This window comes from Python bivittatus, unplaced genomic scaffold, assembly GCF_059951505.1.
Source record: "Python bivittatus isolate LINGU-HERP-01145 unplaced genomic scaffold, Pbiv_v1 ctg000820_np1212, whole genome shotgun sequence".
NCBI lineage: Eukaryota > Metazoa > Chordata > Lepidosauria > Squamata > Pythonidae > Python > Python bivittatus.
In genome coordinates, this window is record NW_028277107.1 from 1,867,919 (window position 1) to 2,010,476 (window position 142,558).

The following is a 142,558-nucleotide window of genomic DNA, read 5'->3' on the forward strand; positions in this document are numbered from 1 at the left end:
GTAAGTAGGTGCCGGAGGTGGTGGTGGTCTTCGACCTCCATACCTTTGGATATAAGCATTAGTATTGTCAACCAAGAGAAACACTTCAATTATCAATAGGCTTATGATCAGATTTTTCAGACACACACTCTTTGATCTGTCCCTGTGCATCCAAAGCATTAAGACATCCGCCTTCCAAAAAATAGTAATCAGACCCATCTTTATCCCTTCCCCAAAAGGTGCGGGGAAACCAACAACAAGTGAAAAGTATTCCAAAACAAACAATCAATACAATGAAAACAATGTCAGTTTCACAACTTGGGTTGTGACCAAGCCAGCACATCTAGGGGTTTGTGTGGCTGGTAAAGTCTATGGTTTCAAATCTTCTGTTCCTGAATTAGGCCTCTACCGGTGGACCTAATTAGTCCTTGAAAAGATCTGCTGGTGAAGCTAGAGAGCGCTGCAATTTTAGTTTAAGTCCATCAACTGAGGAAACTTGCCAGATATCTGGGGGTTCCTTCACCTGCTTGATCCTGGATCCATGCACCCAAGCTTTGATGCCTTCAACTTTTACAGCAGTGGGCGTGCTCAGGAGTACTTGCTTCGGCTCGGACCACTTTGGATCAGTGCAAGATGGGAACAGCTCCTTCACTCTGACCCACTGGCCTGGCTGGGCGATGGGTGGTACATCAGGAGCAACTGGCAAGGCGTCTCGAACCTGTAGTGAAATAAAAGATAGGACGTGCGCCAGCTTCTGCAAATATTGAGAAATGTTCTTTTCACCTGTCCATGCAGTTAGCACTTCATGAGATACAAACGGTCTCCCATAAAGCATTTCAAAAGGTGACAACATCAGTGGCCCTCTGGGCATGGCCCTAATACGTGTTAAAGCAAGGGGCAGCATCTTTGGCCAGGGGAGCTGGGTTTCTTGACAGAGCTTTGCAAGCTGAGTCTTTAAAGAGCGGTTCATACGTTCCACTTTGGCTGAAGCCTGGGGCCGATAACTGGAATGTAGATGCCAAGGAATGTCCAAGAATTTGCTAACTTGTTGAGTGACATCAGAGGTAAAGTGTCTCCCATTATCTGACTCTAACCCTTTAGGGACCGAGAATCTTGGGATGATGTGTTCCACCAGGGCCTTGACCACTTCTCCTGCCCGTTGAGATGAGGCAGGAAAGGCTTCAGGCCATCCAGAGAACAAATCTACAAAGACCAAAAGATGATTTTTGGGTCCCTTTTTGGGAAGCTCAGTAAAATCCACTTGCCAGGCTTCTCCTGGGTATTGAGCAGTACGAAGGTGGCCTGAAGGAGTAGATTTACCACTCCTTGGATTATTTCTGTGGCAGATAGCACATTGAGCCACAGCTGTTTGGCAGAGGTGCCTCAGCTTCTTGTTACTGTATCTTTGAGAAAGCCACTTGAAAAGAGGTTTGGGGCCACAATGGGCCATAGCATGACTTCTTTTGACAACCATCCATAGGATTTGAAGAGGTAACTGAACACGATTGTTAACAATCCACCATCCATCCTTCCACTTTCCTTGTGGATCAAGATGATCTCTTTGATCATAAAGAGGGGGTAGTGGGTGATCAGGCTCTATAGGAATGAGGGGTAAAAGCTGGTGAGTTTCTGCAGGCATGACATCACCCTTACGAGCAGCTTGTTTGGCCCAATAATCAGCAGCACGATTGCCTTGGGAGATTTCACCTCGATCAGTCTGGTGACCTCTGCAATGAACTATGGCTAATTGAGTAGGCAAACGCACAGCCATAGCTAGTTCTTCAAGCAGTGGTTTCATCTTCAGAGCTTTTCCATCTGCCCCCACATAGCCCCGGGCTTTCCAGAGAGCTGCATGTGTGTGTGCAGCTAAAAAGGCGTATCTGCTGTCAGTGAAAATATTGGCTGTCTGCCCTTTGGCAAGATAACAGGCTTCTATAAGGGCTAACAGCTCAGCTGCCTGTGCTGACCAGTGAGAGGGCAGCTTACGTAACAAAATAGGTCCATCAGTGGTGACCACAGCCAAACCTGTCTGGCGGACCCCATTTTCAATAAAGGAAGAACCATCAGTCCAAAACTGACATTCTGCCAAGTTAAAAGGTTCAACTTGGAGGTCAGGGCGAATTCCAACAATAATCTCTAAAACCTGATGGCAGTCATGGGGGCCTTCCGATGAGCTAACCTCCTCTGATGGTCGAGGCAGGAGGGTGGCTGGGTTGAGCTGCTCACAGCGAAACAGTTTAACTGAATCATTTTCCAAAATTAAGCTGGCATATTTAGTCAATCGGGCTGAAGTGGCCCATGCAGGAAGTTTTTGTTCCAGTAATGTCTGTACAGAGTGGGGTGTATATACATCAACTGTTGCTCCTAAAGAAATCTTTTCTGTCTCTTGAATTAAAAGCGCTGTAGCTGCAATTGAGCGAAGGCAAGCAGGCCAACCTTTTACCACAGCATCCAGAGTTTTGGATAGATAAGCAACAGGAACCTTTTCCGGGCCTAATTTCTGGGTAAGGACTCCTAGTGCACATCCTTGCTTCTCAGTGACAAATAAATCAAAGCCTTTAGACTGATCAGGAAGAGCAAGGGCTGTAGCTCTAGCAAGAGAGTCCTTTAATTCCTGCCAAGCAGATTGATGTTCTCCAGTCCATTCCCAAGCCATATTTTTCTGTGTGAGTTGGTACAGAGGCTTGGCAAGGAGGGAATACCCAGGGATCCAAAGTCTTGCATATCCAGTTATGCCTAGAAATGTTTGGAGTTGTTTGATGTTTGTTGGCACACTTAGGGCTTCTATAGCACTCAGGCGACTCTGATGAAGCAGCCGAAGGCCCTTCTTGAGTACAAATGATGCGTTGAACAAGATCCACATATTGCTGTGGAGACTCACGATAAGGAGGCAATCCTTCTCTCCAGTTAAATAAATCACTGGTAGTGAAAGGAGTGTGAATAAAAGCCAATTGGTTGCCCATTGGTACTTGTCTAAGAGGGGCAAGGAGATTAGGGTCCTGCCCCCGTAGTGGAGCAACAAAAATATCAGGAGAGTCCGTGTTGTAAACAAGTCCTGTCCTGGTATGTGAAGGGCTACTCACAGCCGTTGGTGACTGTGAAGCTGCCACTAAAAATTCTTGAGAAGCTGGCTGAAAAGCAGCTGCAGAGGTTAAAGGCAGTGGGGGGGGCAGTCCCAGCTGCGGGGGTTGCTGCAGCAGCAGAGCCCGTGGGGGCTGGCAATGGAGATGCCTGAGGAGCTGATGCAGGAAGCGGAGGAGGGGCCATTGGAGTACAATAAGGGGGGGGAAATTCCTCCTCCTCCTCCTCCGTTTTGTGCTTTAGCTTTGTTTCTGTGTCCTGCTCAGCTCTCGGCTGCAGGGAAAAAAGTTTTACAGGGTTGGTTTTCAGCCCACATAGAACTTGAAGGTCTGGGCGAAGGAAGAGGTTAAAGAAAAATTTAGCATATATCTCTTCCTCAATTCTGCCACTTGAAGCCAAAAAGCAGGCAAAAATATTTATGAATTCTCCATCAACAGTACCTTCTGGTGGCCAAAATCCTACATTTGGGCCAATATAATAATGTGGCCAAACGAGTTCACAAAAAGGTTTTAGTTTATTCTTTTTAAAACTCAATTTCATTGCAACTCTGGGTTTTAAAATGTCCCAGTGCTTGATAACACACTGCAGCGGCGTAGGGCTTTTTGCCGGCATAAAGCTTTCTGCCGCGGTTTCCTTCCTTGCTGTTTCACTCAGGCGGCTGTTGCTGTTCCCCATAGTGCCACCTAGTGGATTTTCTTCTTTTTCTTTTCTTTTTCCTTTTTCCTCTTTTTTTTTCCTTTTTTCTTTTTAAGCCTTCTATTGCTGTGAGTTATGGTGCGTGCTGCCTAGAGGATTTCTCGGGTCTTTCCGTCAACTCGGGATTCTTTGAGAGGCACAGGAAAATTTCTCGGGCTGCCTGCTCCCTGTTCGTCTTTCCCTCGACGCAGGGCCTCAGCTCGGGATTTCTAGGAATTTCTCGGGCTGATTTTTCCTTCATTCAGCTCGGGGTCTGGCCAGAGTACCCTCCCTAATGTGAAATCCTTTTCCATGTAATAGTGCACCCTCCTACCTTGGAATCCTCCTCTAGGACAATATATTCCAACACACACACAAATCAACCACGCGGATCGTCGTGGCCTCTATCGCCTCACATGGGTAATCAGAGGAAACGCACTAAGATCCTCACACACTCACTTCATGGGCAGATCTCTAACAGAAGTTTCCCATGTCTCATTCACGCACTCACAAGGCACCACTCCCCACCTAATAAAAGCATACTCACCCTTCCCAATCCGTCTTTATACAACGGAAGGGAGAAGCCTCAATTTTGGAGCATTCAGGCCCAGCAGGAGCGGAGTCTGCCGACGGCGATCAGCACAAGGTCACTGGAAAACTTCCCAGGCGCGCGCTTGACATTGATGGATGGTCTCCGTCGATTTTCCCCGTCCGCTGTTGTGAAGGCAATGAGGGGGGCTTAAAGCAGCCTCCCCAAGGAATCCCTGCCTTCGGGACTCCTGGCTGGCTCGCCAAAAATGTATGGCACCTTTTATTTCCCAAGTCTCAATAAAGCCAAATAAAAAGACTTGAGACGAGGCTTCTTTAAGATAACAGATGTATTTTGATCAAGACACAGCTGGGTGACCCCAATCAACACATTCACAAGAAATGTTGATGAAATCACACCTTACAACACAAACATCAGAGACTTTATAGACATGTAAATCTGTAATCAGATAGTACATCCCCTCACACCCATACAAGGGATTTTTGGGACGGTCTGAGCAAGTGAAAGGTGGTTCTTAGGAAGGTAAACTTAAATGTAACTTATTCTTCTGGTTACCAAGAGAATGGCATACAAGATTTTTCTTATCTCTCTCTCTGGAATGCAGGGTCCCACGACTGTTGCAAAAGCTTGGTAAAACAAACAACTTGTATTCATCTAATTGTTTCTTCGAAGACAATCTGGCATTCAGCAAAGAGATAAGGGGGGGGAAGAAGAAACCAGTGCTCTTTACAAAGCAAAAGCAAGTTAACCCTTTAGAAATAAAATAGAGTGCACTGTTACAGGTATGGTTAAACATTGTGTGAAGCATATATAAAATTGTGTATATATAAAATATAAAATTGTGTATCAAAATAATGCCCTTCACTATCAAGAAATTTTACCTCAAAAGAAAGTGCCGAGGTGGAGAAATTAAGGGTGGGAGAATCTTGTCTGATATGTGAGTTGATAAAGTGGGAAGAGGGAAGGCAAATGAAGGAAGGCGAACAGTGAAAAGTGACTATGAAGCTCAAATACCATGAGGCAAAAGAAAAAAGACCTGTTTTACTTAGGGGGTCGATTAGGAAATAAACCTCAGGAAACATCAGTAGGAAGCTTAAGACCTTTGGAGAATTTAAGGCAGCCGGAATATCTTTAGATCATGGGCAAACAGAGAAGAAGGAAATATAAATTTTGCTCTAACCAAAAGAGCTGAAGACTGCACTGGTTTGAAGAGGTTTGAAGGTGACAATGCGAGGAAAAAAAGATTTAGCTGAGGGGAGAGAAACAAAGAATTTAAACGGGGGGGGGGGGGAGCAGCAGTTAAAAAGCAACGGAAATAGGCGGCCATTCACTGCTCACTCGTGCAGAAAGCCTGTTCTTTTCAGCCCATTTCTTTCCCTATCAAGGTTCCTTCAGTTGCGACCTTTCTAATTTTGTCAGTCTTCTGCAATGAAAAAATGGACGATGATGGACACAAGACCGAAATCGGTGCCCTTTCTGCAGTTTGACCCAGAACCACTGATCTGAACAAACAGCTTCAAAGCAGCCTGAGACTCGGAAACCCTGAAGTGTGGCCCTCCCCAAATCCTTGCAATTTTTTTCATGTGTTGGTCACTTTTATTACAACCAAGGAGAAAGAGAATGTACTGCATGTCTGATAAGTAAGCACACAATTGATGTTTAATTAATTTTATTTAAGTCAGATTTAGACTTTTTCCTAGCCCTTGTCACGCCACAGGAAGGCAAAAATTGCCCTAATGCTTTAAAAAAAAGTCTTTTGCACACGCATTTCAGAGGCTTCTAGTTATTCTGGCTCCTTTGTGAGAGAGGAGTTCTTCATCCTGAAGCTCTTTCCATACATCCTACATTGATATGTATGTGACGATTCTCTCACATAATGAGAGGCCTTGGATGGAACAAAGTCCCATGCTTCTGCATTTGTACTGGTTGACTCAGGTCTCAGTTCTACACCATAGAAGTAAGTCTGATTATTCTTTGGTATCTTCACATCACAGAGGTGGTTCCCTTTCTCATTTCTGTCTGTTTGGCCAGGAGGAACTGAACTCCTTTCCTGAAGTGGTTTTTCTTAATTTCATGTAATTTTATTTTGGTCCCCACTGATTTCCAAAGGTCTCCCTTCTGACTTGATCCTCTGTAATGTCACTTTGTAATGTTATTTTGATTGTCATTCTCCTGAGTATCCTTAACTTGGGATGAAGGAAGGAAGGAAGGAAGAGCACATATTCAATTAGATATCACTTTTAATTTAATATCACAATTAGTCAATGAGACAATTCAATATCACATTCCATCTTTCTCTGTATAGTTTGATCCAACTTGAGTTCCCTTTGGATTATAATACTGCTCCAGACCGCAGAATCTCTCTGCTGCACCATTTCCAACATTTTGGGAGTGCAGAGAAGTGCAGGGTCCTCTGATAAACTGTGAGTATATTGATAAATGAGATGGGGAGGCAGAAACAATTGTAAGAAGACCAGGCAAAAGGAGGAAAGCTTAAATTATGGGAAGTGAGTGTGGATCCGTTGAATGTCTATCTGTATGTCTGCTATAGCGAAAGAAACAGAAATAAAGCATTGTCTTGAAGACATGAAACAGGGAGGTGCAGCACATTCTATGGCCTGAGGAAGCAGCACCTGTTAAATGTCTGCCTGTTCACATCCCTCCCAGAACCAGGATCAACCGGAAACTGGTGTGAGAAGGAAATCAAATCTTCCCCCCATGTCAGCAGGAAGTCCAAGCTTCCCATTTGTCTCACCCTACCACTGTTTATCTGAACAGCAATCAAGGCATATGACTAAATTATAGTAAGAACGGGCTCACCTAAAGAGATTAAGAGGTAACAGGAGTCCTCCACCCCAGCCTAAAATTAAAGAACTAAAGACCTGGCAAGAAGGGCTAACATTCCTTGAAGCCTTAATCAAATCATAGACAGATTTTTTCCCAAAGGGATCTACCTGCCAATTTGACCATACCAGGTAAGGGAACCACAGGAAACGCCCGCGCAGAAGGCGCCTGGCCTCAGAAGCTCCCTTCGAAAGATCCAACTAATTTCACTGGAGAGCCTCTCCCTGAGACTCCCAGCTAATCACCTTTTCCAAGAATTCCTCAAAGACGGGCATTACTTCACACCTCTCAAGGAACAACAGCATCTTCCCTATAAAGGAGCTCCTGGGGAAACCCTGAGAGCAAATCAACTCTCCTCTCTCCTTCGAGCAACCGCCTGCATGTTTGTTCCCGGCTGGCAGATGAACCTTATCAGGTTCCTTTCTATCACTGGGGAAACATAAACTTAATAAAATGTTATTAAAATGTTATGATTTTTGTATGTGTCCGCTGTGTATGTGCTTTTTGCATGGAGGATGCCCTGGACTGGCCCTCACCCATATGGAAGCTGCACAGCTCGGGTCTATTTGGACTTCTTCGGCCGGAGGAGCGTGAGTGACAGCAGCACTCGGTGTTTGCAGCACCGGCCGCGCCTGCCACCCCAGTTGCGTTCGCCGCGTTCACAAACTTGGTGGCTCCTTGGAGTTCGGGGGCGGCGTTTGTCGGGACTGGCTCAGCTGCAGCTGCTGCAGGTGCTACCGGAGTTGCTACGTTTGCAGCGTTGGCCGCATTTGCGACCTGGGCGGCTTTTTTGAACTTGGGAGCAGCGTTCTTGGACTGGCTTGGCTGGCCTGGCTGGAGGAGTCTGCTGCTGCTGGGGGACTTCTTCGCGCTGCTTTGGAGAACTGCCCAAGCTGTTTCTGTGGACAGTGGACTGAGGAGCCGCCCCAACTGTCTCCTGGAGTGCTGGGGCGCTGTAGCCTTTCACCATCTGGCTATCATTGGCCCGTCATCTGGACGCTGGGCTCTGGCGGTGTGGGCGGGGGCTAGGCGGTGTGGGGGGGTGGCAGTGGAGGGTCAGAGAGCTGTAGACCCCCCCCCTCCCCTGCGGAGGCCCTTCTACTTTTCTCTGGTAGCCGGAGAAGAAGAAGGAAACAGCTCTGCTCCCATTTAATGCTGGAGTGCCTGGGAGTTGGACTGTGGGCTTCCCACTGGAAGTTGAACGCTATTCCCCTTTTGCCTTTCTCTGGGAGAGAGCCAGAGGTGGGCCTGGTGGGAGGGTGAATGGCTGGAGCCTCTGCCAGCTGGTGGGAGCAGCGGGGTAGGAAGGAGGTCCTGGATGCTGAGTGGGGTGTGTGTGAGTGCGAGTGGGTTTGAACGTGTTGACCCTCTCTCTGGGTGAGAGTTGGAGGAGGACATTGATGACGGCTGAATGGGGAGGGTCCCCACTGCCTACTGGTGGGAGCAGCAAGGGAGGGATCCCTGTGTATGTTTGTGTGTGAGGTGCGGCAATGAAGTGGGGGAGGCGGTTGCTGGCTCTGATGGCTCTGAGAGCTGGTGCCCAGCTCCCCTCCCAGGCATGGCTGGTAAGGAGAGCAGATGCTTCCTGGTTTTGGGAATTGAGGGGCTTTGATATTTGGGGTGGGCCTGCTGTTGGGGGGATGGGGGCTGGCCAAAATATTATGGTGGTGATGGGCACAGGGAGATATGGTGGGAGACGGGGAGCAGGCCATTTCCAGGGACCGTGGGACCCTTGTTTGCTGCCGGTTTTGTGTTCCAGGTCCTCAGTGTCACCTTGGATGGAGCGGACCATCTGGGTCCCTTTCAGTCGGGATTCAGGCCTGGGCATGGGACAGAAGCAGCATTGGTCGTGCGTTTGGAAGATCTCTGGTGAGGGAGGGGTGGGGGTTGTGCATCCATCCTTGCCCTACTTGACCTCTCGGCGGCTTTCGATACCATCAACCATGGTATCCTTCTGGATCGGCTCAGGGGATTGGGGGTGGGCCCCATGGTGTTGTGCTGGTTCACCTCCTCCCTCCAGGGCTAATTCCAGTAAGTGATGGTTGGAGAGGAGAAATCCCACCCTCGGCCCATTATGTGGGGTGCCACAGACTTCAGTGCTCTCCCCCCTCATATTTGACATCTACATGAGGCCCCTGGCTGAGCTCATCCATTGCCATGGGGTGAGGAATCATCAGTATGCTGATGAGACCCAATTACAGATCTCTGGCCCTGGTGAATTAAGCGATGCCCCGAATGACTTATCCCGGTGCCTGGAGGCTGTGAGGGTCTGGATGGGGAACAACAGGCTTCACCTGAACCCTGGCAAGACTGAGTGGCTGTGGGTTCTGGGGCCTTCTGGTGCTGGAGTTATGCCATCTTGGTACTGAATGGGGTTGCACTGCCCCAGACAGACCCTGTGCACAATCTGGGGGTCCTCCTGGACTCATGACTCCTGCTAGAAGAGCAGGTGGCAGTCATGGCCAGGAGGGCCTTTGCACAGCTTCACGTTGTGTGCCAGTTGCGCCCATTCCTAGATCAGAGGGACCTCATCACTGTCACTCATGCCCTGGTCACCTTCTGTTTGGATTTCTGTAATGCGCTCTACATGGGGCTGCCCTTGAAGAGTATCCAGAAGCTTCAGCTGGTGCAAAGTGCAGCGGCATGGGCAGTTATGTGCCCCCCCCCCAGGGCTGTACACGTTACACCACTGCTTCGTGAGCTGCATTGGTTGCCAGTTTGCTTCTGGGTGCAATTCAAGCTGCTGGTTTTGACCTTGAAAGCCCTTCACGGCATGGGGGTGGGTTACCTGAAGCACCGCCTCTCCCCGATTACACCTGCACACCCCGTCAGATCTGGCACAGAAGGCATGTTGTCGATCCTGTCTGCTAGAGAATTACACGTGTCAGTTCCCAGGAGGGCCTCCTCTGCCGTGGCGCCCGCCTTGTGGAATCTTCTCCCCCCAGAAGTGAGATTAGCTTGATACCTCTTAATGTTCTCCAAGTCCCTCAAGACCTGGCTATGTGATCAGGCCTGGGGCTGCCAGGGGGCCGGGGAGATTTTATGATGGCTCCCTCATTAATTTTAGCCCCTCCATTTTGTTTGTTTTTAGAGTTTTTTTAATGTGTCATTCTTTTTATGTCTGTATTTTTTAAATTGTTGTATGCCCAGAGTCACCTTGTGTGAGATGGGCGGCTACATAAATATGAAATATAAATAAGATAAATAAATAAATTCTCTTATGGATGTGCAATAGCATTGGGCATCTAAAATAACAGTACCCTCAAAAAATCCAGTTCATACTGTATTTTCCCGACTATAAGATGCCCCCATGTACAAGATGCCCCCCATTTTTCCAACCCAAAATTAAGAAATCAATATTTTGAAGATAAAGCAGAGCACATTTTTATTTAGTAATTAGGTAACATTTACCTGATACATTCAGTGGGAGGAGGTCCAAACTGTCTCTCTGCAGCTCTGTTTCCATGCTGTTTTGCAAAACTGATTACATTCAGTTTAAATTTTGCACAGTAAGACATTCTCTTATTTATATTTTTATTTTCTGACATCTTTATGGGCTCTCCACCTCCAATGGGATGCGTTCCAATTGGTTTGTTCAGCATCAGCTGACATCAATTACATAAGGCTCCTGATTGGAGGAAGCCCATTCGCATAGACAAAGTATAGGCAGTTTTGCCACCGCGCGGTTCTCTTTTCGGCTGACTTCCTTGAATAAGACGCCCTTCAATTTTGAGCATAAGGATTTTAGAAAAAAGTATCGTCTTATGGTCGGAAAAATATGGTAATTAAAAGAGCTGTGCCCATTCCTTTAATTTTCATTGGTAAATTAATTTCTCTTGGGCTGCCAGTTGTGAGGGTCAGAGTCAAAGAAATCTTCCTTTCCCAGTTCAGTTTACGCAAACAGAAAATGTATAGATTTAAACAACTAAATCTAGAATTTACACAGATTCTCACCAAAAGAGATCTGTGTATGGGGAATTAGGTCATTGCACCTCTTGAAGCTCTTTCCACGCTCCACATATTTATATAGCTTCTCCCCTGTGTGGATCCTTTTATGGGAAGTAAGATGACTGCCAGTAGTAAAGCTCTTTCCACACTCCATGCATTTATATGGTTTCTCCCCTGTGTGGATCCTTTTATGGGAAGTAAGATTACTGTTTTGAGTAAGGCTCTTTCCATACTCAATACATTTATATGTCTTCTCCCCTGTGTAGATCCTTTTATGGGAAATAAGATTACTCCTAGTATGAAAGCTCTTTACACACTACATGCAGTTATATGGCTTCTCCCCTGTGTGGATCCTTTATCCCACCTGATGCTAATACTAACGTAGCTTTGGGACTCTTGCACAACATTGTTGGAAACCAGCAGAATAAGCATCCTGACGCTGTGCATATTATAGCGGGGGACTTTAATCATGCGGATTTAAAAACAGTGCTCCCCAAATTTCATCAGCATGTTAAATGTGCCACCAGAAGAGCAAATACACTGGATAAAGTATATACCAACATTAAACATGCCTACAGGGTTATACAACTACCACACTTGGAGCACTCAGACCATATGTCACTGCTTTTAGCACCAGCATACACCCCTCTCAGGAGACAGGCTCTGCCTACAATAAAGACCGTGAAATCCTGGCCCGAAGATGCTTCTCAACAACTTCAGGACTGTTTTGAGAAGACAGATTGGGATATTTTTTACCATCCTGTGCTACATTAAATATTGCACAGACGCTGTCACTGTGAACAAATGCCTCTGGATCTATCCCAACCAGAAGCCCTGGATGACTAAGGGAGTCCAGCATCTCCTGCGTGACAGGAACAATGCCTTCAGGTCCGGTGATGGGGCAAAACACAGTGCTGCTAGAGCCAGTCTGAAGAGAGGCATTCGGCAGGCCAAGACAGATTATAAGAGGAAGATTGAGGATCATTTTCATAGCAACAACACGAGGTAGGTGTGGCAGGGGATTCAACAAATTACCAACTATAGACCGAATAATGTCATTTCTGCCGACGGGGATGCTTCATTGGGAGAGAAGCTGAATCACTTTTTTGCCCACTTTGAAATGGAGCCTCCAGAGGCAGCTAGAACACAGCCATTAATCCACTATAGCCCCTACCTCACCATGGAGGAGCATGAGGTGAGGAGTATTCTGAGGGCTGTGGACCCTAGAAAGGCTGCCGGACCTGATGGCATCTCTGGCCGGGTGCTTAAAGACTGTGCTGATGAGTTGGCTGGGGTTTTCACCAAGATCTTTAATCGGTCTCTATCCCAGTCCACTATTCCATCCTGTCTGAAGGCTTCCATCATTGTTCCGCTGCCAGAGAAGTTCCCTATTAACAACCTCAGCGACTACAGACCAGTGGCACTCACGCCTATCATCATGAAGTACTCTGAAAAATTGGTCTGCAGGCATGTCATTTCCTGCCTTCCGTGTACGTTTGATAAACATCAGTTTGCATACAGAACTAATAGATCCACAGAGGATGCTATAGCCATCACTCTCCACACTGCTCTGACTCATCTGGAACAGCGGGGGACCTATGCAAGGATGCTTTTTGTAGACTTTAGTTCTGCATTCAATACAATCCTTCCACAGAGACTGGTGTCTAAACTTATGGATCTTGAGCTTTCATATCCATTCTGCTCTTGGATTTTGGACTTCCTGCTGGCCACTCCCAGAGGGTTAGATTAGGCAACTATATCTCCTCAGCTCTTACTCTCAACATTGGCTCACCACAGGGCTGCGTGTTGAGTCCCTTACTTTACACTCTTTATACATATGACTGTACTCCCACTTACTCCAGCAATATTATCATTAAATTTGCAGATGATACAATAGTGGTGGGGCTTATCTCCGAAGGAGATGAGTCTGCCTACCGGGATGAGGTGGACCGGCTGCTTTCCTGGTGCGGAGACAATAATTTGGCCTTAATATCAATAAGACCAAGGAGCTTATAGTGGACTATAGAAGGAATAGATTAAATGTCCAGCCCCTGGTTATCAGTGGAGACCGAGTGGAGCGGGTGGCCAGTTTCAGGTTTCTGGGTGTCACCATAAAGGAGGACCTGACCTGGGGCGCTCATATTGCAGCCTTGGTTAAGAGGGCCCAGCAGAGATTATACTACCTGAGACTTCTCAGGAAGCAACAACTGAATGAAAAACTGCTGGTGACCTTCTACCGCTGTACTAGAGAGAGCATTTTGACCTACTGCACCTGTGTATGGTTTGCTAACTGCACAGTGGCAGATAGGAAAGCGCTCCAGAGCGTTACCGCCACTGCCCAGAGGATCATTGGTTGCCCTCTCCCCTCTTTGGAAGAACTTTATAGTTCCTGCTGCCTTAAGAAGGCTCAAAATATTCTTAAGGACCCATCCCACCCGGGACATTCTTTTCTTGAACTATGACCATCTGGCAGACCGTACAGGATAATGAAAACAAGGACGAATAGGCTGAAGAATAGCTTCTATCCTAGAGCTGCAACTATACTGAATTCTGTCGTTTAGTGCAGTATTGGTGTGGCATCAGGGGTTGTGCAGCGGTGAATGGAATGAAGGATGTGGTTTTTATGCTTGTTATATTTGTAAGTGCACTGGGGATGAGATGGCATTTAATCTCATTGTACGAGAAGTAAAATGACAATAAACATTACTTTGACTTTGACTTTTGCAAATTTATTTTCTTCCAGCAGTGACAGTTAGGAAAAAGAGATCAGTTTTCTGAGGAAGACCTCAGCAACCTCAGAGGAGCAGTAGCTTAGAGAAGGGGGAGGGAGGTCCATTTCTGCCCTATTTCTGAATTGCTGGGCTGCCCCAGAAGTGCTTTGCATTTCCACTTTGATCAGCAATCTCCTCCTCTGCTTTGCACCAAGAATCCAGCATTGGCCCTCAAGGGGGTCTTCCTGTGTTTTCCCTTTAAACTAAAGGGGTGATGAGGAAACGTTTACTGGGTTTCATCTTTGTACCTCAATATGGATATTACGGACAAAAGGGAAACGATGTTTAGGACAATATTTGGTAGAGCCTCCATGGACTGGTATGGTCTATCTGAAAACAAGAAAAATGTTTTTTAACAACCTTTGGCTCTGGAGGCCATCCAGATACTCTACCAATTCTTGTGTCAATGTCTGGAGGTTGAGTCACGGCAACTGGACTTCTTTAGCTTTTGTTGAGAGAAAAAGAAAAGAAGTCCAGTTGCCCTGACTCAACCTCCAGACAATTCCACCTGGATGCCTGAGAATCCTATGTCAATGTAGATTCCTTCTCTCCAGCTTCTCAGGATCTCATTCTAGGAAATAATTAGGAATGAGAAGGTATTAAAGTCTTTAGCAGTTGAAGTATATAATGATGTTTTCATTGAAGTAGAAATGTGATGAGCCGTCCATGTTTTGTCTCAGGGCTGCTGGCATTCACCCACACCCGTTCACAAAAGGAGGGCCTGCAATCTGGGGGTGCATTTCTAGAGTTATGCTGACCTCCCATGATTTGTCTTTCCTCTGGCAGTAAGAATCAGCCTAGCAGCTTCATCTTCCACTGCATGATCAGGTAATTAACCCTAACAAGGCTCAAGGATCCCTACGAAGGTGATCAATTGGACCTGGACTCGGCCGCTCTCTGCCCTGTGAGGCAAAGCCAATCTTTGGAGATCTCTTCGGATATTGGCACTGGGCTTTCACACAGAAGGCCTCCCAAAGCAGCCAATCCACCTCCTCTCTGGCCACAAATGGTTGAAGGGGAAGAGACCACTATTGGATCAAGCCATCCTGAAGCTCCATCAAGGCTTTGTTGACCCCCACCTAGTCTTGCCCAATATCAAAAGCTCCCCCAGGAGAGACGCTTCGCACAGTCCATGTGAGGAAGTCAGACCCTGATGCTTCCTGCTGGTGGTTGCAGTGAGGAAGGTGCAGGAACACACGGAGAGTGCCCAGCGACATCAGTGGCAATAAAACACAACAGACCTGGCACTACTGGGCATAGATGTAAGTGGGGGGGTGCAATAGACCCTGGGCACCAAGGAATGCTTCTCCAGCTAGGCCCAGAGAGACCTGAGGGGAGCCACACAGCAGGAGAGAGAGCGGCGCAACTGATCCTGCACAACATCCCCTCCCCTCCTGTGACAAAGGGAACCCCCTCCCCAGAGGAAAGGAAAGGGGGAAAGACAATTTGGGGCCACAGGAGCAAAAGTATGGGTGAAGGGAGGCACTGGGCGTTTGAAAGCAGGCAAAGTATTCTGCCCTGCCAGAAAAAAATGCTTCGCATCTCCAAATAGAAGAAGATTCCCCTACAAGAGTGGTGAAGGATTGTCTTTTTGTTCAGTGGACGTCAATAGGAACTCACAAGGAGGATTGCGGTCACCTCAGGAGGAGTCTTCCAAGCTCCTGACTTGGGGCGTGAATCTGCTTAAAGCAAAGGTGCCTGTGCTGGCTGCCTGCCAGCCTCTTACCCTGCCCGCTGCATTCACTGACATTTCAACTGCCAGACTGCCATTGCTGAACAGCAGTGTAAATATTCAGTCTCCACGTCTGTGCCTCATGACTGGCAAGGGACATTCCCTGTCGACACAAAGCTACTGAATGACTCTAAGATTGGTGACGATTTTGACTTTGTGAGAGAGCGGATGCGAACTCAGCACTCTCTAATAATCAACCAAAACTCTAAATAGGCTTTTATTCTTCATAGGCCATGTGTCTACCCTACATACGATGGGCAGGTAAAGCCCCTCAAGTGAAACTCAGGGCATCCTGCGGAGGGCTCGGCGTGCTGATCATGAGAGAGAGCTTGCAGGGGTGGACTGACCAATAAAAGAGAATATGTGTGGCTCAGGGTCGAACTGTGGAGTCCTTGGGGCTCTCTGAGCTTGGTCGTCTTCTTGCAAACGTTTCGTTACCTGGCTGGGTTACATCTTCAGTGCTAGCAAGAAATGTTTCCAAGAAAACCACCAACCTCAGAGAACCCCAAAGACTCCCCCAGGGTGGACTGCCCTGCATTCAACTTTCCTTTCCTTCCTGAAGGCATGTGCTGTTTTAATTTGGTTGATCATTCCAAACTGATACAGGGAAAAAAACGGGATTTCAAAACTTTGGTTCACAACATTGGCTACAGTCAGGGCTTCTCTGATTTCTCATGGCTTACCTCCTGGTTACCAAACTTTGCCTGGCTGAAGACAACATTCCTGGGAATTATGGGCTTGGTGGTAATAGGAATATTTGTTTCCTGTTTTGCTCAGGGTTTACCCTCCTCCTTGGAGTGTTGTAGGGAATGCTCTTCTGTTCCGAAAGCAAGATCAACACCCTTTCCCCAAGGCAGGGACCCCTAATCTTGATGCAGAATGGCCAAAAATATGAATCTGAGTCACAGGATGATGTATAGCTACAAGATTCCCTAACTGATTGTGCATAATATATTCCGTTTTGCACAACAAGAAAAAGGAGGGATTGTGAGAAGGAAATCAAATTCCCCCCCCCCCCATGTCAGCAGAAAGTCAACACTTCCCATTTGTCCCATCCTACCATTGTTTATCTGAACAGCAATCAAGGCATATGATCAAATTATAGTAAGAACGGGCTCACCTAAAAAGATTAAAAACGTAGCAGGAAGAATCAGGAGTCTTCCACCCCAGCCCAGAATTAAAGAACAAAGACCTGATAGGAAGGGCCAACTTTCCTTGAAGCCTTAATCAGATCATAAGAAGATTTCTTCTCTGAAGGGATCTAGATGCCAATTAGACCATGCCAGGTAAGGGAACCACAGGAAACCCCAGCGCAGGAGGGCACCTGACCTGAGAAGGCTCCCTTCTAAAGATCCTACCAATTTCACCTCTCTTGGAATCCGGGAATCACCTTTTCCAAGAATTCCTCGAGGGTGGGCATTCCTTCTCACCTTTCCAAGAACAATATGTGATGGAATGGTTTGATGAAGGGTGCGCTCAGGGAGATAAGCATTTCCTTAGCCCCCAGCAGGAGCGTGGGAAGGTTAAGAAGATGAGACTGGCACCAACCTAAGGAATTCACGGTGTTTTCGCTTCCTGGCTTGGGAAATTTAGATTCAATCTGGAGAGATTCTGTCCTGGAGGTGGAAGCTAATAAGTGCAACAGAACTGTATCTGTACTGTCTCGTGGAGTTCTTTGGGCTGAACCTGAGAGATCTGCCCTATAAACGGAACTCCTGGAGAAACCGAGCATGGCTGCCCCACAGCTGATCCTCTTGTGTATCTGGCTCTCAGTAAATCAACTCTTCTCTCTTTGCCTGCGTGCTTATTCCTGGATAGGAGACAAACCATGCCTTCTGGCACGGGGATGTAAACTTAATAAACAATAAATTTCTCTTATTGGTGTGCAATAGCATTGGTCACCTAAAATAACAGTACGTTCAAAAATCCAGTTCATAATTAAAATGGCCCTTTTATTTTCAGTGGTAAATTAATTTCTCTTGGGCTGCCGGTTGTGAGGGTCAGACTCAAAGAAATCTTCTTTTCCCAGGCCAGTGTATACAAATAGAAAATGTATAGATTTAAACAACTAAATCTAGAATTTACATGGATTCTCACCCAAACAGATCTGTGTATGGGAAACTAGGTCATTCCTCCTCCTGAAGCTCTTTCCACGCTCCACACATTTATATGATTCCTCCCCCATGTGGATCCCTTTATGGGAATTCAGATGACCCTTCTGAGTAAAACACTTTCCATACTCTGTGCATTTATATGGTTCCTCCCCTGTGTGGTTCCTTTTATGGGAAGTAAGATCCCTGCTAGTAGTAAAGCTCTTTCCACACTTCATGCATGTTTATGGCTTCTCCCCTGTGTGGATCCTCTATTTGGACAATAAGTTGACTGCTTGTGCTGAAGCTCTTTCCACACTCCAAGCATTTACATGGCTTCTCCCATGTGTGGCTCCCGTTATGAGAATTAAGACCCCATCTAGTACGAAAGCTCTTTCCACACTCAATGCACTTATATGGCTTCTCCCCTGTGTGCATACTTTTACGATGGGAAGTAAGATTACTGTTTTGAGTAAAAGTCTTTCCACACTCCATGCATTTATATGGTTTCTCCCCTGTGTGAATCCTATTATGGGAATTCAGATTACCCTTCTGAGTAAAGCTCTTTCCACACTCCATGCATTTATATGATTTTTCCCGTGTGGGTCCTTTTATGGGAAGTAAGATCCCTACTAGTAGTAAAGCTCTTTCCACACTTCATGCATTTTTATGGCTTCTCCCCTGTGTGGATCCTCTTATGGACAATAAGTTGACTGCTTGTGCTGAAGCTCTTTCCACACTCCAAGCATTTACATGGCTTCTCCCATGTGTGGCTCCCGTTATGAGAATTAAGACCCCATCTAGTACGAAAGCTCTTTCCACACTCAATGCACTTATATGGCTTCTCCCCTGTGTGCATACTTTTACGATGGGAAGTAAGATTACTGTTTTGAGTAAAAGTCTTTCCACACTCCATGCATTTATATGGTTTCTCCCCTGTGTGAATCCTATTATGGGAATTCAGATTACCCTTCTGAGTAAAGCTCTTTCCACACTCCATGCATTTATATGATTTTACCCCTGTGTGGGTCCTTTTATGGGAAGTAAGTTCACTTCCAGTAATAAAGCTCTTTCCACACTCCAGGCACTTACATGGCTTGTCCCCTGTGTGGATCCATTTATGGGAAGTAAGTTCAATCCTAGTAGTAAAGCTCTTTCCACACTCCAGGCACTTATATGGCTTCTCCCCTGTGTGGATCTTTTTATGTCTCATAAGGTATCTATTTTCACAGAAGCTCTTTCCACACTCCAGGCACTTATATGGCTTCTCCCCTGTGTGGGTCCTCTTATGGACAATAAGTTGACTGCTTGTGCTGAAGCTCTTTCCACACTCCAAGCATTTACATGGCTTCTCCCATGTGTGGCTCCCGTTATGAGAATTAAGACCCCATCTAGTACTAAAGCTCTTTCCACACTCAGTGCACTTATATGGCTTCTCACCTGTGTGGATACTTTTATGATGAGAAGTAAGAGTACTGTTTTGACGAAAACTCTTTCCACACTCCATGCATTTATATGGTTTCTCCCCTGTGTGGATCCTATTATGGGAATTCAGATTACCCTTCTGAGTAAAGCTCCTTCCACACTCCATGCATTTATATGGTTTTTCCCCTGTGTGGGTCCTTTTATGGGCAATAAGGTTACTGGTTATTCTAAAGCTCTTTCCACACTCCAAGCATTCATGTGGTTTCTCCCCTGTATGGATCCTTTTATGGGAAGTAAGTTCAATCCTACTAATAAAGGACTTTCCACACTCCATGCACTTATATGGCTTCTCCCCTGTGTGGATCCTTTTATGGGAAGTAAGTTCACTCCTACTATGAAAGCTCTTTCCACACTCCAGGCACCAACATGGCTTGTCCCCTGTGTGGATCCATTTATGGGCAATAAGGTAACTGCTTCTTCTAAAGCTCTTTCCACACTCCAGGCACTTATGTGGTTTCTCTCCTGTGTGGATCCTTTTATGGGAATTCAGATGAACCTTCTGAGTAAAGGTCTTTCCACACTCCATGCACTTATATGGCTTGTCCCCTGTGTGGATCCTATTATGGGAATTCAGATGAGCCTTCTGAGTAAAGCTCTTTCCACACTCCATGCATTTATATGGTTTTTCCCCTGTGTGGATTCTTTTATGGGCAGTAAGTTCACTTGTAGTAATAAAGCTCTTTCCACACTCCAGGCACTTATGTGGTTTCTCTCCTGTGTGGATCCTTTTATGGGAATTCAGATGAACCTTCTGAGTAAAGGTCTTTCCACACTCCATGCACTTATATGGCTTGTCCCCTGTGTGGATCCATTTATGGTCAATAAGGTTACTCCTCATTCTGAAGCTCTTTCCACACTCCAGGCATTTATATTGTTTCTCTCCTGTGTGGATCCTTTTATGATGGGAAGTAAGATGACTGTTTTCACTAAAAGCATTTCTAGACTCCACCCATTTATATGGCTTCTCCCCTGTGTGGATCCTGTCATGGGAAGTAACTTGACAACTTGTTCTGAAAATCTTTCCAGATTCCAAACATTTATATGGTTTTTCCCCTGTGTGGATCCTTTTATGAGACATAAGGGACCCATTTTCACAGGAAACAGTGAAAGTCCAATTGTGATTTTTTACATTGTCTCTGCAGATATAATCTTCTCGTTTGCTTTGGGTTGAAGAGTGTTCATTTACACCTAATTGGTCTTTTAATAGTCTTACACTTTTTCCAATATACTTTTCCTTTATTTTTCCTTCTTGGGCAAGAAAGCCTTGCATCTCAGCATCCATGGAAGATAAGCTTTCCTGATTCCAAGTCTTTGACTGGCTTCTCTCATGACTTTCTAGTTGCATCTCCAGTTCCTTGTCCCTTCCGCCTCCATGCCTGATCACTTCGAATTTTTCACTGGGATCTTTATTCTCATAGCCATGATCACCTTCAAAGGAAAAGAGAAATGAAAATGATAGCAACGGTGGGGGAAAAGATCAGACTGTAGGAGGTCATATGATTTTCCTTCTGAATTTTTCCCAAATCCCAATATATTGCACATTTGTATAGCTAGAATCACATGGTATAGATAATTGATATAATCATGAGCCATAAAAGCTTTGAAAACATCTACAGCATCCGGTTTGTTTATAATCATCCTTATATAGTCAAACCTTAGCCAGAGTAAGCGTTGAATTCAGGAAGAATCTGGGGAAACATCCAGGGAGGCATTAGGAGAAAACCTAACATTTATCGGAGGCGGTCAGTAACAGGAAAGACCAGTGAGAACTAAATCATTTTTGAAATTTGTCCTTTTTTCCTACCCAAACTGCCTTCCATTTGCTATTTATTTTTCTCTGGCCAAAATCAAATGGTTGCAGAGAAAACAATTCTAGAGCTCTTCTATTAACCCTAAACAGCATGTTTGCAATGGAAAAACAGCACCATTTTGCCCTTAACCCCAAGGCTCAGGATAGAAATCAAAAGGAAGACAAGCCATTAACCCAACAGCCTGAATAAATGAGAATCCTTCAGAGGACAGACAGGGAAGCATCTGGACCCAAAAGGATGAAATCAGTGTGATGGAATTGAGCATCTCCTCAAGCCAAGGAGTGAGTTTCTCACTGATACCTTTAAAAAGAAATGGAAAAATTCACCAGATGAGAAATGTCAGGGGATGCATCTAAGCAGAGAGCCACTGATGTCCTTCCTTCCTTTGAGCAGGAGAAGGCCAGATCTTTTCCTTCCCCCCCTCCAAAGAGATGAGCTGATGGCATCTAACTAGAAAATGTCTTTCCAAACTCTCTCATGGGAGAGAGGCAAACCCTTACCCAGAGAGGCCACGTTCCTATAATTTTCCAGCATGACTTCCCAATGCAGCGCTTTTTGGTGAGGATCCAGCTGAGACCGCTCCTCCTCGGAGAAATACACAGCCACCTCCTCGAAGGACACAAGACCCTCCTGAACAAGGAAAAAAAGAACAGAACAGAACAGAAGAGGCCAGGAGGACTTGCAAGATTTGTCCTATTCTTCACAAATTCCCAAAGCAAAGATACGCACTAAGTTAAATGGCAATGCTTGGTGGGATTCCAAGATTTAGGTGAGAAAATGGAAAGAGCCAAAAGCTTTTGATTGAAGAAGTATTTCTGGCAGGCTTGATCCACTTGATTGCTTCTGCAGGACTCTCAGTGCCATTCAATGATAGCAACCCCAATTTCCTTCTGGATCGATCCATCAAGCCATGCAGCCATCTTCAAAAGACTCTCAGTGTCTTGAGAGAACCAACTGGGAGATGGGCTTCAGAAACTCCACCTATCAGTGTCTCCAATCTTTCCTGTGTTTGCAGAAGAAAACCGGGCGGGGGGGGAGGGGAGATTCTTTCTAGCATTTCAGCAAGTGTCTTAGGCTGCCCCAGAAGGACCAACTGTGCCCAGCTCAACAACTTCATGAAAGTGCTGGGGGAGCACAGCCCAGGGATTTGGGTGGGGGGCCATGAATATCCAGAGGCACACAAGCCAGGTTCTTCTCCTCCTCAGACTGCAAGGACGTTGCTAGTAGTCTGAGCCGCTGGCTGAATGGGAGACAACAAAGTGGAGGCAATTTTCTGGGAAGGACATTTCTCAACCTTTGCCAAGCTGGATTCCTTGGCCTCGAAATCCAGGCACAAATCAGAGGAATAGAAATTACTTTGCAAGGCAAAAGTTCCTTGACTATATGCTCTTTCAGAACAATTTTTACTTAGAAACTTTGCTATCTGGCCACTTTCATTGTATGTAAATAGCCTGGCTTATGGCTTTAAATGATGTGCTTATACTTCTTATCACTGGTTGGAAAAAAGGCTTTTTAAAAATGGCAATGTGCCAATCTGAGTATTTAGGTATTTTTGAGCAGCCTTGCACAATTCCAAGTCAAGCAATTAAAAAAAGAATGGCTCTCTGTTTAGCTGTTGCTATCACTGTAATCATATTATTCCTATCGCTTTAGCAACTTTTTAAAAAAAATAGTTATTGTAAACAAATAGTAGGAAGAGTAAGTAGCAGAAGGTGAGTTAAGTACCAGTCTTAAAAAAACATTTGCTAATAAGAATCTCAGGGAGAAATTACAAACCAATTTGTATCACAACGAAAGTTTTCAGGGGAGGCTAAGCTGACTGAGGGCAACTTGAATCTTCCATTCCTCATTCCATGTTGCTCAAGGACAAGAAAACACCCAAGCCCAAAAAAGGTGGAAAAATGGAAGGAGAGAGTCCTACATACACCAGCTTGACTGCCTGAAGGAAAGGGAGAATACAAATTCAGTAGATAAATTTCCTCCTCTTACTTCAGCTGGAAGGTCAGCCACTGTTTCAGTTGCACCAGAAATAGCAGACAACTTCGTTCGAGTCTTCCCTGTGAGGAAGACAGAATTTTAAAGTGCAGAATTATTAAAATAGGAGGAGGCATTCTAGAGAAGAGAAGACATAGAGAAGATGAGACTGCTGGGATCTCTCTGGGGAATGGGAGGGCCTTCGATTACCTCCTGAGGTGTCCTCACTTGGATCTTCCTGAGAGATCCTCCTGAAAAACGGGTCCTGAGGGGGACTGGAGGGATTCCTCCTTCCGTCAGGATCACTGTTGTCCACAGCGAAGGACTTGAAATAAGAGGCAGGAGAAAAGAAGAAGAATTAACAAACATCACACAACATGAAGTGGATTCTAAACACAACTTTAAACCCCCCAGTGTCCAGAAGCGAGGCTGGAAAGTGAGAAAGGAACAGGTGTCCCAAATCTATCTTCTAGATAATGCAACAATATCACACAAGAATTAGTGAAACATCCCCATGTATTACAAATGCCAGAAAACTGTCATCGGGAGGGGTTAAGAATTCAAGCAGATTGTTTATTCCCTTCAGACCCCTTCTGGGGTCCCAAAATGAAGATCTCCCACCTGCAACTTGACCTGATCCTTCTGCTCCTCCGCCTGGCTCAGGAGGAAGCCTTCTGCCAGGGCCACCGCCTGGGAGCTGGTCTCTGCTCCACACTCCCGCACCCAGCTCTGCATCTGCAAGGGCAGAAGGGCCAGGAGGTGCTCCAGAACAACCAGGTCCAGCATCTGTGCTTTTGTGCACTTTTCTGGTCTCAACCATTGATGACAAAAGTAGTGGAGATGCCTGCAAAGTTCTCGGGGACCCTCAGCCTCCTGGTATTGGACACTCCTGAAGTTCTGGGGCTGAACTTCTGAATGGATGGTTTCTTCCTCCAGGATCTTTGGCCCAGTTCTTGCCCAGATCTCCCCACAGCTCCCAGGCTGAACAGCAGAAGGCCCTTCTCCAGTTCCCTCACTTGCTAAGGGTTGTGTCTCCATTCTTTCTCTGTGCTGTAACGCAACTCCAAAGGGGTCCGAGGAATCTTGTGGCTCTCCAAATGCCTTTTCATTGATTGGGCTGTTCCTGTAGCTAAGGAATGACCACAGCAGGCCATTCAGCCCTCTTTCCCCAAGAGAGAATTTTGTTTGTATGCGAGGACCTACAAAAGGCTTCCGGTTTCTGTGTGTGAGATGGAAAAGAAATTCCAAGAATTAGAAAGTGATGGATTTGACCATTGAACAACACTCATCCTCATGGAAGACACCATTTTTCTGAGCTGGTATAGGACTGGGGTGGCATTGAGCAGATAGGAACTGAGGGCCGGGCAGCTGATTGGCATACCTGAATCTTCCCTCTTGAGGGTTGCATCCTACTAAGCTGCAAGAGGATGATACCAGTGAAAGGTTTGGCTGCTGTGGGTACTTGGCAGGGAGGGTGGTCTGCGGAGGGGAAGATAAGATTTTGAGATGTTCAAAACCCACAATTGTGAGACCACTGGCTGACCTAGTTGTCACATAAAAGTTAATTAGCGTAGTAAAACACACACCCCTAAGGTGGAGGTTTCAGAAAACATAGAACATGCTAAGCTCATTATGGGATGGTAGTGTGTAACATGGAACCAAGTACGCTTGCCTGACAATGTGACAAAATGCAAGCGATTCAATTTTTCCTATAGCTACTTCCTCATCCGTGAAATGCAGAACATTTGACAGAAATCTTCGCTCGAGGCTCCTCTCCTTGGAGAGACGGGACCTCTTTGCCGAAGCGCTTCAACAGAGTGACCAGGAGACCTCCCCTGACTGGCTGCTGTTGCCTGCCGGTAAACGAATCTGCCAGCCTTTGTGGCCAACAATCCTTTGTTTATGTGCTTGTGTGTGTATAGTGTGTGTGTGTGTGTGGTGCAAAATAGGGAATTGGCTTCCATCAAGTACTTGGAATGCCCAATATATGCATTTTGGAGCTTTTCCTTTTCTTTTTCTCAGAAGGAAGGGCTGGCATTTTAAAACCCTTAATCTATGTTCCCCTACAAGCAGGATTCACACAACATGCCAAACCCCAAACAGGTTAACAAAACACCAAAGTTAAATTCAGGTAAAATGCAATTCTAGTGAAATGACACTGGCTTGGGATGCTCTAGTTCCCTTTCTTCAGGGTTTGCTTTTAAGAGCCAAGTCACACCAGGACACCCAGGCAGGTTCGGACAACATGCCCGAACCCCAAACAGATCCCCCAAGCACAGGGGCCGCGTTCACACAAAGCACAGGGCTTGCAGGAAGGAAGTTTAAGAGGCTGTCCTGGTTCACTCACCTCCAAGACATGTTGAACTGCAGAGGATCCAGCACTATTTCAGCCTCATCAGCGCGTGGTGAGAGTGGAGGCACAATCTCGGGCACCTCCTTCCTCGCAAGGCTTTTCTTCTTTCCTGCTGGAGATTTGCAATGCAAACTCTCCCCCTCTCCAAGGTTTTTCCCAGGAAATGGGGCGTGAAGGGCTCCTCCAGATCCCACCCTCTTTCCTGGGGATCCTGGATTTGTTCCTGGGGGCAGCACGGCTGATGTAGAGCTCTGCTTCCCCCCTGCCTGTTATGTGCATCGAAAGGGGTTGTTGAGGAACATGGGATTCAGGCTCACCCACCCCCAGGACCCAGAAGATTGAACCCTCTGCCTCCCTTTGCACGGGAAGAAGGCCCTGCTCACCCAGGGCTTCCTGTGGATCCCTTCCCTGCAAGACTTTCATGCAGCCTTTTACCTCCTGTGAAGCTCAAAGGGTTAAAGACAGAGCGTGCACCTTCCTAGAGAGGCAAGAGGTAGTGATGTCACTCCTTTTCTCACCCTCCACTGGAAAGCCACTTGTGGCCGTCGCCCTCCAGTGGCCCAACTCTGAGGCGCATGGTGCTCTCCTCTCTTTGCAGAGGGGGCCCCTGGTGGATGTGATGTGCAACGCAGTACCTCATGAAAAGAGGAGAGAAAGGGTGCTATTTCCATGGGGTTAGGAGGAAGGGGGCTGTGGTGTCCCCCCTGATTAGGAGGCCTTCTCCATCCAGCTGCTTTCGACAACTTTAGAACATCTCCACGCTTCCATTTTTAAGAAAGGTTCTGGAGAAAGTTGCGTCCTGCATAGAGGGAGTGTTGGGTCCAGCCAATCGACCCTAATTACCAGGTTCGGGACTTGGTGCGAGGTGAACAAAACACCAAGACGAAAATCAGACTTTTTATCCACTTTATTCCAGAGCTCTAAATAAGTTGGAGACTCCCAGCGAAAGGAGGGAGTCCCGATTACAGATTTTACATAGCTTATATACGTTTTTAATCTTGTTAGAAAGCTTGTATCATCTCTAATCATCATGAACGTGGCATGGCTTACACTGATGTTTTAATCTTGCACATCTAAGCCGCCATGATTGAATGCAGTGGGTGACACATGACTCCCATAAAGGGTGACTGTTGGATATTGGCAAGATCTGCCGCTTTCATAGAGTTAACTGTAGAGTTAACAAGAGATTGCTTTTTGGCTGTGAACAAAATCGAATCAGGTGGCGAACTCTGTATAAGAGAAGAATTATTCTTCTTACTTGTTCTGCGTTTCTGCTTTTCCCTTTTAGGCTCATTGCTTAATTCCCTGCTGTCTTCATATACTTGTATTATATTATTTGTTTGTTTGTTGTTACTTTTATGTATAGTTGAAGATGTGTGTGATGCCTAATTTTTCTCTTTTGTATCTTTTGAAATAGATGTAAAGGTTGATATTTATATTTCTTGTCATCTCTTAATCTTATTACACAACAGTAACAACAGTCACAATAGCAATTATGCCGTTGCCGGATGTCACTGATTCTCCTGGAGTGCAGTCTTGGTCACGGGAACACAAAGCATCTGGAATGCCCGGGTTCTGGCAGAGAAAGGAAGGACGGAGTCTTCTTCCCAGAAACCGAACTCAAGGCTGGAAGCCAACCGGCTTTCTTCCAGGAGAATCCTTAGACTGACCGAGATGCAAGGGAGAAGGCGGTCGAAGCATGACGCTCCATGTTGCCTTCTTCCCATGAAGAACCATTAAAGGAATGGGGCTTGTTTAGCCCAGTGTTTCTCAAGCTTGGCCACTGTAAGATGGGTGAACTTCAACTCCCAGAATTCCCCAGCCTGCATGCTTTAAAATAGGTGGAATTCTGGAACTTGAAGTTGTTACACACGCTGCTCCCAGGTTCGGCTTATGGTCACTCACTCACACACTCACAGCCTGTTGAGGCACGCGGATCTTGTCAGCCCCCCTTGCTTTCTACCTGGGTTTTCCAGATAGGTGCGGCTGGAGCAGACAGACACACAGCCCTGGTCAACAGCGGGGAAATAATTGGGGATACACACAAACCACTTCCAACCGAACACTGGGGCACGAGAGGTTCTTTGTAATACACGGAGACCCAGTGAATTTAAAGTAACAGCAAAACTTTACTGGTTGCAAGGTACATTTGCTCTTCCTCATACACACACACACACACTTACCCACGTCCTTCCCAACTAGGCTGCCAGGCACTAGCTAGAGGGACGGAAGCCGCCAAGTCTGGATGACTCAGATGACCAAGAAGACTCAGATGACTCAGACGACTCCGAGTGGGCGGGCTTTGGGACCCCTTTTATCCCCAAAAGTACAAGTTGATGGGATTGGGGCGAGGGCCTCCATGTGCTCAGGCCCAACCTCCTCTTTCTGGTTCAGGTCATGTGCTCAGGCTCAACTTCCTCTTTCTGGTTCAGGTCCTTTGTTTTTCCTTAACGACTTGCTTCCTTCTTATCTACCTCCCCGAGGGATCCCATACATAAGTTTCCTGGCTTTTGTCCTCCCTGCTTACGTGCCTACTTCATCTTTAGGTTATGGCAGCTTCAGCCTAGTCTCACATATTCCCACATCTTAGAGTCACTAAGGTTGAGAAACTCTGCACCAGAGTATCAGAATCTTCTTTACTGTATGCTCTGCGCTGCTTGCACACTCACTCCTTGTATGTGCACACACTCCTTACACACATGCCGCCCTTGTCAATTTTAATCCATCCTACCTCAGTGCAGCTATCTTGCTCCTGTTTGGGGGTGATGATCAAATTGATCATTACGAAAACAACACTTTCGCCCTAAGATGGGGGAAAGAATTAGAAAAAGACTGTTTTAGAATTTTGCTAGACAAAGCAGAAGGAAGGAAGGAGGGAAGGAGGGAAGGAGGGAAGGAAAGGAGATTATAGCTCTATTTAAACCATGGGCATAGTTTATCCCTCCACCCCTTTCTTTGAAATCACAATATTCCCAAATCTGATGTCCAGTGTGGGAGGGTGGGGGGATTTGAATAGGTATATAGCAGTTGGTTTTAATACATCCTGCCTAGTCATTGCTGATTCTGTAAAAGCTAAGCAGGGTTGATTTAGTGGGATGGGAGACCACCAGGGGATCCCAGGTTTGTAGGCTAGACTCAGAAGCTGACATTCCAAAAGAAGGTTACCGTAAACCAATTCTCTATCGCGACCAAGAAGTCCCCAGGAGTGGTTCTGAGGGCATCTCTGACATTTCATGAGAAGTCTGGAAATTGTTCTCTTTTACCTGAACTATCAGAGAACCTCTGCCAGTCCAAAGGACACCACCCTTCCCCAAACCTGGGCGTGTTAAATGGATTGGGCCACTACCCCCCCATCTCCAGCATTGAGTTACTGGCTGGGGATGATGGGCCCTGAAGCCCAAGCCTTCTAGGGCCTACCTGTTTGGGGAGGTTTGGAGGAGAAAACGCAGAGGAGGTGAACTGGGTTCTTGAAGCAAAAGGTTCGGAGCACCGGAAGTCCGAACCCGGTACCTGTGGGGGTATGATGTAGTCCACCACGTCCCAGATCCTCTTGCCCATCTCCGAGGTGTTGGTGAAGGCGACTCCATCCTGGCTGGGGAATTCTGGGAGTTGAAGTCCACGCATCTTCAACTTGCCAAGGTTGAGACACAAGGAGCTACAGAATAGTTCAGATAAGAAAACATAGTGCTAACACAGAAATAGAACGCAGATAGAAATGTATAGATTAAATAATAGACCTGGTTGTAAACTCATAGTATTAGCAAGATAGGAGAATAAGATAGGAGTTCAATTCTGCATGATAAAACAGTTTTGTGTAGGAAAAACAAGCGCAGTCTTTAGGTCCGTGTTCTGTTCCATATTAAAAAAAAGAAAAGCTAAGAAGGGTAAAATCTGAAATCTGACAGGCTGCCAGAGTTTCTCTGTGCCCTCTTGTAGCCAATAACATCAAGTCAGGGTTGTCCTGAGTTTCTTTCTCACTTCCTCTTCTTTCCCCGGCTAAGTTGTCAACTGTCCTGGCGTTCCTTCTTCAAAGCTGTCTCCATGTAGTTCTCCTTTACACAGTGGAGAATATTTGCACTGGGCAGTTATCTCCATGGTTCCTTCCAATCCAGCCTGTCTCAACCTTGAGAACTTTAAGACGTGTGGACTTCCACTCCCAGAATTCCCCAGCCAGCTGGGGCGGAATTCTGTGAGTTGAAGTCGACACGTCTTCAAGCTGCCAACGTTGAGAAACACTGTTCCAAACTTTACATCCTTTCTTTAAATTAAATTACACTACAAGGAAGCTGATTTCAGTAGGACTTCCGGAAGAATGTAAGATGTGTTCAACAAGGAAGTGACTTTATGTGTATTTATCTATGTATCGAACAAATACCAGCTAAAATTCTAGACAATATACAACATCCCAAATTATTAAACCATGATCAAGATACAATAATAGAGTATAATATGAATGCATACAGGTTTATAAATCCATTCTGGTTCATGTTTTCTAAATTACTTGTTCAATATTTCTACATAACTTTTTAGTACATACATATGTGGGAACCCTTTTCAACAGATGGCAAGACACTCACTCCTCTCCTTTTCCTTCCCTCTGATATCAGCCGGCTAGAAATAAGAAGCATTGCTATAAAAAAAAAAAGATTTAAGAGCACCGTGATTAAGGAATCATCCTTCTTTTCCTTTTTTAAATGAGCGAACCATGGACTTTGAAGGAAATTCTTATCTGGTTTAAATTCTGATTCTTCAAAGAATCCCAAACTGGCATCTTTATTAGGAACAATGACGGGGTGCCTCCCAAGTGAGCAAACCTTCCGGCTCAACTGCACTCTTCGTCAGGTTGGAGACAGAAAAATGGAAGATGTGCTGCTGTGCCTTGTGGCAGGGATGAAATGGAGAAGAGGACATGAGCATTTGGCATCATGACCGCCTCTCATTAATCCTTGATCTTAAGTGCTTGCATTATCTGGGACCCCAGCTTTTCTGTTTTGATCCTTCCCATCCCATTTATGTTTGCAGTTCATTGATCCGATGTTTTAATAATGCCGTTCTCTGTTCCAAGAACACGGGACCTAAAAGCCGGTAGCATCTCTCCACTCGTTTCCAGGACTCACTTTCCAGTTACACACAGGAGGAAGCTTACAAGTGAAAACAGCACACCCCAGAAATACGGAAGGCAACAACGAAAGCAAATGAATTAAAAAGCGATTTAAACCTTACTATCATTACGATTATCCCATAGAAGGCTAAGCAGTTTCCCTTTATTGTCAACCTCAAAGCGGTTTAAACCATTAAAATATAAGTATAGGAACAAATAAGCTAAAACTATATCAAAATATTTGTTGTTGTTGTTTAGTCGTTAAGTCGTGTCCGACTCTTCGTGACCCCATGAACCATATTGCGCCAGGCCTTCCTGTCCTTCACTGCCTCCCTGAGTTTGCTCAGTTTCATGCTCATTGCTTCAGTGATGCTATCTAACCATCTCATCCTCTGCCGTCCTCTTCTCCTTTTGCCTTCAATCTTTCCCAGCATCAGGGTCTTCTCCAAAGAGATCTCTCTTCGCATTAGGTGACCAAAATATCTGAGCTTGAGCTTCATTATCGATCCTTCCAATGAGCAGTCAGGGTTGATTTCCTTTAAGATTGACTGGTTTGACCTCCTAGCAGTCCAGGGGACTCTCAAGAGTCTTCTCCAGCACCACAGTTCAAAGGCATCAATTCTTCGGCGCTCGGCCTTTTTTATGGTCCAGCTCTCACAGCCATACATTACTACTGGAAAAACCATAGCTTTGACTATGCGGATCTTTGTCGGCAAGGTGACGTCTCTGCTTTTTAATATGCTATCTAGGCTTGCCATAGCTTTCCTCCCAAGGAGCAAGCGTCTTTTAATTTCATGGCTGCAGTCTCCATCTGCGGTGATCTGGGAGCCCAAATAAATGAAGTCTGTTACTGCTTCCATTTCTACTCCTTCTATTTGCCAGGAATTGATGGGTCCAGATGCCATGATCTTAGTTTTTTTAATGTTGAGTTTCAAGCCAGCTTTTGCACTCTCCTCTTTCACCCTCATCAAGAGGCTCTTTAGTTCTTCTTCACTTTCTGCTATTAGGGTGATATTGTCCGCATATCTGAGGTTGTTGATGATTCTCCCTGCAATCTTAATTCCGGCTTGTGATTCTTCCAGCCTGGCATTTCTCATGATGTACTCTGCATATAGGTTAAATAAGCAGGGTGACAGTATACAGCCTTGTCGTACACTTTTCCCTATTTTGAACCAATCGGTTGTTCCATGACTGGTTCTAACTGTTGCTTCTTGGCCCGCATACAGATTTCTCAGGAGACAGGTAAGGTGGTCTGGTACTCCCATCTCTTTAAGAATTTGCCACAGTTTGTTGTGATCCACACAATCAAAGGCTTTTGCATAGTCAATGAAGCAGAAGTAGATATTTTTTTGGAACTCTCGTGCTTTCTCCATGATCCAGCGAATGTTGGCGATTTGATCTCTAGTTCCTCTGCCTCTTCGAAACCCAGCTTTTATATCCGGTAGTTCTCAGTTCACATACTGCTGAAGCCTAGCTTGTAGGATTTTGAGCATAATCTTGCACATAGTTTGAGTTAGAGTTAACCCTAACCCTAACCCCACCCTCTATCCCAGTGTTTCTCAACCTTGAGCATTTTAAGATGGGTGGACTTCATGGCTGGCTGGGGAATTCTGGGAGTTGGACTCCACCCATCTTAAAATGCCCAAGGTTGAGAAACCCTGATCTATCCAGCCTCCTGTGCTGTTGCTTTTCTCGTCTCATTTCTTACTTTCTCATTCTCACACAGAGTCTGCCTCACCAAGAAAAAGGGTAGATAAAGCACCCATTTTGCACACAGAAGACACCCCGTGACAATCCCGGCATTTTCACGTAGGGTCGGAGGGTTTGGGGGCTGATGCAGGCGATGATCACCGATTATGCAGACAAGGGTCATTATGCAGACAAGGATATATTTTTCCAATCCAACCAGAGCTTTGTGAGTGGCCACTGTCTATAGATCAGGACAGACCATGATCCCTGTCTGCCTGATGATGTTCAGGGAAGGCTCTGTGAGTTGAACGAACTGGACCGTGGGCTATGCAAACGTGGGGCACGATTGAAAAGTTAGTCTTTCAAAAGCAAAACTCTGTCCTGTTTATAACAGAGGTCTCCCTCTCTGCTCCGTGGTAATGCCACTTGCTGCCTGATGGCTGCTGCCTCGCCATAGCAACCCAGGGCTGTCTGTCTGTCTGTCCCGGTTGCCGTGGTTTCTTCCGTGGCACAATGACACTGAGCCAAGGTGCTGGCAAGAAAAGCTGGGTGGGAGCCAGACCAGGCCTGGAGGTTGGAGTGGAGGGATCAGAGCTCTCCAGTTGCCATTCCCTCCCCCCCTTCCTGTCCCTCCATGTCTGGCCTTCCTTAACATCGGTCCCCATCCCCATCCTTCCCCAACCCCCTCCTTCCCTCCCCCACTTCCCCTCCCCTCCTTTCCTCCCCCTGCTTCCTTGTCTGTCTGTCTGTCCGTCCGTCCTTCCTTCCTTCCTATCCTCCCTCCTTCCTTCAGGTCTGTTCTTCCTTCTTTCTTGTACTTCCTTCCACTCTTCCTCCTCCTCTCCTTCCTGTCTCTGTCCCTCTTTCCCTCCTTCCCTTCTTTCCTGACCTTCCTTCCTCTCTCCCCTCCCTCCCTCCCTTTCCTTTCTTTCCTTTTTTCTTCCTCCCTCCCTCCTGTCTTTCCTCTCCTCTCCTTTCTAACCCTAATCCTGCCTGTCCTGACCTATCACTAACCATAAACCTAAGACGAACACGAACACTTACCCTTTCCTGGCCTTTCCTTTCCCTCCCCCTCCCCCTCTTCCTTCTCCCCTCCCCTGATCCCCTCCCCTCCCCAACCCCTTCCCTTCCCCCTTCCTCTCCCCCTCCCTCCCTCTCCCAAGGCAAGGAGAGCCTATATGCTCACAGCCTTTGGGAGAAATTGGGTGCCCCCAAACACCCTGGGGAGCCACCAGCATCCTTGCTGGCCGTCTCCTCCTTTTGTAAGTATCCTTTGCAAATGAAAGGGCGACCCCTCCCCAAGAAAACGACCTGGGCAGGGGAAAGAGACGGGGTGACAGGGAGTCGGCCCCTGAAAGCTGGGCCCGGTCAAAGAAGGGCATCTGGGTACCAGGGTCTAGGAACCAGGGCTTATTGCGTTTATTATAAACTGCTTTGATCTAAAAAAGGAAGAGGAAAAGGGGCAGCGAATAATAGATGCAGAGATAGTATGTGGATATATTTGTGTGGGTGTATAGACACACTATATCTGCAATAGACACACACTATAGTTTGCTTGCTCTCTCTACACCAGTGTTTCTCAACCTCTAACTTTAAGATGGCGAAAATTTCCCCATCTCAATGCTGGCTGGGGAATTCTGGGAGTTGAAGTCCACCCGTCTTAAAGTTGCCAAGGCTGAGAAACACTGGCCTAAGCCATAAATGTGATTGGTCTGGTTTTGGCTTAGTAGGTTACATGAGCTGTAAACTCCAGCCAATAATCTCCAGACAAACATAGCTTAGGAAAATGCACAAACCCAGGTGTGGTTGGCCAAGTTGTCTACTCGGCTCCATTTTGTGCCTTGCAATCGTAGGTCCCTTGTGCATACCCCAAAGACCTTTCACGGTGACCTCACAGTGTGAATAATACACATTTGTGTCCTTCCTGCGATGTCACGGCCCACATGAGGTCACTAGTGAGGTGGCTGTATTATTAACATCCCTTAGCCTGTTATTTCCTCCTTCTCCTTTAGTTCTCTTTTTATAGTTTTTCATGTTTTTAATAATTATTACATCTTGGCTTTATGTAATGACCGTGCTCCACTGAGAGTCACTTTTTGTGAGATGGGCGGCCGTAGAAATTTGATTAATAAATAGAGAAATAAATCCCTCCCCCCCACGCCTTTAGAGCTCATGGAAATCTTCAACAGGAAAGGGTTTCGTTGGCTATCTTGATTTTCCCCCCCTTCAAAAAAGAAAAAAACTCTGAGTCTGGGTATTTTTGCCCCAGAAGGCATCCTTCCTGCCTCTAAGTTCAGGGTTCTCCTCCATTTTCATGTGCACTGCAAAGCCCCTCTGACTTGAGACCAAGACACGTGCTTCTCTCCGTAGCTGGCCGAGTCGCTCAACGGTGGCTCGTTGCATTGGCTACCATGGCCGTGTTCACACATTCCTCTAAGCTGCCCATCGACCAGACCCCATGTGGTTTAATAGCACGCATGATCCCAACCCAGATGATCCCCTTCCTGCCTCCTTGTTCTCTATCTTGCTTTTGGAGTGTGTTGCCATTTTTTGTTATTCCAGTGTTCCAGCTGCACCGTTTGCCCTCAATGAGCCCGAATCAGACCCTAATAAATTAAGGTGATCTTAGGATCTGCAGGGCAACACTCAAAGCTTTTGCCAATTGTTGATTTCTCCCAACGGAGATGTATTGCACTGGGAATGTGAAATGGTATGTAGGAACGGCCCTGGGAGAAAGGAGGAAGAGCTGCAGATGCAGCGACCGGCACGTAAAAGATGCCTCAGCCCGCAGAAGGAGGGCGGGCGTGAGTCACGTTTCGGAAGGGACCCTCCCTAGTTTTCTGGAGAATAACAGGAGAGGAGGGGAGAAATACTTTCAGTGGTGCAAGATTCTGCGAATGGAGCCTTGCAATCAAGGTAATGAGACTCCCCTCTTGGAATTGTGGTGTAAACGCCAGGGAGTTTTGGAGGTTTCTGTTAGGTCTGCAGCACTACAATAGGAGCCCGCGGATCGGAGTTTGTTCTGATGGAGCCTCTGCGTTGCAGGCGCCCGGTCGAGCGGCTGGAGAACACGTGGAAGAATGTTGTGGGCAACTGTTTGTCTGAATGCTTCTCTGCGGGGAAGCCCTGGGGTTTCTGGGTAGCACTGCTGTGCTTTGCCAAGACTGCAAAAAGGTAAGCCCCCTTTTCCTCTGGCTTGAGCTGCGATACCAGGAAGCCGAGCCTTCACGTGGCTCTTTCGTGCTTTTGAAACGTCTTCTGGAGTTTTTTGCCATCAAAGCCACCCACTTCTCCAGCTCCTAGAATTCCTCTTTCCTCCCACCCTCGAACGTTGCGGATTTCTGTGTCCAGCTCCACACTTCTGATGTTGGCTTTGCCAGCCTGGAAGGACCTTTTGGCAGCTTCAGATTTGCCAATGGGCAGCCCCAAATTTGCCAATTCCACATTTCCCAGCTGCTTTGGGAAAACTTTGATGGATTGATTAAGTGCCATCCGGTCGTTTTCAACTCTTAGCCACCACATAGACAGACTTCTCTCCATGACAATCTATCCCTAGCCTGTTCTTTTGGTCCTTTCAGCTAGCCAAAGTTGGCATTGTTTTCTTGGCACAACTTAGCTGACCTGGAAAAAGCAAAGCAGAATCGAACCCGGTTAACTCTCTGATGGGAGATGGCGAGGAAACCCCAGGGTGGTAGACTGGATTGGAAAGTCGAGAAGACCTCCGAGAAGAAGGCAGGGGGCAAACCGTGGACGTCCCATGCAATCGCAAGCTTGACCGAAGGCCTGGTTACCTTAGAGAGACGCGGACAGGAAGCAAAGAGAGAGAGCTGCATGTTGGATCCATAGCCATCCAAGCTTCTGCCTGCAGGGAGCTGTCTTTCTATGGACTTGTCTCCTTTGGCGTTCAGAGCCTTGCAGACAGCACTGGAGGAACGGATGGTCACGGTGCATCTGCAGGAGTCTCCCCTTGAGTCTGGGAGCAATAAAACGGTTCTCAAGAAGCCTTGCTTTTATTTCACATAGCTGCTGATGGTTGGCCCTGCATGGTGAAGGGCCTGGGGAAACGTTTTCGTGCTCTCCGATTATCAAGAGCGTTGCCAACCCTAATGGCCAGCTCCGTACGGTTTTTCTGAGAATTTTTGCAGCTTCATTTCAGCAGGGAAGGAATGAGAGAGAGAGAGAGAGAGAATGAGGAAGGTTTTCATTTGTGGGATTCAAAGCCAGGGGACAAAAATCAGCTAAATTGATCAGATTGTCGTGGCTCCTTCTCTTATTTTAATTTGCTCCCTTAACATAAATAACTAAAGAAACCATGAATATGTAGAGGGACAGGAAAGAGAATAAGGGAGAAATATATCACATTGCCAACTTTCACATAACATTTTTGATCATAATTTATTCATTTATTCACTTATATGGCAGCCCCTTTTGTGATACACAACTCTGCGTGGCTAACAACAGGAATAAAAACAAACATGCCTTAAGATTGTGTGGAGTTCAGCTCCCAGAATTCCCCAGCCAGCATGGGGAGTTCAAGTCCACACATCTTAGAGCTGGGAATTCTGGGAGTTGAAGTCTGCGCATCTTAAAGCTGCCAAGTTTGAAAAACACTGATCTGAACCCAGCAATTCTGGCTCCTCAAGTGGTTTCTGGCTGACACGTACTCAAGCCCAGACGATTCTGAATTTTATTTATATACTGCTCTTGGTCCTAAAGAAACCTGGACACAAAGAATTAGGAAAAGCAACAGAACACTGAGCTGCAAATGGATAGACGCTCCTACGGATGACGCCATTCCTCTTTGGAGGAAGCAGCCTTATGCAGAGCGCAGGAGGGACTAAGAAATAGGAAGCCGAACGAACGAAAGGCACAAGATGAGAAAAAGTAACGGAAGTGCCGTTTTACGCCCAAATCATTCACTCTCCTGCTCCATACCTTTCTCTCCTTGCAATCCATCCCTGTTTCCACCAAATCAGTCCACCATTCCATACAATCCCTCTTGTTTTTGGAGTTCCTCCCCTCTCTTTTTTACACAATCTCATCCACCGGCAGCTTTTTTCATCTTCCTCTCCACCCATTCTCTCTTTCTTCATATCCTGGTTTTCTTTTGCACTGGTTACTCAGTTTTGTATCTGATTTCTGTTCATTCATCATGCGGCCATATCGAGCTGTCCGTTCTTGCTTGATCAGAGCCCCTTCTGAAACCCCCCATTCTCCCTGCCTTCAATAGGGATGTCCTCCTGATGTCGCCACCTCCCACTTCCATACCACAAGAAGGGCAGAAGCATGCTTTTACTCATGGGGGTTGCTGGTGTTTGCACCGTCATTATGTCCTTGCAACAGGTCGCATACAGTTAGCCCCACGAGGTAGTCGAGCAGAAGCACAACCAGGAGTATGAGCTCTGTCTTTATTGTAAGGTTACATTAACAGAATCTTGCAAGTCTGAAAGAACCTCTCTCCCCCCTCGCCTTTACAGCCCGGGAAACTAGGGAGGGTCCCTTCTGAGATGTCTCCCACGTCCCATTTCTGCTGTGGGCTCAGCTGCCACTTATCTGGCCATTGCCTAGTCTGCGCCTCTTCCTCCTGTCTCCCGAGGTTGTTCCCACAGACCATTACGCACACACCGGCACCACCTTTCTAACGCCCCAGGAAGCTTTCTCCACCTAATTTTCCATCTGCAGTGAGCATTCGTCCACTTGCTGTACTTACCATTTGTGTATAACTTGCAATCGTTCAGGCCATTTTCCCTGACAAGGGCAACCATCTTGGTCATGTTCAGAGCCATTCTCTTCCTTGCATCATGGGATCTCTCGCACATTTCCTGCAAATCATGCGGGGTCTCAGCCAACAACGTCACTCCTTCTACATGTATCCCTACTTGTGTTCAACAACCCAAGGGAATAATGCAACCTTGTCTTGTCATCTGCTTGGCTGACGACCGCTCTCTCAACCTTCCATGTTTTCTTCCAGCTGCGTGACCAATAAAACCTTGCTGTCAAGGTGAAATACACACATTAAATCGTGCCATTTCCACCTGCTCCAGAGTGTTTGGGGGCCTGGGACTACATCCTGCAAATGCCTGGCTCAACATACATGCCAATTGTGGTTTATTTAATTTATTTATTTATTTATTATCAAATTTGTATGCCGCCCATCTCCCCCAACGGGTGATTCTGGGTGGCTCACAATAATAAAAAAGGAAAAAAGCATGAGTCCCTCCAACCATGGGTAAAATTTATAAACAATTAAAAAACATATCTTAAAAATATCCTATGAACCTCCTATAATTTTTAGCCCTAAAAACCTGCAATATGCTGGGGGGGGGGGCAAACCCATCACCCCACCAGCTATCTCCACAGGTGTGGGCCCCCCTCCGGCCCCCAGGCCTTCTGGCAGAGCCAGGGTTTAATCCCTTTCCTGAAGGCCATGAGGGAGGGGGCACACCGGACCTCAGGAGGCAGGATGTTCCATAGGGCGGGAGCTGCAGCAGAAAAGGCTCTCTGCCTAGACCCCATCAATCAAAATTCCTTGACCGGTGGGGTCTGCAACCTGCCCCTTCTGCTGGACCGAGTGGGGTGGGCTGAAATGACCGGGGCGAGGCAGTTCCTCAGATAACCTGGTCCCGTGCCATGAAGGGCTTTAAAGGTGATGACCAACACCTTGAATTGGACCCAGAAACAAACTGGCAACCAATGCAGCTCACATAACAGCGGTGTTATATGTGCCCTCCTAGGGGCATTGAGAACTGTCCTCGCCACCGCATTCTGCACCAGCTGTAGCTTCCGGGTACTCTTCAAGGGTAGCCCCATGTAGAGTGCGTTACAGTAGTCCAACCCGGAGGTGACCAGGGCATGAGTGACTGTGCAGAGGTCCTCCTGATCCAGGAAGGGGCGTAACTGCCGCACAACACAAAGTCGTGCAAAGGCCCTCCTGGCCACGACTGCCACCTGCTCTTCGACCAGGAGTCATGAGTCCAGGAGAACGCCCAGATTACGCACCGGGTCTGTCTGGAGTAGTGCAACCCCGTCAAGAACCAAAGATGAGAAGCTCCTAGATCTTGGGGCTCCCCATATCCACAGCCACTCCGTCTTACCAGGGTTCAGTTGAAGCCTGTTGTCCCCCATCCAGGCCCCCACAGCCTCCAGGCACTGCGAGAGGACAGTCACAGCGTCACTTAAGGCACCTGGGATGGAGATGTATAATTGGGTATCATCAGCATACTGATGATACCTCACCCCATGGTGCCAGATGATGTCACCCAGCGGTTTCATGTAAATGTTAAATAGGAGCGGTGAAAGCACCGACCCCTGTGGCACCCCACAAAGTAGGGGCCGGGGCTGGACCTCTCGCTCCCTATCAACACCGATTGGGTTCGGCCTTGGAGAAGGGTGCTGAACCAGCACAACATTGTGCCACCCAGCCCCAACTCCTGCAGCCGACCCAAAAGGATACCATGGTCGATGGTATCGAAAGCCGCCGAGAGGTCAAGAAGAGCAAGGATGGATCCACTCGCCCCATCCCGCTCTCGCCAGAGATCATCTAAAAGTGCAACCAATGCTGTTTCTGCCCCATAACCGGGCCTGAATCCTGATTGATAGGGGTCCAGATAATCCGTTTCCTCCAGGATCCTCTGAAGCTGCCGCGCGACCACCTTTTCCACCACCTTCCCTAAAAAGGGGAGGTGGGAGACTGGACGAAAATTGTCCAGAAGGGTGGGGTCTAGCAACGGTTTCTTGAGGAGTGGGTGGACCAAAGTGCCTGGCTGAACAAACAGGCCAATTGTGGTTTATTTAATACCGTTAGTTAAGCAAGCGTGACTTTATATGATGGGTGAGAGGCCACTGGTTTAGGGCGGCTATTTGCCCAATCAACTGCAAAGAAAAAAACATTATCCATAGGTTGCCTTCAGGTGAAGACTGAGAGCAATGTCAGAGCGCACACCCATCTGTGCAATGTGCCAAGATGGACCCGGCTCTTAGAAGGGGCGTTTTCATGGCCGGTGATCCTGAAGTCAAGGTGGGCCAGTAAAAAGCTGAAGTCGCCCCTGAATTGTGCTTGGTTCTGTTGGCATAGATACAGATGCAATTTTCCTTGCTATATTACCTTTTCCTGAGATTTCTTTTTTCTTTTTTTTACTTTGGAGCCCTGGGGTTTCCTTGTGGTCTCCCATCCCCGGACTGACTGCTTTGCGGATCAAGATCAGCCAAAGTTGGCTGGGTGCTGCCAACTGGTTGAGCCATTTTGAAGTGTGCCGCTCCAGCAGGAAAATCCACAAATATCTTATGGAACCCGCTGAATTTTTAGAGCCACTTACGGCGGGGCGATCCAGGCCAGAGTCAAAGAGTAGGAAGGCAGCGATCCAGGAGGAAGAAGACAAAAGTGGGTCCAATCCTCGTTCACCCCAATCCTTGTTTGCTGGACAGAAAAGATTTGGGGGGGCATTGTAAGGGCAGGGCATGAGGGAAGGGAGACCCAGCTACTGCAACCTAAAATTTACCAATTCCGGCTTTTGGAAACTCATTACGGGCCCAGCCAAGTCCCCTCACGTAGTCCCCTGAAGCTTTCGAGTGATGGGATTTGTAGTCAAACAGGCGGGGGTAGTCTGGCCATTCACATGTGCCTGTTCCTGCTCCTTTCCTCCTGCCCCCAGACAGCTGATATCTATCAAAGCAGAAATGCTACAGTTAATTAGGCTGCAGATTAACGTGCTCCCAATCTTTCTTGGTCCTTCTTTGGAACTGTAAAAATTAACTTTTTGGAAGATCCCTGAGGCTTTTTGATAAAAAGAAATAACTGGTGTTCTAATGAACTGTAAATAATCTCTGCAGATGTTTGTGGTTTTTTTAAAAATTCTCTCTGCCTGGCCTCCCTGAACTGAAGGAAAATGTTTTCTGGGTGATATTGCAGTTTTCTAGTGTGTGTGTGTGTGTGTGTGTGTGTGTGTGTGTGTTGAAATTACAAAGGAAATGTACGTTAATGGATTTTCAGATTTTACAAGCCTCCACAAGAGGGAACACTTGATACCGAAATGCAATTTAGCAGTGACATATTTTACAAAGATTAGTCCAGGCTGATCCAACCAGACACAGGTAGTCCTCGGCTTACGACCACAATTGGGACAGGAACTTCAATCGCTAAGCGATGTTGTCATTAAGTGAGTCACCCCAAATCACATGGTCGTTAAGTGAATCCGCTTCCCCCATGGATTTTGCTTGTTGCCAATGGCGATCACGTGACCCTGGGAAGCTGCACCCGTGATCAATACATGCTGGTTGCCAAGCACCCACATTTTTATCTTCGGCTGCAGGGACACTGCAACAGTCATAAGTGCGGGAACCTGTAAGTCACTTTTTTTCAGTGCTGTCGTAACTTGGAATGATCACTAAATGAATGGTCATAAGTCGAAGACTGCCTGTGTACAAAGGCAGGAAATCTGGAATTTTGGGTTCAGAATAAGAGGACAAAATTACTTTCGAAGAGTGACTCAGCTTTTTTCAGTATACTCCAGCAGCATTCCCTATAATTTTGTAGATCATTTCTGAAGGTCCAATTTTTGTAAAAGGCAGAAATATTGGCTGCTCTTTTAACCTAAGTGTAAGCACGCCATCATGGGATTAGTTTTTCAGTTTCTGCATGACCCGGCCACTGTGACATATTAAGCAAAGCATAGTTAAACATCCTGGCTTAAACTAGACTGCAGTGTGGGCTGCCTGAGTCCCCCGAAAAATGTCTAGGCAGCTTACATTTAAAAGCGTACGAGTAGCATTCACCATGCTGGCTGGGGAATTCTGGGAGTTGAAGTCCACCCATCTTGAAGTCCTCAAGGTTGGGAAAAGCTGTTCTAGGGTGAATATTTATTTATTTATTTATTTATTTATTTATTTAATAGACTTGTCCCCGCCCATTTCCCCACAATGGGGGATCCTGGGCAGCTTACAACAAATTAAAATCAGAAATACATGATTAAAAGTTATAAAAAACCACTCTTACAGAGATAAAAAGGCTAAAAAATCCAAGAGGCCGGTAGAGGCCAAACCAGGCCACTAAGGGGCCAGCCAGCCCCATTTCTGACACCTTCCCTCCCCGCCCCAGGCCAGATGTTAGAACCAAGTCTTCAAATCCCTCCGAAAGGCCGGGAGTGAGGGGGCCTGTCTCACCTCCGGGGCAAAGATGTTCCAAAGGGCGGGGGCTACAGCAGAGAAGGCCCACCTTCTGGACCCCGCTAGTCGGAGTTCTTTTGCCGAGGGGGTCCGGAGCATGCCCTCTCTGTGAGATCGGGTGGGACGGGTTGAAATCATGGGGGCGAGGCGGTCCTTCAGGTAACCTGGCCCCATGCCACATAGGGCTTTAAAGGTGATAACCAACACCTTGAATTGGACCTGGAAGCAAACCGGTACCCAATGCAGCTTACAGAGCAAAGGTGTTATATGGGTCCTTCTTCGGGCCCCAAAAATTGCTCGCGCGGCTGCATTTTGGACCAGCTGAAGCTTCCGGATACTCTTCAAGGGTAGCCCCATGTAGAGTGCTACCCTTCATAATATCATAATATATGATCACACCAACAACATTTTAGCCCAGTTGTTCTGCAAAATCAGCCTCTCGGAGACATTTAGGGTTAGGTATGACACGGGGACCCCCCAAAACTGGGTTTCAATAAACCAGGATTAACACAGCATGGGAACGTGAACACTCAAGAAACTGAGTGAGCCACGGCTTTTAACCACGAAAGTGCTGTAAGGACATAGCAAGCTGTCTCCAAAAGTCTTCCTTGCAGAGGAGCATGAAACGCATGCCTGTGTGTACACACGCACGTAAGGTGGCTGCACACAGAGAAACCACATTTGCCCAACACCTTCTTCTCCTCATGTCCCTTCGCGAGGCAGATCGTTTTCCACCTTTGCACACCCTGTTATTCAACTGACCGCCTTGCTCGATTTCCACCACCCGCCGAGGCACAAACTGCCAACTGTCTGCCAGCCTAGCGGGTCGTGGGAGCGCAGCTTCGGTCGACGGTAGCAGCGTTCACACCTCAACAGCCAGCGCAATGCAGCTGAACCCACGTTTGCCCAACCTTGGACAGGTGCGGCCCATGCGAGGTGTGTCCCGGGTGGGCCTCGACAGCTGCGTCTGCCATGGAGGGCAGCGGGGCCGCGCAGGAAAGGCTGGACCGGGGGAGAAAGACTGGGGGGCGGGCGGCAGGTTGGGGCTACAAAGGTCAGATCAGGTAGATGGTGGGCGAGAGTGGGAGCTTCATGCGGCTCCTGCAGCCATCAGGCCATCATCCAAATCGTGGCGGTTCAGACGTGCAGCTCAGTGCGGGACTCCAGAGAGCACTGCGGAAGGAAGGAAGGAGGGAGGGGGGAAAGAAGGAGGGAAGGGAGGAAGGAGGGAGGGAGGAAGGGAGGGAGGAGGAAGGAGGGAAGGAAGGAGGGATGGAGGGAAGGAAGAGCTCCGCCGCCGTGGTGGAGGCAGCCGGCGTCTCCTGCCGCACTTCCTCACCACCCCCGCTCCCAGAAGCACCGAATGACGGGGTCCGGGAGGTCATCCAGCCCTCCCAGGGCAGTCCTGCAGCACCCCCGACGGATGCTTCCCTCCCCCGCCCCCCAGTTCTGTTTAATCCTGTCCAGTGAAGGAAACCCCCCAGCACCCGAGAAACATGCGTGGCGCTTCCCTCACACCGCCCTGGCCGCAATCTTGACTTTTTTGACCGTGCCCGTGGACATCCCTACACCCAAGTGCCACATTTCGGCATCAGTAGCTGGCGAAGGCAGGTCGCGAGAGGGAAGAGCCGGCTCCGCCTGTGCTGCTGTTGCTCAGGTGCCCGTTAGAGGGCGGCGGAGACCACGAATGGCCCAGCTTTGCTTCCCGCCAGCCTGTCTCAACCTGAACGACTCTAAGATGGGCGGATTTCGACTCCCAGAATTCCCCAGGCAGCATGCTGGAGAGCACCCCCACCCAATACAGTTTTGTAGGCCCTCGAGAGCCCCCGAAGAACGGTGCTGCTGGTCATAACAGTGCTGCGTTGTGTTGGTGTCACCTAGTGCAGAAAACGTTGGATGAGATCCAGGTTCGAGTCCTACATCAGGCATGGGAACTCCCTGGATGACTTTGGGCCAGTCACTTTCCCTTGGCCAGCCTACCTCACAGGGTTGTGGTGGGGCTCCGAGAAAGGGAAGCGAAGGGAAGAAAATCCTCCTGGCTCCTTGAATTTCACGGGCATGTCAATGTAATTCTCTGGGCAATTATGCAGCCACAATTTACTATTGCCTTTTGGAGTGAGGTTTTGATTTCCAGGTCTCCTCTGCAGACCTGGGATCTCTTAGTGGCCTCTCATCAAAGTACTAACCAGGCTTATCCCTGACTGGCTTTTCAGGTTCAGCCAAGGTTGGCCAGCTGCAGGTAAAATAAATTTGCAGCGAGGAGCCATTGTGTAAGGAGTAGAAATTAACTTTTAACAAAACTTCCTGGTAACAAGGCTTTCTGATACTTAATGGTCAAAGTGATTAGGCTTGGAATTTGAATGTGTTTACAAAAAAGGAAGGGGTCACACCAAGGGGAGACCTGGGAATGAAAGATAATGAAACAAGTGTTGCCTTTTGTTGGTAAGAATGTGTGAATCAGGGAAGGAAGGAAGATAACAACACAAAGGACAGAGATTTAGTGGAGACAGGATGGTCCTGGGCCTTGACACTTATCTCAAGAAAATTAGAAACTGTGAACAAGAAAAGGGGGTCTGGGAATAATGTATTCGTTTTAGGAATCTCGGATAGGTTGTGAACTCAGATTTCCCCACCCCAGGGCAAAAACGAGACAGGACCAATGCGACGCATGAAGGGATGCATAAAAACCTTGCTGAAATCTCTCATGGCCCGCTTCTTGCAGCCTGCGAGCTGAGAAGCGTCGGCCTTTGCAAACTCTTGGAAATAAACTTTGCCTTTCCAAATCCAAGAAGGATTATTTCTGCAGCTTTGTTTCTCACAGTTAGGGTTGATGACCACAAGTCCCCTCAACCCAACCCCATCTCTGCCATCTCAGCTCCCTCCAAGCCACGTCTGAAGGTCCCATTAAAGCTCCACAGTGGGGAGACAGTCCGTCCCAGAAAATGGAAGTCCATGAGGCTCCTCCCCTGGGAAGGGAGACCCTGCTGCACCTCTTCATCCTTGATCACTGTAGGAGGGACCACCACCTGAAGGAAGGAGTGGACCTCGTGCTTTCATACCTCTGATGCTATCTCCTGAAAGCTGCTCCCGGCCCAGCTGACCAGTTTCCCCAGCGAGAAGATGGGGCAGTAAGGTTGCTCTGCTCCATAGCGATACGTTTTCAGATAGGCATCGTCTACGGATTTTTTTTTTTTTAAATGCAGGGCAGGAGCCAACTCTGGTTTGTCTGTCTTCTCCACCAGACACCAAGCTAGTATTTCACACGTCCCACTGATGTTCCCGATTTTTATACACAGCCTGGTCTTGATCCCTGTAGGAGCAAACAAGATGATGAGAAAAATGTCAGCCAGCCTGTAATTTTGTGGCTCGCTGGAATCATTTGCAGGTGGGTTCGGGAAGGGTGATAATGACAGGCATGACTGTGGATGGGTGTTGGTCAAAAAAGTCAAGATGGCAGTCACTACCATACATGATGCACACAGTAAAGAGGTAGGCTTTCAATCACACAATTGTAACCTCCATTTTGATTTTTTTGACCCCCCCCTTCAGATGCCACTATGTAATATGCTATCATGAAAAGAGTAATTTAAAAATTATCCTGCATGGAATTTCTTGGCTGCACTCATTCAGGTTGATGAAGGCCCATTTCAAAGGAAAAGGAAAAATTGCCAACAACTTTGGTTGGGAGGTCCATAAAAGGAAAATAAACTCTAGAATGCCCACCCCCAGCATACAAATTCAAAATCAATTCCCTGAAAAGATTTACCCCCCCCCCCCAAAAAAAAAGAAAGAAAGAAAGCAGATACCCATGCTGGCTGGGGAATTCTGGGAGTTGAACTCCACCCATCTTAAAGTTGGTGAGGTTGGGAAATGCTGCACTGAACACTTAAATCTGCTGTCTTGGTACTGTTGGAAGAAAAAGTTATCTTACCAAGTCCGTTTCTGAGCCGGGAGTAAAGACACTGACGAATTGCATGAAGTTAGGAGATTTATTCTTCACCCAAGAGCAGAAGCAATGACAGCAAGCAGTTAGGTGGGTGGCCGCGCTGGACCCCCAGCCATACAGCATATTATATACCTTTCGTTACATTCAGACCTACATTAAGATGTCATGACCCTCTGATCCAATCAAAGCCAGTTACCTTGATCCATACTCCTCCCTTTACCCAGGACCCCTTTCTCTGGTCCTGATTAAGATCCTCCCTTCTTGTATGTAAACTAATTTCTATCACCTTGATTGTTTACAGCCATATGTAAAGTATCCTTTATCACTCTGCTTGTTCACCGGGCGCTGTCCTGATCTACATCCCTAAGAAACAAGGTCAGGACCGCTTATCTCTCTTTGTGAAGGGTCATCTGAACAGGAAAGAACTATCAAGTCAAGATAGTTTATCTGCTCACATGAAGTGTCTTCTTTCCAGTCAGGAAGAAACAAACCATGAGAGCAATTATCACATCCTTGAGATATTGAGAAGTGTTGAGGGTCACACCCTTAAAAATGCAACCTTTTGATAATTTAAATAAGGTCAATTACTGTGAGGTCAACCATACATACAGGAAAGGGAATATTGGCATATTGCTGGGCCTGCTTTTACTTCATGTTACACAAGCAGGTAAAGGCAAGTGTTTAAAACATCTAAATGTCCAAATATCCAAAATGTCTACAAATATCTAAAATGTATATATATAATCCCTATATGTCCCAACCTTCTAACAGTATATTTGTATTATATTATTTATTTGTTGTTACTTTTATGTATCAGTTGAAGATATGTTGTATGCCTAATTTTTCTCTTTTGTATATGTTGAAATACAGTGGTACCTCGGGATACGAACTTAATCCGTTCCGTGACTCTGGTTGCAACTCGAGTTGGTCTCAAGTCGAGGTAAAGTTTCCCATAGGGTTCAATGTAAATCTGGTTAATCCGTTCCGCCCTCCGAATTTGGTCGCAACCCGAGGCAAATTTCCCCATAGGGTTCAATGTAAATCCGGTTAATCCGTTCCACCCTCCGCCCGAATTTGGTCGCAACCCGAGGCAATTTCCTCTTCAGAGCCTGACTCCCGCCAAGCCTGCTCTGCATTTTCTTTGGAGCCATGCTAACACGCACACCAAAAACCTTCACAAAACACCGCAAAACACACCATGAGCCTCACCGAACATCTCCTTGCTACCGCGACCTCGGCCACAGGAAGCCGCGACTGCGTGACAGCAGGGAAAATGGCCGCGGATCCGGTTCGTAAGTAGAGGCAAGTTCATAACCCGAGGTAAAATTTTCCTGCCGAAGCTGGTCATAACCCGAAATGTTCGTTAGTAAAGGCGTTCGTATCCCGAGGTACCACTGTAGATATAAAGGTTGATATTTATATTTCTTGTCTTCTCTTAATCTTATTACCCAACAAATTGGTAGCAGAGGATGGTTGGGCTTGGGAAGCTGATAAGCTTTTTTTTAAGAGAAGACATTAAAAGTTATTCAGTTGGGGTTGGGTTTTTTTTTGATCCAGATGGCAAAGCAAAGAGCCTTCTCCCCTTTCTTTCTTCTTTTGGATGGGAAGAAATTTTTAAAGAGATAAAGTGATTTATGTAAGTGAAATATTAATAGTAAATCTTTTAAACTAAAGGAAGATTTAGCAGAGGAGCTTGGATGTCTGTAACCTTAGGCACTTTAACAGACGAAGCTATTATATCTACTCAAAGTTTCCAACAGGGTGTAAGTAATAACAACAGCCTATTTGTAATTCCAAAGTTGAATTGAAATAACTTTCAAATGTGGGCTGCAAGGTTAAGAGTTTCCCCTCAAGTACAGGACTGTTTGGACATCATAGATGAAGATATGCCTGAAAGCCAATTGGAGCAGAAGGAGTATAAAATGAAAGAAGCAAAAGTCTGAATGATATTTTATGCCTGTATAGAAGACCATGAAAGTCCACAGAAAATAAATAAAGAACAGCTAAAGGTTTATATAATGCTCTTAAGGGAAAATCTTTTATTAGATCAAATAAGAATGTGATATTTTTGAAAGAAAGATTGCATAGTATGAGGATGAAAGAAGGAACTAGTATTGATAAGCACTTAGATGAAATCTTAAAGCTCCTTTCAGAGCTTCAGTCTGCAGGAGCAGAGATATCTGGCTCTGAGTTTCACACCTGTATGTTACTTAGTCTACCCCAATCCTTTGCAAACCAAAAGACTATGCTTGAGTCTATTGCAAAAGTGGATTTAGATTATACAATTGCTCATTTGAGAGACTCTGGCCTTAAAAGGGTAATGGAAACCACACCTGGAGAAAGGTCAGTATTAAGAACAAGACCTGCTCTTAAGGAAAGGAGATGTTATGTGTGCTCGAAGATTGGGAATATTGCTAAGTATTGTAGATTTAAAGGGGTAGAAGGTCAAAAGTCCAGAGGAGTAAATGTTCCTACAGAAAGAATGTCTTTCAGTAAACAAGGACATTTTAATAGCCACAGAGACTTTAAACCATTAAATGTAGACCAAATAAGAGATATAATCAAAGGTTTAATAATGGTATGAATGCTTGCAATGATAATCGTTTCAAATATCTGATTATCAAGGTGTAAATGATAGAAGGCATTTTCTCCTTGATAGTGGCAGTTTTATCCATATTTGTCGGTTTAGAGAAAGTTTCAGTGAACTTGATACAGAAAATAGACCAGAGATATTGCAAGCAAATCAAGAAAGACTAAAAGTTGTTGGAACTGGAACTGCACCTTTAAGAGTTTTTACTTCTAGAGGTGAGGCAGTGAACCTAACATTAACACATGTTGCTTTTCTCCTGAAGCCTCAGATGATTTGCTCGGTACTAAAAGGATGGTGAAGAATGGTTATCCTGTAATCCTTAAATCTAATACAGGAAAAATGATCAATGATAGAACTGGTCTTGTGCTTAAAGTTGATGAAAAAGATAGATTTCATTATATCATTGATGTTAATGATAATATTACAATAAATGAGGGGAGGCCTATGTGTCAAACTAGGCAAGATACAGTGGTACCTCGGGTCACGAACGCTTCTGTTCATGACCAATTCGGGTCACGAACAGCTCCGGTCACAAAATTTTGCCTCTGTTCGCGAATGCTGGATCGGGTGACGAATAGGATCTGCGGCCATTTTCCGCCCCTGACACGTGGTCCGCGGCCATTTTCCGCCCCTGACACGTGGTCCGCGGCCATTTTCCGCCCCTGACACGTGGTCCGCGGCCATTTTCCGCCCCTGACACGTGGTCCGCGGCCATTTTTCCACCCCTGACACGTGGTCCGTGGCCATTTTTCCGCCCCTAACACGTGGTCGTAGGGAGGGGGACTCTCCCTCCAAGCAATAGCCGCCTCCCTGTCCTCCACACCAGAACGGATTAACGGTAATTACATTGAGCCTTATGGGAAAATTTGCTTCGGGTCGCGACCAGAGTCGTGGAACGAATTAAGTTTGTGAACCGAGGTTCCACTGTATTTGTGATTGTGAGAAATGCTAAAAAGTAATAGTTATTAGTGACAAAAAGGTAGCTTTTACTTGACCAACATTAACAAGGAAACTTCGATTGTTTCATAAAGAGGTCAGATAGAAAAAATTTTTAAAGGAGTAAAGGGGAGGGCTTTCTGGGAAGGAGCATAATGTAACCTAAACAGACAAAGAAATAATTTTCTTTTGTCCTGCTGTGTGAGCACATTTAAGATTGCTTGCAACAAAAGCAGGAGGTAGCTGGAACAGAAAGGTCTTCCTTCCGTAACAGAGAAGCCTCTTCTTTCTACGTGAGTTAACGTAGGTTGACGCTAGCTAGAGATAAGGGATGAATAGAACGCTGTATTAGAACTCACTAAAAGTATCTAAATGAAGTTTCTATCAACTAACCAAAGCCTTCAGCTGAAGAGTAGAACTGAGCATGAGCACTAAACTAATGAATATTAAATTACATGTCTTGCATGTGTAATACTGGACAAGAATGTAAGCCTGACCAATGACAAAACAGGATAGTGATTGAGTGACGGGATAGAAATGTGTAAATTATGCTGAGATCTGTAGGTGGGTGTGGCTTCCTACTTTGATGCTGAGGAGTCCACCAGCCTTTGCAAACGCTTGAAATAAAGTTTTACTGCTGATCAACCCAGAAAAAGTTTGGTACGCTTCGTTTCATACATGATCGTAAAACTTGTCTTTATTCATGGCATGTGAAGTTAGCCCATAGGAACATGCAAGGTATTGAAAAATTATTGACAGAAAATGGAATTAATGCTGTTAAATGTGAGAAAGCCAAAGAAAGGTGCGAAATCCAATGTACAAGATAAGGATCATTTGGAAGAGGCTTATTCAGATCTAGTGGGTCCTATGCCATTATCTGCAGGCAAGAACAGATATTTTCTTATTTTACTGAATTTAAGAGTAGATATAGTTATGTATATATACTTAAAAACCAGGATGAGACCCTTGAAGGTTTGAGTGCTATGTAGCCACAATTAAGAATTGATTTGGGAAGGTACCCTTAACGCTACGTACTGATGGAGGTGGAGAATATTCTCATGCAGATTTTAAGAGGTTTGTGGAACAGGAGGGCACAGAAGATAAAGGAACCAGACCTTATTCTCCACCACAGAATGGGTGTCCTGAGAAACTGAATCGAACGTTGCAGGAGATGTCTAGATCTATGCTGATGCAAGCTGGACTCCCTGACTCGTTATGGGCTGAAGCGGTAGTTACAGCAGCTTATTTGCAGAACAGAATTCCTAGTCAAGTGACAGGTGAAACCCCTTTTGAACTATGGTTTGGAAAGAAACCAAGTTTAAAATGTATAAAAACTTTTGGTAGTAAAGCATATTCTTATGTTCCAAAAGAAAAAAGGGGGAAGCTTGATCCACAAGCTGAAATTGGATTTATGGTTGGATATACCTCTGGGAGGAAAGGACATAGAGTCCTCGATCCTAAACCTCTTGAAGTTAAATGTTGCAATGTTGTATATGTGGATGAGAGAACTAGAATGCAAAAGACCGTTGAGGCTACGCTAACAACTGATTTACAGAGCAGAGATACCGTTCCACAAGAATTGGTCACCAGGTTACCTATAGAGATCATTGATCAATCAGTAGTCCATCTTTGGGAGATGTTGTTATAACAGAAGGAGAGAAAGAATTAAACCGTGTGAAACAGGAACAGAACAAACAACTAATGTAAGACGATCAGAGAGAAGTAATAAAGGTAAACCTCTGGAAAGATATGGATTTTGTGAAAATTTGCAAGAACCAGTAGATTGGGAAGAAATTAGTAAGTTATCTTAGAATGAGAAAAATGGATAGAAGCTATGGAGAAGGATCAGTCTTGACAACAAAATCATGTTTGGACTCTTACTGAATTACTTCCTAATAGACAGGCTATTGGAAGTAAATGGGTATATAAAATCAAATATAATTCAGATGGAAGTACAGATAAATATAAGGCACGTTGGGTTGCGAAAGGTTTTTCCCAGAGATATGGAGTTGACCATTTTGATACATTTGCACCAGTGATCAATGATACTGTGAGAAAAATGAATCTTTGGGTGAAAAAAACAAGTTTCTAGAGGCCTCAGATGAATGGGATTGCCTCAATAAGACTGAAACGTAAAGGCGCGTGGAAGCATCCTTGAAGCTGATGTGAACCAGGCCGGTTGTAAACTCCTTATCGCAAACATCCCCACAGCAACCTGGGCATCTGCCCTGAGGGAGGATGCCTTCTTCTGGCATTTGGCACCTTGAACTAAGTTGTGTCTTCTTCTCTGTGACACTATTGTTTTACTAGCAGTTAACAGATAACAGAGGGATAGAGAGTAACGTGAGAACTATTGCTTATTTAGGTATCCCTGCATCATCATATGAATATGTATGCGTATACATTTCTTTTCCCTTGCCCTTCTTGTAGAACTGTATAAATATCAGAGCATCCATTTTGCCTGTAGGGGAGGGCCTCCCACTAACCTCTGGTGGGGTCCCCCTCCAGTACGTACTGCTCAAGAAACACTGCAGTGAAGCCTCGATTATTCTGCATTTGTGTCCTGCGTTTTGATCCCACAGAAACCGGTGTCAGAAGTGGGATTCAGAGTTTTCGAGCTGCGACCGGAGACGACAGCAGGGCGCCCTTCAGGGTGGGTGTTGTTGCGAGCCTGATCCCATGTCCCTTTCCCGCTGCCCGATAAGGGCACCGTTTAGGTGTGTGTGTAAGGCAGCTGTCTGTGTCTAAAAGTCTATTTTGGGTAGGGAGGTTTGTCAGGAAATTTGGGCCAGGCCAAATCCTTAGCCGCCCCTGGCTTCCTGCGAGCTTAATTGCGATGACCGGGAGTCTCCAGAAAGCAAGGGAGAATTTGGTCTTGGCAGCGTGAGTGTGTTCCTGACCCCGGGGCTCTGCTCAAACTCCCTTTTCCTATTGTTTCTCTCTGAATGAAGTCGCTTTAAGCTGCTGATAGGTAAGGAGGGAAGTGTTAAGGTGTCCAGGCAGGCTGTGAGAGGTTTTTCAGTGAAAGTGTTAAGGATCACATAAAAGCTGATCCTCCCCGGTCGTAACAGCCCGTACACGTGAATCAAAGGACCGGAATAATCAACGCAGGAAGGGAAAAAAGCCAGCAAAAGAGGAACCTCCACATCCCGGACGTGGGCAGAGATTGAAAATTAAAGATAAGTAAATTTAAAGTTTGAAAAGGGTCTCTGGGAGGAAAGGGAAGAAAAGAAAAAAGAAAAGAAAAAAGAAAAAATGGGTAGTTTGCAAACAAAGCATGCTTTGAAGGAAGCTCCACAAGGAGCTCCTGTTAGATTCATGCAGCAAAAGTTTGGTTTAGAAATGATTAAATATATGGAACAATGGCATAATGGCACTAAGAGTTATAGCTGTGCTCAGTGGCCACTTTGGGGAAGTTGGGAGAGAAACAGACTCGATAAAGTTAACAGGTACATTTTGAGTCTCCCACCCAAAAAGAAAGAAAAACAATTAAAGCAATTTGCTATTTGGAGTACAGAAATTGATAGGCGAGAAGCAGAAAGCAGAGCCAGCAGCTGGAAAAATAACTTTCAAAAGCTGCAATCAGACACACAAGCAAACCGAGAAGAGAAAGTTAACAGGGAAAACAAAGAAGCTGCTAGCAAACCATCAACCGAGATGGAAAGATTTCAATCTTTAGCACGGCTTTATCCCCAACTTTCAAAATTAACTGAGGAGAGAGAGTTAACTTTACTACAATGGGAAGACCCTCCCCTGGAAAACATGCTAACGGCAAACAAGCAACTGTATAATTTAAATCCACTTTTGCAATAGACTCAAGCACAGCCTTTTGGTTTGCAAAGGATTGGGGTAGACTAAGTAATATGCAGGTGTGAAACTCAGAGCCAGATATCTCTGCTCCTGCAGACTGAAGCTCTGAAACGAGCTTTAACATTTCATCTAAGTGCTTATCAATACTAGTTCCTTCTTTCATCCTCATACTATACCTTTCTTTCAAAAATATCACATTCTTATTTGATCTAATAAAATATTTTCCCTTAAGAGCATTGTATAAACCTTTAGCTGTTCTATATTTAGTCACTAGTGGACTTTCTTGGTCTTCTATACAGGCATAAAATATCATTACGACTTTTGCTTCTTTCATTTTATACTCCTTCTGCTCTCATTGGCTTTCAGGGATATCTTCATCTGTGATGTCCAAACAGTCCTGTACTTGAGGGGAAACTCTTAACCTTGCAGCCCACATTTGAAAGTTATTTCAACTCAACTTTGGAATTACAAATAGGCGGTAGTTATTACTTACACCCTGTTGGAAACCTTGAGTAGATGCAATACCTCCATCTCTTTACAGACATTTTAAAGCCACTCTATGCAAACTCCTCTGCTAAATTCTCCTTTAGTTTAAAAGATTTACTATCAATATTTCACTTACATAAATCACCTTATCTCTTCAAAAATTTAATACCATTAAAAAGAAAAAAGAAAAAGGAAAAAGGCCTCTTTGCTTTGCTGTCTGGATCAAAAGGAAAAACACCAAACTTAATAATGACTTTTAATGTCTTCTCTTAAAAAGGCTTACCAGCTTCTCAAGCCCAACCATCCTCTGCTACCCATTTGTTGGGAAATGAGATTAGGAGGAGACAAGGAATATAAAGGTCAACCTTTATCTCTATTAAATTATACAAAAGAGAAACCTTGAGCACAAAATAGATCTTCAACAATACAACAGTGACAACAAAAAATATAAATAACATAATACAAATCTACCAAGACAGCAGGGAAAAAGCAGTGAGCCTAAAAAGGTAAAATCAGAAAAGCAGGAGAACAAGTAAGAAGAAAAACGCTTCTCTTATACAGAGTTTGCCACCTGATTCAATGATGTTCACAGCCAAAAACAATCTCTTGTTAACTCCATAGTTAATACTGCTAAAGCTGCAGATCTTGCAAATATCCAACAGAACGAAGCTTTCACTCACCCTCCTAAGACGTGTTGAACTGCAGAGGATCCAACCCTGTTTCAGCCTCATCAGCACGTGGTGAGAAATCAGGCACAATCTCGGGCACCTCCTTCCTTGCAGGGCTTTTCTTCTTCCCTGCTGGAGATTTGCAATGCAAACTCTCCCTCTCTCCCCCCCCCCCCAAAGTGCATGGTGTTCCCTCTCTTTGCAGAGGGAGCCCCCTGGCGGATGCTGTGTGCACCGCAGGACCTCATGCAAAGGGGAGCAAAGGGGTTATTTCCATGGGGTCAGGAGGAAGGGGGCTGTGCTGTCCCCCTGATCAGGAAGCCTTCTCCATCCAGCTGCTTTTGACAACTGTAGAACATCTCCAAGCTTCCATTTTTAAGAGAGGTTCTGGAGAAAGTTGCATCAACATTTAGAGGGAGCAGATGGAGCAAAGGAGCAGACAGAAAATGGAATCCAGCATTTTTCTTACTTAAGAGAGTAAAAATAATCCTGTCTTGATTCTGTATCCCAGAAAAGAGGTGAGTGGGAAACTCTGACAGGCTTTCAAGATTCTGTTCTTCAGTCCCACAACAACATCGCAGAGCCCCCAAAGGCTCTGTGGTGTCCAGTTCCCGACGTGGCTTGCCTGAAAGGGCTGACGCTCAGATTCTGGCCAGGATACAGGATGGGAATCGCATTGGTTGCACTTATGGATGACTTATGGAGAGACCAGGATTGGGGGAGTGCAGTCCTACTGGGTCTCTCAGAGGCCTTCAGTCCCCCTGACCATGGCCTTCTTCTGCAACGTGTCTGAGGGAACGCCCTGCTTTGCAGTGTTTCTCCTCCTTCCTGAGGTCCTGATGGTGGAAGTCTTCCCTCTCCTTCAAGCAAGCGCCTGCGTGTTTATTCACGGCTCAGAGGCAAACCTCATAGGCTTTCTTCCTAACAGTTTGGCGAGGCAGCCAGGAGCCCGAGACTAACCGGGTCAGCGGACCGAGCCAGGGCAACTTCACCCGGCTGACACCAGACCATTTATCCGGAGGGTGCTGTCCCTGACTCTGCCCGCTTTGAAACTGATAGTAGAAGGAGTTTTGGTTTTGAGCCCAACAGTTGCTTGAACCTGAGAGTTCATAGTTGGTAACTGCCCTTTTTTGCGCCTTCTGTGCAGTGAATGTGTGAGTGTGAGATTCTCTCTATGTTTCAATCCAGAGTGTTGACCAGGGCTGTGGGTCTAAAAATTCAGCTCCAGCCACCCCCAGAGTCCTTCTTCGCAAAGACTGGGAGGCCCTAGAAAGCAAGGGGGGCTGACAAGACTCATGTGCTTCAACAGGTAGTGCAAGGTCGTGTGCTTGACTCTATCTGGGCAAATACCAGCCTGCTTGTCTTGACCCTCTCTCAGTCCAGAACCAGGGAGTGAGAAGGAGGGCCAGGAGTTCACTGGGATGTCTCTGGGGGTAAAGGATACGCCTAACACCTTGGGGGACATGCGTGTCATCGGTTGGGGAGCAGCCCAAGGTCTCCCGACCTCCCCCCAGAAAGGATGCCCCTCACCTGGGACAAGGGTTATTACCCGTACAGGTGGGGATGAGGAAGAGTTGTGCACGAGATTTGGGTCTGGGATGGGCTCGGGTGACCGACACAGCTGGTAGACCAATTTGGCCTGCAATGGGAACCTTCAACGGCGCCATATTAAGGTCTTTGAGATTGAAACTAAGACCTTCCCATCTGCTCTGCTGGTTCTGCTGGGCAGGACTTTCTAATCCCGAGTGTAACTTTTAATTCCTCCACTAATTAGGTAAGTTCTTGTGTGTGCCTCCTGCTCATTTCTACTCCCAACGTTGTGTGTGTGTCTGTGTGTGTGTGTCTGTGTGTGTGTTCCCCTTTCCCTCAGCTCTCTGTAAGTAGGGAAATGGGATTTCTTTTCAAGGGATGTCCTTAGACCTTGGGACCTTCCACCCCTAACCCTGGATTGTAATCTCTGATATTGATCCTGTTTTTCAAAAGATATATTTTCCTTCCAGTCTATCAGACCTGAAGCTGAGGGGGGGTGGGGGGGAGCTTGCTTCCCCTCTAAGGTAAAAAGGTGATTGCAGGAAATGGGCAATTTAAGTGTTTCTTTTTAGAATAAAGATCTGCATTTCAAAGGTTTTCTTTTGCAAATTTATTTTCTTCCAGCAGCTACAGTTAGGACAAAGTGATCAGTTTTCTGAGGAAGACCTCGGCAACCTCAGAGGAGCAATAGCTCAGAGAAGGGGGAAGGAGGAACATTTTTGCCCTATTTCTGAATTGCTGGGCTGCCCCCAGGAGTGCTTTGCATTTCCACTTTGATCAGCAATCGCCTTCTCTGCTTTGCAACAAGAATCCAGCATTGGCCCTCAAGGGGGTCTTCATGTGTTTTCCCTTCAAACTAAAGGGGTGATGAGGAGGGTTTACTAGGTTTCATCTTTGTCCCTCAATATGGATATTATGGACAAAAGGGATACAATATTCAGGACAATATTTGGTAGAGCCTCTATGGACTGGTATGGTCTATCTGAAAAAAAGAAGAAAAATGTTTTTTAACAACCTTTGGCTCTGGAGGCCATCCAGATACTCTATCAATTCTTGTGTCAATGTCTGGAGGTTGAGTCACGACAACTGGACTTCTTTAGTTTTTGTTGAGAGAAAAAGAAAAGAAGTCCAGTTGCCCTGACTCAACCTCCAGACAATTCCACCTGGATGCCTGAGAATCCTTTGTCAATGTAGATCCCTTCTCTCCACCTTCTCAAGATCTCATTCTAGGAAATTATTAGGAATGAGAAGGTATTAAAGTCTTTAGCAGTTGAAGTATATAATGATCTTTTCATCGAAGTAGAAATCTGATGAGCCGTCCATGTTTTGTCTTCCTTCTGGCAGTAAGAGTCAGCCTACCAGCTTCACCTTCCACTGCATGATCAGGGAATTAACCCTAACAAGGCTGAAGGATCCCTATGGAGGTGATCAACTGAACATGGACTCGGCCACTCTCTGCCCTTTGAGGCAAAGCCAATCTTTGGAGATCTCTTGGGATATTGGCACTGGGCTTTCACACAGAAGGCCTCCTAAAGGAGCCAGTCCACCTCCTTTCTGGCCACAAATGGTTGAAGGGAGGAGACCACTATCGGATCAAGCCATCCTGAAGCTCCATCAAGGCTTTGTTGACCCCAACTAGTCTTGCCCAATATCAAAACCTCCCCCAGGAGAGAAGCTTCGCATGCTCCATGTGAGGAGGTCACACTCTGATGCTTTCATGCTGGTGGTCGCCATGAGGAAGGTGCAGGAACACACGGAGAGTGCCCAGCAACATCAGTGTCAATAAAACACAACAGACTTGGCACTACTGGGCATAGATGTACGGGGGGGGGGATACAATAGACCCTGGGCACCAAGGAATGCTTCTCCAGCTAGGCCCAGAGAGACCTGAAGGGAGCCGCCCAGCAGGAGAGAGAGCGGTGCAACTGATCCTGTACAATATCCCCTCCCCACCTGTGACAAAGGGAACCCCCTGCCCAGAGGAAAGGAAAGGGGGAAAGACAATTCGGGGCCACAGGAGCAAAAGTGTGGGTGAAGGGAGGCACCGGGTATTTGAAAGCCGGCAAAGTATTCTGCCCTGCAGGAAAAAATGCTTCGCATCTCCAAATATAATATTACCTACAAGAGTGGTGAAGGATTGTCCTTTTCTTCAGTGGACTTCAATAGGAACTCACGAGGATTGCGGTCACCTCAGGAGGAGTCTTCCAAGCTGCTGACTTGAGGCGTGAATCTGCCTAAAGCAAAGGTGCCTGTGCTGGCTGAAAAGGCCTGCCTCTTACCCTGCCCGCTGCATTCACTGACATTTCAACTGCCAGACTGCCATTGCTGAACAGCAGTATAAATATTGGGTCTCCACGTCTGTGCCTCATGACTGGCAAGGGACATTCCCTGTCGACACAAAGCCACAGATGACTCTAAAATTTGTGACTATTTTGATTTTGTGAGAGTGGGTGCGACTAAGATTAACTAACTAATCAACTAAGACTCTAAACATACTTTTACTGCTGATAGGCCATGTGTCTACCATACATACGATGGGCAGGTAAAGCCCCTTAAGTGAAACTGGGGCATCCTGCGGAGGGCTGGGCGCGCTGATCGTAAGAGAGAGCTCACAGGGGTGGACTGACCTATAGAAGAGAACATGTGTGGCTCAGGGTCGAACTGTGGAGTCCTTGGGGCTCTCTGAGCTTGGTCGTCTTCTTGCAAACGTTTCGTTACCTGGCTAGGTTACATCTTCAGTGCTAGCAAGAAACGTTTCCAAGAAAACAACCAACCTCAGAGAGCCCCAAAGACACCACAGGGGTGGACCGCCCTGCATTCAACTTTCCTTCTCCTTCCTGAAGGCATGTGCTGTTTTAATTTCGTTGATAATTCCAAATTGATACAGGGAAATATACGGGATTTAAAAACTTTGGTTCACAACATTGGCTACAGTCAGGGCTTCTCTGATTTCTCATGGCTTACCTCCTGGTAACCAAACTTTGCCTGGCTGAAGACAACATTCCTGGGAATTATGGGCTTGGTGGTAATAGAAATATTTGTTTGATGTTTTCCTCAGGGTTTACCCTGCTTGGGGCATTGTAGGGGATGCTCTTCTGTTCTCAAAGCAAGATCAATACCTTTCCCCAAGGCAGGGATCCCTAATCTTGATGCAGAATGGCCAAAAATATGAATCTGAGTCACAGGATGATGTAAAGCTACAAGATTCCCTAACGGATTGTGCATAACATATTCTGTTTTTGCAGAAAAAGAAAAAGGAGGGATTGTGAGAAGGAAATCAAATCTGCCCCCCTGCCCCGGTCAGCAGGAAGTCAAAGCTTCCTGATTGTCTCACCTACCATCATTTATCTGAACAGCAATCAAGGGATATGATCAAATTATAGTAAGAAGAGGCTCACCTAAAAAGATTAAAAACGTAGCAGGAAGAATCGGGAGTCCTCCACCCCAGCCCAGAATTAAAGAACAAAGACCTGGCAGGAAGGGCCAACATTCCTAGAAGCCTTAATCATCTCATAAGAAGATTTGTTCTCTGAAGGGATCTAGATGCCAATTAGACCATGCCAGGTAAGGGAACCACAGGAAACCCCAGCACATGAGGGCGCCTGTCCTTAAAACGCTCCCTTCTAATGATCCTACCAATTTCACCTCTCTTGGAATCCGGGAATCACCTTTTCCAAGAATTCCTAGAGGGCTGGCAGGAAGAAGAGGATCTGCCCTAGAAAGGAACTAGTCCACACAGCGGATCCTCTTGGGTATCTGGCTCTGGAAAATCAGCTCTTCTCTCTTCTTCAAGCAACCGCCTCCATGTTTATTCCCAGCTGAGAGAGGAACCTTCTAAGTGTTCTTTCTAACGCTGTGATAAATGTAAACATAATAAAATATAAATTTCTCTTATTGGTGTCCATAGCATTGGCCACTTAAAATAACAGTACATTCAATAATCCAGTCCAAAATTAAAATGGCCCTTTTATTTTCATTAGTACATTCATTTCCCTTGGGCTGCCTGTTGTGAGGGTCAGACTCAAAGAAACCTTCTTTTCCCAGGTCAGTGTACACAAATAGAAAATGTATAGATTTAAACAACTAAATGTAGAATTTATATGGATTCTCACCCAAACAGATCTGCGTATGTCAAATTAGGTCATTCCTCCTCTTGAAGCTCCTTCCATGCTCCACACATATGGTTTCTCCCGTGTGAATCCCGTTATGAAAAGTAAGATCACTACTAGTAGTAAAGCTCTTTCCACACTCCAGGCACTTATATGGCTTCTCCCCTGTGTGGATCCTTTTATGGGAAGTAAGTTCACTCTTACTACGAAAGCTCTTTTCACACTCAATGCACTTATATCGTTTCTCCCCTGTGTGGATGCACTTATGATTTATAAAGGATGTATTTTTAGAGAAGCTCTTTCCACACTCCATGCATTTATATGGCTTCTCCCCCGTGTGGGTCCATTTATGGGCAATAAGGTGACTGCTGGTCCTGAAGCTCTTTCCACACTCTGTGCATTTATACGGCTTCTCTCCTGTGTGGATCCTGTTATGGGAAGTAAGTTTACCACTTTGAGTAAAATTCTTTCCACACTCCATGCATTCATACGGTTTCTCCCCTGTGTGGATCCTTTTATGGGAAGTAAGTTCACCCCTACGATGAAAGGTCTTTCCACACTCCATGCACTTATATGGCTTGCCCCCTGTGTGGATCCATTGATGGTCTATAAGGTAACTGCTGGTCCTGAAGCTCTTTCCACACTCCATGCATTTGTATGGATTCTCCCCTGTGTGGATTCTTTTATGGGAAGTAAGTTTACCACTTTGAGTAAAAGTTTTTCCACACTCCATGCATTTATATGGTTTTTCCCCTGTGTGGATCCTTTTATGAATCATAAGGGATGCATTTTGAGTGAAGCTCTTTCTACACTCCATGCATTCATACGGTTTCTCCCCTGTGTGGATCCTTTTATGGGAAGTAAGTTCACCCCTACGATGAAAGGTCTTTCCACACTCCATGCACTTATATGACTTGTCCCCTGTGTGGATCCATTGATGGTCTATAAGGTAACTGCTGGTCCTGAAGCTCTTTCCACACTCCATGCATTTGTATGGATTCTCCCCTGTGTGGATTCTTTTATGGGAAGTAAGTTTACCACTTTGAGTAAAAGTTTTTCCACACTCCATGCATTTATATGGTTTTTCCCCTGTGTGGATCCTTTTATGAATCACAAGGGATGCATTTTGAGTGAAGCTCTTTCTACACTCCATGCATTCATATGGTTTCTCCCCTGTGTGGATCCTTTTATGGGAAGTAAGTTCACCCCTACGATGAAAGGTCTTTCCACACTCCATGCACTTATATGGCTTGTCCCCTGTGTGGATCCATTGATGGTCTATAAGGTAACTGCTGGTCCTGAAGCTCTTTTCACACTCCATGCATTTGTATGGATTCTCCCCTGTGTGGATTCTTTTATGGGAAGTAAGTTTACCACTTTGAGTAAAAGTTTTTCCACACTCCATGCATTTATATGGTTTTTCCCCTGTGTGGATCCTTTTATGGGAAGTAAGTTCACTCCTAGTAATAAAGCTCTTTTCACACTCCAGGCACTTATATGGCTTCTCCCCTGTGTGAATCCTTTTATGAATCATAAGGGATGCATTTTGAGTGAAGCTCTTTCCACACTCCATGCATTTATATGGCTTCTCCCCCGTGTGGGTCCGTTTATGGGCAATAAGGTGACTACTTTTCCTGAAGCTCTTTCCACACTCCGTGCACTTATATGGCTTCTCCCCTGTGTGGGTCCTTTTATGGACAATAAGGTGACTGCTTGTCCTGAAGCTCTTTCCACACTCCGTGCATGCATGTGGTTTCTCCCCTCTCTGGATCCTTTCATGTGAAGTAACTTGAAGGCGTGTTCTGAAAATCTTTCCAGATTCTAAACATTCATATGGTTTTCCCCCTGTGTGGATCCTTTTATGAGAAATAAGGGACCCATTTTCACAGGAAAGAGTGAAAGTCCAATTGTGGTTTTTTGTACTGTCTCTGAAGATAGAATCTTCTCCTTTGGGTTGGGTTGGAGACTGTTCATTTACCACTAATTGGTCTTTTAATAGTCTTACACTTTTTTCAGTATGTTTTTCCTTTATTTTTCCTTGTTGGGCAAGAAAGCCTTGCATCTCGGCATCCATGGAGGATGAACTTTCCTGATTCCAAGTCTTTGACTGGATTCTCTCATGACTTTCTAGTTGCATCTCCAGTTCCTTGTCCATTCCGCCTCCATGCCTGATCACTTCGAATTTTTCACTGGGATCTTTATTCTTATAGCCATGATCACCTTCAAAGGAAAAGAGAAATGAAAATGATAGCAAGGGTGGGGGAAAAGATCAGACTGTAGGAGGTCATATGATTTTCCTTCTGAATTTTTCCCAAATTCCAATATATTGCACATTTGTATCCTTACAATCACATGGTATAGAAATGATAATTTGTATACTCATGAGCCATAAAAGCTTTGAAAACATCGACAGCATCCAGTTTGTTTAGAAACATCCTTATATAGTCAAACCAAACCCAGAGTCATGGTTGAGTTCAGGAAGAATCTGGGGAAACATCCAGGGAGGCATTAGGAGAAAACCTAACATTTATCGGAGGGGGGTCAATAACAGGAAAGACCAGTGAGAACTAAATCAATTTTGAAATTTGTCCTTTTTTCCTACCCAAACTGCCTTCCATTGCCTCTTCATTTTTCTCTGGCCAAAATCAAATGGTTGCAGAGAAAACAATTCTACAGCTCTTCTATTAACCCTAAACAGCATGTTTGCAATGGAAAAACAGCATCATTTTGCCCTTAACCCCAAGGCTCAGGATAGAAATGAAAACGAAGACAAGTCATTAACCCAACAGCCTGAATAAATGAGAATCCTTCATAGGACAGACAGGGAAGCATCTGGGCCCAAAAGGATGAAATCAGTGTGATGGAGTTGAGTATCTCCTCAAGCCAAGGAGTGAGTTTCTCACTGATACCTTTAAAAAGAAATGGAAAAATTCACCAGATGAGAAATGGCAGGGGATGCATCTAAGCAGAGAGCCATTGATGTCCTTCCTTCCTTCGAGCAGGAGAAGGCCAGATCTTTTCCTTCTCCCCCTCCAAGAGATGAGCTGATGGCATCTAACTAGAAAATGTCTTTCCAAACTCTCTCATGGGAGAGAAGCAAACCCTTACCCAGAGAGGCCACATTCGTATAATTTTCCAGCATGACTTCCCAATGCAGCGCTTTTTGGTGAGGATCCAGCTGAGACCACTCCTCCTTGGAGAAATACACAGCCACCTCCTCAAAGGACACAAGACACTCCTGAACAAGGAAAAAAAGAACAGAAGAGGCCCAGGAAGATTTGTAAGATCTCTCCTATTCTTCACAAATTCCCAAAGCAAAGCATTGCACTAAGTTCAATGGCAACGCTTGGTGAGATTCCAAGGTTTAGGTGAGAAAATGGAAAGAGCCAAAAGCTTTTGACAGAAGAAATATTTCTGGCAGGCTTGATCAACTTGATTGCTTCTGCAGGCCTTTCAGTACCATTCAGTGAAAGCAACCCCAATTTCCTTCTGAATCGATTCATCAAGCGATCCATGCATCCACCTTCAAAAGACTCTCAGCGTCTTGAGAGGACCAACTGGCAGATGGTCTTCAGAAACTCCACCTATCAGGGTCTCCAATCCTTCCTGTGTTTGCAGAAGGAAATCGGGGGGCGGGGAGATTTTTTGTAGCATTTTAGCAAAGGGCTTACGGTGTCCCCAGAAGGACCAATCGTGCCCACCTCAACAACTTTATGAAAGTGCTGGGGGAGCACAGCCCAGGGATTTGGGTGGGGGGCCATCAATATCCAGAGGCACACAAGCCGGGTTCTTCTCCTCCTCAGACGGCAAGAAAGGTGCTAGTAGTCTGAGACAAGAAAGCGGAGGCAATTTTCTGGGAAGGACATTTCTCAGCCTTTGCGAAGCTGGATTCTTTGGCTTCCAAATCCAGGTAGAAAACAGAGGATTAGAAACTACTTTGCAAGGCAAAAGGGCCTTGATTATATGCTCTTTCAGAACAATTTCTACTTAAAATCTCTTCTATCTGGCCATTTTCATTGGATGTTAATAGCCTGGCTCATGTCTTAATCTGATGTGCGTATATTTCTTATCACTGGTTGGAAACAAGGCTTTTTAAAAATGGCACTGTGCCAATCTGAGTATTTAGTTATTTTTGAGCAGGCTTGCACCATTCCAAGTCAAAGAATTAAAAAAAGAATGGCTCTGTTTTGAACGGTTGCTATTGGTGTAATAATATTATTCCTATCACTTGAGGAACTTTTTTAAAAAATCAGTTATTGTAAACAAATAGTAGGAAGAGTAACTGGCAGAAGGAGTTATGTACTGGTCTTTAAAAAAACAGATTTCCTAATTAGAATTTCAGGGAACGAATTACAAACCCTTGTATCCGAACCACAGACTTCAGAGGAGGCTAAGCTGACTGAGGGCAACTTGAATCTTCCATTCCCCATTCAATGTTGCTCAAGGACAAGAAAACACCCAGGCCCAAAAAAGGGGGGAAAATGCAAGGAGAGAGTCCTAGATACACCAGCTTGACTGCCTGAAGGAAAGGGAGAATACAAATTCAATAGATAAATTTCCTCCTCTTACTGGAGCTGGAGGTTCAGCCACTGTTTCAGCTCCACCAGAAAGAGCAGACAACTTCGTTCGAGTCTTCCCTGTGAGGGAGAGAGAATTTTAAAGTGCAGAATTAATAAAATAGGAGGAGGCATTCTAGAGAAGAGAATACATAGAAAAGATGAGACAGCTGGGATCCCTCTGGGGAATGGGAGGGCCTTCGATTACCTCCTGAGGTGTCCTGACTTGGATCATCCTGAGAGATCCTCCTGAAAAACAGCTCTTGAGGGGGACTGGATGGATTCCTCCTTCCCTCAGGATCTCTGATCCCCACAGCGAAGGACTTGAAATAGGAGGCAGGAGAAAAGAAGAAGAATTAACAGACATCCCACAACATGAAGTGTATTGTAGTTCTCTGAACACACATTTAAAGCCTCCAGTGTCCATCAGGGAGGCTGGAAAGTGAGAAAGGAACAGCTGTCCCAAATCTATCTTCTAGAATGGATAACGCAACAATGTCCCAGAAGAATTAGTGAAACATCTCGACATATTACAAATGCCAGAAAACTCTCGTTGGGAGGGGTTAAGAATTCAAACACATTGTTTATTCCGTTCAGACCCCTTCTGGGCTCCCAAAATGAAGGTCTCCCACCTGCAACTTGACCTGCTCCTTCTGCTCCTCTGCCTGGCTCAGGAGGAAGCCTTCCACCAGGGCCACCGCCTGGGAGCTGGTTTCTGCTCCGCACTCCCGCACCCAGCTCTCCATCTGCAGGGGCAGAAGGGCCAGGAACTGCTCCAAAACAACCAGGTCCAGCACCTGCGCCTTTGTGTGCTTTTCTGGTCTCAACCATCGACGACAAAAGTAGTGGAGACAGCTGCAAAGCCCTTGGGGACCCTCAGCCTCCTGGTATTGGACGCTCCTGAAGTTCTGGGGCTGAATGTCTGGATGGGTGGTTTCCTCCTCTAGGATCTTCTGCCCAGTTCTTGCCCAGATCTCCCCACAGCTCCCAGGCTGAACAGCAGAAGGGCCTTCTCCACTTCCCTCACTTGCTAAGGGTTGTGTCTCCATTCTTTCTCTGTCCTGTAATGCAACTCCAAAGGGGTCTGAGGAATCTTGTGGCTCTCCAAATGCCTTTTCATTCATAGGACTGTTCCTGTAGCTGCAGGAATAACTGCAGCAGGCCATTCAGCCCTCCTTGCCCAAAAGAGAATTTGTCTGTATGCGAGGACCTACAAAAGGCTTCCAGTTTCTGTGTCTGAGATGGAAAAGAAAAGAAATTCCAGGAATTAGAAAGTGATGGATTTCACCATTGAACAACACTCATCCCCATGGAGGGCACCACTTTTCTGAGCTGGTAGAGGACTGGGGTGGCATTGAGCAGATAGGAACTGAGGGCCGGGCAGCTGATTGGCATACCTGAATCTTACCTGTTGAGGGTTGCATACTACTAAGCTGCAAGAGGATGATAACAAGTGTTTATTTGTGTGTTTCTGTGTGTGTTTTGCAAAATAGGGGACTGACTTCCGTCAAGCACTTGGAATACCCAGTAAATGTGTAAGGTTCACGGCTACCCAGAAAACTTGAAATCAATCAGCAGCACAAAACAAGAGACTTCAAGCAGGGACTTCTCTAAACAGCGTTTTATTTGGCCAAGCAAAAGTCTGGGTGCTCACACCATGCACCAAGAGAGAGCAGGGTGGCACCCCTTGGGGACAAAGATATTCTTACAAGGGCAGAACTAATTAACATTATAATGAAGATGAGGTTTTTCTTATGCCCTTATATGGTTTGGTTCCCTTTCTGGTCAGTCACCTACTAAACATTCCTGACATTCCTTCCCCCTGACCTCTCCTCAGCAGGTATCAGTTTACACAAAGCCCCCTTCTCAGCCCTCTGGCTATCATTTTACACAATGCCCCTTTTCTCAACATTTTACACATACACCTTTTTCTTAATAATCATGTAATCCTTCATTCAATAGTTATTCAGTTTACACATAACCCTTCAAATGCATCTTGGAGTATTTTCCGTTTCTTTTTCCCAGAAGGAAGGGCTGGCTTTTCAAAAACCCGTATCTACATTTCCAGGACAGGAAGGCCTGGCACAATATGGTTCATGGGGTCACGAAGAGTCGGACACGACTTAACGACTAAACAACAACAACAACAAATCTACATTTCCCTACAAGCAGGATTCACACAACATGCCAAACCCCAAACAGTCCAGTTCAGATACAATGAAATGCCAGTGAAATGAGCCTGGCTCGGGATGCTCCATTTCCCTTTCTTCAGGGTTGGCTTTTAAGAGCCAAGTCACACCAGGACACCCAGGCGGGTTCAGACAACCTGCCCGAAGCCCAAACAGACCCCCCAACCGCAGGGGCCGCGTTCACACAAAGCACAGGGCTTGCAGGAAGGAAGCTGAAGACGCTGTCCTGCTTCACTCACCCTCCTAAGACACGTTGAACTGCAGAGGATCCAGCCCTGTTTCAGCCTCATCAGCGCGTGGTGAGAATTCAGGCACAATCTCGGGCACCTCCTTCCTTGCAGGACTTTTCTTCTTCCCTGCTGGAGATTTGCAATGCAAACTCTCCCTCCTCCCCCAGGGCCTCCTCTGGGTCTCTTCCCTGCAAGACTTTCCTGCAGCCTTTTACCGCCTGCGAAGCTCAAAGGGTTAAAGAGAGAGAGTGCACCTTCCTAGAGAGGCAGGAAGTAGTGATGTCACTCCCTTCCCACCGTCCTCTGAAAAGCCACCTGTGGCCCTCGCCCTCCAGTGGCCCTCCGCTGAAGCGCATGGTGTCCCCTCTCTGCAGAGGGAGCCCCTGCAGCACGGCATGCAACGAGGGGAGAGGTCAGGAGGAAGGGGGCTGTCAAGTCCACAAAATCCAAACTCCAGTTTAGGAGAATTCTCGGGAAACCAGGCCAGGTTAAGATAAATGCTCCTTTATTGGTTGGTACATGTAGCTTGAAGCAAAGCATTGCTAAAACTAAAGCCTGTGTAAAGCTCCCTCTACTTATTCCCCCCCTTACTACATGGGCGCCAAAATCCTTTCTCACGGACCGGTGGCCTTGTGCATTCCTCCCATTGATAACACGGTTCTTCTCAGCCTTCAGACTACCCCTGTAATAGCAATGACCCAAACATAACTATTCCCCCCCCAGATACAATTGGCAGGATCAAATCAAGCAAATACCCATTGACTGCTATAACTTTTTTTAAAATAACATTTTGAAGGGCGTTATTTGAATACACAATTTTTTATACACTCTATATATTTCACATAATGTATTACATACATTTAATAGTGCACTCTATTTTACATTATGTTTAAAACTTTAACTTGCACCCTGCTTTTTGCTTTTTAAAGAGCACAGAAATCCCCCCACCCCGTCTTCCTTTGCCTTGAGGCAACCAGCCGTTAGATGCCTGACTGCCTTTGAATAAACAAGCTGTAAATTAGCTTGGTACCAGGCAAAGAAAGTTGCCAAGAGAGAGACCCTGAATTTCAAAGAGGAACAAAGAAGAGATAAGAAAGACTGACGGGATGTTTCCTTGGTAGCAAGAAACGAAAGATAAACTTAGATTCACCTCTTTAGGACCCACCTTTACCCCTCCCTTGGACCAACCCAAAAATCCCTTGCATGGACATGAGAGGATGCACTACACCTGTACCTTTCGATAAAGCCTTTGATGTTTGCCTTGCAAGGTGTGGCTCAATCAGCATTCATGGCCACGATGTTGATTGGGCTCACCTAGATGTGTCTTGGCCAAAATATACCTGTTTACTTTCAAAGAGGTCTCGTCTTAAGTTTTTTGTTTGGCTCTCTCTGAAACTTCGGTAGCAAAGAGTGCCTTACAATTTGATTGATGCAGGTTCTGACAGGGGCTGTGGTGTCTCCCCGATCAGGAAGCCTTCTCCATCCAGCTGCTTTCGACAACTGTAGAACATCTCCAAGCCTCCATTTTAAGAGAGGTTCTGGAGAAAGTTGCATCCTCATTTAGAGGGAGCAGATGGAGCAAAGGAGCAGACGGGAAATGGAATTCAGATGACTTCTGGATGACTTATGGAGAGACCAGGATTGGGGGAGTGCAGTCCTCCTAGGTTTCTCAGTGGCCTTCAGTACCCCTAACCGTGGCCTTCTTCTGCAACATGTCTGAGGGAACGCCCTGCTTTGCAGTGTTTCTCCTCCTTCCAGAGGTCCTGATGGTGGAAGTCTTCCCTCTCCTTCAAGCAAGCGCCTGCGTGTTTATTCCCGGCTCAGAGGCGAACCTCCAAAGCTTGCTTTCTAACAATTTGGTGAGGCAGCCAGGAGCCCGAGACTAACCGGGTCAGTGGACCGAGCCCGGGCAACTTCACACGGTTGGCACCGGATCATTTCTCCGGAGGGTGCTGCCCCAGACTCTGCCCGCTTCGAAACTGGTAGTAGAAGGAGTTTTGTTTTTGAGCCCAACAGTTGCTTGAACCTGAGACTTCATTGTTGGTAATTGCCCTTTTTTGCGTCTTGTCCCCAGTGAATGTGTGAGTGTGAGATTCTCTCTTTATGTTTCAATTCACGCTGGTGACCAGGGCTGTGGGTCTAAAAATTCAGTTCCAGCCACCCTATAGAGGAAACATTTCGGAAGACTTTTTTTATCAAGGAGACAGGACTGGTGTGTCACAATTATCTTTCAGACTCCTGGGTCTTTAGGCCCTCATAGATATTAAGCTGTATTAAGAGTTAAAATTTTTAGAACACAAGGTTAGTTTCCAGTTTTTCTGTATCAACCTTGAGATGTAAGGAGTAGAACAGGCATGATGAGATTGGCAGCTGTCCACCCGCTCCAAATTTGATTTTATCAAGAGGAGGAATTAGAAATATCGTAAGATGTGCAACACCAGGTGCAATTAATCATCAGGTTGCTATCCCTAGTTGCACGTACTGCTCTTCTCAGTTAAGCATAAAAAGCTTCAAAGTTTTGATCTGGGGAGCTTTGATGCAGACCTGGCCTGGAGTGGTGCTGCATGCTGGCCTTGTTGGGTATCGTTATCGTCCCGGGGCTCCCGATAGCAGATAGACAAATTGCTTGTTTGGTAATGTATGCCTGCTTCTACAATAAAGATCATTTACCTTCTTCACTTCACTTGTGGTTTTCCATTGCTTCTGAATCTTCTAAAAAAGAACCATCTGGAGGCGGCTGGAGCTGAATTTTTAGACCCACAGCCGTGGTCAACAGTCTGGATTGAAACGTAAAGAGAGAATCTCACACTCACACATTCACTGGGTGCAAGACGCAAAAAAGGGCAATTACCAGCAATGAAGTCTCTGGTACAAGCAGCTTTGGAGGTTTGCCTCTGAGCCGGGAATAAACACGCAGGCGCTTGCTTGAAGGAGAGGGAAGACTTCCACCATCAGGACCTCTGGAAGGAGGAGAAACACTGCAAAGCAGGGCGTTCCCTCAGACACGTTGCAGAAGAAGACCACGGTTAGGGGTACTGAAGGCCACTGAGAAACCTAGGAGGACTGCACTCCCCCAATCCTGGTCTCTCCATAAGTCATCCAGAAGTGCAACGAATGCAATTCCCATCCTGTATCCTAGCCAGAATCTGAGCGTCAGCCCTCTCAGGCAAGCCAGGTCAGGAACTGGACACCACAAAGCCTATGGGAGCTCTGCGATGTTGTGGGGCACAAGGACAGAATCTTGAAAGCCTGTCAGAGTTTCCCACTGACCTCTTTTACAGGAAACAGAATCAAGACAGGATTATTTTTACTCTGTTAAGTAAGAAAAATGCTGAATTCCATTTCCTGTCTGCTGCCCCGTACTCGGGACGCAACTTTTTCCAGAACCTCTCTTAAAAATGGAAGCTTGGAGATGTTCTAAAGTTGTCGAAAGCAGCTGGATGGAGAAGGCTTCCTGATCGGAGGGACACCACAGCCCCCTTCCTCCTGACCCCATGGAAATAACCCCCTTTCTCCCCTCGTTTCATGCCGTGCTGCATTGCACACAGCATCCACCAGGGGGCACCCTCTGCAAAGAGGGGGGAAACAATGCGCTTCAGCGTTGGGCCACTGGAGGGCGACGGCCACAGGTGGCTTTTCAGAGGAGGGTGGGAAGGGAGTGACATCACTACTTCCTACCTCTCTAGGAAGCTGCCCTCTCTCTCTTTAACCCATTGAGCTTTGCAGGAGGCAAAAGGTTGCAGGGAAGTCTTGCAGGGAAGAGACCCAGAGGAGGCCCTGGGGGAGGTAGAGTTTGCGTTGCAAATCTCCAGCAGGGAAGAAGAAAAGCTCTGCAAGGAAGGAGGTGCCCGAGATTGTGCCTGGATTCTCACCAGGTGCTGATCAGGCTGAATTAGAGTTGGATCCTCTGCAGTTTAGAGGAGAGTGCGAAAGCTGGCTTGAAACTCAACATTAAAAAAACTAAGATCATGGCATCTGGACCCATCAATTCCTGGCAAATAGAAGGGGTAGAAATGGAAGCAGTAACAGACTTCATTGCAATGTCGTGACCATTTTAACCGAGCTGTCAGGGGAGACAGCTTGATTAAAATGGTACCAGTTACATGATGCAATCCTTTTTATCCCTTTAAACCACAAACCACAATCATGACGATCAGATCATTCCCAGAACAAATTTCAACACGTGTCGGTGCCCTGTTCCTGGCACTTCTGTCCTCATCAACAAATTTGCAATTTCCTTCACTTTGCAAGTTCCTCTAATTTCCTGTCAGTGCCATACAGGTCACATTTCAGTTATCTTGGCCTTATTAAATGCATTTAAAACTTACATTAAAACATATAGAAGGCTACTAATAATTTTCCACTCACAACAGGGACAGGCTTCACATTCATAAATTGTCTTTCACTGAATCTGTGGAGGCACGAGAGGTCCATCAACTGCCCTTGCGTTCCAGACACCCTGGTCATCGACCACTGGCCATGCAGGGAGCTGGGTGCAGCTGCAATTGATTTCTCGCTCAGCCCTGGTTCACAGAGGGGATATATAAGGGAACTAACACACACACCCCTTTCTTTTTTTTCCCCTTGTTGTTGCGCAACCCCGGGTTTAGTAGAAACTAGCCCTTGTCCACAAGACAATCCTTATCTACGGAAAAGGGCCGGTCTCACTGTGCAAGCCAGCAATGGCAAGGGACACCACACCTCGGCAAGGTAGCCGACCCTTATCTACGAGAAAGGTGGGGGACCCTTATGTATGGGAAAGGCAGTGGAATCCTGAAAGGGCAAAATATAAACTGAAAGCTGTAAGGCTATGCCCCAATGTGAGATACAAAAGAGCAGCAAGACAAACAGCATAACAGACAAACATAAAACAGCAACAACTTTGAATACCCACAACAAAGACAAAACAAACAAGGACAAAAATAAATGAGTAACAAAAGAATCACCCAGTAACGAAAAACCCTATAACAAAACCCAAACAACCCCTTAATACTGAAATGAAAGTAATGAAATGTATAGTTTTCAATGAAATGAAAGTATAGTTATAGATCACTGAAACGAAAGGATAGTTAAAAGAAACCTCATCTGAATATTGAAATGAAAGGATAGTTAAAAGAAACCTCAGGGCGTGACTCTGGCCACAACTCAACTTCTTCGGAGCTGATCAGTTTCCTGACGAGCCGACTCAACAAGTTCCCAGCCACAGAAATACCTGGACTGTTTCGCTCTCGAGCGCAGCAACTCCACAGCCGGAATACTTCTTACATAGTAAAGTACATATTAGAAATTCCAAAGAAACCAAAAATCCCCAGTGGGACTTCCCAGAAAAAGAGTACCTTCTTACCTTAGAACTTTGAAGCAATGGTGTGGGTAATTCCAGGAAGGAGCAGCTGAGAGCAAATGTTCAGCTTGTCCCTTCCTGGCCAATGCACCAAAACTGTTAGGGAAAAAACCACGTTAAACACGGGAGGCAGACACACCATAAAACAAGTCACTTCAGAGTTTTAAAAGCTTTATTAAATGTTAGTTCAATAAGCAAGTAAAATTCAACCCATACAAGGTACTCACTTAGATTCACACTGCAATGCAGACCATCATGAGCAAGCGGTCAGGTAAGACAGCTTAGCCGTGTGGCACTGACCCCCTCAGATGCAATCCCTTTTATCCTCAAAAACCACAAACCATAGACATGACTCCTAGGTTTAGCAACTGAACCATAACTTCCTTGGTGCTAATTTTACCATACTTTCCTGTTCCCTTTGTCCCTGTCACATCTGTTCCCATCAACAAGTCTGCTTATTTAACAGTTTGCTCTGATTTTGCAAGTATTATTTCCTGTCAGTGCCCCACAGGTCATCTCTAAGCTAGCCCTTGCTTTTATCATTAAATGTGATTAAGCAACATATATCTATATCAAAATAAGTTTTAGGCTACTCGCATTTTTCCTCTCACACTTTCTTTCTTTCTTTCTTTCTTTCTTTCTTTCTTTCTTTCTTTCTTTCTTTCTTTCTTTCTTTCTTTCTTTCTTTCTTTCTTTCTTTCTTTCTTCCCTCCCTCCCTCCCTCCCTCCCTCCCTCCCTTCCTCTTCCTCTTCCTCTTCCTCTTCCTCTTCCTCTTCCTCTTCCTCTTAAATTTGTATGCCACCCATCTCCCCGAATGGGTGACTTTGGGCAGCTCACAATTAAAAATCAAAAGCCTATAAACAATTAAAATACCTCATAAATAATTAAAGACTGAATCCATTAAAATCCACTATAAAACAAACTCTATACATAAATATTAAAGACATTCAAGATGACGAAGGCGGGGGAGGTAAAATCAATTACCCCACAAGCCACTTCCACTGATGCGAGCCCCCATCCATCCCCCAGGCCCTCTGGCATAGCCAGGATTTCACACCTTTCCTGAAGGCCATGAGAGTGGGGGCACACCACACCTCGGGAGGTAGATTGTTCCATAGAGCAGGGGCCACAGGAGAAAAGGCCCTCTGCCTAGATCCCACCACTCAAAATTCCTTGACTGGTAGGGTCTGCAACATGCCCCTTCTGCTGGACCGAGTGGGGTGGGCTGAAATAACAGGAGCAAGATGGCTCCTCAGATACCCTGGTCCTGTGCCATGAAGGGGTTTAAAGGTGATGACCAACACCTTGAACTGGACCCAGAAGCAAACTGGCAACCAATGCACCTCGCGTTACAGCAGTGTTATATGTGCCCTCCAAGGGGCATTCAGAACTGTCCATGCTGCCACATTCTGTACCACCTGTAGCTTCCAGATACTCTTCAAGGGTAGCCCCATGTAGAGCACATTACAGTAATCCAACCGGGAGGTGACCAGGGCATGAGTGACCGTGTGGAGGGCCTCCTGATTGAGGAAGGGGTGTAACTGCCACACAACACAAAGTTGCGCAAAGGCCCTCCTAGCCACGATTGCCACCTGCTCTTGAAACAGGAACCGTGAGTCCAGGAGGACTCTCAGATTACGCACCAGGTCTGTCTGGGGTAGTGCAACCCTGTCAAGAACCAAAGATGATAAACTCCTAGATCTTGAGGCTCCCCATACCCACAGCCACTCTGTCTTACCAGGGGTCAGGAAGCCTGTTGTCCCCCATCCAGGCCCCCACAGCCTCCAGGCACTGTGAGAGGGTAGTCACAGCATCACTTAGGTCACCCGGGATGGAGATGTATAATTGGGTATCATCAGCATACTCGTGATACCTCATCCCATGGTGCTGGTTGATCTCACCCAACGGTTTCATGTATTTGTTAAATAGGAGGGGGGAGAGCACTGAACCCTGAGGCACACCACAGAGTAGGGGCCATGGGTTGGACCTCCCACTCCCTATCAACACCGATTGGGTTCGGCCTTGGAGAAAGGAGCTGAACCAGCACAACACTGTGCCACCCAGCCCCAACTCCTGCAGCCAACCCAAAAGGTTACCATGGTTGATGGTATTGAAAGCTGCCAAGAGGTCAAGAAGAGCAAGGATGGATGCACCACCCCCATCCCGCTCTCACCAGAGATCATCCAAAAGTGTGACTAATGCTGTTTCTATCCCATAACCAGGCCTGAACCCCAACTGACAGTGGTCCAGATAATCCATTTCCTCCAGGATCCTCTGAAACTGCTGTGTTTCCTTTTCCTTTTCCACCACCTTTCCTAGAAAGGGAAGGTGGGAGACTGGACAAAAATTGTCCAGAAGGGTGGGATCTAGGGATGGTTTCTTGAGGAGGTGGTGGAATAAAGCCTCCTTGAAAGGCTTCAGGAACACCCCCTCCTGCAAGGGTGAATTGACCACTGCCAGTACCCACCCTAAAGTCACCTCCTTGGTGGCTTTAACTAACCAGGAGGGACAAAGATCTAGAATACAGGTAGCTGCACTAACAGCCCCTAGGACCCTGTCCACTTCCTCAGGGCCAAAAGGTCAAACCATACCCAGATAACTAGGTAAGAATGTTCCCCGGGCAACTCCACTGGACCCGCCTCATGCTTGGCCTCCAACTGAGAGTAGATCTGAGAGGTTTTATCCATCAGGTGTTCAGCAAATTCCTCTGCACAGCCCTGTAGATAGTCCTTTGAGCCCTCCCTTCCCAGGAGGGACCGAGTGACTCTGAACAGGGCTGTGAGGTGACACTCTGAGGATGTACTGTAATAAGAGTGGAGAAATACTGACGTTTCACCACCCTTACCACCACTAGGTAGGCCTTAATAGCTGCTCTAATCCATCTTCAGTCGGACTCGTCCTTAGTTTTCCACCAGCGGCGCTCTAGACATCTCTTAGCCCTTTTCAGCTCCCTTAACTCCTCCATAAACCATGGGGAGTGCCGGGGGCAATGGGCCAAGAAAGGCCTCATAGGGGCGATCCTATCCAAGGCCCCATCCACCTCCTTATTCCAGGCTGTAGCCAGGACCTCTGCTGGACCATGCAGCAAGGCCTCAGGAACAACCCTCAGCTCCCTTTGCAGATCCATCAGTTGCCGAGGGCAGACTGTTTGAATAGGTCCTGCCTCCCTGTGGAGGGGGGCAGCATAGGAGAATCTCAGGGCCACCAGGGAGTGCTCTGACCATGGCAGAGGGGATAATATGAAATCCCTTACCAGATCACGCTGCTACTGCCCCGACAAGAAAACGATGTCTGGAGTGCGACCACTGTCCCGAGTTGGGCCGTGGATGACCTGGGATAGGCCCATGGCTGCCATGGTAGCCATGACCTTCTGAGCTGCCTCCAAGACCATAAGCCTGGGGAACTCCACTGCCAACCCCGATATGGCCTCCAGGAGCTCAGGCAGGGAGTTTGCTATGCAGCAGGGAGGCAACACCCCCAACTAATAAATAAATACTTAGGAAAAGGGCTTCTTTGCAGGTAAAATCTGCTCCTTCTGAGTGAGAACAGCCTCTGACCTTCATACTCGGTGAAGAAGCTTCTGGAGTTCCTTTCAGTCCTTGGTGTGCAATTATTTACTTCAAGCTCTCAGAAGACCAGGAAGCATTGATGAGCCAGTCCCACCAGCTGAGGGGGCAAGTTCTCACATGTGGGTCCCTGGTCCCAGGGTTCAACTTGCAAGCAGGTCTGAAATCAATCTGGCAAGCTCAGAAGAATCCAAAAACTTTCAAATATATTGTATTCACCAGAATTCCAGTGAGGGCGGAATTTCTATGGCCACCCTATTTCAGGAATCCACATTCAAACCCTTATGCACTTTTCTCATGCCCTCCATATTACTGCATTGGGTGCCAGTTTCCTTCTGTGTCCAATTCAAGGTGTTGGTTGTCACTACATGGCATGGGACCAGGTTACCACCCCCATTATTGTTAGGATTTTCTTTCCCACGGGAAGAATTTTCAGCCCGTTATCTCCACAAAATTGTTATGTCTAGAGAAATTGCATGACTTGTGTGTATACACGTATACTGTTATTTATTGCCACCTAATGGCGTGTGTATGCTAGTTACCCAGTGGGTGGGTATGGAGTGGTAATATAATGGGAGGATCATATGTTCAGCCTCTCAGTGTGTTTAGTTTAGTTTTAGCTCAGTATAGTACCATGTAGTTGTTTTTATGGGTTATGTAGTTGTAACTAATAACCACGTAGTGTTCCTCTTCTCTAAGAGTTTGTAGCTAGAGATTTTGTTAAGCTTGTGTTGTTAATAAGTCTTGGATGCTACAATACATGAGAAGATGTGTTTTTCCTTATATTTTGTATGATATCTGCATTTTATGGAATTTTGCATTTTTATCAATAAACACCAGTTAGTATATATTTTCTGACTGGATTTCTTTGGGAGACAAGAAATGGACATTGCATTTTGCACAGCTGCCATGCTGATGTGTATCTTTCCTGGGCAACGTTTCCTGGAAGTTTTGCTGCACCCTGCATAGCAGGAGTGTTGTGCTGCACTCTGCGCGACAATTATGTCAACCCATCCCACCCGGTCAAGCACAGAGGGCCCCAGAACAACGGTGAAACAGTCCAGTTGTCAGGTCCACGATGTTCAAACTCCAATACAGATAAATCTCTTGAACTCCAATGTGGATTCATAAAAGATTTCATTTATTGGAGGATACGTGCAGCTCTAAGCCAAGCATTGCTAAAACTAAAGCCCGCATAATTTTCCCTCTACTTTTCCCCCCTCGTCCCCCCTTCAATCTAGGCACCACTTTCAGTTCTCATAGAGGTGTGACTTTGTACATTCCAGCCCCGATAACACGTCTTCTTCCTGGCCTTCAATCTTGCTCCGGCTCTGTCTTCTTTCACTGAGCCCCCCCCCCATGAGAATGGCAGAATCAAAGCAAGCTACGAAAACATTCCCTATATACAAATGGCATTTACTATGCTAATAAAACAGTCCTCCAGTTGATATATATTTTGATTGCTGCAGATTCTGACACCAGCTGAGTAAAGATCCTTTATTTGCTTACACCTTATAGACAGAATCTTGCCAAACTAAATCTATACTACAGCAACTAGTTGTTCTACACTGGGAGATTCTAGGGAGTGGCTATTCTGAACCTCTTTCATTTCCCACACTCCCCTTGCAGACTGTGTTGTCTCTTTTCTCCTTTCCCCTCCTGGAATGCACCCCTCCTCCCTGATAGCCTTCATCTCTCACAGCACCCTCCTCTTCACAGGCACTGTCCATCAAGGCATGCTATGGCCCCGTTGATGAAAGAGTGTTGACTGGTGGGGCCCAGAAAGTGAGCCTTCTCTGCCATTGCCCCACCCTATTGAGTACCCTCCGGCAGAGGTGAGGCAGGCCCCTACTCTCTCAATCTTCCAGAAAGGGGTGAAGACCTGGCTCTGCCAATTCGTGTGGGGCAAGGAGAGGGGTGGCTAGCATCTTGAAGATGCTCCTGTAGGTTAATAGCCTTATCAACCAGCAGTACCAGAAGGTATTATTATTTATGTATGAATATGGTTTTTATTGTATTTTTTATTGTATTTTAAATAATATATATTCTTGATTTTACTGTAAACCACCCAGAATCACTGAGTGAGATGAGCAGTGACCACACACACACACACACACACACACACACACACATACAGAAGTCTCCTTATCCCCCTTTTTCAGGCAGGAGGCTCTGATCCATATTTCATTTTTTTGGTAATGACTAGACCTCATGAAAAGTTGATCTCTTCTGACTACGTGAAAAGAAACTCTCAAAATATTTGGGATCCTTATGTACCCTATTTATTCATTCAAATAGAAACTGTGTTTGAAATGCTAAATTTGTTCCCTCATAAAACATCTGAGATGAGGGAACCACATCTGGTCCATCTGGAAAACATGTTTTCTCTGGCTCCATCTCCCCCCCCCCCCAACATACCCCAATGAATTCAGGATGTGGCAGAGCTGATTTTCTCCTCTTTGTAATTTACAATTGAGGATGGTTTTGTTTGTCTTCTGAACAGATCTCCTGGGATTTCCCTCAAGATCACCTTTGAAACAAACAGCAGAGCAGAGAGGGAGACAGGATGATGTCTTGCCCTGAGCCCGAAAGGACAGCAGCATAAAAGTCTCCTGGACCACTGAGAGTTGGAGCTGAAGACCAGGGCACTTGAGGTGGATTCGTTCCCTCAGATTCTTTCAGACACAAAGCTTTTGCACAAGGAAGCCCCCAAACTCTCACATTTGGGCTGCTTCTAATCCTTCTGCTGACTGCTTATGAGGAGCAAGTGGCTGTGCCAGTGATGCGAGGAATGGTTCTCCTCTTCTTTCTGCTTCCCCAGATATCCTGTGAGATGCTGAAGGCAAAATGCCTCTTGACTTCACCACGAGGTCGGTTACACTGGGTAAATCACTTCAGGCCAGGCAATTATCTTTTTGGGGGAGTCATCACTGCAAGGAAAGGTCTAAATCCACTTGACACTTTCAGTGAGATTCCGTCCAGCCAACCTTTCCGCTGGTGAGTCATTTTGGGGGGATGCAGTTGCTGCTAGTTGATTTGCTGCTAATTATCTCCAATTTATTTCGCTCCCTTCCCATGATCTTGTCCCTCCTAAATTTTGGTTGGAAGTGAGGAAAGGTTTGGAGATGCATCAAGACTGAGGCAAAGCCAAATGCCTGACCTGCTCTGTCAGCTGGAGAAACCCCTTTTGACCTTCAAAATGTTGCCTGAACTTCAGATGCCCAGCAAGAATCATGTCTGCTGTGGAAAACATCAGGCAAGGGGCTCCATGGTCATAACGCTTCTTCTGTGCTTTTTCAGCCCCTAAAGCTCTATCTTTTCTTCAGGTAGCTCTTTAAGGAGTTTATCTATTTTGATGTTTGACCTTCTCCAAAGGTTCCTAACTTTGAGAAGAAGGCAGATGTTTCCTTTGGTTTCTTCACAACAAAGCACAGCCACTGGGGCTTGCAGGAGAAATGAAGTGGAGGGAAATTGGCAAGTGGTTACAGTGAGAAGGGAGGTTGAGGCCGAGGCTCTCACTTTCCCAGGAAAATTGAGGAGCTTAGACAGTTCTTTCCTGATATCTACAAGATTTCTTCTTAGGTCTGCATTTTAATAAAGATTTTTAATATACATCAATCTCAATCTATGTATCTAAATAGCTCACATAAAAAATACAGATCCTATTAAAATAAAATTAATACAGCAATGAGAGCAATGAGCAAGATTCAGTCGTGGGATAATATGAAAGATTACAGTAATTTCAGTCTCATGAATTAAAGATCTCTCCTGATTTAACAGCTCATAGAAGATCTATAAGTTACTTTTTAAAACATCTAAGTTTTCTCTATAGCATTCAGTGTAAATTTAGTTTTTCTGTAACATTGAAGAATCCATTCTTGCATATCAATTGTTATCTCTAAATTGTGCATCCATATAATAATTTAATTTAAGCTTAGACGTTGAATGTACTATTTTTATATTCAGTTAGCTTCCAAATTTATTAGAAGAGAACAGCATCAGTATTTTCCTCCTTTTTATTAAACTTCAGAGCGCTTCCTTTTCTTCAGATGTTGGGTCAAAGCCTGCAGCCCCTCCCCCAATCATAAGTATCATTCCACCCAGTTCCACTCATGCCTGTCCCACCATATTCCCTTCCTGAATTAAGATTGCTACTTCTTCCTCTTGATATCTGTAAGGAAACAAGAAGTGAAAGGGATGCTATAATTGAATTTGAGACAAGGCACATCATATCCTTTTTCAGGGATGAAAAGATTCATGTCTGGTACCTCCTGTCCTTCTTGATTGCCATCCGTGAGATCAACCAGAATCCCCTGATCTTACCCAACATCACTCTGGGCTACAACATCCACGACAATCATTTCAGTGCAGAGATGAATGCTGAAGCCTTGCTGGACCTGCTTTCTGCTGGGGAGGCAAATGTTCCAAACTACAAATGGGGAAGACAGGAAAATCTGCTGGCTGTCCTTGAAGGGACTGAATCTGACCTCTCCCAACATGTTGAAACCATGCTCAGCATCTACAAAATCCCTCAGGTTAGTGGGGAAAGGTGCAGAGTGTGGCCAGTTTCTGCCCTGGAATCTCCAAGGCTATTCCAAAAACATGCAAGAGATGTTTAATGTTGTAGTAGAGATGTAAAACTGGTTGATCAATTTTATAGAGGTTTCCTCTCTGAGAGCAAAACCTCTCATTCATTGTTCCTCTCCATTGAAATAAAATTCCAAATTCCAGAAGAATTCCAAACATTGATTTGGGTAAATGAAAGAATGTATTACAAGCACTCATCTTTTCTTTGAACTGCCTGCAGTTCAGGGAGAAAGGCTACCATCTGCTCCAGCTGTTGATGAGTACTGCAGTCCTATGAAATTTCTGCAAATCAAACATGTTATATAAGGGTAGTTATTTATCTAAATGTAAGATAATTTAAAATGCATACAAGAAGGGATAAATAGCTGGCTGGATTTTATGGAAAACAGTGGCAGAAAACAAGATGATAATTTCCGTACCTTTCCTTCTAAGCATCTTGGTCCTGGTTGAGACTTGGATGAGAGACCATCAGGCTGTAGGATAGACTGGAAAGTTAGTAGAAAATAATAAAACCCACAGCAAAGCTCTGGAAACCCACTTTCATACAGTAGACAAGAAAGCTGTAGGGGTGTGTCCATGAAATCACCAGACGCTGATCTCAGTGATGCTTTCCCACTCAGACAGAGGAGGGCACTGCTAACAGTCTGCATTTCTGGCCAAAATAGTCAATATTTGAGATCCTTTCCCTCAGAAATTTCAACCAAAGGCTGATTGGCATGATGGCAAACTCTTTGGCTTTCTTGTGTTGCCCCGAAGAACTGAGCAAGTCCCCATTTTGAGTGTGTTTGTTGGTGCTGCAATCCTATTAGAATTTAGAATTACTTACACTTTGGAATGAATAATATGTGAATGGGATTTCACGGGTCATGACCAATTCCTTCCATTTTCTCCAGATTTCTTATGCTTTTGTTTCTGATGACCTGAATGATAAAACCCAGTTCCCTTTTTTCTACCGGATGCTTCCAAAAGAAGGAATCCAATACGCAGGGATGGTTGAAATGATCCAGTATTTCAAATGGACCTCAGTGGCTCTCATTGCTCCAGAAAATGAAAATGGAGGGAAGTTCTTCAAAACTTTAACACCTTTACTCACCCAAAATGGCATTTGTGCTGTTTTCTCCCAAAGCATTTCAGGATACAATATGAATTTATACAGTTTGGACCCTGCTTTATACCTCAGATGGAATAAAGTCAATGTATTTACTTACTATGCAGAGCCCACTCTGCATACTATGTATTTCTACAGAATGGCATTCATTGACCATATGCTGCGGCTCTTGATAAAACCTACTGTAGGAAAAATCTGGATCGTAACAGCCATGGGGGATCTCACTTTGAATTTGTGCTAACAAAATTTCCATCACGTTCACAGCATTTTCACTTTTTCCATTCAGACAAAGAACTGGATAAAAGATGATGCTGACCAATTTTTCCCTTCAATCCTTGAGTTTGGCAACAAAGCTTTTCCTTGTTCATTTCAAAAGCATCCCTTCTCGGTTAAAGGCCAGTTGAGATGAAAAGAGAATGAAGAAATGGAAAGTCTACGGCAGGAGGAGGTTGAAGCCACCCTTTCTCTTGACAGCCACCACGTTCACAACTCCATCTGGGCTGTGGCATGAGCCCTGTATGCTGCCTGTGTCTCCAGATCCAAGAGGAGGATGCTGAAGGAAGGTGAACAGACCTTGGAACTGGAAGGGCTACAACCTTGGCAGGCATTTCCTTTCCATCAAAGAAATCTCAGCTGAACACAACCTCTACTTTTAAAATTACTTACACAGGACTGTAAGAAGAAATTTAGCAAATGGAGGGAAGAAGCCAGTTTCCTCTCATGAGGTACTCCAAGCATGATCCATCAAACAGATGACTCTCTCTTGCCGACATTAACTATCATGTTTGTATAGTAGATAAAGGGAGGGAGGAAAAGAGTAGGATAATAAAGAGCAAATGGAAAATTTTATCCTCTGGATCCTGCTACATGTTGGTCCCATTTGTTCCACATTCATCTGGCCTCCCTTCTTGCAGGCAACGTGGTAACAGCTGCCACATCTGGTGAGACTCCTCTGTCTCTGGAGAATGGCATTTTCTCTGCTTCTTCTCTGCAGGAAGCTGCCATCCTCCTATCCAGCTGGGAGGGTCTTTTCTACAGAATTAATCTGGCCGCCTCTCCTGGAGCCTTCCATCCTCCTAACCAGTCATTGCCAATTAGGCAGCCTTGTTAACTGGCATAAATGCAGAACCCGGTTTCTAATCGGGCATTTGCTTGTGTCTGCAGTGAGCCCTCCCTCCCTCTGTCATTCTCCCCCCCCCCGCTTGTGTCTACCAAAATGGATGGTGCTGGGATCCTGTCCAAAGTGTCTCCATTCTTGATTTACTACAATATGTCCTTTCTACTACTTATTTCTTTAACCTTTTAATTAATAGTGTGTTGAGTGATTTAGACTCAGACTGGGATTGGTACAACAAAGAATACTTGGGTATGAGTAGCAAAATGTGCCCAACGAAGTGGCCATAGTAGCGTTTCCTAAGGAGAAGTTTATACCTCCATGGCATTTGAAGAAAGGATAAAGTTTGCGGCTCAAGCTGCTTCTTAAATTGAGAGTAATGTGGTCAGGTTCCTCCTATCCATCCCGAACTGGGCCAAAGATTCCCAGAAATTCAACACAGAATGTCTGTCAACTCATCTTTACTGTCACTTCACAACTGAACCGGTTCCCAGCAGCTCATTTCCTCTTCCTTTAAGGCAGATGCCTCTGGGTTCAGTTCTAGGAACTTCACCTCCCACTTTTCCATGGAAAGCCAACTTTATGTTTCCCACGTTCCCTCTTAAGGGGCAGTTGATTATGGACATTCCCTGTATTCTTACTTTGGGGAACTCCTTCTACCGATGTAGCAAGCACAAGTCCAGTCCACCTCTTCTGGAAGAGAACTGGAGATGTAAATGCAGATACACATAGGTGTAGGTCTAGATTTAGATTTAGAGTCCAAATTAGTATTCAATTTAGAGATTTATTTATTAAAATTATCTCCGCCCATCTCCCCCTAATGGGGGACTCTGGGTGGCTAAATATATATATGACAGTGATAATGAAATATACAGTATATAAATATATATTTATTTACTTAAATATATATTTATATATATATAAGCGGCTGGATAGTGTAGTGGTTAGAACACCGCCTTTGATGCAGGAGACCGGGGTTCAAATCCCCTTACCAGTAGGGGTCCTTGGGCAAAGACCCCCTAATACTTCACCTGCCCACCTCAAATATACATGGACAAGAGAAGAGAACTTGGAATTGATGGAATGCTACTACAGGAAAGCCTACGACTCAATGCCACACTCATGGATCTGTGAATGCCTGGCGCTATACAAAGTCAACAGGACAACAAGGACCTTTCTCAAGAATTCAATGGGACTGTGGAAGGCAACACTGGAAGTCAACTCAGGGCAGCTTGCACAAGTGGCCATCAAGTGCGGCATATACCAAGGTGATGCACTGTCCCCACTGCTGTTCTGCATAGGCTTAAATGCCCCCAGCCAGATAATCAGAAGGACTGGATGCGGGTACAAGTTCAAGAGTGGAATCACCATCAGCCACCTCCTCTACATGGATGACATCAAGTTGTATGCTAAGAGTGAACAAGATATCGACTCACTGATCCACCTGACACGGTTCTTCAGTGAGGACCCTGGAATGTCATTTGGACTCGAGAAGTGTGGCCAGATGATAGTAAAGAGAGGGAAGGTAGTTAAGACCAATGGAGTGGAACTACCAGTGGGCCACACAGCAGACATAGAGACCAGCTATAAATACCCTGATGTCCCACAGTCACACGGGAACCATGAGGAGGAGGCAAGGAAGACAGCAACATCCAAGTACCACCAAAGGATAAGACAGGTCCTGAAGAGCCAGCTCAATGGGAAGAACAAGATCCATGCCATCAACATGTACACCCTGCCAGTCATCAGATACCCTGCCGGTTTAGTGAGCTGGCCAAAGGAAGACATGGAGGCTGCCGATGTGAAAACCCAGAAGCTCCTCACAATGTACGGAGGTTTCCACCCCAAGTCCAACACCCAGAGACTGTACACCAGCCGCAAAGAGGCCGGGCGGGGTCTGATGAGTGCCAAAGCCACTGTCCTGGATGAAACCCAGAGCATCCAGGAGCACATCAGTAAGATGGCACCCAAAGATGAGCTGCTACAAGAATGCGTGAGGCAGCAGGAGACATGGGAGGAAGTTCAAGTGGAGGAAGTCCCATGGCAAGACAAGCCCCTGCATGGGATGTACCATTGACAGATAGCTGAGGTGACTGACATTGGGAAATCCTATCAGTGGCTGGAAAGGGCTGGACTAAAGGACAGCACTGAGGCACTGATCATAGCAGCACAAAAACAGGAACTAAGCACCAGGTCCATAGAAGCAGGGGTCTACCACGCTAGACAGGACCAAGGTGCCGATTGTGCAAAGAAGCCTCAGTCCAACCCATAGTGGCAGGCTGGAAGTAGCTGGCATTGTGTACAGGAACATCTGCACAGTGTATGGGTTAGAACCCCCGCAAGCCCAGATGGGAGATTCCACAGAAGGTTGTGGAGAATCACAGGGCTAAGATCCTGTGGGACTTCCAGATCCAGATGGACAGGCAGGTACTGGCCAATCAACCAGACACCGTAGTAATAGACAAAGACCAGAAGACAGCAGTAGTGATAGATGTAGCAGTGCTAAGTGACAGCAACATTAGGAAGAAGGAGGATGAGAAGCTGGAGAAGTACCAGGGCCTGAAGGAGGAAATAGAGAGGATGTGGGAAGTCAAGGCCAAAGTGGTCCCAGTGGTGGTAGGAGCACTTGGGGCCGTGACTCCTAAGCTGGGAGAGGGGCGCCAACAGATCCCAGAAACAGCATCAGAGCTCTCTGTCCAGAAGAGTGCAGGGCTAGGAACAGCTAAGATATTGCGCTGAACCCTCAAACTCCCGGGCCTCTAGTAGAGGACCTGAGATTGAGGAAGACATGTACCACACATAGGGGTGAGAGGGGAATATTTTAAAAAAAATATAAATATAAAATATAAGATATAAGATAAATATATGACAGTGATAATGTCATCTAAATAATAATGTCCATCTAATATACTAATATAATATAATTATATAATAATATAATAAGATATATTATTGTCTAATAATAATGTCATCTAATAGTGATAATGTCCATCTAAAGGCTTCAATTGCCAAATCTCCTAACGAAGGGAAGAAAGTATCCATGAATAAAATTGGGGCCTTCAATCATGAATGAGTTTCATAGCCATTCAGGTAGGGAGCCACAATGAATCAGGATTGAAGAGGTGACTGCAGCTGGCCCTTCACGCCTGGGCTTAGAAGCTATGGAGAGTCAGGCCTGGGGAGGATGGGGATGGGACACCACCAGAAAGTCCTTGGGCTGTAAGCTAGGCTGAGAAATCTAAAAAGAAAAAAGAAAACTGTAGAAGAAAACCAGGCAGATGATACCCATGTTCCTCCTTGACCCAGAGGCTTTAGCTATCTAGTGAATCAGATAGCTGATTCGTGAGAATGGCACAAGAGTGACTCGTTCTTTCTTGTGTGAAAGCTGCAACATTTTTCTGGTTGATGTTCTTCCCTTTCTAGCTCCATCCTTTCCTGCAAACCCCCCAGTTTTACAACCATTCCATGGATGGGGTGTATTTGGACAAGAATGGAGAGCTAGCAGCTGACTTGGGGATGGTGAACTGGTCATGGTTTCCCAACAAGTCTGTTGTCAGAGTGAAATTTGGGAGTTTTGCAAGACAGAAATCCCAGGAACCCAAGTTTGTCATCAACCAGGATGGTGCTATCTGGCTCCAAAGGTTTAGCAAGGTGGGGGAAACCATTTCATTCCCATTTCTTCTCTTCAGCATTGTCTTAATTAAACACATTCTCTGTGGAGCTTCTTTGAAGTCTCTGAAGCCCTTCAAGGGATCAGAAGAGTTGCAGAGAATCTCTCCTAACCTTTGTGGCTTACATGTCCCACTGCTACATCAAACAAGGGAGTCATTGTTCAAACAATGCCATTTTGTTTTTATTTTTATAATGTTTTCCATAGTTGTCATGTTTTACAGATGTGGACTAAAACTGGCGATGAACAGTAGACAAACATGGAAAAAACTGAAGCAGCAGATTCACTGGAAATCTATCTATTTATTTATTTATTTATTTATTTATTTATTTATCCATCCATCCATCCATCCATCCATCCATCCATCCATCCATCCATCCATCCATCCATCTATTTCTTTATCTATTTATTTTGCAATTTTCAGCTGACATAATCATGTGCCTCATGGTGGTTTACAAAAATGAAACACAGATAATACAATAACCAATTCCTAAATACTATGCTGGCTCTTATAAAGGACTCCTGGAAGAGCTCCATTTGACCTTTTCTCTCAAAGGCCAACAGAGTCAAGGGAAACTTAATCTCTCATTGCAAATTATTCCACAGTCTGGAGGTGAAAAAGAAGAAACATCTCCTAGACTCAGATCCCTTGATCTCCCAGAAAGGAGATTCCAGGATAAACAGCTGCTTCCGTTACATGGACCTAGTCTACTATTTCTTTCCTTTGATATCAATCCTAATCTACTCTCCTTTATGTTCCCCTTTTTCTGCTCAGAGTCTGCCTCCCTCCAGGTGTGTGGAAAGTTGTCAGTCTGGATTTTTCAAGGTGGGTCAGGAAGGGGAGCCCATCTGCTGCTATGACTGTGTTTAATGTGCAGAGGGGACCTTCTCCTCAAAGGAAGGTGGGTGACTCCAAAGAGAAGCAGCCCTTCAGTAAGAAGGCTAACACTTCTCCCTGGGTGAAGATCCCACCTTGCTTGATTTATTTCTGAAACATATTTAAAAATAGACAAACTAGGAAGCCAAGATATGAAAGATGAACTGCTATTTCATTCACATGCATCCTCCACCAGGGTTAAAAAGCAGAAAAATGTCCTTGGTGTTTAGGAAACTTCATCACAGTCCCTAAAATTGCACCTTCTTTTGCCACCCCATGCAGCATCTTTGGTGGTGGCGTAGAAAAGACTAGATTAGCAGCTGAACCTGGTAAATGTTACTTTTCTTCTCTTCAGATGCAGATCATTGCACCCAATGTCCAGAAGACCAGCATCCAAAGAAGGAGTGAGATAAATGTGTCCCTAAGGAAATAAGCTTTCTGACCTAAAGTGAATATCTGGGGACCATCTTGGCTTCCCTTGCACTTTTCTTGTCCTTACCTACTGTGCTTGTACTAGCAATCTTTGTGAAACACAGAGACACTCCCATCATTAAAGCCAACAACCGGGACCTCTCTTACATACTCCTCATCTCCCTCCTGCTTTCTGTCTCGACCACCTTCCTCTTCATTGGCCGGCCAAGGAGAGCCACTTGCCTTCTCCGACAGACAGCCTTCAGCATCGTCTTCTCGATTGCTGTCTCTTCTGTCTTGGCTAAAACAGTCATGGTGGTCCTTGCCTTTCTGGCCACAAAGCCAGGGAACAGAGTGAGGAGGTGGCTGGGGAGGAGTCTGGCCAACTTCATCATCCTTTGTTCTTCCAGCATCATCTGCAGCATCTGGCTGGTGGTCTCTCCGCCTTTTACTGATTCTGACATGCACACCCAACCAGGAGAGATCATCCTGCAGTGCAATGAAGGGTCTCTTGCCATGTTTTATATTGCTCTTGGCTACATGGGCTTCCTGGCTGCCATCTGCTTCATGGTGGCTCTCCTGGCCAGGAACCTCCCTGGGGCCTTCAATGAAGCCAAGCTGATCACCTTCAGCATGCTGGTCTTCTGCAGCGTCTGGGTGTCCTTCATGTCCTCCTACCTAAGCACCAAAGGGAAGTACATGGTGGCCATGTAGATCGTCTCCATTTTGGCCTCCAGTGCTGGCCTCCTGGCTTTCATCTTTTTCCCTAAGTGCTACATTATTTTACTAAGACCAGATCTAAATACCAAGGAGCAGCTGGTTGTGAAAGCATAAATCAATATCTGATTACTTCTCCAGTCTTTTTCTCAAAGTCATAATTTTGTGTACATTCTATGTGTTTGCCATCTCTAAAAAGATTGGTAACCCACTAGGCTTCCTAGGTTCAACTTCCTTAATGCCCTCTGCATGTCCTTGCCATGGTTCTGACATGGTCCCACTGCTACCACCTATCCTGCTGAAAGTAAACTGGCCATAATGCCCTCTCCTCTCAGCTCCTTGCATCCACTCCCTAAGTGGTTTCAATGAGTTAAGCCAGTATTACAAGCATGGAGTAATTTCCAGGCTGCACAACTTGAAAAGGTGCTCTTAGAAGGTGTCCTCCTCTCACCATCTCTTCACAGTCTCTGAAGTGGGGTCTCCTTGGACAGCTGAAGGAAGTCCTGGGAAGTGAAGGAGAGGAAATTTTGCTTTGGCAAATTGGTAAAGGTCCAGCTAGGAAATTTCATTTTGCGTGTCTTCTTATCCAGTAAAGTAAACCCTTCAGCAGACCCTTAAGCAGAGGGCCCTCCTGTTGTTTCAGCATGATGGTGTCAAGAGGGCTATTCTTTGCAGTGGAACATGGTCGTTCTTGGGTCATGCAATGGCTTGGAGCTGATCCTGGTTTGCATGAGCAAAGAATGGCAGAAGGAAGTGGAGAAAAGAGATTTCAGGAGAGGCAAGTAGGGGGAGGCAGAAAGAGAAGCGGGGGAAGGAGGGAGTAAAGCTGCAGGAGAGGCAAGGGGGAGGGGGGAGAGTTTCCAGTTTATTTTATTATTTTTCCATCGCACCCTACAACCCAGAGTGGCCAGCATATTGATGTTACCAGAGACCAAATGCTTATTTTTATATTTATTTATTTATATTTCAAATTTAGACACCACCCATCTCACAAGGAAGTGACTCTGGGTGGTTTACAATAAAAACAACAAATAAATATTAGTTAAAGTACAATAAAAATAGTATAAAAACACAATAAAACCAAAGACTTACATAAATAATAATATCTTCCAAGGTGCTGGTGATCAAAAGATATTAACATATGGGAGCATCTTCAAGGTGCTAGCCACCCCCAGGGTTGGTTGTCCCTTTTCTCGCCTCATGCAAGTTGGCAGAGCCACATCTTGACCACTTTCTGGAAGGTCAAGAGAGTAGGGGCCTGCCTCACCTCTAAGTGAGGGGTATTCCATAGGGTGGGAGCCACAGCAGAGAAGGCTCTCCTTCTGGGTCCCACCAGTCAACTTTCCTTCATCGATGGGGTCTGCAGCGTATCCTCTCTGCTTGACCAGGTGGGACAGGTCGATACAATGGGGGTGAGACAGTCCCACAGATCACCCGGTCCCATGCCATGTAGGGCTTTAAAGGTGATAACCAACACCTTGAATTGGAACCGGAAGCAAACTGGGACCCAATGCAGCTCGCACAGCAAAGGTGTGACCTGTGCCATCTTTGGGGCACCCAAAATTGCCCACATGGCTGCATTTTGAACCAGCTTTAGCTTATGGATACCTTTCAAGGGTAGCCCCATGTACAGAGCATTGCAATAGTCTATACGGGAGATGACTAGGGCATGTGTGAGTGACTGGAGGGACTCCTGATCCAGGAAAGGGCGTAACTGGTGCACAACATGTAGTTGAGCAAAGGCCCTCCTGGCCATGACTGCAACCTGCTCTTTGAGCAGGAGTCGAGAGTCCAGGAGGACCCCCAGATTACAAACTGGGTCTGTCTGGGGTAGTGCCACCCCATCCAGAACCAAAGATGGTAAACTTTTGGATACAGAGGAGCCCCCAACCCACAGCCAGGTAATCTTACAATAGAGATCGTGCTGATACTCCTGGTAGTGCTTGTTGTCTGGACTACCTCAAAGGGCTACCACGGGGGAAGCCCTTGGTATCTGAGAAGGTTTTCTGCATCTTGGCCTCCGGGGCTGGGCTGCTGGGCTGCATCTTCCTCCCCATGTTGCACCAACTCAGGGCTGATGTGGATACCAAAAACATCCGATGTTAGAATAGATCAGAAAAGTTACTTTAGCCAGCTGTTTCCTCAGTAAGACCAAATAATAGTATTTAAGAATTGAAACTCCTAAACAAACAAACAAACAAACCGGCCATGAAGTTCTTTTAACTCTATGTCTTGATAAAAGTGGAGAAACACTGAAACAAATATTTTGACTTTCTTTATTTAACAGAAAAGGGACAGAGAGAGAGAGAGAGACAGAACGAAGCAATAATAAAAGAAAAAAGAAAGAAGAGACCAAATCTTTAATACAGATGTAGATACAGCTATGACAGGCAGTTTGGTCTAGTGGTTAAAGTGCTGGGCTAGTAACAAATCAAATCAAATCAAATCAAATCAAATCAAGTGTATATACTGATATGCAGAATGGTAGAATTCAAGATTTAGGAAATCGAACCCCCCATCCTTAACTGACAAGTGCATCTTTTTCAAAAATATCTTCAGAATGGAGAACTCTAGACAACCATATGGAACAGTACATTGATAAATATTTAATGTATAATGTATAAATAAATATATATTGAATGTACCTGTGTCTAGGAATTGCATGCATCATATCAAGTCATTTATCTTCCCATTGAAAGTGTTTAATTTATCCAAAAGGGAGAGGCAGAAACTCTCCCAAATCAACCTCCAATAAAACCTCTTTATATCCAACTTTCATGGAATTATCAGAGACAGATCAAAGAATAGCTAAACAGTTGTTAAATTCAGTACATGTAGAAAAATCATCATCACTTTCTCTACGAACACCCAGATCTTTGTCATCTGGCATCCGTTCTGACTTAGACCAGTAATCCTCCAATTGGCCTAACTGGGTTCATCAAGTGCACCAGAGCCTCTATGGAAAAATTGTCAGGATATAATACTGATTGATGGACTAATCAGTTAGGTAAAAAACCATGGCTAATAATAACCTAGCTATTGAATCCAAAGAAGTATCAAAAATCAAAGTGGAAAGTGGACATCCCTGTTAAGTCTTCACAGACAGAAGAAGTAGATGAAAAAGACCATTGACCTTCACCTTCAGTTTGGGGGCTGCATAGGGAATCCAGACCCATCTTACAGAGCCTTTGGGCCATCCACATATGGTGAAGCTCATATAAATCACAATGCCTGTTACCTTTATTAAGAACTTATTCCACATCACAAGATAGCACAGGGGTTTGTGTGTGTGTGTGTATGTGTGTGTGTGTGTGGACATATGATCTTTTTCTGTTTTTCTGCAGATCAATCAAATCTTCTACCAGCGGAATGTGGTCTGATCTGTGCTTAGTTCTCACAGATCTCACTTGATCATTTCTTAAAAGAAGTCCTGGTTTGTTTCAGGACAAAGGCTAAATGGATAACCACTTTTTAATAAACATGATTTCCCCTCTCTCTAAATAGGAAAACCTGAAGCCAAACTATTGATCAATATAATGAATGAAAGTTCTCAACGCTGAGGAGAAGGAGTGTTTATTGCAATGATTGTTGGGTGCCTGCTTTCAAGACAGAGGGACCCTGAACCCCCCTGAAGTCCACTTATAAACTTCTACCACTGTCCCTCTTGGCACAAGGTCAAATGCACGAGGCAGAGGTCCAGATACTGAAGTGGTGAGGCAGGATGAGCAGTTAGCTGAGTCAGGTCGGGATGTAAAACAAGAAGTACAGGTCTCTCCTTCTGGGGAGAGGCTTGGAAGAGCTGGTCCTTTGCTTGCACAGTTCAGCTCGAAAGGTGGTAGAAAGATCACGTCATGCCTTCAGGAGGGAGGAAGAAAGTGGATCAGGTGGTTGAATGCAGGGCCATCCCCCCCTAAGAGCTTTCTTTTGCTGTCTGCGCACCCATCCTTCCACAGGATGCCCCGAGTTTCACTTGAGGGGTTTTATCTGCCCATTGTATCTACCGTAGACACGTGGCCAATCAAGAATAAAAGCCTATTTAGAGTTGTGTTTGATCATTAGAGATTGCTGAGTTTGCACCCGCTCTCTTACAAAGTCAAAATAGTCACCAACTTTAGAGTCATTCAGTGGCTTTGTGTAGACAGGGAATGTCCATGGCCAGTACTGCTGTTCCGCGGTGGCAGTCTGGCAGTTGAAATGTCCATGTATGCAGCGGTCAGCGGGAGGAAGAGGCAGGCGTTTTCAGCCAGCGCAGGGACCTTTGCTTGAAACAGATCCATGCCCAAGATAAGAGATTGGAAGACGACTCCTGAGGTGACTGCAATCCTCATGAGTTCCTATTGACGTCCACTGAACAAAAAGACAATCCTTCACCACTCTTGTAGGGGAGTCTTCTTCTATTTTGAGATCTGAAGCATTTTTCCCTGCAGGGCAGAATACTTTGCCTGCTCTCAAACGCCTGGTGCCTCCCTTCACCCACACTTTTGCTCCTGTGGCCTCAAACTGTCTTTCTTCCTTTCCCTTCCTCTGGGCAGGGGGTTCCCTTTGTCACAGGAGGGGAGGGGATGTTGTGCAGGATCAGTTGCGCCGCTCTCTCTCCCGCTGGGAGGCTCCCTTTAGGTCTCTCAGGGCCTAGCTGGAGAAGCATTCCTTGGTGGCCAGGGTCTATTGCATCCTTCCCCCATACATCTATGCCCAGTAGCACCAAGTCTGCTGTTTTTTATTGACATTGATGTCACTGGGCACTCTCCGTGTGCTCCTGCACCTTCCTCAATGCAACCACCAGCAGGAAAGCATCAGGGTCTGACTTCCTCACATGGAACGTGCGAAGCTTCTCTCCTGGGGGAGGTTTTGATATTGGGCAAGACTAGGTGGGGGTCAACAAAGCGTTGATGGAACTTCAGTTTGGCTTGATCCAATAGTGGTCTACTCCCCTTCAACAATTTGTGGCCAGAGAGGAGGGTGGAAAGTTCCAAGTTCCTTGTACTACCTGTGAAGACACATGAGTCTTGTCAGCCCCCCTTGCTTTCTAGGACCTCCCAGTCTTTGCCAAGAAGGATTCGCGGAAGTCTGGGGGTGGCTGGAGCTGAATTTTTAGACCCACAGCCCTGGTCACCTGCGTGGATTGAAACATAAAGAGGGGATCTCGCACTCACACATTCACTGGGCACAAGATACAAAAACAGGCAATTACCAACTATGAAGTCTCAGGTTCAAGCAACTGTTGGGCTCAAAACCAAAACTCCTTTTACTACCAATGTCGAAGCGGGCAGTCAGGGACAGCATCGTCCGGACAAATGATCCGGTGCCAGTCAGGTGAAGTTGCCTGGTCTCGGTCTGTTGACCTGGTTAGTCTCAGGCTCCTGGCTGCCTCGCCAAACTGTTAGGAAGAAAGCCTATGAGGTTTGCCTCTGAGCCGGGAATAAACACACAGGTGGTTGCTTGAAGGAGAGGGAAGACTTCCACCATCAGGACCTCTGGAAGGAGGAGAACCACTGCAAAGCAGGGCATTCCCTCAGACACACTGCAGAAGAAGGCCATGGTCAGGGGTACTGAAGGCGACTGAGAGATCTAGGAGGACTGCATTCCTCCAATCCTGGTCTCTCCATAAGTCATCCAGAATTGCAACCAATGCAATTCCCATCATGTATCCTGGCCAGAATCTGAGCGTCAGCCCTTTCAGGCAAGCCAGGTCAGGAACTGGACACCACAAAGCCTATGGGAGCTCTGCGATGTTGTTGCGGGGCTCAAGAACAGAATCTTGAAAGCCCGTCAGAGTTTCCCACTGACCTCTTTTCTGGGATACAGAATCAAGACAGGATTATTTTTGCTCTCTTAAGTAAGAAAAATGCTGAATTCCATTTCCTGTCTGCTGCTTTGCTCCATCTGCTCCCTCTACTCGGGACAGAACTTCCTCTAGAACCTCTCTTAAAATGGAAGCTTGGAGATATTCTACAGTTGTCAAAAGCAGCTGGATGGAGAAGGCTTCCTGATCGGGGGGACACCACAGCCTGCTTCGTCCTGACCCCATGGAAATAACCCCCTTTCTCCCCTCTTTGCATGAGGTGCTGTGTTGCACACAGCAACCCCCAGAGGGCTCCCTCTGCAAAGAGAGGGGACACCATGTGCTTCAGCGTTGGGCCACTGGAGGGCGACGGCCACAGGTGGCTTTTCAGAGGAGGGTGGGAAGGGAGTGACATCACTACTTCTTGCCTCTCTAGGATGCTGCACTCTCTCTCTTTAATCCTTTGAGCTTTGCAGGAGGTAAAAGGCTGCAGGAAAGTCTTGCAGGGAAGAGACCCAGAGGAGGCCCTGGGGGAGGAAGGAGAGTTGGCATTGCAAATCTCCAGCAGGGAAGAAGAAAAGCTCTGCAAGGAAGGAGGTGCCCGAGATTGTGCCTGCATTCTCACCACTGGTGAGAATGTGCCTGCTGGTCAGGCTGAATTAGAGTGGGATCCTCTGCAGTTCAACAATCTTAGGAGGGTGAGTGAACCAGTGACTTGGCTCTCAAAAGCAAACCCTGGAGAAAGGGAAATGGAACATCCCAAGCCAGGCTCATTTCATTGGCAATTCATTGTATCTGAACTGGACTTTGGGGGTTTGTTAACCTGTTTGGGGTTTGGCATGTTGTGTGAATCCCGCTTGTAGGGACATGTAGATACGGGTTTTTGAAAAGCCAGCCCTTCCTTCTGAGAAAAAGAAACAGAAAATGCTCCAAGATGCATTTGAAGGGTTATGTGTAAACTGAATAACTATTGAATGAAGGATTACATGATTATTAAGAAAAAGGTGTATGTGTAAAATGTTGAGAAAAGGGGCATTGTGTAAAATGATAGCCAGAGGGCTGAGAAGGGGGCTTTGTGTAAACTGATACCTGCTGAGGAGAGGTCAGGGGGAAGGAATGTCAGGAATGTTTAGTAGGTGACTGACCAGAAAAGGGAACCAAACCATATAAGGGCATAAGAAAAACCTCATCTTCATTATAATGTTAATTAGTTCTGCCCTTGTAAGAATATCTTTGTCCCCAAGGGGTGCCACCCTGCTCTCTCTTGGTGCATGGTGTGAGCACCCAGACTTTTGCTTGGCCAAATAAAACGCTGTTTAGAGAAGTCCCTGCTTGAAGTCTCTTGTTTTGTGCTGCTGATTGATTTCAAGTTTTCTGGGTAGCCGTGAACCTTACACATTTACTGGGTATTCCAAGTGCTTGACGGAAGTCAGTCCCCTATTTTGCAACACACACACAGAAACACACAAATAAACACTTGTTATCATCCTCTTGCAGCTTACCTTGCAAGAGGTAAGGTTCAGGTTATGCCAATCAGCTGCCCGGCCCTCAGTTCCTATCTGCTCAATGCCACCCCAGTCCTATACCAGCTCAGAAAAATGGTGCCCTCCATGGGGATGAGTGTTGTTCAATGGTGAAATCCATCACTTTCTAATTCCTGGAATTTCTTTTCTTTTCCATCTCAGACACAGAAACTGGAAGCCTTTTGTAGGTCCTCACGTACAAACAAAATTCTCTCTTGGACAAAGAGGGCTGAATGGCCTGCTGTGGTCATTCCTGCAGCTAGAGCAACAGTCCTATGAATGAAAAGGCATTTGGAGAGCCACAACTTTCCCTGGACCCCTTTGGTGTTGCAGTACAGGACAGAGAAAGAATGGAGACACAACCCTTAGCAAGTGAGGGAACTGGAGAAGGCCCTTCTGCTGTTCAGCCTGGGAGGTGTGGGGAGATCTGGGAAAGACCAGGGCAGAAGATCCTGGAGGAGGAAACCATCCGTTTAGACGTTCAGCCCCAGAACTTCAGGAGCATCCAATACCAGGAGGCTGAAGGTCCCCGGGGATTTTGCAGCCGTCTCCACTACTTTTGTCATCAATGGTTGAGACCAGAAAAGCACACAAAAGCACAGCTGCTGGACCTGGTTGTTCTGGAGCAGTTCCTGGCCCTTCTGCCCCTGCAGATGGAGAGCTGGGTGCGGGAGTGCGGAGCAGAGACCAGCTCCCAGGCAGTGGCCCTGGCGGAAGGCTTCCTCCTGAGCCAGGCAGAAGAGCAAAACGAGCCGGTCAAATTGCAGGTGAGAGACCTTCATTTTGGGAGCCCAGAAGGGGTCTAAACCGAATAAACAATGCATTTGAATTCTTAACCCCTCCCGATGAGAGTTTTCTGGGATTCCTAATATGTGGAGATGTTTCACTAATTCTTGTGGGACACTGTTGCGTTATCCATTCTAGAAGATAGATTTGGGACAGCCGTTCCGTTCTCACTTTCCAGCCTTGCTTATGGACACTGGGGGCTTTGAAGTTGTCTTCAGAGAACAAGAATCCACCTCATGTTGTGTGATGTCTGTTAATTCCTCTTCTTTTCTCCTGCCTCCTATTTCAAGTCCTTCGCTGTGGGCATCAGAGATCCTGAGGGAAGGAGGAATCCATCCAGTCCCCCTCAGGACCCATTTTCCAGGAGGATCTCTCAGGAAGATCCAAGTCAGGACAGCTCAGGAGGTAATCGAAGGCCCTCCCATTCCCCAGAGGGATCCCAGCTGTCTCATCTTTTCTATGTATTCTCTTCTCTAGAATGCCTCCTCCTATTTTATTAATTCTGCACTTTAAAATTCTCTCTCCCTCACAGGGAAGACTCGAACGAAGTTGTCTGCTCTTTCTGGTGTAGCTGAAACAGTGGCTGAACCTCCAGCTCCAGTAAGAGGAAGAAATTTATCTATTGAATTTGTATTCTCCCTTTCTTTCAGGCAGTCAAGCTGGTTTATGTAGGACTCTCTCCTTCCATTTTTCCCCCTTTTTTGGGCCTGGGTGTTTTCTTGTCCTTGAGCAACATTGAATGGGGAATGGGAGATTCAAGTTGCCCTCAGTCACCTTAGCCTCCTCTGAAGTCTGTGGTTTGGATACCATCGTTTGTAATTCCTCCCCTGAGATTCTTATTAGGAAATGTTTTTTTTAAGACCGGTACTTAACTCACCTTCTGCTACTTAATCTTCCTACTATTTGTTTACAATAACTGATTTTGTAAAAAAAAGTTCCTCAAGTGACAGGAATAATATTACAGCCATAGCAACCGCTAAACAGAGACCCATTCTTTTTTTAATTGCTTGACTTGGAATTGTGCAAGCCTGTTCAAAAATAACTAAAACTCAGATTGGCACAGTGCCATTTTTAAAAGGCCTTGTTTCCAACCACTGATATGAAATACAAGCACATCAGATTAAGACATGAGCCAGGCTATTAACATCCAATGAAAATGGCCAGATAGAAAAGATTTTAAGTAGAAATTGTTCTGAAAGAGCATATAATCAAGGCCCTTTTGCCTTGCAAAGTAGTTTCTAATCCTCTCTTTTCTACCTGGATTTGGAAGCCAAAGAATCCAGCTTGGCAAAGGCTGAGAAATGTCCTTCCCAGAAAATTGCCTCCATTTTGTTGTCTCACATTCAGCCAACGGCTCAGACTACTAGCACCTTTCTGGCAGTCTGAGGAGGAGAAGAACCCGGCTTGTGTGCCTTTGGATATTTATGGTCCCCCACCCAAATCCCTGGGCTGTGCTCTCCCAGCACTTCATGAAGTTGTTGAGGTGGGCACAATAGTTCCTTCTGGGGACACCGTAAGCCCTTTGCTAAAATGCTAGAAAGAATCTCTCCGCCCCCCGATTTTCTTCTGCAAACCCAGGAAGGATTGGAGACCTGATAGGTCGAGTTTCTGAAGCCCATCTGCCAGTTGGTCCTCTCAAGGCGCTGAGAGTCTTTTGAAGGTGGGCGCATGGATCGCTTGATGGATTGATCCAGGAAATTGGGGTTGGTTTCACTGAATGGCACTGAAAGGCCTGCAGAAGCAATCAAGTTGATCAAGCCTGCCAGAAATATTTCTTCTGTCAAAAGCTTTTGGCTCTTTCCATTTTCTCACCTAAACCTTGGAATCTCACCAAGCGTTGCCATTGAACTTAGTGCAATGCTTTGCTTTGGGAATTTGTGAAGAATAGGACAGATCTTGGAAATCCTCCTGGGCCTGTTTTTTTCATTTTTCCTTGTTCAGGAGTGTCTTGTGTCCTTCGAGGATGTGGCTGTGTATTTCACCGAGGAGGAGCGGTCTCAGCTGGATCCTCACCAAAAAGCGCTGCATTGGGAAGTCATGCTGGAAAATTATAGGAACGTGGCCTCTCTGGGTAAGGGTTTGCTTCTCTCCCATGAGAGAGTTTGGAAAAAGATTTTCTAATTAGTTGCCATCAGCTCATCTCTTTGGAGGGGGGGAAGGAAAAGATCTGGCCTTTTCCTGCTCGAAGGAAGGAAGGACGTCATTGGCTCTCTGCTTAGATGCATCCCCTGCCATTTCTCATCTGGTGAATTTTTCCATTTATTTTTAAAGGTAACAGTGAGAAACTCACTCCTTGGCTTGAGGAGATGCTCAGCTCCATCACACTGATTTCATCCTTTTGGGCGCAGATGCTTCCCTGTCTGTCCTCTGAAGGGTTCTCATTTATTCAGGCTGTTGGGTTAATGACTTGTCTTCCTTTTGATTTCTACCCTGAGCCTTGGGGTTAAGGGAAAATGGTGCTGTTTTTCCATTGCAAACATGCTGTTTAGGGTTAATAGAAAAGCTCTAGAATTTTTTCTCTGCAACCATTTGATTTTGGCCAGAGAAAAATGAATAGCAAATGGAAGGCAGTTTGGGTAGGAAAAAAGGACAAATTTTAAAATTGATTTAGTTGTCACTGGTCTTTCCTGTTATTGACCACCCTCCGATAAATGTTAGGTTTTCTCTCTCAACGCTGACTCTGGGTAAGGTTTGACTATATAAGGATGATTCTAAACAAACCGGATGCTGTAGATGTTTTCAAAGCTTTCATGGCTCATGACAATAGAAATTATCATTTCTATACCATGTGATTGTAAGGATACAAATGGGCAATATATTGAAATTTGGGGAAAATTCAGAAGGAAAATCATATGACCTCCTACAGTCTGATCTTTTCCCCCACCCTTGCTATCATGTTCATTTCTCTTTTCCTTTGAAGGTGATCATGGCTATGAGAATAAAGATCCCAGTGAAAAATTCAAAGTGATCAGGCATGGAGGTGGAATGGACAAGGAACTGGAGATGCAACTAGAGAAGCATGAAAGAAACAAGTCAAAGATTTGGAATCAGGAAACCTCATTTTCCATGGATGCTGAGACGCAGGGCTTTCTTGCCCAACAAGGAAAAATAAAGGAAAAGTATACTGGAAAAAGTATAAGACTATTAAAAGACCAATTAGTTGTAAATGAACACTCTCCACCCCAAACCAAAGGAGAAGATTCTATCTGCAGAGACGGTAGAAAAAATCACAATTGGACTTTCACTCTTTACTATGCAAATGGGTCCCTTATTTCTCATAAAAGGATCCACACAGGGGAGAAGTCATATAAGTGCATGGAGTGTGGAAAGAGCTTCTCTCAAAATAAATACCTTATGTATCATAACAGAATCCACACAGGGGAGAAACCATATAAGTGCTTGGAGTGTGGAAAGAGCTTCTCTCAAAATACATTGCTTATGAGACATAAAAGGACCCACACAGGGGAGAAGGCATATAAGTGCCTGGAGTGTGGAAAGAGGTTTCGTACTAGGAGTGAACTTACTTCCCATAAAAGGATCCACACAGGGGAGAAACCCTATAAATGCATGGAGTGTGGAAAGACTTTTAGTGAAAACACTCATCTAACTTCCCATCATAAAAGGATTCACACAGGGGAGAAGTCATATAAGTGCATGGAGTGTGGAAAGAGCTTTACTACTAGGAGTGAACTTATTTGTCATAAAAGGACCCATACAGGGGAGAAGCCATATAAGTGCATGGAGTGTGGAAAGAGCTTCTCTCAAAATACATCCCTTATATGTCATAACAGGATCCACACAGGGGAGAAACCATATAAGTGCCTGGAGTGTGGAAAGAGCTTCAGGACAAGCAATCAACTTACTTCCCATAAAAGAATCCACACAGAGGAGAAACCATATAAGTGCCTGGAGTGTGGAAAGACTTTTCGTCAAAGCAGTTCTCTTACGTCCCATCATAAAAGAATCCACACAGGGGAGAAACCATATAAGTGCCTAGAGTGTGGAAAGAGCTTTACTTCTAGGAGTGAACTTACTTCCCATAAAGGGATCCACACGGGGGAGAAACCGTATAAATGCATGGAGTGTGGAAAGAGCTTCAGAAGCAGCAGTCACCTTATTGGCCATAAAAGGATCCATACAGGGGAGAAGCCATATAAGTGCATGGAGTGTGGAAAGAGCTTTACTACTAGGAGTGCTCTTACTTACCATAAAAGGATCCACACAGGGGAGAAGCCATGTAAGTGCATGGAGTGTGGAAAGAGCTTTACTACTAGCAGTGGTCTTACTTACCATAAAAGGATCCACACAGGGGAGAAGCCATATAAGTGCATGGAGTGTGGAAAGAGCTTCTCACAAAATACATCCCTTATGTATCATAAAAGGATCCACACAGGGGAGAAACCGTATAAATGCATGGAGTGAGGAAAAAGCTTCAGAATAAGGAATCACCTTATTCTCCATAAAAGGATTCACACAGGGGAGAAGCCATATAAGTACATGTAGTGTGGAAAGAGCTTTTCTCGAAATACCTCCGTTATGAGTCATAAAAGGATCCACACGGGGGAGAAACCTTATGAATGCATGGAGTGTGGAAAAAGCTTTACTGAAAGCAGTAATCTTCCCATAAAAATATCAACACGGTTGAAGCCATATAAATGCCTGGAGTGTGAAAAAAGCTTCAGGGAAAGGAATGACCCAATTTCACATACGCAGATCTGTTTGGCTGAGAATCCATGTAAATTCTAGATTTAGTTGTTTAAATCTATACTTTCTCTATTTGTATACACTGAACTAGGAAAAGAAGATTTCTTTGAGTCTGACCCTCACAACCAGCAGCCCAAGAGAAATTAATTTGCCATTGGAAATAAAAGGGCCGTTTTAATTATGAACTGGATTTTTGAATGTACTGTTATTTTAGGTGGCCAATGCTATTGCACACCAATAAGAGAAATTTATTGTTTATTAAATTTACGTTTATCCCAGTGCCAGAAGGCATTGTTTGTCTCCTGTCCAGGAATAAACATGCAGGCAGAGAGAGAAGAGCTGATTTTCCAGAGCCAGATACATAAGAGGATCAGCTGTGGGGCAGCCATGCTCGGTTTCTCCAGGAGTTCCCTTATAGGGCAGAGCCTCTTGTTCCTGGAAAGGTGAGAAGGAATGCCGGCCCTCGAGGAATGCTTGGAGAAGGTGATTCCCAGATTCCAAGAGAGCTGAAATTGGTAGGATCTTTAGAAGGGAGCCTTCTCAAGTCAGGCGCCCTCCTGCGCTGGGGTTTCCTGTGGTTCCCTTACCTGGCATGGTCTAATTGGCATCTAGATCCCTTCAGAGAACAAATCTTCTTATGATCTGATTAAGGCTTCAAGGAATGTTGGCCCTTCCTACCAGGTCTTTGTTCTTTAATTCTGGGCTGGGCTGGAGGACTCCCGATTCTTCCTGCTACGTTTTTAATCTTTTTAGGTGAGCCTCTTCTTACTATAATTTGATCATATCCCTTGATTGCTGTTCAGATAAATGATGGTAGGTGAGACAATCAGGAAGCTTTGACTTCCTGCTGACCGGGGCAGGGGGGGAGATTTGATTTCCTTCTCACAATCCCTCCTTTTTCTTTTTCTGCAAAAACAAAATATGTTATGCACAGTCAGTAAGGGAATCTTGTAGCTATACATCATTCTGTGAATCAGATTCATATTTTTGGCCATTCTGCATCAAGATTAGGGGTCCCTGCCTTGGGGAAAGGTGTTGATCTTGCTTTGAGAACAGAAGAGCATCCCCTACAATGCCCCAAGCAGGAGGGTAAACCCTGAGCAAAACAGCAAACAAATATTCCTGTTACCACCAAGCCCATAATTCCCAGAAATGTTGTCTTCATCCAGGCAAAGTTCAGTAACCAGGAGGCAAGCCGTGAGAAATCAGAGAAGCCATGACTGTAGCCAATGTTGTGAACCAAAGTTTTTAACTCCTGTATATTTCCCTGTATCAATTTGGAATTACCAACCAAATTAAAACAGCACATGCCTTCAGGAAGGAGAAGGAAAGTTGAATGCAGGGTGGTCCACCCCTGTGGTGTCCTTGGGGCTCTCTGAGCTTGGTTGTTTTCTTGGAAACGTTTCTTGCTAGCACTGAAGATGTAACCCAGCCAGGTAACGAAACGTTTGCAAGGAGACAACCAAGCTCAGAGAGCCCCAAGGACTCCACAATTCGACCCTGAGCCACACATGTTCTCTTCTATTGGTCAGTCCACCCCTGCAAACTCACTCTTGCAGTCTGCGCGCCCAGCCCTCCGCAGGATGCCCTGAGTTTCACTTGAGGGGCTTTACCTGCCCATCGTATGTATTGTAGACAACAATAAAAGCCTATTTAGAGTTTTGGATGATTATTAGAGAGTGCTGAGTTCGCATCTGCTCTCTCACAAAGTTAAAATAGTCATCAATCTTAGAGTCATTCAGTACCTCTGTTTCGACAGGGAATGTCCCTTGCAAGTCGTGGAGTCCCTTGTGAGTTCCTATTGAAGTCCACTGAAGAAAAGGACAATCCTTCGCCACTCTTGTAGGGGAATCTTCTTCTATTTGGAGATGCGAAACCGTGAGAAATCAGAGAAGCCCTGACTATAGCCAATGTTGTGAACCAAAGTTTTTAAATCCCGTATATTTCCCTGTATCAATTTGGAATTATCAACAAAATTAAAACAGCACATGCCTTCAGGAAGGAGAAGGAAAGTTGAATGCAGGGCGGTCCACCCCTGTGGTGTCCTTGGGGCTCTCTGAGCTTGGTGGTTTTCTTGGAAACATTTCTTGCTAGCACTGAAGATGTAACCTAGCCAGGAAACGAAACGTTTGCAAGAAGATGACCAAGCTCAGAGAGCCCCAAGGACTCCACAGTTCGACCCTGAGCCACACATGTTCTCTTCTATAGGTCAGTCCACCCCTGTGAGCTCTCTCTTACGATCAGCGCGCCCAGCCCTCCGCAGGATGCCCCAGTTTCACTTAAGGGGCTTTACCTGCCCATCGTATGTATGGTAGACACATGGCCTATCAGCAGTAAAAGTATGTTTAGAGTCTTAGTTGATTAGTTAGTTAATCTTAGTCGCACCCACTCTCACAAAATCAAAATAGTCACAAATTTTAGAGTCATCTGTGGCTTTGTGTCGACAGGGAATGTCCCTTGCCAGTCATGAGGCACAGACGTGGAGACCCAATATTTATACTGCTGGTCAGTGATGGCAGTCTGGCACTTGAAATGTCAGTGAATGCGGCGGGCAGGGTAAGAGGTAGGCATTTTCAGCCAGCACAGGCACCTTTGCTTTAAGCAGATTCACGCTCCAAGTCAGGAGTTTGGAAGACTCCTCCTGAGGTGACCGCAATCCTCCTTGTGAGTTCCTACTGAAGTCCACTGAAGAAAAGGACAATCCTTCGCCACTCTTGTAGGTAATATTATATTTGGAGATGCGAAGCATTTTTTCCTGCAGGGCAGAATACTTTGCCGGCTTTCAAATACCCGGTGCCTCCCTTCACCCACACTTTTGCTCCTGTGGCCCCGAATTGTCTTTCCCCCTTTCCTTTCCTCTGGGCAGGGGGTTCCCTTTGTCACAGGTGGGGAGGGGATATTGTACAGGATCAGTTGCACCGCTCTCTCTCCTGCTGTGCAGCTCCCTTCAGGTCTCTCTGGGCCTAGCTGGAGAAGCATTCCTTGGTGCCCAGGGTCTATTGTATCCCCCCCCCCGTACATCTATGCCCAGTAGTGCCAAGTCTGTTGTGTTTTATTGACACTGATGTTGCTGGGCACTCTCCGTGTGTTCCTGCACCTTCCTCATGGCGACCACCAGCATGAAAGCATCAGGGTTGGACTTCCTCACATGGAGCATGCGAAGCTTCTCTCCTGGGGGAGGTTTTGATATTGGGCAAGACTAGGTGGGGGTCAACAAAGCCTTGATGGAGCTTCAGGATGGCTTGATCCGATAGTGGTCTCCTCCCCTTCAAGCATTTGTGGCCAGAGAGGAAGTGGACTGGCTGCTTTGGGAGGCCTTCTGTGTGAAAGCCCAGTGCCAATATCCCAAGAGATCTCCAAAGATTGGCTTTGCCTCTCAGGGCAGAGAGTGGCCGAGTCCATGTCCAGTGGATCACCTTCGTAGGGATCCTTGAGCCTTGTTAGGGTTAATTCCCTGATCATGCAGTGGAAGATGAAGCTGCTAGGCTGACTCTTACTGCCACAGGGAGGACAAATCTTGGGAGGTCAGCATAACTCTAGAATTGCACCCCCAGATTGCAGGCCTTCCTGCTGTGAATGGGTGTGGGTGAATGCCAACAGCCCTGAGACAAAACATGGACTGCTCATGACATTTTTACTTCAATGAAAACGATATAGATGTCAAGTGCTAAGGACTTTAATATCTTCTCATTCCTAATAATTTCCTAGAATGACAACTTGAAAACCTGGAGAGAAAGAATCTGCACTGACAGGAATTTATAGAGTGCCTCGATTGCTTCCAGAGCCAAAAAGTTCTTAAAAAGATTTTGTTTTGTTTTCAGATAGACCATACCAGTCCATGGAGGCTCGACCAAATATTGTCCTAAACATCGTTTCCCTTTTGTCCATAATATCCATATTGAGGGACAAAGATGAAAACCATCTCCCATTTCGTTTAAAAGTAAAACTCAGGAAGACCCCCTTGAGGGCCAATGCTGGATTCTTGTTGCAAAGCAGAGAAGGAGATTGCTGATCAAAGTGGAAATGCAAAGCAGTCCTGGGGGCAGCCCAGCAATTCAGAAATAGGGCAAAAATGGACCTCCCTCCCCCTTCTCTGAGCTGTTGCTCCTCTGAGGTTGCCTAGGTCTTCCTCAGAAAACTGATTACTTTTTCCTAACTGTAGCTGCTGGAAGAAAATAAATTTGAAAAAGAAAACATTTGAAATGCAGATCTTTATTCTAAAAAGAAAGACTGACATTGTCCATTTCCTGCAATCACCTTTTTTACAAGCAAGCTCCCCCCCTCCCCCCCGCTTCAGGTCTGATGGACTGGAAGGAAAATATATCTTTTGAAAAACAGGATCAATATCAGAGATTACATGATTGGTTATGTTTGGCATTCTTTGCTACCCAAGTTTCAAAGAGCCAAATAAAACTTGAGACGAGACTTTTTTGAAAGTTAACAGATGGATTTTGATGAAGACACAGCTGGGTGAGCCCAATCAGTAATGGCTGAACCACACCTTCCAAAGCAAACATCAGAGGCTTTATAGATATTTACAAATGTAATCAGATAGTACATCCCCTGATGCCCATACAAGGGATTTTTGGGATGGTCTAGGGGAGGGGTAAAGGTGGGTCCTAAAGAGGCGAATCTAAGTTTAACTTTTTCTTCTGGTTACCAAGGAAACCCTCCATGTCGGTCCTTTTCTCTTCCTTGGAATTCGGGGTCTCTACTGGCAACTTTCTCTTCCTGGTACCAGGCTAATTTACAGCTTGCTTGTTCAAGGACAGTCAGGCATCTCACGGCTAATTGTTTCTAAAGGAAATGGGGTGGGGGAATGCTGTGCTCTTTAGGAGGCAAAAGCAAGTTGCAAGTTAAAGTTTTTAAAAACATAATATAAAATAGAGTGCCCTGTTACATGTATGTTTAGACATTACGTGAAATATATATAGAGAAAGAGTATAAAATTGTGTATTAAAATAATGCCCTTCCTTTCCTACCTTTGCTTTTGAACATAAGATGCTTCTTATGTATTCAATTAATTAAGCAAGATACATCATTAACACTTTCATTGGTTAGTATGTCAGCAAAAGCTTAATGGTCCAAAGGCAAACAAGCAGTTAATTTTTATGAGTTCTTCATCAATGGAACACAGTCCTTAGGGATGGTTTAAGGAACAGTATCGCCACTGGTCTGTTAGCCAAAGGTTGCCTTGTTGGGGACATCTTTTCCGTCTCTTGAATTAAAAGCGCTGTAGCTGCAATTGAGCGAAGGCAGGAAGGCCAGCCTTTCACCACGGCATCCCTGGTTTTGGGTAGATAAGCAACAGGAATCCTTTTCAGGGCCTAATTTCTGGGTAAGGACTGCTAGTGCGCATCCTTGTTTTTCAGTAACAAACAAATCAAAGCCTTTAGACTGATCAGGAAGGGCAAATTAAGAGCTACCATTCAATTCAATGATCAAGGCTTGAGTCTTCACATTCCCCCAGAACAGGCTTATCTTTGTTTTTATCCAAGCCAACTGAAGCCAGCCCACTTGATGTAACTTCCTATGGATACCCAAAGCCTCTGTCATTTTTTCTATTACTTCCGACACAAAGGCTGACCCTCTGTCGCTGCTCAAGACCCTTGGGGTACCGAACCTACAAAACATCTCTTGATATAATTTCTTAGCTGTAATTACTGCTCCATTATTCTTAGTAGGGAAAGCCTTTGGCCATCCATTAAATCCATCGATTACTACTAACAAATATTTATTCCCTCTTTGCATTACTGGAAGTTTGTCAATATAATCAATGTATAACACTGCCCATGGTTCGAATTGCCTTTGGTGTAAAATGGGAATTTGTGGCTGTGAATAGTCCTGTTTTTCAAATAGACAAATTGGACAATTATTAACAACATGAGAAATAAGTGGGCGATGTTGGTTTGTTAATCCCCATCATTTTCCTCTATGGAGAATTTTCTCTACACCTTCATGTCCTATGGCATGTAAGTCAAAAACAAGGTCTTCTATATCAGATTTCATCATACTAACAACAGCAGAGGAAGCAGAGTGTACTAAAGCATCAACAGCTCTATTTAAATCAACTGCCCATGAAGTCCCAGATTTTTGATGTGCCTTAATCCAGTAAACAGTAGCCTGTATGTTAAGTATTAAGTTATAAATTCGCTGCCACTCTTCAGATTGTTTCAATGGTCCGCCCAAACTATTAGTCCACCCATCTTTGACTCAAAAAGGCAGAAATTCTGTTAAAGCTTGGTAAATATACCAACTGTCTGATAAGACATGTACGAATTTCAGACCTGAAGCATCCACTTTTTCTAAAAGTATCCGCAGAGCAGTAACTTCTGCCTCTTGAGCACTTTTATTTTGTAATTCATGTCGAAAACCCTGACCGGAAGTAGAAACCCCTGCAGCTGCAGTCAATCCCCCATCAATAGCCCAGAAATCAAAATCAGGCTGAGTAGGAGGAAGAACACCACATTGAACTAATGGTGTTACTTCTTCCCCCGGACAAAAGCAAAAAGAATCACCTGTTCCCATTAGCCTAATTAAAGGGTCCGGTGAAGAAAGAGATTCAAAATCATAGCCTTTAAGGCGCAAATACAAAAGCCATTGAGCAAGCTTGGTATTGCTAACATGAGGAAAATGCTTGCCCTGTAAAATATACTTCAAAGAACCATGAGTAGATTGAACAACGACATTCCCAAGACACATTCTTTTTCAATAGATGATAAAAAGGAGCAGTCAAATCAGCATAATTCGGAATATGATCACGAACAAAACCAAAAGGTCCTAAGAGAGTCCTATAGAACTCTCAAAATATTGTAATGCCCAAAGAACACAAGCTGCACTAGACTCACATTCATTATATCGTCTTTCAGGACCTCCACGCTTTCGGGATGCTCAGCCTACAAGTACATATTTATTGTTGGCATCTTTTGGAAACAGAGAGGCAGAGAATGCCTCGGGTGACCATGAAGGTCTCAAGAAGAAAGGACGACTAGGGTCTGGAGGGTGTAGCTTAATAGACTGTCGGACCCATAGTTTTAACTTATCCAAGCGGTTTGTAAGATCTTCAGACCATTCCCAAGACACATTCTTTTTCAATAGATGATAAAAAGGAGCAGTCAAATCAGCATAATTCGGAATATGATCACGAACAAAACCAAAAGGTCCTAAGAGAGTCCTTAAGGAATTAACATCAGTAGGTATAGGCATAGAACAGAGGGCCTGTGCTCTTTGTTCATCTATTTCACAAAGACCCTGGTCAGTTGTCAATCCCAAAAACTGCACTCGAGGTCTTACTAACTGAGCCTTTTCAAGATTTACTTTGAAACCTGTGTCACAAATCATGCACAAAACACGTCAAGTACGCTCCCGTACTTCCTTTTCATCTTCCCCTTGGATTAAAATATCATCCACATAAGAATAGACATGAGCATGGTCAGTTTCTGGCAACATTTGCAACATTTCTCTCACATATTGGTGTGCTACTGCAGGCGAATTATGAAAACCTTGAGGAACACGACAGAAGGTGTATTGTTTTTCCCCATAGGTGAAAGCAAAACGCGGTTTGCTTTCTTCAGTCAAAGGTAAAGCAAAGAAACAATTAGCTAAATCAATCACACTGAAATATTTAGAATTAGGCAAAATCTGTGTCTTTAGATCTGTAATGCTAACCACAATAGGAGCCATAAGGGGAGTTACTTTATAAATTCTCCTAAAATCAACTACCATCCGGTATGTTTTACCATCTTTCAAAACTGGCCATATAGGACTATTAAAAGGGCTTCTTGTTTCTTCTATAATACCTTCTCTTAGAAGTCCCTCTACAACTGGTTTAAGACCTTGGATGGCAGCAGGATTTAAAGCATACTGCCTTTGAGGGGGCACAGCAGGACCTGTTATTTCTACCATTGCGGAAACATGTCTTCCTGCCTCATATTTGTTACTTTGTTGAATTCCAGGGACCTGATCCTTCCACCATTCTAAGGTGGAATATTCCTCATCCATTTTTCCTTTAACAGAATGGATTTTTCCAGTCAAGGGAACTGATCGAAAAAGATACCCTTTTGGGGTAAACCAAAACCCTTTATTAAAGAAAGACATTCCTAAAATAAGGTTTTCATTGCTCTCTTTAGCCCACAACCCTCTAATCAAAATTCTATCCCCTTGAACAATCAAGTAAAAAGATAAAATCGGAATAAGTCTGGGCTTTCCCCAATAACCTGTTACAGTCATGTGCCCCACCCGTCTGGCCCCTGGTGGCCAGAATTTAACTATACAATCAGTAGCACCAGGATCCAGAAGGGCACGATGTTCCCTAAAAGAGTCATCTTGTATAAAATAAAAAGATCTATTATCATCTGGGACCCCTGTAACTTTTCCCAGTGGCTTGAAATAACTAAGGGGCCCTATACCCGCCGGGCATCCCTAATCAGAAGGTCCCTGAAGAGTTGATTTCAATTCCCTAATTTCTTGTAAAAGTTCCTCATAAGGAGGGGCAGAAGGGGAGCTATGGCAGTCGATTTTAGCCTCCGCCGTGGTATCTGACCTTAACTTTAAGCCTGGCTCTCCCTTCTCACCCTGTGGTCGATCATTCAGTAATTTAGAGTCACAGGATGCCAACATCTGAATAAGCTCCTCTGTAGGTTTCCCATCCATTCTATTAAGGGGAACTCCTTTTTGCCTAAGCGGTTTCCACACTGTCATTCTTATGTTATTAGATTGTGTGGATTTTTGACCCCCTACTCCTTTATTGGAAAATTGGGTTCCATTATAAGTATTAAATCTCCCACCAACTCTCATGGGTAACTTTCCTGTGGCCTCATTAATTTGGACTTTCCTTCCTTTATCTTTTTCCTCAAACTCTTTTCTGCTAGTAAGGTTAGCCTGTTTTTTGGCTAATTTTAAGGTATACAAAAGCTCTCTAGAAGTCCCTGGCCACTCTACTGGTTGGATTCCGATGATTTGTCTTAGTTGAGGGATAAGTCCATCAACCATCATTCTCAATGTGCTATTGTCATGTATGGTTTCTACTAAGGTCCTACAATTAATATCTTCCTCTGGCAAATCATCAGGGGGCAGATATAATCCTGCCAAATACAATCTTGTAACAAATCTTTTAACATAATGTTCAGGACTTTCCCCTGATTGTTGTGTCCAGTTCATCACTATTCTTCGAGCTCCTGTTAAATCTGTTTCTTCAATAAAATTCCTCAAAACTATGAAACAAGGCTCATCATCTAATTTTTGGCTAAAATCTACTGTCTCAGCATACATCCTAAAAAGCCTTTGGACTTCTGAAATTATTAAATTTTCTTTGTCCATTTCGAGAACCACATTAGTGGCCCATACAATTGGTTCTTTTATAGGTCCTAATCTTCCTTTTAAATCTCTTAATTCCCCTGCAGAAAGTGGCTCATAAGAAACTTGATGTTTAAATCCCCTACTGGTATCTGCACTGATTGAAACCTTTTTTACAGCAGATACGTGGGACCCAAAAGGGCTACAACAAGGGTTATTATAATATTCGGGTTCATCACAATAAGACATGTCAAACCCTTCACATGGGTCATGTGTATTCATGCATGAAACCCGTCCCTGTTTATTTTTAACAGCCGCAATCTTACTTGTCAGCTGTGTTAAGTTTTGTATTTTTGTTTTCATTTCCTGTATTTGTCTAGTTTGTTCTTCCATAGTTTGTTTCATCCCTCTAGCTATTTCAGTTTTTCAAGCACTTGTTCTAAAGCTTGTCTATATTGTACACCCTTTTTCTCTAATTCCTCATTTCTCCTATTAACCTCCTCCTGCACCATCATCAAAACATGTCTGGTTGCCTCAACATCCTCTAAAGCCGCTTTCATAACATAATCTAGAAAGACCATAGTCACTGGCTCAACTTTGTCCTCATTCTCTTCTTTACTGACAATAGGTTGTACAAGCTTGTATACTGTAGACTTTATTTTTCCTAATGGACTTTTTTCTCCTTTTACTATTCCTAATAATTCTTTTTTTCCTCTTTCTAATAATTCTGTTACTTCTCGAGTTCCAGTTATTTCTTGTTGAACATTATGTACCATATCATCATAACAATCAGCTTGTCCTTCACTATCAGGAGGTAAGATCCAAATGGTCTGCCTCCTATCCTTCTTTTCCTTTTCTTTCTCTTTCTTTTTTCCCAAGAAAAATCCACTTGCCATTATGTTCTGTCCAAATGCAAACCAAGAATCCTGCCGACTACACCAAGTATGTTATAAAAATGATTGATTGAATCCACTCCAAGTTGAAGTTAAAAATTAGTTCTTTTATTCTTGTGTTATTTGGACAGAAAACAAAGCAAGTGTTTAATCAGTGTTTAACCAAAGTTGATTAATACATACAATTTCTCTAATTTCCTGTAATATTTATTACAGTAAAATATATGCTCATTAAGGCTATCAATAAATGTAAGTGCCCACCTAGGCTAACAATAGCATATCAATAAACAATTCTGCCCTACTAGGCTACCCAAGTTGCTATAAATATTCCTGCCCAACAAGGCTACTCATTCACACAAAATACTTACATACACTCTCAACACAGTTGATCAGGCTGTGCTAGAGTGGGCTGGGAATCAGACTCAGGGCGTCCCCTGCTCCAACAAGAGTCGTCTCGCACTTCCAGGTGGGTATGGTTTCCATCCTTTCTTTTATACCCAACTTGTTTACTTAGAATTCATCCAGGTCATCTCCATCCAGGTCATCCAGGTACGGTACATACCAGGAACATTTCACAGCTGGGTAACTTGTTACAATGGTACCTCTCGTCACGTTATTTTATAAATTTATGATATGTCACTTTATTCCTTACACCCACCAGCATTCCAGCCTTATCAGTGTTGAGAACTCATTCGTACAAGGTATCTAGCGTACATTCCAACAATCCTTCATGCCAGCAATGTGAGTTTCCTAGTAAAGTTCATGAATAGGATAAAGATGGCTGTTCTATGGCTATATGATTATATATAGAAGACTTATATTCATTACATGGGGGGATTTGAATAGGTATATAGCAGTTGTTTTTAATACATCCTGGCTAGTCATTGCTGATTCCATAAAAGCTAAGCAGGGTTGGATTTAGCAGGAGGAGAGACCACCGGGGATCCCAGGGTTGTAGGCTAGACTCAGAAGCTGACATTCCAGAAGAAGGTTACTGCAAACCAATTCTCTATCGTGGCCAAGAAGTCACCAGGAGTGGTTTTGAGGGCATCTCTGAGATTACATGAGAAGTCTGGAAATTGTTCTCCTCTACCTGAACTATCAGAGAACCTCTGCCAGTCCAAAGGACACCACCCTTCCCAAACCTGGGCCTTCTAAATGGATTGGGCCACTACCCCCCATCTCCAGCATTGAGTTACTGGCTGGGGATGATGGGCCCTGAAGCCCAAGCCTTCTAGGGACTATCTGTTTGGGGAGGTTTGGAGGAGACAACACAGAGGAGGTGAACCGGGTTCTTGAAGCAAAAGGTTCGGACCACGGGAAGTCCGAACCCAGTACCTGTGGGGGTATGATGTAGTCCACCACATCCCAGATCCTCTTGCACATCTCCGAGGTGTTGGTGAAGGCGACTCCATGCTGGCTGGGGAATTCTGGGAGTTGAAGTCCACGCAACTTCAACTTGCCAAGGTTGAGACACACGGAGCTACGGAATAGGCCAGATAAGAAAACATAGTGCTAACATAGAAATAGAACCCAGATAGAAATGTATAGATCAAATAATAGACCTGGTTTTAAACTCATAGTATTAGCAAGATAGGAGAATAAGATAGGAGTTCAATTTTGCATGATAAAACAGTTTTGTGTAGGAAAAACAAGCGCAGTCTTTGGGTCTGTGTTCTGTTCCATATTAAAAAAAAGAAAAACTAAGAAGGGTAAAATCTGAAATCTGACAGCCTGCTAGAGTTTCTCTGTGCCCTCTTTGTAGCCAATAACATCAAGTCAGGGTTGTCCTGAGTTTCTTTCTCACTTCCTCTTCTTTCCCCAGCTAAGTTGATAGTTACTCAACTGTCCTGGCGTTCCTTCTTCAAAGTTGTCTCCATGTAGTTCTCCTTTACACAGTGGAGAATATTTGCACTGGGCAGTTATCTCCATGGTTCCTTCCAATCCAGCCTTTCTCAACCTTGAGAACTTTAAGACATGTGGACTTCCACTCCCAGAATTCCCCGCCCAAGCTGGCTGGGGAATTCTGGGAGTTGATGTCCAGATGTCTTCAAGCTGCAAGGTTGAGAAACACTGTTCCAAACTTTACATCCTTTCATTAAATTAAATTACACTACAAGGAAGCTGATTTCAGTAGGACTTCTGGAAGAATGTAAGATCTGTTCAACAAGGAAGTGACTTTATGTGTATTTATGTATCAAACAAATATCAGCTAAAATTCTAGACAATATACAACATCCCAAATTATTAAACCATGATCAAGATACAATGATAGAGTATAATATGAATGCATACAGGTTTATAAATCCATTCTGGTTCCTGTTTTCTAAATTACTTGTTCAATATTTCTACATAACTTTTTAGTACATACATACGTGGGAACCCTTTTCAACAGATGGCAAGACACTCACTCCTCTCCTTTTCCTTCCCTCTGACCTCAGCCGGCTAGAAATAAGAAGCATTGCTATAAAAAAAAAAAGATTTAAGAGCACCGTGATTAAGGAATCATCCTTCTTTTCCTTTTTTAAATGAGCGAACCATGGACTTTAAAGGAAATTCTTATCTGGTTTAAATTCCGATTCTTCGAAGAATCCCAAACTGGCATCTTTATTAGGAACAATGACGGGGTGCCTCCCAAGTGAGCAAACCTTCCGGCTCAACTGCACTCTTCGTCACGTTGGAGACAGAGAAAGGGAAGATGTGCTGCTGTGCCTTGTGGCAGGGATGAAATGGAGAAGAGGACATGAGCATTTGGCATCATGACCGCCTCTCATTAATCCTTGATCTTAAGTGCTCGCATTATCTGGGACCCCAGCTTTTCTGTTTTGATCCTTCCCATCCCATTTATGTTTGCAGTTCATTGATCCGATGTTTTAATAATGCCGTTCTCTGTTCCAAGAACACGGGACCTAAAAGCCGGTAGCATCTCTCCACTCGTTTCCAGGACTCACTTTCCAGTTACACACAGGAGGCAGCTTACAAGTGAAAACAGCACATCCCAGAAATACGGAAGGCAACAACGAAAGCAAATGAATTAAAAAGCGAATTAAATGTTATTACCATTACGATTATCCCATAGAAGGCTAAGCAGTTTCCCTTTATTGTCAACCTCAAAGCGGTTTAAACCATTAAAATATAAGTATAGGAACAAATAAGCTAAAACTATATCAAAATATACATTTGTTAAAAATGCAGGTGAGGAAGAAAAAATCTAATGATGATGAAGATGATGTAATGCAGAGCTGAGCAATTCTTATCAGAGGAGGTGAGTGAATAAGCAGGTGGAAGATATCCTGGGGGTGTCCCTGGGGGCAAGGGGAGGAAAGCGGTGGGATGACAGCATGATGCACCAGGTCACACATGGTGCGTTGCACAAATATATGAAACTTTGCATTCCCACAGCACAACACTGCTTTTGTCATTTTGTCACACGCCTTCAGCCTTACAGACGATTCTGAGATCTCCAAAGGGAATTCTTCCTTTTCGGTTGCAAAAGGGGCAAAAAAGGTCTTTTCCCCCCCAGATGTTTGAGGAGGTCACCCGAGGAGGACGAGAGGAGTCAGCGGCCTCCGTGTCCATCGCTCTGGCTAGCGGGGGAAGGGGACCGCGTGAGGGAGGACAGTTGCCATGGCAACTGGCAGGGTTAGGCCTGGCTGAGCACAACAGGCCGGAAGCCTCAACCTTGGGTTGTTGATGAAGTAACCGGGTTGGGGACAAGAACTGGCTTGCGGAGAGGATATTTAGCCACAAAATCCCAGAGGGGAAAGGGGCATTTACAGGGAGTCCCCTGGCTAATAACCGGACCAGCCGTAGAGAAGAACAGAGCCTATGGTAGCAAAATTTAAGTTAAATGCACAATGGTTTGAGTTCATGACACAATACTATTGATACAGTATTATACAATAATCCTGTTCCGGCTTCCTTCCACATTCGACTTGAGGACAGACCGTGGAAATGGAACTTGGTCTTAACCTGAGGACTACCTGTAGGTCATTCTGCACTGAGTCCTGGCCTGTGCTCTGTACAGAATAATAACAACAATTATTATTATTATTATTGCTATTTTCACACATCTACCAGATGTTTCTCATTGAATTTGGATCCTTCCCAAAGATCTAGGATACCTATTTATTTATTTATCCATCCAATTTAGATACCCCCATCTCACTTTTACAAGTGACTGTGGGCGGTTTACATCAAAGTTAAAACAGCACTAAATACCGAAAAACCACTCTAATTATTAACAATTAAAAAGCTATAAAAAATGAGGTACAAGCAAGGTAAATGAAGGGATGCTAATAACAACTGAGCCTCCTCGCCAGCTCGCTAGCTCCTTAAAGACATGGTTGGAGTAGATGCGCTATTTGCAATAGATGTGAGCTGAGACCTGAGTTCCTTTCTAGATCCTTCAGGGAGGCACTAAGCGCATGATTCTGGTCATCATGTGCACTTCCCAAAGACGCCCAGAGTGGTAGACAAAACGGAGAGCACAAACAATCTTCGGCAAAAGCAGTTAGGTCCAGCGTTCAAGAATAAACCATCCGCTATGAAACGGAACAACCTGATGCAGCAATTAAAACAATGTTTGTCTGAAAGACAATTAGATGAGCCTCTCGATGCAGCTTTTGGGTTGAAATGGAAAAAATGGGTGGATAGGTGATGACCAAAGAAGGCAAGGTTTTCCCCCACCCTCTATCCCAGTGTTTCTCAACCTTGAGCATTTTAAGATGGGTGGACTTCATGGCTGGCTGGGGAATTCTGGGAGTTGGACTCCACCCATCTTAAAATGCTCAAGGTTGAGAAACCCTGCTCTATCCAGCCTCCTGTGCTGTTGCTTTTCTCGTCTCATTTCTTACTTTCTCATTCTCACACAGAGTCTGCTTCACTAAGAAAAAGGGTAGGTAAAGCACCCATTTTGCACACAGAAGACACCCCGTGACAATCCCGGCATTTTCACGTAGGGTTGGAGGGTTGGGGTCTTATGCAGGCGACGATCACTGATTATGCAGACAAGGGTCGTTATGCAGACAAGGATATATTTTTCCAATCCAACCAGAGCTTTGTGAATGGCCACTGCCTATAGATCATGATAGATAATGATCACTGTCTGCCTGATGATGTTCAGGGAAGGCTCCATGAGTTTAAGGAACTGGACCGTGGGCTGTGCAAACGTAGGGCATGATTGAAAAGTTAGTCTTTTAAAAGCACAACTCTGTCCTGTTCATAACAGATGTCTCCCTCTCTGCTCCGATTTAATGCAACTTCCTGCCCGATGGTTGCTGTCTCGCCATAGCAACCCAGGGGCTCTGTCTGTCTGTCCCAGTTGCCATGGTTTCCTCCGTGCACAATCACACTGAGCCAAGGCGATGGCAAGAAAAGCTGAGTGGGAGCCAGACCAGGCCTGGAGGTTGGACTGGAGGCATCAAAGCTCTCCAGTTGCCATTTCCTCCCCTCCTTCCTGTCCCTCCATGTCTGGCCTTCCTTAACATCGTTCCCCATCTCCATCCTTCCCCAACCCCCTCCTTCCCTCCCCCACTTCCTTTCCTCCCCCTCCTTCCTTCTTTCCTGTCCTTCCTGTCTGTCCTTCCTTCCGTCCTTTCCTGTCCTTCCTTCCTTCCTTCCTTCCTTCCTTCCTTCCTTCCTTCCTGTCTGTTCTTCCTTCTTTCTTGTACTTTTCCACTCTTCCTCGTCCTCCTTTTCTTCCTTTCCTTCTTTCCTTCCTTTTTTCTTTCTCCCTCCCTCCTGTCTTTCCTCTCCTTTCCTTTCCAACCCTAACCGTGTCCTCTCCTGTCCTTCCTAATCTAACACTAACATTAACCCTTTCCTGTTCTGTCCTTTCCTTTCCCTCCCCCTCCTCCCCTCCCCTCCCCCTCCTCCCCTCCCGCTCCTTCCCATCCCTTCCCTTCCCTTCCCTTCCCTTCCCTTCCCAACCCCATCCCCATCCCCACCCCTTCCCTCCCTCCCTCTCCCAAGGCAAGGAGACCCTCTACACTCACAGCCTTTGGGAGAAATTGGGTGCCCCCAAACACCCTGGGGAGCCACCAGCATCCTTGCTGGCTGTCTCTGCCTTTCCTCCTTTTGTAAGTATCCTTTGGAAATGAAAGGGCAATCCTCCCCAAGAAAATGACCTGGGCAGAGGAAAGAGACAGGGGCGACAGGGAGTCGGCCCCTCAAGGCTGGGCCCAGTCAAGGAAGGGCATCTGGGGACCAGGGTCTAGGAGCCAGTGGCTTATGGCGTTTATTATAAACCACTTTGATCTAGAAAAGGAAGAGGAAAAGGGGCAGCAAATAATAGATGCAGAGATAGTACAGTGGTACCTCGGTTCACGAACTTAATTCATTCCGCGACTCTGGTCGCGACCCAAATTGGTTGTGACCCAAAGCAAATTTTCCCATAAGGTTCAATGTAATTACGGTTAATCCGTTCTGGCGTGGAGGACAGGGAGGCGGTTATTGCTTGGAGGGAGAGTCCCCCTCCCTACAACCACGTGTAACGGGTAGAAAAATGGACACGGACCACGTGTAACGGGCGGAAAATGGACGCGGACCATGTCACGGGAGGGAAAATGGCCTCGGATCCTGTTTGTCACCCGATCCGGCGTTCGCGAACGGAGGCAAAATTTTGTGACCGGAGCTGTTCATGAACCGAATTGTTCGTGAACAGAAGCGTTCGTGACCCGAGGCACCACAGTATGTGGATATATTTGTGTGTGTGTATAGACACACTATATCTGTAATAGACACACACTATAGTTTGCTTGCTCTCTCTACACCAGTGTTTCTCAACCTCTAACTTTAAGGTGGGCGGACTTCAACTCCCAAAATTTCCCCATCTCAATGCTGGCTGGGGAATTCTGGGAGTTGAAGTCCACCCATCTAAAAGTTGCCAAGGCTGAGAAACACTGGCCTAGGCCATAAATGTGATTGGTCTGGTTTTGGCTTAGTAGGTTACATGAGCTGTAAACTCCAGCCAATAAACTCCAGCGAAACATAGCTTAGGATAATGCACAAACCCAGGTGTGGTTGGCCAAGTTGTCTACTCGGCTCCATTTTGTGCCTTGCAATCGTAGGTCCCTTGTGCACACCCCAAAGACCTTTCACGGTGACCTCACAGTGCGAATAATACACATTTGTGTCCTTCCTGCAATGTCACGGCCCACATGAGGTCACTACTGAGGTGACTGTATTATTAACATCCCTTAGCCTGTTATTTCCTCCTTCTCCTTTAGTTCTCTTTTTATAGTTTTTCATGTTTTGAATAATTATTACATCTTGGCTTTATGTAATGACCGTGCTCCACTGAGAGTCACTTTTTGTGAGATGGGCGGCCGTAGAAATTTGATTAATAGAGAAATAAATCCCTCCCCCCCAGGCCTTTAGAGCTCATGGAAATCTTCAACAGGAAAGGGTTTCGTTGGCTATCTTGATTTTCCCCCCCTTCAAAAAAGAAAAAAACTCTGAATCCAGGTATTTTTGCCCCAGAAGGCATCCTTCCTACCTCTACGTTCAGGGTTCTCCTCCATTTTCATGTGCACTGCAAAGCCCCTCTGACTTGAGACCAAGACACGTGCTTCTCTCCGTAGCTGGCCGAGTCGCTCAACGGTGGCTCGTTGCATTGGCTACCATGGCTGTGTTCACACATTCCTCTAAGCTGCCCATCGACCAGACCCCATGTGGTTTAATAGCACGCATGATCCCAACCCAGATGATCCCCTTCCTGCCTCCTTGTTCTCTACCTTGCTTTTGGAGTGTGTTGCCATTTTTTGTTATTCCAATGTTCCAGCTGCACCGTTTGCCCTCAGTGAGCCCAAATCAGACCCTAATAAATTAAGATGATCTTAGGATCTGCAGGACAACACTCAAAGCTTTTGCCAATTGTTGATTTCTCCCAACGGAGATGTATTGCATTGGGAATGTGTAATGGTATGTGGGAACGGCCTTGGGAGACAGGAGGAAGAGCCGCAGATGCAGCGACAGGCACATAAAAGATGCCTCAGCCCGCAGAAAGAGGGAGGGTGTGAGCCCTGTTTCGGAAGGGACCCTCCCTAGTTTTCTGGAGAATAACAGGAGAGGAGGGGAGAAATACTTTCAGTCATGCAAGATTCTGCGAATGGAAGCTGGCAATCAAGGCAGAGCGAGTCCTCGTGGCTGTGATTCTTGTCTGGAATTCCTCACAGGGCTAACAGAATGAGACTCCCCTCTTCCAATCCTGGCGTAAATGCCAGGGAGGTTTGGAGGTTTCTGTTAGGTCAGGGGTGTCAAACTCAATTGCATAGGGGGCCAAAATCCAAAACACACTTTAGGTCGTGGGCCGAACAGGATAAACATTTATTGAACACATTAAAACTAAACTTTTAAAACTTTAAAACTTTTAAAACTTAACTTCTTTTAACATAAATATGAATAAAAACAGACAGGCATATTATTCCGGAATAAATCAACTCAAACCTTAAATAACTTATATTTTGCTCTCCAAAATATATCCTCTCTAAATTATACAAGTTAGAAATAAAGTAAACGTTAAAAGAACAAACGTTCAAATTTCTTTACTCTTATGTCATTTTATATAAAAAATAAACTTAAATTTTAAATATCCCAAAAGATTTTGCTCTCCATAAAAATATATCCTGTTAAAATTATACAAACTCAAAATATGAACATGCTGCATAACAAAACCTGGAAATATAAATAAAATTTGTGCTTTTCAGCAATAACAAATCAAATCATTCAGTTGCCTTTGCTCTTATGTCATTTTATCAGAGCTGGACGCCTGGCATCTTTTTTTGGCAACAAGTTCGTTTATATTTGGTGTGAGGTTCTGGGTTGTGGACCTTGAGCCAGACATCCTAGAGAGTGAAGTCAAGTGGGCCTTAGGAAGCATTGCTAACAACAAAGCTAGTGGAGATGACAGTATTCCAGCTGAGTTATTTAAAATACTAAAAGATGATGGTGTTAAAGTGCTGCACTCAATATGCCAGCAAGTTTGGAAAACGCAACAGTGGCCACGGGATTGGAAAAGGTCAGTTTATGTTCCAATTCCAAAGAAGGGCAACGCCAAAGAATGCTCAAACTATCGCACAATTGCACTCATTTCACATGCTAGCAAGGTTATGCTCAAAATCCTACAAGCTAGGCTTCAGCAATACATGAACCGAGAACTACCGGATGTACAAGCTGGGTTTCGAAGAGGCAGAGGAACTAGAGATCAAATCGCCAACATTCGCTGGATCATGGAGAAAGCACGAGAGTTCCAGAAAAATATCTACTTCTGCTTCATTGACTATGCAAAAGCCTTTGATTGTGTCGATCACAACAAACTGTGGCAAATTCTTAAAGAGATGGGAGTACCAGACCACCTTACCTGTCTCCTGAGAAATCTGTATGCGGGCCAAGAAGCTACAGTTAGAACCGGTCATGGAACAACCAATTGGTTCAAAATAAGGAAAGGTGTACGACAAGGCTGTATACTGTCACCCTGCTTATTTAACCTATATGCAGAGTACATCATGAGAAATGCCAGGCTGGAAGAATCACAAGCCGGAATTAAGATTGCAGGGAGAATCATCAACAACCTCAGATATGCGGACGATACCACCCTAATGGCAGAAAGTGAAGAAGAACTAAAGAGCCTCTTGATGAGGGTGAAAGAGGAGAGTGCAAAAGCTGGCTTGAAACTCAACATTAAAAAAACTAAGATCATGGCATCTGGACCCATCAATTCCTGGCAAATAGAAGGGGTAGAAATGGAAGCAGTAACAGACTTCATTTATTTGGGCTCCAAGATCACCGCAGATGGAGACCTCAGCCATGAAATTAAAAGACGCTTGCTCCTTGGGAGGAAAGCTATGGCAAGCCTAGATAGCATAGTAAAAAGCAGAGACGTCACCTTGCCGACAAAGATCCACATAGTCAAAACTATGGTTTTTCCAGTAGTAATGTATGGCTGTGAGAGCTGGACCATAAAGGCCGAGCGCTGAAGAATTGATGCCTTTGAACTGTGGTGCTGGAGAAGACTCTTGAGAGTCCCCTGGACTGCTAGGAGGTCAAACCAGTCAATCTTAAAGGAAATCAACCCTGATTGCTCATTGGAAGGATCGATAATGAAGCTCAAGCTCAGATACTTTGGTCACCTAATGCGAAGAGAGATCTCTTTGGAGAAGACCCTGATGCTGGGAAAGATTGAAGGCAAAAGGAGAAGAGGACGGCAGAGGATGAGATGGTTAGATAGCATCACTGAAGCAATGAGCATGAAACTGAGCAAACTCAGGGAGGCAGTGAAGGACAGGAAGGCCTGGCGCAATATGGTTCATGGGGTCACGAAGAGTCGGACACGACTTAACGACTAAACAACATTCTGCGTTGTGGAGATTCTCAGGATGGACTGCAGGTGCTCATCAGTGAGACGACTCCTGTGTGCTGTTTTGTTAGTCTTCATCACTGAGAAGAGCTTCTCACACAGATGTGTGCTACCAAACATGCACAAGGTTCGAGCCGCATGTAGACGGAGCTGGGGCATTTCTGCGGGAATGGAGTGAATAAACTGTGCGAGCCATGCAGTGTCGTACTTTGCCTTCAGTGTACCATTACACTGCAGCTCAATCAGCTCCATCTGAATCTGCACAGGTGCGGTTTCCACATCGATGGCAAATGGGTTGCGAAGCAACTCAAAATTCTTTTTTTGTTCTTCAAAGTCACCAAAGCGCCGTGCTAACTCAATGCGCAGTGCGCTCAGTTTATCAGCAAAGTGCGTATTTGGGAACACCGTTGTGCCGACTTGGTTCAACATTACTTGGCAACAGGGAAAGTGGGGCAAGTTGCACTGGTGCATTTGTGTCTCCCATAAAAGCAGCTTCACTTGAAATGCCTTCACTGCGTCATACATGTCAGTGATCATGCGGTCACGTCCCTGGAGCTGGAGGTTTAAGGCGTTGAGATGAGCTGTTATGTCAACCAGAAATGCCAACTCGCATTTCCACTTTTCATTCCTAAAATTAGTGGAGTCTTTTCCTTTACTGTCCATGAACTAACAGATCTCGTTGCTGAGCTCAAAAACTCTGTTGAGAACTTCTCCCCGACTTAGCCAACGCACCTCTGTATGATAAGGAATGTCAGCAAACTCTGAATCTATCTCCCGCATAAAGGACTGAAATTGCCGATGATTTAAACCTTTAGCTCGGATAAAGTTTACGGTTTGTGTTACAGTGCTCATTACATTGTCCATCTTCAGGACTTTGCCACATAGTGCTTCCTGGTGTATGATGCAGTGATATGCCGTTAACTCACCACTACAGTTCTCCTCCTGCATCTTTACTCGCATCCTTCCCACTAGTCCACTTTTTTCACCACACATAGATGGTGCTCCATCAGTTGTAAGTGCAATAAGTTTGTCCCAGGGCAGTTTCATGTTGGTTATACTTTGACATACATTTTCAAAAATGTCTTTTCCAGTCGTTGTCCCGTGCATCGATTTAATGTCCATTATTTCCTCTGTAACGCGCAAATTGGAGTCCACTCCACGGATGAAGATGGCCAGCTGTGCAGTATCAGTCATGTCAGTACTTTCATCCACAGCAAGAGAGTATGCAATAAAGTCTTTGCTTCTTTCACTCAACTGTGTTCTTAAATCAGTGGCCATCTCACAAACTCGATCAGCAATCGTATTTCTACTCAGGCTTACATTTGCCAGCATCTGCTTTTTGTCTGGACATAAGACGTCAAACACCTTGATCATGCAGCTCTTCAGAAATTCTCCCTCGGTAAATGGCCTGGCTGATTTGGCGATCTCCTCTGCCACGATAAAACTTGCTTTCACAGCAGCTTCACTTTGTGATTTTGCACGGGTAAAAAACGTCTGCTGAAGTGTCAGATTCTTCTTTAACTCTTCTGCTTTCTGTATCTTCTGCTCTGCATTCAGGTCTTTCAGGTTATCCTGATGTTTTGTCTCATAGTGCCGTCTTAGATTAAATTCTTTAATTACAGCCACATTAGCTCCACAAATGAGACACATGGGTTTACCGGCAATGTCAGTAAACATATACTCAGCCTCCCATCGGTTTTTAAAGGCTCTGTTTTCAGAATCAACTTTTCTCTTCGGCATCGTGAGGGCTAGCTTCAGAATAACTTGCAGCATCATAAGTTAGACTTGATTAACGCAGGAAGCGTTCGGCAAGGCAGCTGAAGCGCTGCAATATGGGATCTGTAGTTTATTGTGTTACCAGCGCTTCATATCGCTGGGCCATTAATAACAATATATAAAATGATCTCGTGGGCCGGATATAATTACACGCCGGGCCTGATGTGGCCCGCGGGCCTTGAGTTTGACACATATGTGTTAGGTCCTCAGCACTACGATAGGAGCCTGCGGATCAGAGTCTGTTCTGATGGAGCCTCTGTGTTGCAGGCGCCCGGTCGAGAGGCTGTAGAACATGCGGAAGAATGTTGTGGGCAGCGGTTTGTCTGAATGCCTTCTCTGTGGGGAAGCCCTGGGGTTTCTGGGTAGCACTGCTGTACTTTGCCAAGACTGCAAAAAGGTAAGCCCCCTTTTCCTCTGGCTTGAGGTGCGATCCCGGGAAGCCAAGCCTTTACGTGGCCCTTTCATGCTTTTGAAACCTCTTCTGAGGTTTTTGCCATCAAAGCCACCCACTTCTCCAGCTCCTGCAATTCCTCTTTCCTCCCACCCTCGAACGTTGCGGATTTCTGTGTCCAGCTCCACACTTCTGATGTTGGCTTTGCCAGCCCGGAAGCACCTTTTGGCCACCCCAGATTTGCCAATTGCACATTTCCCAGCTGCTTTGGGAAAATTTTGATGGATTGATTAAGTGCCATCCAGTCGTTTTCGACTCTTAGCCACCCCATAGACAGACTTTTCTCCATGACAATCTAGCCCTAACCTGTTCTTTCGGTCCTCTCTGTGAGATTTGCCCCGTTCGACAGAGAAACTCTCGTGACACGTGTGGTTCACAAAGAAGGTTTACTCATGCGTAACGTAGTAGTCACAAGCAAAGCCAGGACTGGCTTGGTACAATTGCATCACTTGTTATATTCCCCCCTTCCCGCGCTTTTTCCCGCCTCGTGATCGCGTTGCGGCTGTGGGCTATTAGGCCCCCCAATGTCCCCCCTGATCGTTCATGATGGCAGGGTCGGTCAGAGTCCATTGTCCTTGATTGCCAGTCCCCCTCCGGCTGGGTTGGTCCCTCCCTGCTACGTGCAGACCCGCGGGTTCTGTGCTGCGTTGCGATCTTGTTTCGCTGCCCTGCGGCCCCGTTCCTTGCTTGCTCGCACCGTTATCAGTTCATAATTAAAAGCTTCCGCTGCGGTTTTCCTGTTTAGCTGGCCGCAGGTGGCTCGTTAATTAGCGGCGCTTTCGGTTCCTCTTTTCCCCGCTAGCTACCGCCGGTGGATTCCGCGTGGTCTGGTTGCGAGCTTCCCTGCAACCCCGTGCTTCCCTGAAGCCTCGTGCTGACCGAACCTGACACTCTCAGCTAGCCAAAGTTGGCATTGTTTTCTTGGCACAACTTAACTGATCTGGAAAAAGCAAAGCAGAATCTAACCCGGTTAACTATCTGATGGGCGATCACGAGGAAACCCCAGGGTGTCAGACTGGATTGGAAAATCGAGAAGACCTCTGAGAAGAAGGCAGGGGGCAAACCATGGACGTCCCATGCAATCGCAAGCTTGACCAAAGGCCTGGTTCTCTTAGAGAGACGTGAAGAGCAAGCAAAGAGAGAGAGCTGCATGTTGGATCCGTAGCTATCCAAGCTTCTGCCTGCAGGGAGCTGTCTTTCAATGGACTTGTCTCCTTTTGCATTCAGAGTCTTGCAGACAGCACTGAAGGAACAGATGGTCGTGGCGGGTCTGCAGGAGTATCCCCTTGAGTCTTGGAGTAATAAAACTCAAAAAGCCAAACTGGTCAGATTGTTGTGGCTCCTCCTCTCATTCATTCATTCATTCATTCATTCATTCATTCATTCATTCATTCATTCATTCAATTCCTCCCCCGCCAGTCTCCCCCCGATGGGGGACTCTGGGCGATTTACACAAAACATTAAAACCATAAATACCGATAAATACATAAACTTAAATTTTTTTTAAAGATTAATTAAAAAAGAGGAAGAGAGTCCAAGGAGATGAATTTGCTTGTTTAAAAAAAATAACCAAAGAAACTGTGAATATGTAGAGGGACAGGAAAGAGAATAAGGGAGAAATGTATCATATTGCCAACTTTCACATAACATTTTTAATCATAATTTATTCAGTTATTTTCTTATATGTCTGCGCCTTTTGTGACACACAACTCTGAGCGTCTAACAACAGTAATAAAAACAATACAAGAAAGATCAGGTGTCTGTTCCAACAATTGCACCCATTCATCCATGCCAGCGTTCCTCAACCTTGACGACTTCAAGATCATGTGGACTTCAGCTCCCAGAATTCCCCACCTAGCATGGAGAACTGAAGTCCACACATCTTAAAGCACGTTGGCTGGGAATTCCGGGAGTTGAAGTCCACGCATCTTCAATCTGCCAAGTTTGAAAAACATTGATCTAAACCCAGCAATTTTGACTCCTCAAGTGGTTTCTGGCTGACACGTACTCAAGCCCAGACGATTCTGAATTTTATTCATATCCTGCTCTTGGTCCTAAAGAAACCTGGAGACAAAGAATCAGGAACAGCAGCAGAACATTGAGCTGGGAATGGATAGACGCTCCTACGGATGACACTATTCCTCTCTGGAAGAAGCAGCCTTACGCAGAGCGAGGAGGGACTAAGAAATCGGAAGCCGAATGAAGGAAAGGCACCAGATGAGCAAAAGTAAAGGATGTGCCGTTTTACGCCCAAATCATTCACTCTCCTGCTCCGTACCTTTCTGTCCTTCCAATCCATCCCTGTTTCCACCACAGCCGTCCACCTTTCCATGCAACCCCTCTTGTTTTTGGAGCTCCTCCCCTCTCTTTTTCACACAGTCTCATCCACCGGCAGCTTTTTCTGTCTTCCTCTCCACCCGTTCGCTCTTTCTTCATATCCTGGTTTTCTTTTGTACCAGTTACTCAGTTTTGTATCTGATTACCATTCATTCATCATGCAGCCATATCGAGCTGTCTGTTCTTGCTTGATCAGAGCCCCTTCTGAAACCCCCATTCTCCCTGCCTTCAATAGGGATGTCCTCCCGATGTCGCCAACTCCCACTTCCATACCACAAGATGGGCAGAAGCATGCTCTTACTCATGGGGATTGCTGCTGTTTGCACCATCATTATGTCCTTGCAACAGGTTGCATACGGTTAGGCCCACGAGGTAGTCGACCAGAAGCACAACCAGGAGTACGAGCTTGGTCTTTATTGTAAGGTTACATTAACAGAATCTTGCAAGTCTGAAAGAACCTCTTTCCCCCCTCGCCTTTACAGCCCTGGAAACTAGGGAGGGTCCCTTCTGAGATGCCTCCCACGTCCCATTCCTGCTGTGGGCTCAGCTGCCACTTATCTGGCCATTGCCTAGTCTGCGCCTCTTCCTCCTGTCTCCTGAGGTTGTTCCCACAGACCATTACGCACACACCGCCACCACCTTTCTAACGCCCCAGGCAGCTTTCTCCACCCAATTTTCCATCTGCAGTGAGCATTCGTCCACTTGCTGTACTTACCATTTGTGTATAACTTGCAATAGTTCAGGCCATTTTCCCTGACAAGGGTAACCGTCTTGGTCATGTTCAGAGCCATTCTCTTCCTTGCATCACGGGATCTCTCGCACATTTCCTGCAAATCATGCGGGGTCTCAGCCAACAACGTCACTCCTTCTACATGTATCCCTACTTGTGTTCAACAACCCAAGGGAATCATGCAACCTTGTCTTGTCATCTGCTCATCTGAGGACCGCTCTCTCAGCCTTCCATGTTTTCTTCCAGCTGTGTGACCATTAAAACCTCACTGTCAATGTGAAATACACACATTAAATCGTGCCATTTTCACCTGCTCCAGAGCGTTTGGGGGCCTGGGGCTGCATCCTGCAAATGCCTGGCTGAACAAACATGCCAATTGTGGTTTATTTAATTTATTTATTTATTATCAAATTTGTATGCCGCCCATCTCCCCCAATGGGTGACTCTGGGTGGCTCACAATAATAAAAAAAGAAAAAAGCACGAGTCCCTCCAACCATGGGTAAAATCTATACATTATTAAAAAATATATCTTAAAACTATCCTACGAACCTCCTATAATTTTTACCCTAAAAACCTGCAAGATGATGGGGGGAGGGGGCAAACCCATCACCCCACCAGCCATCTCCACAGGTGCGGGATGCCCTTCGGGCCCCAGGCCTTCTGGCAGAGCCAGGATTTCATCCCTTTCCTGAAGGCCATGAGGGAGGGGGCACACCGGACCTCAGGAGGCAGGAGGTTCCATAGGGCGGGAGCTGCAGCAGAAAAGGCTCTCTGCCTAGACCCTACCAATCAAAATTCCTTGACTGGTGGGGTCTGCAACCTGCCCGTCTGCTGGACCGAGTGGGGCGGGCTGAAATGACCGGGGCAACGCGGTTCCTCAGATAACCTGGTCCTGTGCAATGAAGGGCTTTAAAGGTGATGACCAACACCTTGAAATGGACCTGGAAACAAACTGGTAACCAATGCAGCTCACGCAACAGTGGTGTTATACGTGCCCTCCCAGGGGCATTGAGAACTGTCCGTGCCGCTGCATTCTGCACCAGCTGTAGCTTCCGGGTACTCTTCAAGGGTAGCCCCATGTAGAGTGCGTTACAGTAGTCCAACCCGGAGGTGACCAGGGCATGAGTGACTGTGCAGAGGTCCTCCTGATCCAGGAAGGGGCGTAACTGCCGCACAACACAAAGTCGTGCAAAGGCCCTCCTGGCCACGACTGCCACCTGCTCTTCGACCAGGAGTCGTGAGTCCAGGAGAACCCCCAGATTACGCACCGGGTCTGTCTGGAGTAGTGCAACCCCGTCAAGAACCAAAGATGAGAAGCTCCTAGATCTTGGGGCTCCCCATATCCACAGCCACTCCGTCTTACCAGGGTTCAGTTGAAGCCTGTTGTCCCCCATCCAGGCCCCCACAGCCTCCAGGCACCGTGAGAGAGCAGTCACAGCATCACTTAAGGCACCTGGGATGGAAATGTATAATTGGGTATCATCAGCATACTGATGATACCTCATCCCATGGTGCCGGATGATCTCACCCAGCGGTTTCATGTAGATGTTAAATAGGAGCGGTGAAAGCACCGACCCCTGTGGCACCCCACAAAGTAGGGGCCGGGGCTGGACCTCTCGCTCCCTATCAACACCGATTGGGTTCGGCCTTGGAGAAAGGAGCTGAACCAGCACAACATTGTGCCACCCAGCCCCAACTCCTGCAGCCGACCCAAAAGGATACCATGGTTGATGGTATCGAAAGCCGCCAAGAGGTCAAGAAGAGCAAGGATGGATCCACTCGCCCCATCCCGCTCTCGCCAGAGATCATCTAAAAGTGCGACCAATGCGGTTTCTGTCCCATAACCAGGCCTGAATCCTGACTGATAGGGGTCCAGATAATCCGTTTCCTCCAGGATCCTCTGAAGCTGCCACGCGACCACCTTTTCCACCACCTTCCCTAAAAAGGGGAGGTGGGAGACTGGACGAAAATTGTCCAGAAGGGTGGGGTCTAGCAACGGTTTCTTGAGGAGTGGGTGGACCAAAGTGCCTGGCTGAACAAACAGGCCAATTGTGGTTTATTTAATACCGTTAGTTAAGCAAGCTTGACTTTATATGATGGGTGAGAGGCCACTGGTTTAGGGCGGCTATTTGCCCAAACAACTGCAAAGAAAAAAACATTATCCATAGGTTGCCTTCAGGTGAAGACTGAGAGCAACGTCAGAGCGCACACCCATTTGTGCAATGTGCCAAGATGGACCCGGCTCTTAGAAGGGGCGTTTTCATGGCCGGTGGTCCCGAAGTCAAGGTGGGCTAGTAGAAAACTGAAGTCGCCCCTGAATTGTGCTTGGCTCTGTTGGCAGAAATACAGATGCAATTTGCCTTGCTGTATTACCTTTTCCTGAGATTTCTTTTTTCTTTTTTTTTACTTTGGAGTCCTAGGGTTTCCTTGTGGTCTCCCATCCCCGGACTGACTGCTGTGCAGATCAACATCAGCCAAGGTTGGCTGGGTGCTGCCACCTGGTTGAGCCATTTTGAAGTCTGCCGCTCCAGCAGGAAAATCCACAAATATCTCTTCCTGCTCCTTTCCTCCTGCCCCCAGATAGCTGATATCTATCAAAGCAGAAATGCTACAGTTAATTAGGCTGCAGATTAACGTGCTCCCAATCTTTCTTGGTCCTCCTTTGGAACTGTAAAAATTAACTTTTTGGAAGATCCCTGAGGCTTTTTGATAAAAAGAAATAACTGGTGTTCTAATGAACTGTAAATAATCTCTGCAGATGTTTGTGATTTTTTAAAAAATTCTCTCTGCCTGGCCTCTCTGAACTGAAGGAAAATCTGTTTTCTGGGTGATATTGCAGTTTTCTAGTCTGTGTGTATGTGTGTGTGTGTGTGTTGAAATTACAAAGGAAATGTACGTTAATGGATTTTCAGATTTTACAAGCCTCCACAAGAGGGAACACTTGATACCGAAATGCAATTTAGCAGTGACATATTTTACAAAGATTAGTCCAGGCTGATCCAACCAGACACAGGTAGTCCTCGGCTTACGACCACAATTGGGACAGGAACTTCAATCGCTAAGCGATGTTGTCATTAGGTGAGTCACCCCGAATCACATGGTCGTTAAGTGAATCCACTTCCCCCATGGATTTTGCTTGTTGCCAATGGCGATCACGTGACCCTGGGAAGCTGCACCCGTGATCAATACATGCTGGTTGCCAAGCACCCACATTTTTATCTTCGGCTGCAGGGACACTGCAACAGTCATAAGTGCGGGAACCTGTAAGTCACTTTTTTTCAGTGCTGTGGTAACTTGGAATGATCACTAAATGAATGGTCATAAGTCGAAGACTGCCTGTGTACAAAGGCAGGAAATCTGGAATTTTGGGTTCAGAATAAGAGGACAAAATTACTTTCGAAGAGTGACTCAGCTTTTTTCAGTATACTCCAGCAGCATTCCCTATAATTTTGTAGATCATTTCTGAAGGTCCAATTTTTGTAAAAGGCAGAAATATTGGCTGCTCTTTTAACCTAAGTGTAAGCACGCCATCATGGGATTAGTTTTTCAGTTTCTGCATGACCCGGCCACTGTGACATATTAAGCAAAGCATAGTTAAACATCCTGGCTTAAACTAGACTGCAGTGTGGGCTGCCTGAGTCCCCCGAAAAATGTCTGGGCAGCTTACATTTAAAAGCGTACAAGTATCATTCACCATGCTGGCTGGGGAATTCTGAGAGTTGAAGTCCACCCATCTTGAAGTCCTCAAGTTTGGGAAAAGCTGTTCTAGGGTGAATATTTATTTATTTATTTATTTAATAGACTTGTCCCCGCCCATCTCCCCACAATGGGGGACTCTGGGCGGCTTATAACAAATTAAAATCAGAAATACATGATTAAAAGTTATAAAAAACCATGCTTACAGAGATAAAAAAGCTAAAAAGTCCAAGAGGCTGATAGAGGCCACACCAGGCCGCTAAGGGGCCAGCCAACCCCATTTCTGACATCCTCCCTCCCCGCCCCAGGCCAGATGGCAGAGCCAAGTCTTCAAATCCCTCCGAAAGGCCGGGAGTGAGGGGGCCTGTCTCACCTCCAGGGGCAAGAAGTTCCAAAGGGCGGGGGCTACAGCAGAGAAGGCCCGGCCTCTGGACCCCGCTAGTCGGAGTTCTTTTGCCGAGGGGGTCCGGAGCATGCCCTCTCTGTGAGATCAGGTGGGACGGGTTGAAATCGTGGGGGCGAGGCGGTCCTTCAGGTAACCTGGCCCCATGCCACGTAGGGCTTTAAAGGTGATAACCAACACCTTGAATTGGACCCGGAAGCAAACTGCCACCCAATGCAGCTCGCGGAGCAAAGGTGTTATATGGGTTCTTCTTCGGGCCTCAAAAATTGCTTGTGCGGCTGCATTCTGGACCAGCTGAAGCTTCCGGATACTCTTCAAGGGTAGCCCCATGTAGAGCGCTACCCTTCATAATATCATAATATATGATCATACCAACAACGTTTTAGCCCAGTTGTTCTGCAAAGTCAGCCTCTCGGAGACATTTAGGGTTAAGTATGACACGGTGACCCCCAAAACTGGGTTTCAATAAACCAGGATTAACGCAGCATGGGAACGTGAACACTCAAGAAACTGAGTGAGCCATGGCTTTAAACCACGAAAGTGCTGTAAGGACATAGCAAGCAGTTTGGGTAGTCTGTTTCCTAGCCATGGGTCTAGCTGATTAACAAAGTGCTGACGAACAGCATTCAGCATTTCTGTTTCAGGGTCCTGAGTTCCCCCATATTTCGGAAAGGCAGCTATCAGTCTCTCATAAAATTCACCGGGATTTTCATCTTTTTTTTTGTTTTACATCAGTAATTTTAGTCCAATCCATTACCGTTGGATAAATAACTGCAATAGCAACAGCAGAAGAATGTGCGTTTGCAAATGATTGTTGGAGATTCTCTACTCCATTAGCAAGTTTTGGAGCTTCTGCTGGCCAGTTGGATTCTCGGGGATTCCAAGGAACGTGTACTTCTGTGACTTACCCTGTGCCACTTGCTATACAATTTCATAGGATATAATTGAGTGTGAGATCTAGTGTGACTTGCCACGGGGCTGCTAATGGTGGAATCTGCTGGTCCAGGTGGGGAAAGGGGGCAGTGGCAGCTCTTTCCCCTTCACTTGCTTCGACAGCTGGTTGAACAAACTGCCTCTCCTGCAAAGTTTCTGTTTGCTGATCAAAAGGAGGGGCCGTTAGCATGCTTTCCAGGGGAGGGTCTTCCCATTGTAGTAAAGTTAACTCTCTCTCCTCAATTAATTTTGACAAGTGGGGATAAAGTTGCGCAAAAAATTGAAACCTTTCCGTCTCTGTTGATGGTTTTCTAGCAGCTTCTTTGTTTTCCCTGTTAACTTTTTCCTCTCAGTCTGGTTGTGTTTCTGACTGCAGCTTTTGAAAGTTGTTTTTCCAGCTGCTGGCTCTGCTTTCTGCTTCTCGCCTATCAATTTCTGTACTCCAAATAGCTTCAATTGTTTTTCTTTGTCTTTGGGTCGGAGACTCAAAACGTCTGTTTTTCTCCCAAATTCCCAAAGTGGCCACTGAGCACAGCTATAATTCTTAGTGCCATTATGCCATTGTTCCATATATTTAATCATTTCTAAACCAAACTTTTGCTGCATGAATCTAACAGGAGCTCCTTGTGGAGCTTCCTTCAAAGCATGCTTTGTTTGCAAATTACCCATTTTTTCTTTTTTCTTTTCTCTTTTCTTTTTTCTTTTCTTCCCTTTCCTCCCAGAGACCCTTTTCAAACTTTAAATTTACTTATCTTTAATTTTCAATCTCTGCCCACGTCCGGGATGTGGAGGTTCCTCTTTTGCTGGCTTTTTTCCCTTCCTGCGTTGATTATTCCGGTCCTTTGATTCACGTGTACGAGCTGTTACGACCGGGGAGGATCAGCTTTTATGTGATCCTTAACACTTTCACTGAAAAACCTCTCACAGCCTGCCTGGACACCTTAACACTTCCCTCCTTACCTATCAGCAGCTTAAAGCGACTTCATTCAGAGAGGAACAATAGGAAAAGAGAGTTTGAGCAGAGCCTCGGGGTCAGCCTCTGCTCAACACAAAAGAAACACACCCACTCTGCCAAGACCAAATTCTCCCTTGCTTTCTGGAGACTCCCAGTCATCGCAATTAAGCTCGCAGGAAGCCAGGGGCGGCTAAGGATTTGGCCTGGCCCAAATTTCCTGACAAACCTCCCTACCCAAAATAGACTTTTAGACACAGACAGCTGCCTTACACACACACCTAAACGGTGCCCTTATCGGGCAGTGGGAAAGGGACATGGGATCGGGCTCGCAACAACACTCACCCTGAAGGGCGCCCTGCTGTCGTCTCCGGTCGCAGCTCGAAAACTCTGAATCCCACTTCTGACACCGGTTTCTGTGGGATCAAAACGCAGGACACAAATGCAGAATAATCAAGGCTTCACTGCAGTGTTTCTTGAGCAGTACGTACTGGAGGGGGACCCCACCAGAAGTTAGTGGGAGGCCCTCCCCTACAGGCAAAATGGATGCTCTGATATTTATACAGTTCTACAAGAAGGGCAAGGGAAAAGAAATGTATACGCATACATATTCCTATGATGATGCAGCCACACCTAAATAAGCAATAGTTCTCAAGTTACTCTCTATCCCTCTGTTATCTGTTAACTGCTAGTAAAACAATAGTGTCACAGAGAAGAAGACACAAATTAGTTCAAGGTGCCAAATGCCAGAAGAAGGCATCCTCCCTCAGGGCAGATGCCCAGGTTGCTGTGGGGATGTTTGCGATAAGGAGTTTACAACCGGCCTGGTTCACATCAGCTTCAAAGATGCTTCCACGTGCCTTTATGTTTCAGTCTTATTGAGGTGATCCCATTCATCTGAGGCATCTAAAAACTTCTTTTTTTCACCCAAAGATTCATTTTTCTCACAGTATCATTGATCACTGGTGCAAATGTATCAAAATGGTCAACTCCATATCTCTGGGAAAAACCTTTCGCAATCAAACATGCCTTATATTTATCTATACTTCCATCTGAATTATATTTGATTTTATATACGCATTTATTTCCAATGGCCTGTCTATTAGGAGTTAACTCAGTAAGAGTCCAAACATGATTTTGTTGTAAAGACTGATCCTCCTCCATAGCTTCTATCCATTTTTCTCATTCTAAGATAACTTACTAATTTCTTCCCAATCTACTGGTTCTTGCAAATTTTCACAAAATCCATATCTTTCCAGAGGTTTACCTTTATTACTTCTCTCTGATCGTCTTACATTAGTTGTTTGTTCTGTTCCTGTTTCACACGGTTTAATTCTTCCTTCCCCTTCTGTTATAACAACATCTCCCAAAGATGGACCTACCAATTGATCAATGATCCCTATAGGTAACCTAGTGACCAATTCTTCTGGAACGGTATCTCTGCTCTGTAAATCAGTTGTTAGCGTAGCCTCAACGGTCTTTTGCATTCTAGTTCTCTCATCCACATATACAGCATTGCAACATTTAACTTCAAGAGGTTTAGGATCGAGGACTCTATGTCCTTTCCTCCCAGAGGTATATCCAACCATAAATCCAATTTCAGCTCGTGGATCAAGCTTCCCCCTTTTTTCTTTTGGAACATAAGAATATGCTTTACCACCAAAAGTTTTTATACATTTTAAACTTGGTTTCTTTCCAAACCATAGTTCAAAAGGGGTTTCACCTGTCACTTGACTAGGAATTCTGTTCTGCATATAAGCTGCTGTAACTACCGCTTCAGCCCATAACGAGTCAGGGAGTCCAGCTTGCATCAGCATAGATCTAGACATCTCTTGCAACGTTCGATTCAGTTTCTCAGGACACCCATTCTGTGGTGGAGAATAAGGTCTGGTTCCTTTATCTTCTGTGCCCTCCTGTTCCACAAACCTCTTAAAATCTGCATGACAATATTCTCCACCTCCATCAGTACGTAGCATTAAGGGTACCTTCCCAAATTGATTTTTTTTTTAATAAAATTTTTTATTTTTTACAACAAACACAAAACATACATAAACAAGAACATAGAAAAGCATAAAAAAACATCTTCCATTTTATACCGTGTGTCAACCAGTTACCAACTCGGTGCCCCTTTCATAATCTTAAATTCTCATGTCATCTATTCAAAATATACTTGCGTACTTATCAATTAATTATTAATCATTCATAGCTAGTCTATAGAATCATTTATTACAAGGAATTTTAACTTTCAATAGGATTAGTAGTACATTTTCATCTATCAATTATATGTGTATATATATAATAATTAATATCAAATTTCTATTGTAAAATTTCCTAATCCATTACATTACTATATTTTCTCATCCAATCATTAATAAAACAAATCCCGTGTCATATAAAATTACTTATCTTCTTACTCTAATTTCAAATCTCAGTTTAACTCATCTCTGCACATTCCATAATTTTCAATAACTTCCTCCTGCATAGGTACTTTTTCATTCTTCCAATTCTTAAAAGTTACAGTTCTAACCACTATCAATACATACTTAATTCTTCACTACATGTTTCAACAAAAATATCTCTAGTTTAAAATCTATATGTTACTATATCCAACCATGTATAAATTTTAGTCTAATCTCTTAAAACATTTACAAATACAATTTTTAACTATATATCTCAGTTTTATACTTTATTCCGGTGCTTGCATAATTTTAAGTTCACCCTTTTCATTCAATATCCCAAAACATCTAACTGTTTATTCCTTTTTCTATATTATTGGATAAGAGAAAGCAATAATAAATGTCCTTTCAAACATTCTGCTTTTTGAAGCTTCTGTCAGTTCCATCATTGTTGTATTCCCCTCATTTTTTCTTTAGGCATCTGGAGTAGTTTCTTTCAATATTGTTTTACTTCTTCTTTTTATGCATTCTCTTAGTACAATTTTCCATTATAATCTTGTATAATCTTTTTCTCACCCTCAGTGCCAAGAACAAGTCTGTCCCTCTTCATTTATCAATTGATTAACCCTTTTGATTATCAGTTTATAAGCCTCAAAATAATTCTGTTTAATGTTTCTGATTTCTTGTGCTATTTCTTCCTTTTCCATTGATCCCGTTTTATGTTTAATTAAGTCCATTTTAGCTTTAATATCTTTTTTTCTTTTTTTTGCAGGAATTTCTGCAGCTCTTCTTCCAGTTTTTTATAGTCATCCTCGATAGTTTAAAGATCTTTTTCTGCATTGTGTTTCTCGTATAGTCTATTATCTTGTATAAACCTTCATTGAGTCAAAGGATTCTTTATCTTTGTTCTTGCCAAAAGAAAGAGAAAAAAAAGCAAAAGGAAAAAAAAAAGGAGGAGGGAAAAGGCTAGGTCTCTTTAAAAATCCAACTGGGGGGGGAATAGAGAGCAAAGCAGAGCTTCTAGCAGAAAGAAGAGCTACTGCCACTAATCAAGGCTTTTGTGACTAGCTCAAACTTTCCATCTTGATATTTTCAAAGTCGCTTTCAACTCCACTTGTTTATAGTTATTCGGATGGCACCTGTATAAACATGCACATCCCACTATCTTTTTAGAAAGCCCAGGGTCCTTGAGCATGCATCACAATGGGAGAAAAAAGGCACTATGTCGAGCCTCTAGATGGCAGTGCAACTTTCTTTCATTTACTTTCTCTTAACTCCACTTTCCCCATTTCAAAATCAAAAAGTATAAATTTCTTATAACAATAAAGAAATCTTAGTCAAAAAAGAGGCTTAAGATAAAGAGTTATTGAGTGTTGAAAAGAAAAAGCCAGTCCAGTTAAAAATATATTTTTTTAAAAGAAAAACATCTTGCCAATTCCACTAAAAAGGTAAAGTTAAAAAGAAAAGATTTCCCCCCCTTTTTTTTTTTTTTATAAGGCTCAATCTCGCCGCTTGATCCACTTTTCTTCACTTTTAAAAATCTCTTTAAATTACTTAAGGTGTTCTCTAAAAATAGTTAAATAGTAAATCCATCTCACCCGGTTGACACCCCTCTCTTTCTTCTTCCTTTGGAGCTGTCCCGGCTTTCGCAGCCATTTTTGGCTGCCTCTCCTCCGCCAGCTTCAAGAGCTTCTCCCGGGATCGATCTGGGACTTGCGGCATCCCTGAGATCCGCGGGACACGCCCTTTGCGATCGCCATCTCTACGGGACGGCTTAGGTCCATCGGGACCGTCTGGGGAGGGAGATATCGGCTGCAATCCTGGGAGCCCAGGATCGCCCGCCGTATCGCCGCGACGCCTGCTCCGCCCTCCTCCCAAATCGATTCTTAATTGCGGCTACATAGCACTTAAACTTTTTAAGGGTCTCATCCTGGTTTTTAAGTATATATACATAACTACATCTACTCTTAAATTCAGTAATATAGGAAAATATCTGTTCTTGCCTGCAGATAATGGCATAGAACCCACTAGATCTGAATAAACCACTTCCAAATGATCCTTATCTTGTACATTGGATTGTCCTGAATAACTAGGAGCCGTTCCCCTTGCTTTTATACATATTTCGCACCTTTCTTTGGCTTTCTCACATTTGACACCATTAACTCCACTTTCTATCAATAATTTTTCAATACCTTGCATGTTCCTATGAGCAAACTTCACAGGCCATGAATAAAGACAAGTTTTATGATCACAAATATCTTGCCTAGTTTGACACATAGGCCTCCTCTAATTTGTTATATTATCATTAAGATCAATGATATAAATGAAATCCATCTTTTTCATCAACTTTAAGCACAAGACCAGTTCTATCATTGATCATTTTTCCTGTATTAGATTTAAGGATTACAGGATAACCATTCTTCAACATCCTTTTAGTACCGAGCAAATCATCTGAGGCTTCAGGAGAAAAGCAACATATGTTAATGTTAGGTTCACTGCCTCACCTCTAGAAGCAAAAACTCTTAAAGGTGCAGTTCCAGTTCCAACAACTTTTAGTCTTTCTTGATTTGCTTGCAATATCTCTGGTCTATTTTCTGTATCAGGTTCACTGAAACTTTCTCTAAACCGACAAATATGGATAAAACTGCCACTATCAAGGAGAAAATGCCTTCTATCATTTACACCTTGATAATCAGATATTTGAAACGATTATCATTGTAAGCATTCATACCATTATTAAACCTTTGATTATATCTCTTATTTGGTCTACCATTTAATGGTTTCAAGTCTGTGGCTATTAAAATGTCCTTGTTTACTAAAAGACATTCTTTCTGTAGGAACATTTACTCCTCTGGACTTTTGACCTTCTACCCCTTTAAATCTACAATACTTAGCAATATTCCCAATCTTCGAGCACACATAACATCTACATTCCTTAGGAGCAGGTCTTGTTCCTAATACTGACCTTTCTCCAGGTGTGGTATCCATTACCCTTTTAAGGCCAGAGTCTCTCAAATGAGCAATTGCATAATCTAAATCCACTTTTGCAATAGACTCAAGCATAGTCTTTTGGTTTGCAAAGGATTGGGGTAGACTAAGTAACATACAGGTGTGAAACTCAGAGCCAGATATCTCTGCTCCTGCAGACTGAAGGTCTGAAACGAGCTTTAACCTTTCCTCTCAGTGCTTATCAATACTAGTTCCTTCTTTCATCCTCATACTATGCAATCTTTCTTTCAAAAATATCACATTCTTATTTGATCTAATAAAAGATTTTCCCTTAAGAGCATTATATAAACCTTTAGCTGTTCTATATTTAGTCACTAGTGGACTTTCATGGTCTTCTATACAGGCAAAGAATATCATTACGACTTTTGCTTCTTTCATTTTATACTCCTTCTGCTCTCATTGGCTTTCAGGCATATCTTTATGATATCTAAACAGTCCTGTACTTGAGGGGAAACTCTTAATCTTGCACCCCGCATTTGAAAGTTATTCCTCTTTAACTTTGGAATTACAAATACACTGTTGTTATTACTTACACCCTGTTGGAAACTTTGAGTAGATATAATAGCTTCGTCTGTTAAAGTGCCTAAGGTTACAGACATCCAAGCTCCTCTGCTAAATCCTCCTTTAGTTTAAAAGACTTACTATTAATATTTCACTTACATAAATCACTTTATCTCTTTAAAAATTTCTTCCCATCCAAAAGAAGAAAGAAAGGGGAAAAGGCTCTTTGCTTTGCCATCTGGATCAAAAAAAACCCCAACCCCAACTTAATAACTTTTAATGTCTTCTCTTAAAAAAAAGCTTATCAGCTTCTCAAGCCCAACCATCCTCTGCTACCAATTTGTTGGGAAATGAGTTTAAGAGACAAGGAATATAAATGTCAACCTTTATCTCTGTTTAAATTATACAAAAAAGAAAACTTGAGCATAAAATAGATCTTCAACAATACAAAAGTGACAACAAAGAATATAAATAATATAATACAAATAGACCAAGACAGCAGGGAATAAGCAGTGAGCCTAAAAAGGTAAAATCAGAATAGCAGGAGAACAAGTAAGAAGAAGACTTCTCTTATACAGAGTTTGCCACCTGATTCAATGATGTTCACAGCCAAAAACAATCTCTTGTTAACTCCATAGTTAATTCTGTTAAAGCTGTAGATCTTGCAAATATCCAACAGAACGAAGCTTAAGAGGATCTCCTGGTTCACTCACCCTCCTAAGACGCGTTGAACTGCAGAGGACCCAACCCTGTTTCAGCCTCATCAGCGCGTGGTGAGAATGCAGGCACAATCTCGGGCACCTCCTTCCTTGCAGGGCTTTTCTTCTTCCCTGCTGGAGATTTGCAATGCAAACTCTACCTCCCCCCCCCCAAGTGCATGGTGTTGCCCTCTCTTTGCAGAGGGAGCCCCCTGGGGGATGCTGTGTGCAATGCAGCACCTCATGGAAAGAGGGGAGCAAAGGGGTTATTTCCATGGGGTCAGGAGGAAGGGGGCTGTGGTGTCCCCCTGATCAGGAAGCCTTCTCCATCCAGCTGCTTTTGACAACTGTAGAACATCTCCAAGCTTCCATTTTAAGAGAGGTTCTAGAGGAAGTTCTGTCCCGAGTAGAGGGAGCAGATGGAGCAAAGCAGCAGACAGGAAATGGAATTCAGCATTTTTCTTACTTAAGAGAGTAAAAATAATCCTGTCTTGATTCTGTATCCCAGAAAAGAGGTCAGTGGGACACTCTGACAGGCTTTCAAGATTCTGTTCTTGAGTCCCAAAACAACATCACAGAGCTCCCATAGGCTTTGTGGTGTCCAGTTCCTGACCTGGCTTGCCTGAAAGGGCTGACGCTCAGATTCTGGCCAGGACACAGGATGGGAATCGCATTGGTTGCACTTATGGATGACTTATGGAGAGACCAGGATTGGGGGAGTGCAGTCCTACTAGGTCTCTCAGTGCCCTTCAGTACCCCTGACCGTGGCCTTCTTCTGCATCATATCTGAGGGAATGCGCTGCTTTGCAGGGGGTCTCCTCCTTCCTGAGGTCCTGATGGTGGAAGTCTTCCCTCTCCTTCAAGCAACCACCTGCGTGTTTATTCCCGGCTCAGAGGCGAACCTCATAAGCTTTCTTTCTAACAATTTGGCGAGGCAGCCAGGAGCCCGAGACTAACCGGGTCAACGGACCGAGCCCGGGGAACTTCACCCGGCTGACACCGGATCATTTCTCCAGATGATACTGTCCCCGACTCTGCCCGCTTTGACACTGGTAGTAAAAGGAGTTTTGGTTTTGAGCCCAACAGCTGCTTGAACCTGAGATTTCATAGTTGGTAATTGCCCTTTTTTGCATCTTGTGCCCAGTGAATGTGTGAGTGTGAGATTTGCTCCCACAGGCATTGCTACGAATTTGAATCCTGCCCAGAGGAAAATCGGCAATAAGCCCCTTTGAAGCCCTCCATGGATGTCCATATAGAGTCAGTTCCCTGCCAGGACACAAGGAGAAAGTAAGTCTCAAAAAGGGGGAAGCTGATTTGAAGGGGTATTTAATGGGATCTCTGTTTTGTTGCAGGAAAATGAACGGGGGCTATTGGGGAAACAACTCCAATTCTTATCTGAGCCTCTCCATCCATTTCAGCCCGGAGATCGGGTATATGTGAAGGCATGGTCTAAAGGTCTGACCATCTGTCCCAAAAGTGGAAGGGCCACTCCAGGTGCTCTTGACGACCCCATCCAGCCTGAAGGTTGAGGGGATTCAAGCATGGCTGCATTAGCAGCACGCAAAGGCTGCCTCTCCGCCGGGTGACAGCATCGTCCCATCACAACATCAGCAACGGAAACCAAAAGCCCAGTGGAAAGTTCAAGGACTGGACGGCCTCAAGCCGGTTTTCTCAAAGGGACACTAAAGACACTGAATACGTTTGTGGGTAATGAAGGTTCAAAGCATATTTGACTTGTAAGGATTTGTAAGGACACTCCTTGCCCTTCCCGATTTCCGGAGGATCCGGTGGATGGAACAGAGAACAGAAGGGGAGGTATTTGGAAAATTCAGCATGTCGCTCTTTCTTTTCTGTTTGTCACGTCTTTTCTTCATTTCTCAGGTAGTAATCGCTGACTGGTCACATAATACTTTGATACAACTTCATAATTTGGTTGTTAATGAAACCAACCCTCCTGCTTGTTGGATTTGCAGTTATTTCCCTACTCATAGCCAGCAAGGGTTAGTTGTTTTGCCAATACCTCTAGGCTTGGACAGAGGGTATAACAACTCAGTTCAGAGTTTTAACTCAGGCTATGCGGATCCCAAACCTTTCTAGTTTCTCCACCCCATACCTGATGCCCCCTTTTGTTTTCAGAAGAGGGGGGGAAATGATTTTGTTGGGGACTGGGAGGGGTGTGTGTATAAGTTTACATGGGATAGTCCTGGATGGTTGATGTTTAACAAGTCAGTTCCTATATTTGATGGTTCTTTTACTCAATGGCTAGAAAACCTTTTCCCCCAGGATTCCTTTAAATCAGGCACCTTTCTTCCTACTCTAAAGATTATTCTACAGGTTCTAACATCTAAACGACCGATCCGTTTAGGTTCAAGAGTCTGGTGGTTATGTGGCAATGAGGGATTTAAGGAAATGCCACCTGCCTGGTCAGGAACTTGCACTATAGGGTGGTTATGGCCCGGTGGCATTCATATGGTGCCAGTAGAAGCTATTCGATACTCCACTAGGCATACTTTCCACCGGGAAAGGAGAGCAGAACACCTAGAATGGTCTACGGGAACCTTCATTGGCAGGAGTCTCTTCCCTGTGGTGGGAGTTGCTCAGAATTACAAAGATATACATAAACTTGCCTCCTTTCTTTACAACACTTCTA

At 45.2% G+C, this 142,558-nt stretch overlaps 4 protein-coding genes and 1 long non-coding RNA gene across 10 annotated transcripts; 1 reads left to right on the forward strand and 4 right to left on the reverse strand.

Annotated features, from left to right (window-relative positions):
- Positions 1–18,194: 18,194 nt before the first annotated feature.
- LOC107326707 (uncharacterized) lies at positions 18,195–25,751 on the reverse strand. The gene is made up of 6 exons (XM_088128898.1): positions 25,288–25,751; positions 23,562–24,159; positions 23,151–23,265; positions 22,956–23,023; positions 21,467–21,596; positions 18,195–20,583 (listed from the first exon to the last, which is right to left on the reverse strand). The coding sequence occupies exons 1-6, from the start codon at positions 25,296–25,298 to the stop codon at positions 18,338–18,340; spliced, it is 3,168 nt and encodes a 1,055-aa protein (XP_087985024.1). The 5' UTR covers positions 25,299–25,751; the 3' UTR covers positions 18,195–18,337.
- A 448-nt stretch (positions 25,752–26,199) lies between these two features.
- On the reverse strand, positions 26,200–56,106 carry LOC112543279 (P2X purinoceptor 5-like). Its single transcript, XM_088128931.1, has 5 exons — positions 54,693–56,106; positions 45,304–45,554; positions 28,804–28,948; positions 28,025–28,096; positions 26,200–26,868 (listed from the first exon to the last, which is right to left on the reverse strand). The coding sequence occupies exons 3-5, from the start codon at positions 28,915–28,917 to the stop codon at positions 26,755–26,757; spliced, it is 300 nt and encodes a 99-aa protein (XP_087985057.1). The 5' UTR covers positions 28,918–28,948; positions 45,304–45,554; positions 54,693–56,106; the 3' UTR covers positions 26,200–26,754.
- Positions 56,107–56,722: 616 nt separating this feature from the next.
- On the reverse strand, positions 56,723–67,475 carry LOC112542781 (uncharacterized). 5 transcript variants are annotated; one of them, XR_015793532.1, is made up of 8 exons: positions 67,304–67,475; positions 65,508–66,111; positions 65,084–65,198; positions 64,889–64,956; positions 63,428–63,557; positions 60,323–62,539; positions 58,329–58,598; positions 56,723–57,192 (listed from the first exon to the last, which is right to left on the reverse strand). XR_015793532.1 is itself a non-coding variant. In XM_088128900.1 (7 exons), the coding sequence occupies exons 2-6, from the start codon at positions 66,039–66,041 to the stop codon at positions 60,342–60,344; spliced, it is 3,045 nt and encodes a 1,014-aa protein (XP_087985026.1). In that variant the 5' UTR covers positions 66,042–66,111; positions 67,304–67,475; the 3' UTR covers positions 56,723–58,598; positions 60,323–60,341. The 5 variants fall into 5 exon arrangements, 3 of the variants coding, with proteins under 3 accessions (XP_087985026.1, XP_087985027.1, XP_087985025.1); XR_015793531.1 differs by having other exon boundaries at positions 56,723–57,275; positions 57,374–58,598; XM_088128900.1 differs by having other exon boundaries at positions 56,723–58,598.
- A 27,466-nt stretch (positions 67,476–94,941) lies between these two features.
- On the forward strand, positions 94,942–104,433 carry LOC107326788 (uncharacterized). Its single transcript, XM_088128915.1, has 6 exons — positions 94,942–95,166; positions 96,154–96,758; positions 97,068–97,182; positions 97,310–97,377; positions 98,719–98,848; positions 99,698–104,433. The coding sequence occupies exons 2-6, from the start codon at positions 96,267–96,269 to the stop codon at positions 101,197–101,199; spliced, it is 2,307 nt and encodes a 768-aa protein (XP_087985041.1). The 5' UTR covers positions 94,942–95,166; positions 96,154–96,266; the 3' UTR covers positions 101,200–104,433.
- Positions 104,434–105,734: 1,301 nt separating this feature from the next.
- Positions 105,735–140,315, reverse strand: LOC148214054 (uncharacterized). Of its 2 annotated transcripts, XR_015793540.1 has the most exons (7): positions 139,924–140,315; positions 133,650–133,720; positions 129,694–129,911; positions 127,305–127,416; positions 114,044–114,132; positions 113,007–113,151; positions 105,735–106,767 (listed from the first exon to the last, which is right to left on the reverse strand). It is a non-coding gene; the product is annotated as an uncharacterized LOC148214054 (long non-coding RNA). The 2 variants fall into 2 exon arrangements; XR_015793539.1 differs by having other exon boundaries at positions 105,735–113,151.
- Between the last annotated feature and the right edge of the window lie 2,243 nt (positions 140,316–142,558).

What these genes read in the sequence shown, in the direction of transcription:
- LOC107326707 (XM_088128898.1), bottom strand. An exon ending in AAGTGAGGACACCTCAGGAG is followed by an intron (nt 23,024 to 23,150) that starts GTAATCGAAGGC and finishes TCTTCCTCACAG; the next exon opens with GGAAGACTCGAACGAAGTTG. An exon ending in TAGGAACGTGGCCTCTCTGG is followed by an intron (nt 20,584 to 21,466) that starts GTAAGGGTTTGC and finishes TTTCCTTTGAAG; the next exon opens with GTGATCATGGCTATGAGAAT.
- LOC107326788 (XM_088128915.1), top strand. Translation starts at nt 96,267, where the DNA reads ATGAATGAAAAGGCATTTGGAGAGCCACAACTTTCCCTGGACCCCTTT. An exon ending in AAGTCAGGACAGCTCAGGAG is followed by an intron (nt 97,183 to 97,309) that starts GTAATCGAAGGC and finishes TCTCCCTCACAG; the next exon opens with GGAAGACTCGAACGAAGTTG. An exon ending in TAGGAACGTGGCCTCTCTGG is followed by an intron (nt 98,849 to 99,697) that starts GTAAGGGTTTGC and finishes TTTCCTTTGAAG; the next exon opens with GTGATCATGGCTATGAGAAT.
- LOC112542781 (XM_088128900.1), bottom strand. Translation starts at nt 66,041, where the DNA reads ATGGCCTGCTGCAGTTATTCCTGCAGCTACAGGAACAGTCCTATGAAT. An exon ending in AAGTCAGGACACCTCAGGAG is followed by an intron (nt 64,957 to 65,083) that starts GTAATCGAAGGC and finishes TCTCCCTCACAG; the next exon opens with GGAAGACTCGAACGAAGTTG. An exon ending in TACGAATGTGGCCTCTCTGG is followed by an intron (nt 62,540 to 63,427) that starts GTAAGGGTTTGC and finishes TTTCCTTTGAAG; the next exon opens with GTGATCATGGCTATAAGAAT.
- LOC112543279 (XM_088128931.1), bottom strand. Translation starts at nt 28,917, where the DNA reads ATGCGTGGACTTCAACTCCCAGAATTCCCCAGCCAGGATGGAGTCGCC. An exon ending in ACTACATCATACCCCCACAG is followed by an intron (nt 28,097 to 28,803) that starts GTACCGGGTTCG and finishes CCCCCATCTTAG; the next exon opens with GGCGAAAGTGTTGTTTTCGT. An exon ending in AGCAAGATAGCTGCACTGAG is followed by an intron (nt 26,869 to 28,024) that starts GTAGGATGGATT and finishes TTTCTCTGCCAG; the next exon opens with AACCCGGGCATTCCAGATGC.